Source organism: Saimiri boliviensis, chromosome 2 (genome assembly GCF_048565385.1).
Source record: "Saimiri boliviensis isolate mSaiBol1 chromosome 2, mSaiBol1.pri, whole genome shotgun sequence".
Lineage (NCBI taxonomy): Eukaryota > Metazoa > Chordata > Mammalia > Primates > Cebidae > Saimiri > Saimiri boliviensis.
In genome coordinates this window covers 133,258,562-133,402,740 of record NC_133450.1, presented here as the reverse complement: position 1 = coordinate 133,402,740, position 144,179 = coordinate 133,258,562, and the positions used below count along the sequence as shown (strand labels likewise).

General features: G+C 40.6%; 1 protein-coding gene, 2 pseudogenes and 4 gene segments (V, D, J or C); all 7 read left to right on the top strand.

Moving 5' to 3' along the window:
• The first annotated feature begins 11,952 nt into the window (after positions 1 to 11,952).
• LOC141582282 (immunoglobulin heavy variable 3-48-like) lies at positions 11,953 to 13,038 on the top strand. The segment is given in 3 exon segments: positions 11,953 to 12,200; positions 12,307 to 12,713; positions 12,877 to 13,038. Coding segments are annotated over 3 exon segments (615 nt in total).
• A 3,013-nt stretch (positions 13,039 to 16,051) lies between these two features.
• On the top strand, positions 16,052 to 18,824 carry LOC141582280 (immunoglobulin heavy variable 3-23-like). The segment is given in 3 exon segments: positions 16,052 to 16,121; positions 17,339 to 18,233; positions 18,337 to 18,824. Coding segments are annotated over 2 exon segments (669 nt in total).
• Positions 18,825 to 25,441: 6,617 nt separating this feature from the next.
• On the top strand, positions 25,442 to 29,225 carry LOC101036955 (uncharacterized; annotated as a pseudogene).
• A 13,351-nt stretch (positions 29,226 to 42,576) lies between these two features.
• On the top strand, positions 42,577 to 43,302 carry LOC141582278 (immunoglobulin heavy variable 3-48-like). The segment is given in 2 exon segments: positions 42,577 to 42,687; positions 42,791 to 43,302. Coding segments are annotated over 2 exon segments (558 nt in total).
• A 16,416-nt stretch (positions 43,303 to 59,718) lies between these two features.
• LOC141582275 (uncharacterized) lies at positions 59,719 to 64,468 on the top strand. Its single transcript, XM_074390100.1, has 4 exons — positions 59,719 to 59,831; positions 59,933 to 60,391; positions 60,523 to 60,744; positions 64,392 to 64,468. Exons 1-4 carry the CDS (start codon positions 59,786 to 59,788, stop codon positions 64,466 to 64,468), a joined length of 804 nt encoding a protein of 267 aa, XP_074246201.1. The 5' UTR covers positions 59,719 to 59,785.
• Positions 64,469 to 69,307: 4,839 nt separating this feature from the next.
• LOC141582273 (immunoglobulin heavy variable 3-23-like) lies at positions 69,308 to 132,127 on the top strand. The segment is given in 2 exon segments: positions 69,308 to 69,418; positions 131,610 to 132,127. Coding segments are annotated over 2 exon segments (564 nt in total).
• Positions 109,185 to 109,803, top strand: LOC141583433 (immunoglobulin heavy variable 3-15-like; annotated as a pseudogene).
• Positions 132,128 to 144,179: the final 12,052 nt, after the last annotated feature.

Below are 144,179 nucleotides of genomic sequence, written 5' to 3'. Positions count from 1 at the left end.
ATTGAGATGATGGATATGCTAATTAACTTAATCTGGCCCCTATACATTATATGTATCAAAACATCACTGTGTAACTCATGAACACTGACAATTATTATTTGTCTATTATAATTATGTTTAAAATAACACAAAATTCATTGGAAGTGACATAAATGGAGGCTCTGGGACAGGTGTGGGGATAAATGCAGCCTCTGGAATACATGCCTAACATGTCAATGGGAAAAAGAGCTTCCATTAGCATTTTCTGTTTTTAGGACTGAGTATATCTGACATTTCTCAAAGCTTCCCTCTACAGTAGAGAAGTGAGATCCAGGGAGCTCTTGCAGGCATTCAGGTATGCAGAGGGAAAAAGCAGGAATACATGGTTGCTGGCCCATTCAGCAATAGTAAGAATGATTATTATGCATGTAGACAAGTCAACGTTGTTGTAAAATAAATTGTGTCACTAAAATACATGAAAAAATTTCAAAGAGAAATTCTTAAATATTGTTGGCAGTGAAACTGTTTTTGGTGATAAAATATTCACGAAGTTAAGTGAGCCCATAAAGTTGTCAAGAACTATAATAAACATTGGATTGGATTCAGGTTTGTCTGAATTCAGTGTGATTATTACTGGCTCAGGTAGGGGTCAGACATCAACATAGATAGCTGGTAACAACAGAAAAGGCCATGGACCAAAAAGATTCACAGCCAATTTTTTTTTCAGATTTATAAACAAGAGTTGCACCAATCCTACTGAAACTATTCTCAAAAAATGAGGAGGACGCACTGCTCCCTGAATTATTCTATGGGAACAGTATTCTGATAACAAACCCTGAAAGAGACTCAATTAAAAAAAAAGAAAAGATAACTTTAGGCCAGTATTCTGGATGCAAAACTGCTCAATGGAATACTGACAAACTGAACACAGCAGCACATCTAAAAGCTAATCCACCATATCAAGTAGGCTTTACTCCTGGGATGCAAGGTTGGTTCAACATATGCAAATCAGTAAATATTATTCATCATATAAGCAAAACTAAATACAAAAACCATGTTACCAATCAAGACAGATTAAAAAAAAATACTACTAGCCTATGAGAATGTGTAAAACACACAATATAGAAAGTACCAAATGGTAATGAGGAGGCAGAAAAACAGGAACTTTCACTCCTTGCTGGTGGAAATTCTGAAATGACACATAGACAACAACAGTTAATATTTTAGTGTATATTTCAGAAAAAGTAGAAAACAAGATTTAGAATGTTCTTAACACAAAGAAATAATCTATTATTGAGCTGAAGGGTATTCCAGTTATCCAGATTTGATCACTACACATAATATTCTTTTATCAAAATATCACATATACTCCTTACACATTTTGAAGTATTCTGTATCTATATAAATTAAACATTATGAAACTCCAATGCAGGAGAATCCAGCTAATTGCAGATTCCTATTAGGTGGGATGTTCTGCATAATCTGCAAACTAATCAGAATCGTTGGGTTTGTAAAGGACTTTAGAAATCTACTAGACTATTGGTTTGTAAAGATAAGTCTCCCAAGTTTAATTATTTTCCCAATGGGTGGCGATTTTGAACATAGAAGAAATGTTAACATTTGTTTCTGGTAAGTTTACTTTTAGTGTCAAGAGAGAAGGTTTTCAGAGAGGAATCTGTCATCTATCAAGTCTCAACTTCAATGTGGTTACCTCAGTAAATAATTTCCGATGCCCCTGACTAGGATAGGTTCCTATAACCTACTCAAGATCTTCTGGGACTGTGTCACAGGGCATGGTCTTCACATTTGGCTCAGAATAAATCTCTCTAAATATTTTGCAAAGTTGGATTTTTTATCAAAACTTCTAAGAAAAGCTACTCTCTGGTCCTTTATACATTCACAAGCATGACATTAATAAAGTATTAGTAAAATTAAACACATGTTGGCAATTTTTTACGGAGTTACACATAGACTAACTGTGGGATCAAGTGTAATGTTTAAAAGTACTTAGGCAAATTATTTCAAAATTAATGTTCCCCAGATACTTCTCTCAGATTCCTTATGTCCACTAAGTATTTGTTTTATGAATTTTGCAATTTTTGTAGATGATTACACCCTATCTTATCTAGGCATTTATTGTACAAAATTGTGTGAAACTAATCAGGGATACATTTGAAAGTCATTGTCGCAGTGGCAGCCAGAATTGAAGTGTGTTTCCTCTGCAGACACCAGACACTCAGATTCCTCCGGTGACACCTAAATTTTGTTTCCTGCTTGGCTTTGGGCCTTAATCCTGTGCTAAACAGAGAGACTCTGTCATTCAGATCCCCCAGGTCATCCCAGAGGTACGTGGACCTGAGAGTTGGCGATGAGGTGGGAAGGGTTGCACTGAACAGGCACTCTCTGCTTTTCTGAGGAGCCATGCTCCAGGCAGACATCATAGTCCTGGGTCAGGGTGTGTCCTTCCAGGTATCCCTGCACCTCCTGCAGGTGCAGTGCTGATCCACGCATCTTCCTCCCTTTCCTGGGGAGAGTGTCTCCTTGTTGTTGTTGTTTTTCCAGATCTTCCAGCAGCCACTATGTCTTCCCACTGATGTCTTCAGCTTTCTCTTTTCTGCCCCTCCCAGCAGACGAGGCTGCTATTCCTGAGGAAATGAGAGGCGGTGGGAGATGAGGCTGTAATTCCTAAGAGAATGACCAGAGCTTTGGAGCTTTTCTTTATTCTATCCCAGTTTCTATGAGTTCCTCCAGTGCCAGCAACACAGAGGTGTTAGCGTCTTTGCCCCTGAATGCGAATTCTTTGGTAATGGAGTGGTGGCAGAGGAGGTGAGTCTGGATGCATTTCAGCCACAGCTGCTGTTCTGTTTCCCACACAGAAGCATCTCGGGAGGCAGAGGGTGGAGATTTTTGTAATGTATCCTCAATCCTAGGAGAAAAGGTTTCAGTAGCAGTAGGAATTCCTCAGTTGTGCATGCTCTGAGAATTTCAACAATAGCTTCACTACACTAAATGTTAAATAATCTAAAGAAAATGCCGAATTTAATCTTGTTTTATCTTATATGACATTTGCTGGCCTCTGCCCTAGATAAGGTCATATTCTCTTCCTGTTTGTTTTTGTAAGTCACTGAGTTTCTCAGGATGTAAGGACTCTTGTTTGTCCTATAACATCAATAATCTGATGTACTAAAGACAATATGTCAATTTGCAGCTCAGTAAGGTCAGTTGTAAAAATAACATACTTTTCTTGGATGCCTATATCTCCAGGCTGAGTATAAACTTTTATTTTTAATATTAAAAACTAGAAATAATGCAAATATTATGGTGCTTTATAAAGAAGTAATGGGGTGCTGTCATTAACTGCAATGCTGATCATTAGAATCAACACATTTTTTATACACAACCAAATTACTGACTCACAAGTAATTAGGCTGAGGAAGAAGCCACAGAAATGAAATTGAAGCTACAATATTTCACTTTTAACAAATCTTGAAAAATAGATCTAAAGTAACAAAGATGAAAGTTTGTCTCAGTATAGTAAGAGGGAAATGACTAGGAGGCAGGAATTAGAGGAACAGGAGGAAGTTTTTTAGTGTAATTCATTGGTATCTTCATTTAACAATCAAGATTGGCTGCACAGGTGAGCACATGTGAAATGACATGTTTTCTTTGGAGACATGGCCTGGCTTTGTCATCCAGGCTGGAGCTCAGTGGCGAGATCATAGCTCTCTACACACTCAGACCCTGGGTCTGCAGCAATCCTCCTCACTCTTCCCTGCATAGCTGGGACCACAGGTGTGTGCCGCCATGCTCGGCTTCAATGCTTATTCAACCTCACACATTAATTATGCAATATTTATTATAAAGCAATGATGCCTCAATAAGGGTATTGCCAATAAGTGGATGGGTAATTTGTTAGATAAAGATCGATGGAAAGATAGACACCAATATAAGAAATGTATGACACTTGAGAAAATACAACTGTAGGAAACGTGCTTTGCTTTACATTTGTCAGGTAATCACAACAGTGAATACACATCACACCATGTTCTCATTACAAAGAAAAGGTTCTGCAAACCTCACTAGGTGCCACCCACTGTATGCTGGGCTTGGTTCAGGGAGAAGTCGGGTCCAGTGGTGAGAAGCACAGGCCCAGACACCCAGGCTCAATCTGACCAGATGTGAGCTCTGGGGACATTGTACAACCCACCTCTGCTTTTCCTGGTAATTTTTGACCTGTAACATGGAAATAACATTGATACCAAATAGCATGTTTTATCTGCATATGTAAAAATAAAAGATGATTGGTGCTAACTTTAATTATATGTGGTTTATATAGATCTATTGTACCTCAATAAAACTGTTTTAAAATAGAAATTAAAATATATAAGTTTTATAGGTTTTAAGTGTTTATCACAGAACAAACTTACAACAAGAAAGCACAGTTTCCCAATACTACCGATGTCACAAATCTCCCCAGGACACTGTCCTGTGCTTTAAGCCCCACTGTCTCCTCAGGCCTCTCAGTCCGCAGCTTGCTATATAGCAGGAGACATGCAAATAGAGCCCTTCCTCTGCTGATGAAAACCAGCCCAGCCCTGACCCTGCAGCTCTAGGAGGGGAGACCCAGCCCTGGGATTTTCAGGTGTTTCCATTTGGTGATCACGACTGAACACAGAAGATTCACCATGGAGTTTGGGCTGAGCTGGGTTTTCCTTGTTGCTATTTTAAAAGGTAATTTATGGAGAACTATTGAAATTGGGTGTGAGTGACAAGAGTGAGATAAACCGTGGATATTTGTGGCACTTTCTGACCAGGGTGTCTCTGTATTTGCAGGTGTCCAGTGTGAGGTGCAGCTGGTGGAGTCTGGGGGAGGCTTAGTTCAGCCTGGGGGGTCCCTGAGACTCTCCTGTGCAGCCTCTGGATTCACCTTCAGCAGCTATGCCATGAGCTGGGTCCGCCAGGCTCCAGGGAAGGGGCTGGAGTGGATCTCAGCTATTGGTTCTGGTGGAGACACATACTACGCAGATGTCGTGAAGGGCCAATTCATCATCTCCAGAGACAATGCCAAGAACTCGCTGTTTCTGCAAATGAACAGCCTGAGAGCTGAGGACACGGCTGTGTATTACTGTGGGAGACACAGTGAGGGGAGGCCTGTGTGGGCCCGGACACAAACCTCCTGCAGGGACACTCGGATGAATCAGCTGCAGGGGATGCTCAGGACCCACTGATCAGAATAAACCCCAGAGGCAGGTGTAGATGGAGGCTGATTTCCTGTCAGGATGTGGGATTTTGTCTTTTTACAGTTTCTCTAGTGAATCTCTCTAAGTTTAGAATTTTGTGCTTCCTAATATTAAGATTGTTTTAACATGAGGATCTGTTCTCACATGCACCAAATGTAGATGACGCTTACAGACATTAAAAGGTCTCAACCATGTTCACCAGCATCAGAGTCCTGAGGAAGCTCAGGGGTTCCTAATGAATCTTCTCCAATCAGACCCAGGACGGAAGTTTCAAGGACATTCCCAGAATCAATAGAGAGGCTGGGCCAGGGTCAGCATCTTGCAGAACCTTACACGTTTCACGTCTGACTCTTTTCCTGACACTAAAGCCAATCAGCATCAGCAGTGACCTGGGCTTATTTTGCCCCCAATCCATGTTCTTCCTTCAGAGTGTTTGTTCTTCCTTTTTTATTTACTTTTCCTGCTTTCTAATATATAAAAAGATGGTCTCCATGGTCTCCATTCCAGGTCTCAAGGCATTTTCTTGGACCGCAGGTGGGGCTCAGGCTGTGGCTTCTGCAGCCACATGGGAGAGGCTGATGCGGCTTCCTTCTCCCCCATTTGCTCAGGACCCTCCGCTGTGTTGTGTGTAGACTCATCTGGGAAAGCAATTGGCCGTTAATAGTTAAGGAGATGAACTAATTTGATCAAAATGGGGTGTGGATGTGGAATGAACCCTGTTCTATGCAAACTGTCAGAGTCATCTGCTTCAAAAGTAGTGTTAGAAAGAGCTTGTGAAATGTATTAGAATCAAAATGGAGCCAAGTGTGTTAAAACACCAATGAATGAAAGGAGGCCATGAAGCAGGGTCTAACACACATATTCCTGATAGCAAGAACTGTTATAAATAGACTCTGCACAGCCACAACCTTGCACAGAGGCCACCACAACCTTAAAAGAATTTCTTCTCCAACAACTGCCCGTTCCACCTCACACCAATGTCACCTCTGTATTGATCCTTCTAGCCCAGGATAATTGTCTCAAAACAGCTGATGTAGCCCTCCTCATTTTTCCTGAATTATGTATCTTTCTTTTACCAACCTGAATACACACATACGTGTTTCAATTTCAATACCAATCCTTAAATAAATTTTATTATATTTTAGAGTCTCTCTCTGTTTATTATTCAGAGTTGACAAGTTACAGATGGACAGGCCACATTTCTATGATACATAGAGGATGACAGTTTGTGGAGGTGGCTAGGAACATCCAATGTCCATAGGATCATCCATCAGTAAGCACATGCTGGAGGTCCCATAGGGAGATGAAGCTGCTGAATCACCATGGAATTTCATTTTCTCCAGTTCTGCTCTGGTGGAATTGGGCCCACAAATTTTATCAATGGCAAACTACCTAACCTAGACTCAGCTGATGACAGTTTTAATAACATCTATTAAATAAATTCACATCATATGTAATATGTATATATAATACATATGTAGTACATATATATATATATCTGTAGTACATATATATATATATATATATATATATATATATATATATATATATGGAAAGAGAGAGACAGAGTCTCACCTGTCACCCAGGCTAGAGTGCAATGGTGTTATCTTGGCTCACTGCAACCTCCACCTCCCAGGTTATATCAATTCTCCTGTCTCAGCTTCCTCAGTAGCTGGGACTACAGGTGGATGCAACCACATCCAGCTAATTTTTGTATTTTTAATAAAGACAGGGTTTCTCCATATTGGTCAGGCTGATGTCAAGTTGCTGACCTCAGGTGATCCACCTCCCTCAGCCTCCCAAAGTGCTGGGATTACAGGCATGACCCGCCATGTCTGGCTAACACCAACTATATTAGTGCTGGATTCAATAATTACAAAGTCTACCCTTACCAAGTGTACCATAACACTTACCACTACCCAGAGGGAAAAGTCTTTAACATGAGATCAATGTTCTGAAGTTTGTTAAGGTCTAAAACTGACCACTTCACAATCAGGCAATTATGATTTTGCTAATGAGTTATTTTGGATTTTGTCACATTTTCAGATTCATGGCATGCGATTACATTCTCCCATTCTGTAGGCTGGAGTTGTTTCCATGGTTTGCAGAATCTTTCTGTTGTGATGCATTTCCACCTGTTCACTTCTGCATTTGTTGTCTGTGCCTTCAATTTGAAATACAGAAAATCGTTCTTAATATTATTTTCTGGGTGGGTGACTAGAACGTCACCACATGCCCAATGGACCCTCATCCCTGAAGGGGAAAATAAGATTCCATTGCTGAGGCTGGCAATTTCACCATATAAATTACTGTGAACAGATATAAAGGTTTTAAAAAACTAACTGAAGTCTGTTCTTCTATGTCCACCATGGATTACAGATCCTCCGATACCTTCTTTGTCTTTTCTGCTTGACTTTGTCTCTTCACCGTGTTCTGTCTTCCCAAGAATCTCTTTCTGCTCCCTCAGGTGCATTCAAGTGTTTTATTTAACTGACGATTTTTTAAATGGTAAAAGGCATTAGACTAAACAGTTAATATTCCTGGGTCCATATTCCTAAAAAGACATTGTGACCCTGATTCTGGGCATGACGTTGCCAGTGTTCCTGCCCCTTCCCCAGATGAGAAGCTGGTCTGTGTGTTCCTGCCCCTTCCCCCGGGGTAGAGTCCTCCTGTTTACCCAGATGTTTCCTCCCGCAGCTCCAGTGTTCTCCGTTGGTGTCATCGCCCTCCAGATCCGCTGCCCTGCACTGCAGACTAAGGCTCTGATTTCATAAGAGAGAGAGGGGGCTGAGCCGCCACGGGCTTTGTCCAGCTTCTCTGCCAATGTCCTTGTGGTTTTGTTAACACAAGTACGGTGAGATCTGCCTCTGGAAGTGCGGCTGCCTGGGAAATGACTGGCTGCCTTCAGAACGGTGGCTGCCCTTACCCCAATGAAGCGACAGTTCAAGGTCGAACTGCTGCACTGACTGCGAACCTCTCGAGCCTGTGCATTTGAGATTGCTTGTCTCGGTTGGGGTGGGGCCCGCTGAGCCAGAGCACCTGGCTCCCTGCCTTCGCCCTCCTCTTTTTCAAGGGAATGTGAGGCTCTGTCTCACCGGATCACCTGGCTCCCTGCCTCCGGCCTCCTCTTTTTCAGGGGAATGTGAGGCTCTGTCTCACAGGCCTTGCAGGTGCCAGTTAACACGGTCACCCAGCTTTGTGTGGGCGTTTGTCCTGGAAGCCTGCGGCACTGGTCGGCCAGGGGAATCTCCTTGTCTGTGGGCCGAATAGACAAGGAGATACTGCGCTGTGGGAGAAGTGCAGTATCTGAAACCGTGTGCCCGAGTAGCCAAAAAAGCTCCCAGTGGCCTCCCCTCGGTAGAAGGGGATCCCCCAGTCTGCTGCACTTCCCAGGTGAGGCAGCGCCCCGCCCTGCATTGGCTCGCCCTCCCTGGGCAACACTGACTGTCCAGCCAGTCCCACTGAGACGCACCTAGTACCTAGGTTGAAATGTGGCGGTCACTTGCCCTCTGCGTCACTCTCACTGGGAATTGTGCTCAGAGCTGTTTCTACTCCGCCATCTTGGTGGAGCTCTCTCAGTGTGCTTTTTATAAAGATGATGTGTGAGGTAGAAAAAATTCTAGATTTCAGATGAAAAATAATTTTGGGCCAGGTGTCGTGGCTCATGCCTGTAATCCAAGCACTTTGGAGGCCAAGGCGGGTGGATCATCTGAGGTGGGGAGGTCAAGACCAGCCTGACCAACATGGTGAAACCCCATCTTTAAAAAAAAAAAAAAAGAAAAAAGAAAAATAATTTTGATAATGTTAGTAATAAATAATTACGAATTTCTAGTTATTTTACTGCAGTAGTGTATCAGGACACGAAACAAGCTTTGTTTACCAGGAAAATCACTTATCAGTGAGTAGCACATGGGTTGCTGATCTATGTTGTCCTATTCTACTGTGTGTTGACTGTGACAAACCACTAAGATATGAAGCAATGGCTCCAGCAAAGTTGTAAAGCCAGCTTACTAAAGAGCAGAACATTTGAAGAGTAAAGGTGCCAAATATTTTAAGACAACACTGGAATTTCGAAACAGAGTAAGGCTTTTTTTTTTTTTTTTTTTTTTTTTTTTGCTTTTTTTTTTCTTTCATGTTTTGTCTTTATGTCTGGAAACAAAGCTGTGTCTTAAAGAGACTGTGTGGTTATCCTGGTGTCCCATAGTTACACCACCTTGTATCCTATACATGGTCAAAACTAATGGGGAAAAATGTACCTCTTCAGAAAATGCGACATAAATGAGTATCTTCTATAAGAAAGACTCTGAATTGAGTACTTAAATGAGTCAATTTAGACGGAGTAGCTGGGCTCAATTAGCTGAATAATCTAGGTAGGAAGAAGTACACTTACCTCAGTCCCTTTTAAGCAATTGCATAATTAATTTTATAAATTATCTGTAGAATATGGGATGACCAATATGATGATGAATGTTTACTAAGACATAAGTCGCTTTTAAGCAATTGTATGATTAATTTTAATTATTATCCACAGAATATATAGGATGATCGATATGTTGATGACTAAGACAGTCAGGAAAGTGAGACATAAATTGATTTCAGTCTCTGTAGACAGATTAGGGCAAGGAGACTGGATGGAAGCTTCTAAACATTGGTAAATAGTGTGAGTAAATGTGGGAAATTTGTTGCCTTTGGTATATTAGACAGCACATGAGTAGGTGTTTTATAATTTCATTAAATAGTCAACAAATATACATGGAGTTCTTATTATGCCTCACTTATTGGATGAGGAGTTGTGGATCCAGGAGAACAGAATGGATACAGTAGGTTTGGGATGTGAGTATTGAATTTATGAGAAGATTTGAAGTCTGTATTCTTTACTGCCAACCTAAGTTTATTAGAATACTATCATGGTGGGGAAAGATCTTAAATAATTGTGTTGCAACTTCAAAATGCTGGTTTTTCTCAGAGAATAGAAAGCCTTAAATAGCCTTAGTAATCCAAATATTCATTTCATAATTACACAAATTATGAAAAGTGTTAATATTACGAGGGCTTTATGCTTATAATATTAGCAAAACTTCAGGGATGCCTGAAAGTACTAAGGCCACCCTTTCCATTCAACTCCCTGAACATGTGTTCTGGATATTAGCCAATATGTTAATTAAAGGAAATAAAAACTGAAAAAATAAAAAAAGAAAGAGAGGGGAGCTGCTTCTCAACAGATCTTTGGTGGGGACCTCGGTTCCCATGACAATACCTGAGGGGTTGAACCAGCGCCCCTAAGCCCCTAGGTTTCAGTGGCTTGCCCCTGCAGAATACATGCCTAGTTCTGTAGTGACAATAAGGGAGTTGGGTCTGAATACATTTTAGAAGTGGGAGTTCTTGTTCTCTTCCAGACAGACGTTCAGGAAAGAAAGACTTTTGTGACTGTCCTGTTTCTTGAGAAAAGGGATTCAAGAGGATAGGAAAGCTTTTCAGTACACGGTTCCTTAAAATTCCACACTGCAATACATTTACCATACTCGTTTCCAAGCAATCCAATTTATAGTTGTATTTTTTCTTGGAGTAAACCATGTTTCACATTCCAAACCCACCTTAGGAAGTTTCAAACCCTGGCTTTGTTATGCTCTACAAACACTTGCTTCCCCTAAACCTCAGATTTCTTGTGTGTTTCCAAACTTTAAATATTGTAAATATTAAGAAAATTTGCAAAATTCCATCTTCTATATTTATCTGCTATCATTGATGCAGTTGTAAAAAATAAGAAGAATATTCCTTTCCTATGTACATTTCCAAGTTTAATAGCAGATTTTTAGTAAGACCCAAAATAATTTGTAAAAAATCAAATTTTTAAGGTGCTTACTAGAAAAACAATTTAAGATAAATTTTTGCTAGAATGCTACCCAACATTTATAATACATAAATGTCCAATATACCCAACTACAAGGTAAAATATCTAATTATTTATGGCAAATAATATAAGCCAAACAATTAAGAATATATGCTATGTTATTTGATTTTTATCAATTCTGACAAACTGAAATGAATGTGCAGCAAGGTAAAAATCAGCAGTCACCAGGGGAATGGTAGAAGAAACAAGAGGAAAAAGGAGAAAGAACACAGAAGAATAAAAGGAAATACTGAAAATTATCTTGTCCACCTTGACAACAATGACTGTTAAATCATGTTTACAAATGTTCACTTTAAATATGTGGAAGTTTACTATCTGTAAACTAAAACTTACACAATTTGTTACAAGCAAAGAAATTGAAACTTAGACAAGGAAGGAATGACAGAAACATAGGAAAAGGGTATATTGAATTCAGAAATTCTCAAGAATGTGTCTACCTGAACCATGGTTCCCATCATAGTTTTAGTGAATTCTAGAATGCAGCACATGTTTTCACTTCAGAAAGTGGGTTCCTCAAACCACGCTCTGTCCTGGAGTTGGCTCAGGGAGTCATTGGGGCCCGTGCTGAGGAGCACAGGCCCAGATACCAGGGCTTACTCATCCAGGCATGAGCTCTTAGACACACTCAGAGCCGCTTTCCGATGTGTGGTGTGGTTCCACATCTGTACATGGAGAAACACTGACTGCCAGAAAAGTAATATACATGAATATGCAAAACTAAAATAGGGAGCTCAGTTCAAAGTGTTTATCATAGAATAATTTTATAAGAAGACAGTATAATTTCCAAGTACCATCATTGTCACCAAACACCTGCAAGGCACAGTCGCCTTATCTGGGCTCCGTCCTCTCCTCAGGCATCTCACCCCAGAGCTTGCTATATAGCAGGAGACATGCAAATACGGCCCTACCTCTGCTGATAAAAACCAGCCTAGCCCTGACCCTGCAGCTCTGGGAGAGGAGCCCCGGCCCTGGGATTCCCAAGGGTTTCCACTTGGTGATCAGCACTGAACACAGACCACCAATCATGGAGTCTGTGCTGAGCTGGGTTTTCCTTGTTACTGTTTTGAAAGGTAATTCACGGAGAACTAGAGATACTGAGTGTGAGGGGACATGATCGAGGGGAACAGTGGATGTGTGTGGCCGTTTCTGATCAGGGTGCTGTCTCTTTCTTTACAGGTGTCCAGTGTGAGGTGCAGCTGGTGGAGTCTGGGGGAGGCTTGGCAAAGCCTGGGGGGTCTCTGAGACTCTCCTGTGCGGCCTCTGGATTCACTTTCAGTGACTATGAAATGAACTGGGTCCGCCAGGCTCCAGGGAAGGGGCTGGAGTGGGTCTCACTCATTAGTAGCAGTGGTGGTACCATATACTACGCAGACTCCGTGAAGGGCCGATTCACCATCTCCAGAGACAACGCCAAGAACTCGCTGTATCTGCAGATGAGCAGCCTGAGAGCCGAGGACACGGCCGTGTATTACTGCGCGAGACACAGTGAGGGGAGGCCCGTGTGGGCCCGGACACAAACCTCCTGCAGGGGTCCCCGAGACCACCAGGGGGCGCCCGGACGCTGCGCACAGGGCTGTCTCGGGGTAGGTGCAGGTGCAGCTGAGGGCTGGCTTCCCGCCGTGGTCTGGGGCTGCCTCGTTGTCACATCTCCCCAGGGGACCTCCGGAGTCACAATTCTGTACTAACACTTGACGTCTCTGAAGGCAAAACTTTTTGTCCTTTTTTGTTTCTTTGTTTTTGTAACAGGAGGACACATCTTCACCTCGACAGGAGCCGCAGTGCCACTTTGGGGGCAGATCATCCTTCTGTGGTCGGCAGGATGACAGTCCTGAGGAATCCTATGAAAACATGGGGAGTGTTATCCAGTTAGACTCGGGACAGAGACCTCCATGGGAATCTCTATTATAACAGGCTTTGAGTTTCATCAGGAGCCAAGAGGCAGGCTCACCCAGGGTCAGGGTCCTTTAAACCTGATGGTATCACAGCTGTTTCCCCTCGTCTTGTAAAACTGTGCACATCTGACTTACACTGATTCAGTTGACCCTCTTTCTGTTAATCCATTTCCTTCTCTGCAGACCTGATTCTCACAGTTTCCTTTCTTCCTCTCTTCCCTAAAAACAGAGAATTAGTTGTCTTTAGTCAAAACCCCAGGGCTCAGGTCTGCAGAACCTGGGTATACTGAGGGACTTTCTCATTCCCCATTGCCTGGACATTGCTGCTGTCTCCTGAGCATGGAGGCTTTTGGAAAATGAAGTGGATATCAGTCATGAAGGGAAGAGTACTAGTTTTCTCCAGTGGGATGTTGATGCAGAACTGACCTTGTGCTTCTCACATTGTCACAGAGTTTGGACTCCCACATCCGACATTGAGGAAAGCTAAAATTGGACCCTCCATTGTGCTGTGAGCTCTGGGTAACAGTAATTGTAGGGTCTGGCTAGGCATGCCTAAGGTCAATACTGCTGGCCATTGGGAAAGACAGGCTGGGATTCCCGGGAAGACCTGCATCTGCCATCCACCATGGCATTCCATTGTCATTTGTTAGGTTCTGATTGATTCACCCCCACCTGGATTATCTAGAACACTCTGACTCAGGAAAAAATAATGGCAGGCTCCCCTAACACCTGTATGATGCCATTAAAGCAACACCCTGGTTAGTGTATGATTGAGAGACTGGTTTAGTCAAGGTGACACGTAAAATTATTTGTTTCCATTATCATATTTTATTTTATATTTGGCAATATAATCATGATCATAAATGTGTCCTACATTTTTTTTTTTGTCAAAAACCTTGGAATCAGAACAACTTTATTTTGCAAAGGGGCTAGACAAAATAAGACTGAGACCTGTTGGGCTACACTCCTAGTAAGTTAAGGTGTTGTTCGTCACAGGATGAGATAGGAGGTCTGCACTAGACACCAGTGATAAAGACCCTGCTGATAGAGGTTACAGGAAAGAAGCTGGCCAAAGCCCTCCAAAACCAAGACAGCAACAAAAGTCACCTCTGTTCGTCCTCACGGCTAATTATATGCTAATTATAATGCATTAGCATGCTGACAGACACTCCCCTCTGGCTCCATGACAGTTTACAAATGCCATGGTAACATCAGGAAGTTTCCCTGTATGGTCTACAAAGGAGGGGAGGGACCCTCAGCTTCAGGAGTTGCCTGGGAAATTCATCAATAATCCATCCCTCTTTAACATGCAATCAAGAAATAATCATAAAAGTGGATAAAGGGCAGATCGTGTCTCTGCTCTGCCTATGGAGGAGCCACTTTTTATACTTTTGCTTTTGTAATAAACTTGCTTTCATTTCACTCTGTGGATTTGCTGCAAACTGGGACCCCTTTCTGCTAATATTTCTGTTATTATTGGTTTTCGAAGCAGAAAACTCCAAAATGGGATGACGGTTCCCTGAATTACTGTAAGAAGTACATTCACCCTTTGAGAGAAAATGCACAGGGGGTGGAATGAGGCTGTGAAGCTGATGGCAGACTGGGGAAGCCTGACCCTGAGTGAAGGAGAGAGGGAGGGAGGATTGGGTGGAAGGTTTCTATATTTCTGTGCTGTTCAAGGAAGGTGCAAAACATATTGAAGTCTTGTGCAAGTCAGTGCTACCTTGCAGGGGTCATCGTGACTCTCCGAAATGGCTCTGCTTAAGAGTCACTGCGCAGTGAGTCCCTTCATTAGAGTGGACCACAGGACATGGGCCTCAGCACAGGCCATGCCGCAGGTGTCAGAAAGCAGCTGCTGGGAACTGGATCTATGTGCATTTTGCTGCCTGTAGGAGGAGGCAGGGAGGTGCATTCTCAGGGTCAGCACACTGTTTTTGGATTTTTATAGAGAAGACCTCCTTTTGCTTTATTTTATTGGAAAATATATAAACAAATGTGCACCTGTAAACAATTGTAAATTTCATACTTATTTTAATTGCATTCATTTATAATTCTGCATTAGTTCCTGGCACATTGTTGCATTTTTCATAGGTATTTTTCAGTGAATTGAGAACATGAATTTTCCACTTTCACTGTTTTTTCTCCATGTGCAGAGACCTTGAGTAGAGCATGTCTGGTGCTTATCCACACTATCCCTTGTGTCCCCTGGGAAGGAGCAGAGACTTGTCTGACTGCAGAATCTCGGGTAGGAGCCTGCACACCTCAGAGCCTGCAGAGAAATCCAGTGAATGTCTATGAAGACAGAGCACTGTACCACGTGGGGGAAACTCTAGTTTTCCCACCGCCAGAGATTGCTGCTCAGCTGTCATCGGGAGGTTATCAACCAGAGCACTTGGAAGCCTGTATCAGCACAGCTTCAGTATGTAACCTGCCACCATTAGACTGCAGGAAATAATTCAGCCTTGATTTTTCTGACCATACTCACCTTATTCATTTGTAAGTTTGGTTCAGAAATGTTATATTTTAGTTTATGATTCAAACCTTGGAATTTTATGAACAAATAAGTAATAATACAAAATGCGTGCAGTTTGGGCGCAATGTAAATGAATGTCCATACAGTTTTTTTGTGTGTGTGTTTGTGTGGATACTTCAGTCAATGAACATGCTTCCTGAATTACATAATCGAACTACAATTATCTTTGCTGTAAATTGCCTGCAGTAATGCCTGTGAGGCTGACCCTGTCACCTTGCTATGAGGATGCTCAGTGCACAGGTGAGGTCACACAAGAGAAGTTCAAGGGGCAGCTCGCAGGCCCGGTGGAACTCCTGGCTAGGACCCAGACATAGGATTGGGTGTCTCAGAAGTAGATCCCCAGATCTCTTTTAGCTGGTCTTCATGGGCAGCAGAGGACCAGAAGGAGATGCTCAGAACTCAGCCAAGACATAGCCCCAATTAGGAGCAGGTGCAGTGAGGAACCAGCTGGAGAACCTCTGACTACAATATTGGTTTGTCTTCCTTTGCTTAACAGCACCCAACACTGAGACCACCCACCACATCATCTGTAACTTGCAACTTTCTTGTTCCAAAGCAAAATCGAGGTAAATATAACTCTTCAGTTAACTCCTTGAACCTGGGTTATTTTTGAGTATGACATCATCTACAACTTGATAGTTCTTATGTCAAAATCAACATGCATATTTAGCATGAAAACTGTGTTTTATCTCATGGTAAAAATTTAATTAACAGTTACACTATATGGGAAAGAACCTGTATTAGTTCATTTTCACATTGCTATAAATATATCACCTGGAACTGGGAAATTTTTAAAGCAAAATATTTATGTGACTCACAGTTCTGCATGGCTGGATAGCCTCAGGAAACTTACAGTCATGGTGGAAGGTGAAAGGGAAGCAAGTACCTTCTTCAAAAGGTGGCAGGACAGAGAGAGAGAGAGAGAGAGAGAGAGAGAGTGAGAGAGAGAGAGAATGAGAGGGATGAGAAAGAGCCACAAACTGAACAGACAACCAGATCTCCTGAGAACTTTGTCAGGAGAACAGCATGGAGGAAACCACTCCCGTGATCTAATAACCTCCACCAGACCCCTCTCCTGACACTTGTGGTTTACAATTCCAGATGAGCTTTGGGTGAACACACAGAGACAAACCATATCATAATTTCTAGGTGGGAATTGGTCAATTTATAAATTATGAGTGAAGTATAAGAAAAATAAATGGTGCCCATGCGGTAGTTGTCCAGTTAATCTATGAAACATCTCAATATTCATCTTAGGAGAGGTCTAGGACAAGTTTGAGGCAGGTAGGTAGATAGAGAGATAGATAGACAGTTCTACCAAATACTATAAATATATATCATACATATAGTATAGAAATAGAAATCATATCTTATATAGTATTTGACAGAAATAATATCACACCTAATTATATATATATATATGTAAAATCACCTGTAGGGTAGAGGATCTGGAGCATTCTCTGGGAGAGGCACAGTGAGACTCTAGGAGTCCAACCTCACATACGGTTTTCTGTTCTTAAAATAAGAGTGTCCCTCTAAGATACTCGAACTCTTTCTTCCACACCAAGGTAGAGTCTGGTATATTTTTATTATGATAGAGGCAGAGCATAAAAAGAGTGATAAGAAGCTCTCTAAAGGGTGTGACTTGATTTGCGGTAAATTGAGAATAATTTCAATCCTAATGTTTCTGTGAAATGTTAGCTGTTTCGTGATAAGTAATTAACAGAAAGCTGGCTGCTCCATGAGAGCAATACACAAAACAGTAGTCTGCTTATTTTAACAGAGAGAATGAGAAGATCCATAATGTAAGATCCAGCAGCTGGGCATTATGGCACTGCCTGTAGTTCCATTTATTTGGGAGTTTGAGGTAAGAGGATCACTTAAGCCCTGGATTTTGAGCCCAGCCTGGAAACATAGCGAGACTCCATTTCTTGAGAAAGCAAAGAAAAAAACAATAACATTTTGGGGTCAGGACAAACCTCAAAACCTGCCGCTGAGAAGAAACCCGGATATAATTGCATCAGATTGTTCATCAATTTATGTTACAAAACAGCGTCACTCTGCCAGAAATGAGCAGAGCGTAACGTCTGGGTGGTATGCTAAGAGACACTAACGATCAAGCAGGAAACCCAGGTAACTAGGCTCTCAAAGACAACTTCACCAAATGACAGCGTTTCCATGGAAACCGCATGCACATCCAGGACTGCACCTGTCAGCGATGACATCATACCCTCACAGTGTCGAGGAAAGAGACATCACTCAATCAGAAAGGCCGAGGGACTTCAGAAATATCTAAGGGGAAATACAGTGTGCAAATATGCAAAAATGAGATAAGATGACGACTGCTAAATGATTATCAAGCCACAATTACATCATGAAATTGCGTTTTCCTGAATGATAGGGTTACTACCACTAGCCCCCAGGACATCCCCGTCTACTCTGGGCAGAGCCCTCTCCTCTGGCGTCCCACCCCACAGCGCGCTATGTAGCAGAAGACATGCAAATCAGGCCCGCCTTTCTGCTGATGAAAAGCGGCCCGGCCCTGATCCTGCAGCTCTGGGAGAGGAGCCCCAGCCCTGGGATTCCCAGCTGTCTCTACCTGCTGATCAGCACTGAACACAGAGGACTCACCATGGAGTCTGGGCTGAACTGGGTTTTCCTTGTTGCTATTTTAAAAGGTAATTCACGGAGATCTAGAGATACTGAGTGTGTGTGGACATGAGTGAGGGGAACAGTGGATCTGTGTGCCAGTTAATGACCAGGATGTCTCTGTGTTCACAGGTGTCCAGTGTGAGGTGCAGCTGGTGGAGTCTGGGGGAGGCTTTGCAAAGCCTGAGGGGTCCCTGAGACTCTCCTGTTCGGCCTCTGGATTCACCTTCAGTGACTACTGGATGAGCTGGGTCCGCCAGGCTCCGGGGAAGGGGCTGGAGTGGGTTGGACAAATTAATCCTAATGGAGGTAGCACATACTACGCAGACTCCGTGAAGGGCCGATTCACCATCTCCAGAGACAACGCCAAGAACTCGCTCTATCTGCAGATGAGCAGCCTGAGAGCCGAGGACACGGCCGTGTATTACTGTGCGAAAGACACAGTGAGGGGAGGCCCGTGTGGGCCCAGACACAAACCTCCGGCAGGGGCGCGCGGGGCCGCCCACCGAGGACCGGGCAGGCACCAGGAGCAGGTGCAGGGGGAGGGTCCTTTTTCCACAGCTGGAGAAATCAGAACTCTGGAGTCTTGCAGGTTGTCATATTTTTATACTGTTATTTAGTAGGTATTTATTATCATTGGTATTTAAGTTTTAATAATTTTAAACATTTTATGCAGTGTTATTTTAAATATATATATATACTTAAGGTTGGGCTCAGTGGCTCATGCCTGTAATCCCAGCATTTTGGGAGGCCGAGGAGGGTGGATCTCCTGAGGCTGGGTGTTTGAGACCAGCCTGACCAACATGGAGAAACCCCGTTTCTACTGAAAATGCAAAATTAGCCGGGTGTGGTGGCAAGCCTGTACTCCCAGCTACCTGGGAGACTGAGGCAGGAGAATCGATTGAACCCAGGAGGCGGAAGTTGCAGTGAGCCAAGATCACGCCATTGCACTCCAGCCTGGGCAACAAGAACAAAACTCAATCTCAAAATTATATATATATATATATATATATATATATATATATATATATTTAAATTATGCATATGTATGCTATGTACATATTCAAGGAATAATTATTTCTAATTATTTGCAGTTATTCTTCCAGAGTTTTACCATCTTTTGCTATCAGAAACTATGGCTATGAGAACATAAATTTACAACTGTAGACATAAGTCTATATACGACAAACCTGTTCATAAACGTGTAGTCATTTATATTTAAAATTATAATACAATAAATTTTAAAGTATTTTCTAAATGATCAAACTTATTGAAGAACTAAATATAAATTATTGGAGTTCTATGAAATCAATTCATAATTCATTTCAACAATTTTATATTGTTTATATTAATATCTTTTCACTTAAACATTGTATATTGATCAATTCAAAGTAGCTATGGTAAATTTCTAATGGCCTTGACACAAAAAATGAAAATATTTTGAGGTGATGAATATGCTAATTAGCTTTATTTTATTATTCCATATTGTACTAATAAATCACAACATTTCTTTGTACCTTATAATTATATAACAATTTGTCTATTTTCAAGACAATGATTTAATGCATCCTGGGTCATAATGTTTTTTCCCTTGTCCAGGTCTGATTGGATCGTCCTGAGAAACCCATCCCATCCACACTCCTGCCTCCTGAAGGCTTCTGAGCCTGGCTCCATGAAGGGCAGAAGCAGGCGCCCCAGGTGAGTCCACAGGACCTGGAGTCTCCCTTTTAAATTAGGGGCTTCCCTCGGAATCACAGGGCTCTTCATTATCCTCACCCTGCTGTTGTACCAAACAAGAAACATCACACTTCAATTCATCAGGCTTTGCTGTAATTTTCCCTGAAAAATCAAGGTAATAATGTTTGCAATGAATATCACAACCTACTATGAATAACTCCTTTCTTATGTACTAAGGTTTCTTTTGAGGAGTTTACATGGATTACAATTTCAATTTCTTTATGAGATGAATATTAATATCTCCATATTAGAGATTATTTTTCTAAGTCATTTCTGAAAATTAATTTGCCCAAGAGCCCATATGGCTTCTGTTAGGGATCCAGGATACAGTCAGAAATGTTAGCAGTAACAGCTGGAAAAACATTAAGAATATATTTATCTTAGTACCTGTGCTCTCAAATATTCTTATTTCCCTACAGGTTGTTATGGTTACAATTTTACACATGATATTTGTAATTAATACTAATAAGTCAGTTAAAATATTGTATCAATTATTTAAAGACATTTGATAACAAAATGCATGTTCCACATATTTGTGAACATTCTGATTTCTCTATGAAATGTGTTTATTATTATTATCAGACATCACCCTTCTGATTTCTGGAATTTAATTCTAGCAGCTATTGTTGAATATATTTTACTAATTCATATTGTATTGTTCACATTTTGAATATGATTTTATTGATAATTGCATTATTTACTAAATTTTAAAATACTTTCAAAAACCAGGTGCTCCTTACAATGACCAACGTGGACCCTGTGGACACAGCCACATATTACTGTGCACAGAGACCACAGAGCCACAGCCCAGGGCACCTCCTGTACAAGAACCCAGGCTAATTCTCAGTGGTGCCCCCTCCCCATCTCTGAGAACAGGAAAGTGTGGCTGAGATGCCATTTCCTGCCAGGGCCTGTGTTTCTTGTCCCCACCAGAATCAGAGACTTGTCTTCCTCTATCTTCTTGACTAATAAATGGCATGACCCCTGTTAGTGGTTCATGCAAGAGAAGCTGTATCCTGTTTGGCAAAGATTCAGCATGAAAGTTTCCTGTTACCTGAGCCAGATACATCACTGCTATGTGGCCACTAGTTTCTGAGGCTCATATCACTTTAAAGGACCAAATACAAATGTCCATAGAGTATACCATTCTTAAACTGTAGAAATGATGTTGAAAAAGAATGTGGAGATAAGAGAGCAAGAGGAATTATGAAAATCCAGATAGCAAGTTTTCTTGTAGAGTGAAAGTTACATTAGTAATTTCATGAAACAATAAGATAGATCAAATATGTCTTCATCATGGAGTGTCTCACAGTGGCAATGCACAAATAAATTTTTAAAAATTTCATAGGGTAGGTGTGATGGATGAGGCTTATTTCCAATGGGGAGCCCATAAATACCCAGATAAGTAAACAAATCCAACACTTAGAAAAAAAAAGTGCCTCATCTTGACACCAGAAATCTACCTCACTAAGTTCAAGGAGCAATGCGGTAAAGAAATGGAAAATTTTAAACGCATTTATTATGTTTCTAACTCATGTTTGAATATGAAAACAGAACTGTCCACAATTTTAGGAAAGCTCTCCCATGACATTGAATCACTACAGCCATAGAAACTCCACTGATCAACAAAGTTCAAGCAGTGAGCAGGTCAGTACCGAGGCCCCGGGTGAATCAATGCTCTCAGGTACACTGTACAGAACCCAAAATTGAGCCACACAATCTATTGCCAAGTGATCTTTGGCAAAGTTAACAAAAATTAACAAAAATGTGTACCAGGGAAAGGACATCCCATTCAATAAATGGTGCTGGGGAAATTGGATAGCAAATGCAGAGGAACAAAACTAGACTCTCATCCTCAACACATCCATACTCCACACAAAGTGAATTAAATACTTACCTGTAATATTTCAACTATAAGTGCACTCAAAGAAAACACCAGGACAACTCTTCTGGGCATTGGACTAGGTAAATAATTTATGACTAAGACCCAAAAAGCATACCTGAGAAAAAAGTAGACACATGAGATGTAATTAACCCACAGAGTTTTTTTCACAGCAACAGACTAAACAGGCAGGTTGCAACATTTTTGCACACCTTGCCTGTGACAGGAAACAATATGAAGAATTCATAAGCAATTCAATCAACTCTACAACATAGGAACAAGAACAAAATACCCCCATTAAAATGAGCAAAGGACATCAGTAGACATTTTTTAAAGCACACCTAAAAATGGATGCTACATATACAAACAATGCTCAACATCACTAACCGTCAGGGAAATGAAAATTAAAACCACAACAAGCTCTTGTCTGACACCAGTCAAAACAACTATTGCTAGAAACTCAAAAATATCAGATGTTGCTGAAGATGGATAGTAAAGGGAACTCTTAGAAAGTGTTGATGAGGATGTGGACAAATATAACTTCTGTGGATAATGGTAAGGATATTTCCAAAAATAACTAGAAATAGACCTGCCATTTGACACAGCAATCCCACTACTGGGTAACTACGCAAAGGAAAATAAATCATTACTTCAAAAGATACCCACACTTCTATGTTTACCACAAAACTATTCTCAACAGCATCTATGTCAACCTGAGTGTCATCCAACAGATGATTTAATGAAAGAATGTACCATGTACACCCAATTTGATACTAATCAGCCACAAAAAAGAATGAAACTGTGTCTTTTGCATCAAGATGCATAGAACTGGAGGACATTATACTTACTGAACTGTAAGTGGGAGGTAACAATGTGTACACAGGACATGGAGTGAGAAATGATGGACATGGAGACTTAGAAGGACGTAAGGGTGGAAGGTGGGGGCATGATGAGGCATTACCTGGTGAGTACAATGTGCATGATTTGGGTGACAGTGCATTAAAAGCCAAGGCCACGGTGTAATATATCCATGTGCAAAGGATGCACTCATAGCTCTTACATTTATACAAATAAGTGTGCAAACAAATACAATTAAAAATATAAAATAATTAACAGTTGACCAATGATCAAAAATTATAATTTAATATATGATCAATAAATGAAATTAATATCAGTTGAACCTTATTAAATTTAAAAAAACGTTTCCTTACTATATGGAAATTAATGTCAAGTTTCAAATGAGAACTCCTTGCAGATCATATAGGCACCAATGTAATTTTAATAAGAACTGGCAGAACTCAACTGCAAAAAAAAAAAAAAAAAAAAAAAGAAATAACCCATGGATAAACTAGGCAATGGTTTCTGCCGACATTTCACTGAAGAAGATGAGCAGATGACACTGAAGCATATAAACAGGCTCTCAACAGGATCATTCATTAGAGAAATTCAAATCAAGCCTACAATGAGACAACACTCTACACTTTTAAAATGGCTGAAATTAAGAAGAAATACAGATAATACCAATGCTGGTGAGCATGCCAGTTTCCTAGAGTCTACAACATTGCTAATGGGAATGCAAAATGAAACAGCTACTCAGGACAATAATTTTCAGTTTTTTTTTAAATCAAAATGCCCTTAACACATGACCTATATATCCCACTCCTAAATATTTGCGTCACAGAAATACAATCTTCTATTCACACAAAACTTGTATTCAAATATTTAAGATGTTATGCGCGCATGCACGCGTGTGTCTGTCTGTGTGTGTGTGTGTGTGTGTGTGTGTGTGCAATAAAAGATAGCAAATGACTAACCATTACAGGTGGACTCCAGCCATGAGGCTAAGTGAGAGAATCCAGTCCCAAAGATCAAATGGACACAGCTGTAGGTGCCATGGTCACCCTCAGGTATTAGTGGTTTGGGCTGGGCTTTCTCTGTCACTTTCCTAACCAGGCCCAGATGTTGAGCTCCACCACTTGCAGACTGGGGTTCCATTCCTTCACAGACTGAACCAAACAAACGTGGGACACTTTGAACAATGTCTGGCATTTGTTCCAACTGCAAGAGAACCTCCCCCAGCCCTCCCCATTCTCGGTTCAGCCTCCGTCTCCCAGGCATCCACCCGTCTCCTGTCAAGGACCTTTCATGACACCCTCCACTGCTTTTGAGAACACTGGCAGGTTTTGAACTTCTCCACATTCTGTTGTTACTGAAGTTAGGATGTTTGGAGCCAAATTAAGGGTCATATTTTATGAGCAAATGCCAGCACCCACTCTCTCCTGGGACAGAGCTCCTAACCAAGGATCTGCAGGTGGAGACAATGATGGACTTTTTGCTTCCTCAGTGTAGAAGCTCAGTGCTGAGTGGAGGTTTAGACAGAAGCTTCCCACCTTCTCAGCACGCCAGTTCTGGTGGGGTGAAGCCTCTGCCATGGGAGCAGAGCTAGATACCAGGGACCCAATGTCCTGGCACTGGGCCCAGGGCAGAGCCTCCATCCATGATCAGGTCCATGGAAGAAGTGACTCTGTTTCTCATTAGTTCTTGTCCAGAACTGAGCCCCAGCATCAAGTGCTCTTGGCAGGGTCAGAGGGCCAATGTCCTGGTCCCTGGGGCAGAGTTTCCTCGATGGGAGCTGGGTAGCAGGTGTCCTGTCTTCTCAGCTGCATGTGTCTGCAGTGGAGTTTACATCATGCTGAGCTGGGATGTGGAAGGGAGGAAGAGCATCTTAGATCTAATGCGATGACTGGCCTTACTGAGTTTTGTCAATTTTCTTGAATAAATGCTTTCACTTGCTGTATGCTGTTAGGGCCTTTCCAAACCCTGTAATTTTTCAAAATTATTTTCACTGGTCTCATGAGGGCATAGATTCATTGAGACCCTCAGGCTTTCAAAGACAAATGGAACTGTTTATTTTTTAACTTTTTAGAGAACATCCATAAAATATAAAACAATGAGTTGACTTTCCTTCCAACACTTTACAGATACCATAAACTTTCCTCTAGTTGTAAGGGTTTAACCAGAAGAATGCCGTCATCATCTTTTCTGTTCTTTTGGAAGGAATGCCCCCTCTGTTCACGTCCACTTGCCTGCGTGTATTTCTATTTGTCTTTGGTTTTCAGCAGTTTTACTAAGATTTACCTAAATGTGTTTGTGGTGGGGTACAGGGGGTGTGATCCTGCTGTTCTTTGTTCCTGAGAAGCATGGATTCATGGTTTACTCTCTCTTTGTGGGGGGTAAAATTATTAGAAAAAATGTCAGTGTGAGCTCATCAACAAGCCTCCCTGACGTGGGCACAGGACCGCCGCGGGGTGCTCAGGAAACACTTCGCAAAAGCCAGCCTCAGGGCAAGGGCAGATGGGGTTAAGTTCTGGTTTCCTGTCACTCTGGCTTCCTCTCCATAAAATAGTTTCCTCTGGGGCTCTTCTCTGGATTCCTTATCCTGTTCTTACTTGTGAAGTCTCTGAAGAAGAAATATGTGTTGTACCAAGAGAAAAACTTTCTCACATGTACCGAAGGCAGAGTCACCTACAGTCACTCCTATTTCTCAGTGTCTATAAGTTACCAGTGCTTCTGAAGTCAATCAGCTTTATCTATAATAGATGCGGCACTTAAATCAACATGACACATTTCAGTTTTAATACTGGATTCCGCATCACATCCAGTGCTTCTTGCTGGAGCTGGATCAATCAGCCCCAGGTGACGGACTGGAGTGGGTCAGGTGCACAGGTCATGAAGGAGCAGAAATTCCAACCCACTCCTCTAGGGTCCAGTCACCACCTCCAGATCTGTGCCCAAAAAACAGATCTTCCTGCAGCTGAACAATGTGAGCAACAAGCACACAACCATGTGTTTTCAAGCAAAAGACACAGTGGGGGGACACCCGTGTGAACCCAGACACACACCTTCCTGTGGGGGTTTACAGGACAGCAGGGGGTGCTGAAACAGAAGCTGAAACTCAGGAACCAGCAGGGAAACCCATAGGGCACTTGGCACCACGTGGGAGCTCAGGACTGTTGTGGGGCTCAGTGGTCAGGCAGGCTCAAGGCTCAGCATCAGGGCAGGTGCAGCAGGCAGGGAAAGGCACTGGAGATGGGTTTCTGTGGCTTCTTCTCATTCCACCACTAGCCACCCTCCACTAAATCAACTCTAACGTGTTTGAGTGTTTACATGTCTGGAAAATAATATTTATATTATAAATACATAGCCATATGCGAGTGCATCAAGTTACCTTCTTCAACTTACATGGACCCTGTTCATTAGGAATAAGTTCCTGTATTTGAAGATTTCATAAATTAAAGATGATGTAGAATCACTTTCTTTTTCAATCTCCTTTCCTCACTCTTTCTTTCTTTCTTTCTCTCACATACACTGATAAATACACAGGATGCTATAACTTTAATTACATGATGTATTTTAAAGAAAACTGATTCACTTGCAGCTTGACCAGTTTAGCTGTTGTTCACGTTGTTGTAAGATTAAGAACATGTTTCTCAGCTGTGTAGCCCTCTAAGCTGAGCAGCAGTTTGTATGAAATACACAGAAACTGAAAATAATAAAAATATTAATCAGCAGTTTTATCAGTAAACAAATTTTGGGAAAGTCATATATTGGCATAGTATCCACTACTGCAATCAATTAATGTTGAATACAATCAACAGCATGGTTAAATTCACAAGTACTTAGGACACCCGTGTGAACCCAGACACACACCTTCCTGTGAGGGTTCACAGGACAGCAGGGGGTGCTGAAACAGAAGCTGAAACTCAGGAACCAGCAGGGAAACCCAGAGGGCACTTGGCACCACGTGGGGGCTCAGGACCGTTGTGGGGCTCAGTGGTCAGGCAGGCTCAAGGCTCAGCATCAGGGCAGGTGCAGCAGGCTGGGAAAGGCACTGGAGATGGGGTTCCGTGGCGTCTTCTCATTCCACCACTAGCCACCCTCCACTACATCAACTCTAATGTGTATTAATGTTTATGTATAATGTGTATGAAAGTACATATATATAATTCAATTTTATAAACTGTGCAAATTGAATATTTATTGCAAATTATATCACAAAGATCCCAAACTGACTTCTCCATGGTAAAAGGATGGAAGGTGTAGGCAGGGAAATTGCAGGAGAAAAAGAGAAAATTGTGGGGTAACTGATTTGTTTTCTATGTGAATGGTGATGATTATGTAAATATTTGTTTGAAGATTGTTATTTGTCAATATGACCTCATTAAAACTACTACAAATAAAAATGTATGATTTGGTAGAAAATGATTAAAAGAGATAAAAATAATACAAAGAAGTCATAGACTTCTGAATACATATATGAATTAATACTCAGTTTTTCGCCGGGCGCGGTGGCTCAAGCCTGTAATCCCAGCACTTTGGGAGGCCGAGGCGGGTGGATCACAAGGTCAAGAGATCGAGACCATCCTGGTCAACAAGGTGAAACCCCGTCTCTAGTAAAAATACAACAAAAAAAAAAAATTAGCTGGGCATGGTTGCGCGTGCCTGTAATCCCAGCTACTCAGGAGTCTGAGACAGGAGAATTGCCTGAACCCAGGAGGTGGAGGTTGCGGTGAGCCGAGATCGCGCCATTGTACTCCAGCCTGGGTAATAAGAGCGAAACTCCGTCTCAAAAAAAAAAAAAAAAAACTCAGTTTTTCTGTATTATTAAGGAAAACACTAAGATATAGCCAAATAATGTCATGATATTATTATAAGAAAAGAGTTTCATAAACCTCACTGGAAATTTCTTGCTCCGTCCTAGAGTTAATCTAGGGAGCAGTCAGATCCAGTCCTGAGGAACACAGGCCAGACGCTGAGACTGGCTCTTACCGGATGTGAGCTCTTAGACATGTGACATGGCCCCTCCACACTTGGGGGTTGACATTCACATGCGTAAATGTAGGAAAATTTGACTCCCACAGAACATACTTCTTGTGCATCTAAAAGTAGAAATGCTAATGAGAATTAATTATTTATGAAGAATAATCATTCACATCCTCTCTGGGATACAGCTCCTCTGGGCATCCCTTCGAGAACTCGCTATATAGCAGGAGACATGCAAATAGGGCCCTCCCTCTGCTGATGAAAATCAGCCCAGCTCTGACCCTGCAGATCTGGCAGAGGAGTCCAGGCCCCGGATTCCCAGGTGTTTCTATTCAGTGATCAGCACTGAACACAGAGGACTCACCATAGAGTTTGGGCTGAGCTGGGTTTTCCTCGTTGCTATTTTAAAAGGTAATTCATGGAGAACTAGAGATACTGAGTGTGTGTGGACATAAGCGAGGGGAACAGTGCATCTGTGTGGCAGTTTCTGACCAGGGTGTCTCTGTGTTCACAGGTGTCCAGTGTGAGGTGCAGCTGGTGGAGTCTGGGGGAGGCTTGGCAAAGCCTGGGGGGTCCCTGAGACTCTCCTGTGCGGCCTCTGGATTCACCTTCAGTGACTACTACATGAGCTGGGTCCGCCAGGCTCCGGGGAAGGGGCTGGAGTGGGTCTCATACATTAGATATGATGGTGGTAGCACAAGCTACGCAGACTCCGTGAAGGGCCGATTCACCATCTCCAGAGACAACGCCAAGAACTCGCTGTATCTGCAGATGAACAGCCTGAGAGCCGAGGACACGGCCGCGTATTACTGTGCGAGAGACACAGTGAGGGGAGGCCCGTGTGGGCCCGGACACAAACCTCCTGAAGGGGTCCCCGAGACCACCAGGGGGCGCTCGGGACCCACCGAGTAAGGGCAGGCCCCAGGAGCAGGTGCAGGGGGAGGGTCCTTTCTCCACAGCTAGTTTGACAAAGAATTTTTGGCTTAGTATCCAAAAGCAATTACAACAAAAACCAAAAGAGACAAGTGGGACCTAATTAACTAAGGAGTTTCTGCTGAACAAAATAAACAAACAAAAAAGGAAACAAAACTATCAGCAGAGCAATCAGACAACCTACAGACCCTGAGAAGATATTCACAAACATTGCATCCACCAAAATCCTAACATCACATCCAGAATCTGTTGGAAATTCAGCAAATTAAGAAGCAAAAAACAAATAACCTCATTAAATATTGGCTAATTTATCTGTGTCACCACCGAAATTGAAACTTGAATTTTATCTCCCAGAATTCCCAAGTGTTGTAGGAGGAACCCAGAGGGAGGCGATTGAATCACTGGGGCCTGTCTTTCCTGTGCCATTCTTGTGATAGTGAGTAAGTCTCGCAAGATCTCCTGGATTTATCAATGGTTCCCGCTTTTGCTTCCTCATTTTCTCTTGTCACTGTCGGGTAAGGAGTGCCTTTCACCTCCCATCATGATTCTGAGGCCTCCCCAGCCATGTGGAATTGTGAGTCTAATTAAAACTCTTTTTCTTCTCTGTTTCAGGTATGTCTTTATCAGCAGTTTGAAAATGGAGTAATACATGGGCAAGTGACACAAACAGACACTTCTCAAAAGAATACACACAAGTGCACAGTAAATATCTTTTAAAAATGTTTAGCATCACTAATCATCAGAGAAATGCAAATAAAATTTCTGATTTCTGTCACTGTATGTCCATTTTTCTCGTTTTGAACGTCATAAAAATGGAATCAAATATCATAGATCATTTTTTGTAAGGGACTCCTTTTGCTATTAGTGAGCTTCATTCACATAATGGCATCTATCAAGTTTTTGTCATCATATCTGTACATATGTTTGTACTCATACACATATAGGAATTTCATATCTGAATCAGTCCATTATATTAATAAATGACAGTTTACTAAGTAAATAAATCAGTTCATTAAGTTAATAAGTGACAATATGTGTATCTATTTTTCTGTTGATGGAATTTAAATGTTTCCATTATAAATATCTTAAACAAATCTGCTATAAATATCTTTGTACAAGTTTTTCTGCTTATATTCTCACAGTTTTATTGATAAACTATGTATAAATAAGTATGCATCACCTTTTTAACTTTATGGAGCTAATTTAAAGCCAGGTCAAATCTTGAATGCTTTGGTGCTTAGAAATTTCACTTTTTATGAGTGATATAATTTATGAGTAATAACATTTTATGCATTTAATGTACAACATTTGATGTATTGATGTATTTGGGAAAATGCTCATCATGATCAAGGTAATTGGTATGCTTATCATCTCAAAGAGTTATCATTTTATGCCTTTAATTTATTGTGTGTGTGCGATAGGAACACCTAAGATCTACTCTTCTGGCAGAAGATAAATTTGTAATATAATATTCATTAGCATCGTCACATTAGTGTGCATTTCGTCTCCAGAACTTCTTCAACCTGTGTATCAGTCCATTCTCAAACTACTATAAAGAACTATCTGAGACTGGGAAATTTATGAATAAAAATGGGTTAGTTGACTCACAGTTCTGAAACCTTAACAGGAAGCATTACTGGGAGGCATCAGGAAACTTAGAATAATTGTGGAAAGTGAAGAGAAGCAAGGACCTTCTTCACATGCTGGCAGGAGAGACAGACAGAATGAGCAAGAGAAGGTATACCACACTTTTAAACCATGAGTTCTTCAAAGAACTATATCCCAAGAACATCAAAGGGGAGGGTTGCCCCATGATCCAGTCAGTTCCCATCAGACCTTTCCTACAACACTTGGGAATTAAAATTTGACATGAGATTTGGGTGGAAATACAGAGTCAAACCATATCATTCCCCCGCTGGCCATCACAAATCTCGTGTCCTTCTCACATGGTAAAGTATCATTATCTCTTCTAAACAGTCACCCATTCTTAACTCATTTCAGCATTAACACAAAAATCCACAATCTAAAGTCTCCTCTGAGACAAGGTAAGTTTCTTCTGCCTATAAATATGTAAAGTCAAAAACATGTAATGTCCATAGGGGAGGTATTGGCCATAACAAAAGGGATACGGGCCCCATGCAAGTCCAGACCCCAGCAGGGCAGTCATTAAATCGTAAGGCTCCATGTCTCACATCCAGGACACATTGACACAACAGGTGGTCTCCCAAGGCCTGGGAGACTCCACCCTTGTGGTTCTGCAGGGCTCAGTCCCCATGACTGCTTTCACAGGCTGGCATTGCATTCCTATGTTTTTCCAGGCACACCATGCAAGCCATTGGTGGAGCAACCATTTCGGGATCTGAAGGATTGTGGCCCTCTTCACACAGATCCACCAGCCAGTGCCCCAGTGGGAACTCTGTGAAAGATCAAACACCACGTTGTCCTTCTATGTTGGCCCAGTAGAGTCACTTCATTAGGGCTCAGCCCCTGCATCAGACTTCTGCCTGAATATCCAGGCACTTTCATACATCATCTGAAATCTAGGAAGAGATTCCTAAACCTCAACTCTTGCCTTATGTGCACCAGCAGGCTCAACACCACGTGGATGCAACCAAAGCTTCGGGCTTGTGGCCGCTGAAGCAGTGTCCTGAGCTGTACCTTGACCTTTTTTAGCCATGGCTGGAACAGGAGAGTCAAGGACGCAAGGTGCCATGTCCCGAGGCTGCACAGGACAGTGGCGGTCTAGGCCTGGGCCATGAAACCATTTTTCTCTTCTGGGCTTCAGGATCTGTGATGGGAAGGGCTGCCACAAAGATCTCTGAAATGCCCTGGAGACATTTTTTTCCCATTGGGCTACTCATTGCTTATGCAAATTTCTGCAGTGAGCTTGGATTTCCACCCAGAAAGTGAGTTTTTCTTGTCTACTATGTGGCCAGGTTGCAATTTTTTTATCAAACTTTTATGCCCTGCTTTCCTTTTAAATGTGAGTTCCAATTTCCTACCACCACTTTGTGAATGTACACGACTTATGTTTGCAGAAACAGCCAGGTCAAATCTTGAATGCTTTGGTGCTTAGAAATTTCTTCTGCCAGGTACCTTAAATCATATCTCTCTAGTTCGACATGTCACAGATCACTAAGGCAGGGAAAAAATGCCACTAGTCTTTTTGCTAAAGCGTAGCAAGTGTGACCGTTACTCCATTTCATAGTAAGTTCTTCATCTTCATGTGAGGCCACCTTGGCCTGGACTTTATTGTCCGTATCACCATCAGCATTTTGGTCAAAACCATTCAACACGCCTCTAGGAAGTTTCAAACTTTTCCACATCTTTCTGTCTTCCTGTGATCCCTCCATGCTTTTCCAACCTCTGCCCATTCCCCAATTACAAAGTCACTGCCACATTTTCAGGTATCTTAATACCTCACTTCTGGTGCAAACTTTTGGAAAATTAGTCCAGTTTCAGACTGCTATTAAGAGCTACCTGAGAACTGAGTAATTTATGAAGAAAAGAGGTTTAGTGACTCACAGTTCCGCAGGCTAAACTGGAAGCTTTACTGGGAGGCATCAGGACACACAGTCATGGTGGAAGGTGAAGGGGAAGCAAGAACCTTCTTCACGTGGTGGCAGGAGAGAGAGAGAGCAAGTGAGCCGAGAGGGGCCACACCTTTAAACCAACAGATCTCTTGAGAACTTTATAGTGAGAACAGCAAAGAGGAAAGCCATCCCATGACCCAATCACTTTATATTAGGCCTTTCCTTCAACATGTATGGATTTCAATTCGGCATGAAATTTGAGTCAGAACACAGAGCCAAACCATGTCAACCTGCATAACTGAAAGACTGTATCCTTTGACCTACATCACCCAATTTTCTTCCTCCTCCCAGCCCCTGGGAACTACTATTACACTCTGCTTCCAAGAGCTTGACTATGGTAGATTCTACATATAAATGAGGTCATGCAACATTTGTCTTTTGGTGTCTGGCTTATTCCACTTAGCGTTGTGTTCTCCATGTGTTCCAATGTAAGAATTTCTTTGTTTTTAAAGGCTGAATAATGTTCAACTTTTTGTAGGTATAAGCCACATTTTATCTGTTTATTCATAGATAGACATTGACTTATTTTCCAAATCTAGGCTGTTATGCATAATCTCACAATGAACATGTATTTGTCACACTCACTGTATTTTCTCTAGATATATTCTCAGAAAGGGGTATACTCTATGTTTGAGTCAGTGAGTAATCTTCATGTTGTTTTTTATAATGAGTGTACTAATTTATACTTTGTTCAAAATCATACTTGGATACTTTTGAACCACATTTTCAGGCCTATGTTTATGTCTCGAATCCATTTTTACCTGATTTCTGTGTGTTGTGTGAGGTGAGGTCCATCTTTTTTCTTCTGCATACAAATGTGCAGATTTCACACCACTTGCTGAAGGACTGTCCTTTCTCTATTGTTGAGTTCTTGGCAACTTGTCAAAGATCAGTTTCTTGGAGAGAAAAGGGCAATAACAGATACATCCTTAGCATTGTGATGACTTTAATGTATGAAAACCATTCTGCTAAACTTACATGGAAGATTGTGGGAGGTTATAACAACATGGGACTTAATATCAGCCATGCCTCAGAGAATCTTTTTATAATGGTTCCTTTCCTGGATGTGCTTCACTCAGTTCATACAAAACCTGATTGGTAACAGGCAAAAAACACAAAATACAGAAGCTTTTAATCAACTAAAAGAGCTGTAGCCTTTTGTCAAGAAATTATTTCAAGACATGGAGAACACAGACAGATGATAAATAAAATACATTCGCATCCCCTCAAGGGTGGAAAATGAAGAAAGTCTACGTAAACATGTCGAAAGGGCTGTATGGCTTGGTGTTTGTGTAGGCCTCCATGTTCGAGTTTTCCCAGGATCTTGTGGTGAGCTGGTCACACCTCATCAAGAATTAACCTCTGCTGTCTTTTCTAAGTTTCCTCAAAGTGTTTATTTAATCTGATAACCATTTTGTCTATAAATTGTAGAGTTGAAATGCAACAAATATTTATTTGAAATAATCTGGCATAAATTATCTAAGTAAAATCGATAACTAGATGTATTTCATTCATTTTTTTTTAAGATCAGGGGTTAAGTGTTGACATATTTTGATAAAATCTGTGACTCTCAGCACTTTATCCTCTGAAGATATGATCTGGCATGGCAGTTTTCTTTGCTTCAGTGTTACGTCTTTTTACACTGACTTCTGCGTTTATATTTGCCAGGAATCTAGGATAAAGGAGGGTTTCTAAGAGTTCCCTAACTTGCCCATTTAGGGGGGTGTTCCAGAATATGTGCGAGGCTTTTTCACTTACAAAGCACCCCAAAGTCATGCACTGCCTTACAATATGTTTGTTTCCTACTTTGACAAATTAGAACATTCTAATAAATACAATCACTTCTGCCATAAGGGCTGATTTTACATCAGATAGAGGACTATGTTCTAAAGGAAGGCTTTTGTTAGCAACAGCAATTTTAGTCATTAACCTACAGTTTCATTATTGAGGTTTGATTCATAACAAATAATATTAGGTGGAAGTTCTCCGTGGAAGTGTCTAAATGTCGTGGGTGTACAGGGTTTCCCTATTAACATGAAGAATTCATGAGCACAGTCAGTTTCCAGCCTGTCTCGCCTTCACCACAAACTGTGACCTCATCTGGTGCTTGGGTTAACAGCCAAATTCGTTATTTTTTAATCTTTATGCCTCTAGATTATTATGTGGGGCTATTTCAGTAGAAAGTTAAAAAGAATATTTGTTCTGACTAAACAACATGGAAAATCATAAATATAATGCAAAGCCTAGACATGAGAGGCTCCAGACCTGGATAATGAAACAGTATGCAGGTAATTTCCTTGGCCTGTTCTACAATGACATGCGCAGCATGTCACCTTCATTCCCCATTTAACTCCTAATATGCAGGGACGTGGCAATGACATTTTCAAGGGTCACATACAGATGTGAAATCTGATGTGAACAGGGAAGGAGATGACTCTGCAATTTTCCTCTGAAAGACCAGGAAAGCCTGGACAGCCCACCTCCCTAATCTCCGTGACTGCACCACCTGCCCACGTGGACACCCATCCCTAATATGATAAAAGAACTCCATTGATGTAGCTGAGCATTTTATAATATAAATTACTAGAGACTGGCATTGAGGTTTCAATAACTAATTTTTATTACCTAAATTTAATTATGCCTGAATTCTTACCTCTTTCTTCAGTGAAAATGTGCTTGCTGTGATTGAGTTTTAGGAAGATTCCCAATATTCACAACTGAGCTTCCAAGAGTGTATTGAGAGCAAAAACTGGATGAGGGCAGAGAAACCCACCTTTACCGTATTCACCACTAACCTGAAGTGCTCAGCAAGATCCATGCTCACTGCTGCTTCTCTGCAGAGTTCAGGTTTCTGCTTCTCCCAATTCCAACACAGACTCTCTCGCTCCCCAAATGTTTGGCCTCCACTTGCTATAAGGTCACGCTCTGTTCTTAGCTTGTTGTCTGAGCCATTTTATGAGGGTGAGGTGAGCCATTCAATGAAAATTATCTTCTCAAATTGAATCCCATGGTTGATCATGCATTATTTTTCTGATTATGGTAATTGACTTTTCTTGGCATGTTCATTACTAGTAACATTCAAAGCCATTTCATTTACATGTTTGATGCTTCATGTTTTGTTGCTATGACATTTTTTCTTCTATTGAGTCTTCCCACTAGCATTATAACATAATCTGGTATCCAGGCTCAGTTGTCATTGATAAATGCGTATGTTAAAAGCTATGTATTCTTTTGCAGCAGACATAATTTTCTCTTTTATGGGGATGAACACACACTGCTGAGCTACCCCCACTCGCAAGAACATATGCATAAGCATGATATTTTCATTTATTTGACTAATACATTCTATCATTCTCCTTTCAAATTTTTACCCTCGAGAAGACCTGGACAAACTCCTCTGAATCTGTTCAAACCATAAACGCAGAAACCACATGGTGAGTAAAAGCTCACCTGGTTCTGGATTTTGGGTCCAGCTCTTCCCCTCCAGTGTCCCACAGCACCTCAGCCCACCTGTCCAGGTTCCAACAAAGTTCAGCTCCTGTGCAGTAAAGGAAACAATTGAGTGAGGAGAGAACTGCAGATGATAGATCCTACCTGAAAACTGTTTATGTGACAGGGGAGTACTATCAAGCACATAAAATAAACTCAACTGAACTGCAAATCATAATGTGATTAATAACGGGTGAATGACATGAATACACTTCTCTCAAAAGAATAAACGAAAAAGAGTAGGTAGATAGATAAGTACATATACACACATATATTGCTAGAAAGCAATAATATTCAAAAAATGCAAATTCACAATAAGAAGTCTTTTCATCCTTCATTTTTGCTTGAAACCCAGAAAGGCAATAAAATAAAATAAACAACAGAAGCTTGCCAGGATGCATAGAAAGATAAACTCATTTCTTTTTCTTTTTCTTTTTCTTTTTACTACCCACCCCTCCACCAGTAAGATAAACTCTTACAGACCACTTATGGAAGTCTAAATTAGTACAGCCATCATGGGAAAAATAGAACTACCATGTAATTCAGCGATCCAACTGCTAAGTATATATCTATCTAAATAATTAAAGTAAAAAACTAATATTGAAGAGATACCTGTACAATCGTGTTTCTTGCAGCATTATTCACAATAGCTAACATATGAAATCAACATGTGTGTCCACCAACAGATGAATAGATAAATAAAATGTGGTATTTTTACACAACTCAATATTACTCAGCCTTAGAAATGGAATTCTGTTGTTTGAAGCAACATGGATGGAACTGGACACAATTAGGTGGAGTGATACCAGCCAGACGCAGAAAAATAAATATCACATTTTCTCAATGTTACGTGGAAGCTGAAGAAAGCTGATCTTCTAGCAGTAGAGTAGTGGTTATGAGATGCCAGGAATCGGAAGAGACAGAGAGTTAAGAAGAGGTTTATTGACAAATGCACAGTTACAGGTAGACATGAAGGATGTGTTCTAGTGTCCTGCCGCACAGCAGAGCGACTCCAGTTAACAACATGTGGGAATTTTATGTCTACAAGTAGCCAGAGAGAGAATTTTGTGTGCTACCTACACAACCTACACAAAGAAATGTTAGTGTCTAACCTGGTGAATTTGTTCATTGTTCTGATTTGGTCATACCACATGGCACACATGTATAGAAATGTCACACTATACCCCATAAATATAAACAGTTATATGGCAATGCTAAAAAATTATTTAATTAAAAAGAATTTTATTGGCATATATTACAAATGATTCAACACACAGTCAGAAATAATAACATTTTTCTTTGAAATAGTGAATTTCCTAACAATGTAGTTACATTCATTTGAACTAAAGCATGTGTTTGAACACGTTTAGAATAGACCGACTTATGTTTATAACAATATATTTTCATTTTAGGCTTCTACTTTATACTATCAATGCAAATAATTTATTTTTTTAAAGAAGAGGAAGAAAGAGAAAGAGGAAGAGGGAGAGAGGATGGGGGTATTGCTTTATTGCCCAGGCTAGAATGCAGTCTAAATATGGGTATGCCTATAATTGTCTTTAATAATGGAGACATGAAAGAAAATGTGGGAAGAGAATAACAAACAAGGAGCCAACCAAGATTTCATTTAAACTTCTAAATTGATATGATGTGGTACTGATAAGAGTGTATATTTTGTGTATTTAAAATGGAGAGTTCTATAAATGTTAATTACATTTACTTGTTCCAGATCTAAGTTCAAGACCTGAATATCGTTGTTAATTTTCTGTCTCATTGATCTGTCTAATATTAATGTTGAAGTCTCCCACTATTATTATGTGGGAGTCTAAGTCTCTTTATAAGTCCTATATGTCTAGGTATTCCTGTATTGGGTGCGTATATATTTAGGATCTTTAGCTCTTCTTGTTGTTGCATTGATCCTTTTATCATTATATAATGTCTTTCTTTGCTTCTTTTGATCTTTGTTGCTTAATTGTAACTTCTGCTTTTTATTTATTTATTTTAGCTCTCTGTTTAGTTGGTAAATCTTTCTCCATCCCTTGTTTAGAGTCTTTGTGTATCCTTGAATGTGAGATGGATCTGGATGCAGCATACTGATGGGTTTTGGTTTTTTATTCAAATTGCCTGTCTTTGGATTGGGGGATTTAGTCAATTTAAGTTTAGAATTAATAATAATATATGTGAGTTTAATACTGTCTTTAGTTGGCTATTTTGTCCATTTGTTGATATAAATTCTTCATTATATTGATGCTCTTTTTGATAATTTTTTTAGAAAGGCTGATACTGTTTGTTCCTTTCATATGTGTAGTGGTTCTTTCAGAAGCTCTTGCAAAGCAGGCCTGGTGGTGATGAAATCTCTGAGTGCTTGCTTATTCACAAAAAACTTTATTTTTCCTTCACATGTGAAGCTTAGCTTGGCTGGATGTGAAATTCTGGGTTGAAAATTCTTTTCTTTAAGGATGTTGAATATTGGCCCCCACTCTCTTCTGGCTTGTAGGGTTTCTGCTGAGAGATCTGCTGTAAGTCTGATAGGCTTCCCTTTGTAGGTAACCTGACCTTTCTCTCTGGCTGCCCTTAGTATTTTCTCCTTCATTTCAACCCTGGTGAATCTGACGATTATGTGCCTTGGAGTTGCTCTTCTTGAGGAATATCTCTGTGGTGTTCTCTGTATTACCTGGAGTTGAATATTATCCTGCCTTACTAGGCTGGGAAAATTTTCCTGAATCATGTCCTGAAGCGTATTTTCCAGCTTGGATTCATTCTCTTCGTCACATTCAGGTACACCTATCAAGCGTAGATTAGGTCTTTTCACATAGTCCCATATTTCTTGGAGACTTTGCTCGTTCCTTTTTATCCTTTTTTCTCTCGTCTTGTCTTCTTGTTTTATTTCATTGAGTTGATCTTCGACCTCTGATATCCTTTCTTCTGCTTGATCAATTCGGCTGTTAAAACTTGTGCATACTTCACGTAGTTCTCGTATTGTGTTTTTCAGCTCCATCAATTCACTTATTTTCCTCTCTAAATTTTGTATTCTTGTTGACATTTCGTCAAACCTTTTTTCAAAGTTCTTAGTTTCTTTAGATTGTGTTATAACAAGTTCTTTTAATTCAGAGAAGTTTCTTATTATCCACGTTTTGAAGCCTGCTTCTGTAATTGGAACCCACTCGTTCTCCATCAAGCCTTGTTTCGTTGCTGATGAGGAACTGGGATCCTCAGCTGAGGAAGAGGCGTTCTGATCTTGGGTATTCTCAGCCTTTTTTGACTGTTTTCCTCCCTTCGTTGTAGATTTATCCATCTGTGGTCTTTATAATTACCGTCTTTGTAATTGGGTTTCTGAGTGGACGTCCAACTTACTGATTCTCAGCGCCGAAATCTGAGCAACCCACTGCACCGACTAAATCAGCGGCGTTAGGATTGATGGTGCTTTTCTGACTCTGCACCGAGAACCGACGCTCCGAGGCGCCGGCAAAACCGCCTCGCCGGTCACAAGAGTCGCGCTGGCGACCCGTGGGGCTCCTCCGCTGGGAATCTCCTGGTGCGTGAGCAACAAGAATTCATGTGAAGGTGTGGCGTCCTCTCCTTCTTTGCGCTTTCAGTGGGAGCTACAATCCCGAGCTGCTAGTGATCAGCCATCTTGGATCTCTCTCCTCAATGCAAATAATTTTAAAACAGCTAAGTAAAAAGAATATCGTTGAGGAAATGTGTGTGTGGTGTGTGATGTGTGAGTTTTTCTTGCACACCGCTCTGTCCATGGTGGATATGTGGTGCATGCGTCTGTGTCTGTGTGTGTTTACTCTGCTTGGGGTTCGCTGTGATTCTAGGATCTGTAGTCCTGTGTATTTCACAAAACTGGGAACACTCTTACCCATCATTTTTTCAAGTACTGTCTTTGTATCTACAATTTCTCCTTTTCTGATTTAAAAAGTACATATACTATAACTTTTGCTATTAATGTTTACTTTCTTCACCCTCTTTTCCTTTGCCATTTACTTTGTGAAATTTCTAGTGACATTTTAATTGCATGGTTGCTTTTAAAAGCTGAGCCAGCTCGACTGAGGGGTGTGCCCAAAGCTTTCTCAAGGTTTATACTGCATTGCTTTTGATTTCTTGTGCATTTCCATTTGATTCCTTCTTAGTATTTTTATCCCTCAGTTTCCTGTCTAGTCCTGCATCATGTCCACAGTTTCTGTAAGAGATTTTTACATATGAATTATAGTTGCTTTACATACCTTACTTAATTAGATAGTTCTCATATTTGTATCATTTATGAATCTCATTCCAATTATTTGTTTATTGAGAATTTGATATTTCTCACTAACATATGTAATAATTGTTGTTGATAACCAGACCTGTTGGGTTGGATAGTTAATGTTGGCTTATTATTTCATTTAACGCATTTTCTGCCTGTATTTCACCACACTTTATCTTTGCCGGGCCTTCATTGTGGAAGTATCTGTGAATCTTCTCAGAGCTACATTCGACATTCACTTTTGCAGTTGACATCAGAGTTGAAGTCTGTTCTTTCAGGTCCACCGGAGACTTCAGATCCTCCCGTGACACCTTGCTTTTCTTTCCTGCTTGGCTTTGCCTCTTCACCTTGTCCCGTCAGAGAATTGCTCTCAGCTCCTTCAGGTGGGTTGAAATATTATATTTAACTGACAATTGTGAAATTGGTGGAAGGCAGTAGAATAATAAAAGATGTTCTGACCTTCACGGGTCCACATTTCCACGAAGGCACCGTGATGCCTGGTCTGGGTGTGAGCTTCGAGTGTTTCTCCAGGTGAGATGTTGGTCTGTGCGTCCTTGTTCCTTTTTCCCTCGGTGGAGTCCTCTTGTTTTCCCCAGTTGCTCCCTCCCACAGCTCCAGTGTTGTCTTTTTGTGTTATCACCTTCCAGATTTGCTGACTGACCTTCCCATTAAGGCTCCGGTTAAATAAGAAACAGAGGGGAGACACTTCTCAATGGAACTTAGGCGAAGACCTCTTTTCCCATCTCAGTTCCTAAGGGGTTTCCCCAGTGCCCCTAAGACACTGGCTTTGGTGACTTGCCCCTGCTGAGTAATTTCGTAGTTCTGCAGTGGGGATAAAGGAGGTGAGTCTAAATGCATTTCAGAGTGTGGGCTCCTTTTCTCTCCCAGACAGACACATTGGGACAGAAATATGTTTTTGATGGTCCTGCTTTGGGGAAAAAAGGATTCAAGAGCATAGAAAAGCTCTTCAGTATGTTGTCCCTGAGAAATTCACACTACAATGTGTTTCCTACACTTGACTTTGAGTAATCCTACCCATCATTTTTACTAAATAAATGCCAAACAAATAAAAATATATAGTATGTTTTTTCATTTTTATACATTTTGGTAAATAAAAATATGTCTTAAGTAATAAAATAAAGATTAGCAGTTGCCTGGGGAAATGGTGGAGGAAGGGAAGGGGAAAGAAGCAGGAATATAGCAGAACAAGAGGAAATGTTGAAAAATTTGACATGATGGTCCTTATTTTGGGGAAAAAGTATTCAAGAGCATAGAAAAGCTCTTCAGTATTTTGTACCTGAGAAATTCACACTTCAACATATTTACTACGCTTGACTTTGAATAATCCAATATATGTGTGTGTTTGTATCTTGTAATAGCTACATTTTATATTCCAGACTCTGCTCCAGTTCAGCTCACACCCTGGCTTTGTTACTCTCTACAGGAACTTGCATCTCCGTAGATTTCTGACTTGATGTTTATCGTAAAATTTCCAGTATTTAAAGTATATTTTTAATTAGGAAAATTCCCTTTTCTGTGTTTATCTATTGTTGTTGATGTGGTTGTAAAAACAGAAAAAGTAAAATATATTCCTTGTCTACGTACATTTCAAAGGTGACTTGCAGATTTTTCTTTTGTTAAGTGCCAGAGCAATAAAAGAATGTTAATATTGTTAAGCTGCTTAGTAGAAAAACAAATTATGGTAAATTGTTTGCTGGAATACTACCCATCATTTATACTAAATAAACGCCAAACAAATAAGAATATATAGTATGTTCTTTCATTTTTATACATTTTGGTAAATAAAAATATGTCTAAAGTAATATAATAAAGATTAGCAGTTGCCTGGGGAATTGGCGGAGGAAGGGAAGGGGAAAGGAGCAGGAATATAGCAGAACAAGAGGAAATGTGGAGAAAAATTCACTTGTCCACTTTCTCGATAATGCTGGCAGTTACATCATGTTTATTCATTGTACATTTTAAATATGTAAAATGTATTATCTTTCAATTAAGCCTCATAAAACGTATTACAAGAAAACAAATGGAAACTTAGACAACGAAGGAGTGATATGAAGATACAAAAAATGTGTAAACTGTCTGAGCTACTTGAAAATTAATATGCCTGGACCCTGGTTCTCCTCATATTTCCAGGTGAGTGCTGGAGGGCAGCAACATCACACACGCTTGTGTTACAGAAACTGGGTTCTGAAAACCACCCTAGAAACATCCAGCTTTGTCCTGGAGTTAGTTTAGGGAGCAGGCAGAGCCAGTGATGAGGAGCACAGGGCCAGATACCGGGGTCCACTCATCCCAGACATGAGCTCCTACATGCATACAGAACCCCTCCATGTGTGGGTTCGCTTTCACATCTGTAAATGGAGAAAATATTGACTCCTACCGACCATAATTTACAGAAATACTTAAACATTAGATAGGGTGATAGGGGCAACGTGTTTGTCACAGCACAATTTCATAAAGAACACATATGTTCCGAATACCATCATTGTCAGTGAACTCCTGCAGGACACTGTCGTCTACTCTGGGCACAGCCTCCTCCTCAAACGTCCCTACCTAGAGCTTGCTATATAGTAGGAGACATGCAAATAGGGTCCCCTCTGTACTGATGAAAACTAGCCCAGCCCCGACCCTGCAGTTCTGAGAGAGGAGCCTTAGCCCTGGGGTTCCAAGGCATTTCCACCTGCTGATCAGCACTGAACACAGAGGACTCAGCATGGAGTGGGGGCTGAGCTGGGTTTTCCTTGCTGCGATTTTAGAAGGTAATTCATGGAAAACTCGAGAGACTGACTGTGTGTGGACATGAGTGAGAAAAACAGTGGATGTGTGTGGCAGTTTCTGACCAGGGTGTCTCTGTGTTTGCAGGTGTCCAGTGTGAGGTGCAGCTGGTGGAGTCTGGGGGAGGCTTGGCAAAGCCTGGGGGGTCCCTGAGACTCTCCTGTGCGGCCTCTGGATTCACCTTCAGCAGCTATCCCATGCACTGGGTCTGGCAGGCTCCAGGGAAGGGGCTGGAGTGGGTCTTATACATTAGTTATAATGGTGGTAGCACAGGCTACACAGACTCCGTGAAGGGCCGATTAACCATCTCCAGAGACAATGCCAAGAACTCGCTGTATCTGCAGATGAGCAACCTGAGAGCCGAGGACACGGCCGTGTATTACTGTGCAAGAGACACAGTGAGGGGAGGCCCCTGTGGGCCCGGACACAAACCTCCTGCAGGGGTCCCCGAGACCACCAGGGAGCGTCCGGACGCTGCGCACGGGGCTGTCTTGGGGCAGGTGCAGGTGCAGCTGAGGGCTGGCTTCCCGCTGTGGTCTGGGGCTGCCTCGTTGTCACATCTCCCCAGGGAACCTTCCAGATTTACAATTCTGTGCTAACAGTTGATGTCTCTAAAGACAAAACTTTTTGTCCTTGTTTCTTTGTTTTTGTAACAGGAGGACACATCTTCACCTCGACAGGAGCCACAGTGTCACTTTGGGGACAGATAATCTTTCCATACGTCCTGAGGAATCCTATGGAAACATGGGGAGTGTTTTCCAGTTAGACTCAGGACAGAGACCTCCATGGGAATCTCTATTATAACAGGCTTTGAGTTTCATCAGGAGCCAAGAGGCAGGCTCGCCCAGGGTCAGGGTCCTTTAAACCTGATGGTATCACAGCTGTCTCCCCTTGTCTTGTAAAACTGTGCACATCTGACTTACACTGATTCAGTTGACCCTCTTTCTGCTAATCCATTTCCTTCTCTGCAGACCTGATTCTCACAGTTTCCTTTCTTCTTCTCTTCCCTAAAAACAGAGAATTAGTTGTCTTTAGTCAAAACCCCAGGGCTCAGGTCTGCAGGACCTGGGTAGGCTGAGGGACTTTCTCACTCCCCATTGCCTGGACATTCCTGCTGTCTTCTGAGCATGGAGGCATTTGGAAAATGAAGTGGACATCAGTCATGAAGGGAAGAGTACTAGTTTCCTCCAGTGGGATGTTGATGCAGAAATGACCTTGTGCTTTTCACAATGTCACAGAGTTTGAACTCTCACGTCCAACTTTAAGGAAAGCTAAGATTGGACACTCCATTGTTCTGTGAGCTCTGGGTAACAGTAATTGTAGGGTCTGGCTAGGCATGCCTAAAGTCAATACCGCTGGCCATTGGGAAAGACAGGCTGGGATTTCCTGGAAGACCTGCATTTACCATCCACCACGGCATCCCATTGTCTTCTGTTAGGTTCTGATTGATTCAGCCCCACCTGAATTATCTAGAACACTCTTTGTGACTCAGGAAAAAATAATGGCAGACTCCCCTAACACCCCTATGATGCCATTAAAGCCACACCCTGGTTAGTGTTTGATTCAGAGACTGTGGTCTAGTCAAGGTGACATGTAAAATTGTTTGTTTCCGTTATTATATTTTATTTTATATTTGGCAATATAATCATGCTCATAAATATGTGTCCTACTTTTTTTTGCCAAAACCCTTGGAATCAGAACAACTTTATTTTGCAAAGGGGCTAGACAAAATAAGACTGAGACCTGCTGGGCTACACTCCCAGTAAGTTAAGGTGTTCTTCGTCACAGGATGAGATAGGAGGTCTGCACTAGACACCAGTGATAAAGACCTTGCTGATAAAGGTTGGAGGAAAGAAGCTGGCCAAAGCCCACCAAAACCAAGACAGCAACAAAAGTCACCTCTGTTCGTCCTCACGGCTAATTTTATGCTAATTATAATGCATTAGCATGCTGAAAGACACTCCCCTCCCGCTCCATGACAGTTTACAAATGCCATGGTAACATCAGGAAGTTTCCCTGTATGGTCTAAGAAGGAGGAAAGGAACCATCAGCTTCAGGAGTTGCCTGGGAAATTCATGAATAATCCATCCCTTCTTTAACATAGAACAAAGAAATAACCATAAAAGTGGATAAAGGGCAGATCGTGTCTCTGCTCTGCCTATGGAGGAGCCACTTTTTATACTTTGGCTTTTGTAATAAACTTGCTTTCATTTCACTCTGTGGATTTGCTGCAAACTGGGACCCCTTTCTGCTAACATTTCTGTTGTTATTGGTTTTCGAAGCAGAAAACTCCAAGATGGGATGACGTTTCCCTGAAATACTGTAAGAAGTACATTCACCCTTTGAGAGAAAATGCACAGGGGGTGAAATGAGGCTGTGAAGCTGACGGCCGATGGGGGAAGCCTGACCCTGAGGGAAGGAGAGACGGAGGGAGGATTGGGTGGAAGGTTTCTATACTTCTGTGCTGTGCAAGGAAGGTGCAAAACATATTGAAGTCTTGTGTAAGTCAGTGCTACCTTGCAGGGATCCCCGTGACTCTCCGAAATGGCTCTGCTTACGAGTCCCTGCGGAGTCAGTCCCTTCATTAGAGTGGACCACAGGACATGGGCCTCAGCACACGCCATGTCTCAAGTGTCAGAAAGCAGCTGCTGGAAACGGGATCCACGTGCATTTTGCTGCCTGTAGGAGGAGGCAAGGAGGTGCATTCTCAGGGTCACACACTGTTTTCGGATTTTTATACCGAAGACCTGCTTTTACTTTATTTTACTGGAAAATATATAAACAAATGTGCACCAGTAAACAATTGTAATTTTCATACTTATTTTAATTGCCTTCATTTAAAATTCTGCATTAGTTCCTGGCCCGTTGTAGCGTTTTTCATACGTGTTTTTCAATGAATCAAAAACATGAATTTTCCACTTTCACTGTTTTTTCTCCATGTGCAGAGACCTTGAGTAGAGCATGTCTGGTGCTTATCCACACTATCCTTTGTGTCCCCTGGGAAGGCGCAGAGACTTGTCTGACTGCAGAATCTGGGGTAGCAGCCTGCACACCTCAGAGCCTGCAGAGAAACTCAGGGAATTTCTCTGAATACAGAGCGCTGTCCCATGTGGGGGAAACAAGTTTTGCCGCTGCCAGAGATTGCTGCTCAGCTGTCATCGGGAGGTTATCAACTAGAGCACTTGGAAGCCTGTATCAGCACAGCTTCAGTATGTAACTTGCCACCATTAGACTGCAGGTAATAACTCATTCTTGATTTTTCTGACCATACTCACTTTATTCATTTGTAAGTTTGGTTCTAGAAATGTTATCTTTTAGTTTATGATTCAAACCTTGGAATTTTATTAATGGATAAGGAATAATACAAAATATGTGCAATTTGGGTGCAATGTAAATGAATGTCCATACAGTTTCTTTGTGTGTGTGGATATCTCAGTCAATGAACATGCTTCCTGAATTATATAGTCTAACTACAATTACATTTGCTAAAAATTGCCTGCAGTAATGCCTGTGAGGCTGACCCTGTCACCTTGCTGTGAGGATGCTCAGTGCACAGGTGAGGTCACACAAGAGAAGTTCAAGGGGCAGCTCGCAGGCCTGGTGGAACTCCTGGCCAGGACCCAGACATTGGATTTGGTGTCTCAGAAGCAGATCTCCAGATCTCTTTTAGCTGGTCTTCATGAGCAGCAGAGGACCAGAAGGCGATGCTCAGAACTCAGCCAAGACATAGCCCCAGTTAGGAGCAGGTGCAGTGAGGAACCAGCCGGAGAACCTCTGACTACAATATTGGGTTGCCTTCCTTTCCTTAACAGCATCCAACCCTAAGGAGACCACCCACCATATCATGTGTAACTCACAACTTTCTTGTTCCAAAGCAAAATCGAGGTAAATATTACTCTTCAGTTAACTCCTTGAACCTGGGTTATTTTTGACTATGACATCATCTACAACTTGATGGTTCTTATGTCGAAATCAACACGCATATTTAGTCAGCGTGAAAACTGTGTTTTATCTCATGGTAAAAATGTTTATTTAATTTACAGTTACACTTTATGAGAAAGAACTTGCATTAGTTCATTTTCACATTGCTATAAATATATCACCTGGAACTGGGAAATTTTTAAAGCAAAAAGGTTTATGTGACTCACAGTTCTGCATGACTGGGTAGCCTCAGGAAACTTACAGTCATGGTGGAAGGTGAAAGGGAAGAAAGTACCTTCTTCACAAGGCGGCAGGACAGAGGGAGGGAGAGAGAGAGAGAGAGAGAGAGAGAGAGAGAGAGAGAGAGAGAGGAGAGAGAGAGAGAATGAGAGGGAGGAGAAAGAGCCACAAACTGAACAGACAACCAGATCTCCTGAGAACTCTGTCAGGAGAACAGCATGGAGGAAACCACTCCCACGATCTAATGACCTCCCACCAGACCCCTCACCTGACACTTGGGGTTTACAATTCCAGATGAGTTTTGGGTGAACACACAGAGACAAACCATATCATAGTTTCTAGGTGGGAATTGTTCAGTTTATAAATTATGAGTGAAGTATAAGAAAAATAAATGGTGCCAATGTGGTAGTTATCCAGTTAATCTATAAAACATCTCAATATTTATTTTAGGAGAGGTCTAGGACAAGTTTGAGGCAGATAGGAAGATAGATAAAGAGACAGTTGTACCAAATACTATAAATATATATTATTATATATAGCATAGAAATAGACATAGTATTTTATATAGTATTTGATAGAATTAATATCACACACACACACACACACACACACATATATATACATATATATATATATACATATAATCAGCTGTAGGGGAGAGGATCTGGAGCATTTTCTGGGAGAGGCACAGTGAGACTCTAAGAGGCCACCCTCACACACAGCTTCCTGTCCTTAAAACAAGAGTGTCCCTCTGAGATACTTGAACCCTTTCTTCGGCACCAAGGTAGAGCCTGGTATATTTTTATTATGATAGAGACAGAGCATAAAAACAGTGATGAAAAGCTCTCTAAGGGGTGTGACTTGATTTGCGGTCAATTGAGAGTAATTTCAATCCTAACGTTCCAGTGAAACGTTAGCTGATTCGTGGTAAGTAATTAACAGAAAGCTAGCTGCTCCATGAGAGCAATACACAAAATAGTAGTCCACTCATTTTAATAGAGAGAATGAGAAGATCCATAATGTAAGAATCAGCAGCTGGGCACTGCGGCACTGCCAGTAGTTCCATTTACTTGGGAGTTTGAGGTAAGAGGATCACTTAAGCCCTGGATTTTGCGACCAGCCTGGAAACGTAGCAAGACTCCATTTCTTGAGAAAACAAAGAAAAAAATAATAACATTTTGGGGTCAGGACAAACCTCAAAAACTGCCCCTGAGAAGAAATCTGGAATTAATTGCATCAGATTGTTGATCAAATTATGTTACAAAACAGCGTCACTCTGCCAGAAATGAGCAGAGCGTAACGTCTGGGTGGTATGCCAAGAGACACCAACCGTCAAGCAGGAAACCCAGGTAACTAGGCTCTAAAAGAAAACTCTGCCAAATGACAGCATTTCCATGGAAACCGCGTGCACGTCCAGGACTGCACGTGTCAGCGATGACATCATACCCTCCCAGTGTCGAGGAAAGAGACATCACTCAATCAGACAGGCCGAGGGACTTCAGAAATATCTAAGGAGAAACACAGTGTGCAAATACGCAAAAATGAGATAAGAAGACGACTGCTAAATGATTCTCAAGCCACAATTACATCATGAAATTGCGTTTTCCTGAATGATAGGATTACTACCACTAGCCCCCAGGACATCCCCGTCTACTCTGAGCAGAGCCCTCTCCTCAGGCGTCCCACCCCACAGCGCGCTATGTAGCAGAAGACATGCAAATCAGGCCCGCCTTTCTGCTGATGAAAAGCGGCCAGGCCCTGACCCTGCAGCTCTGGGAGAGGAGCCCCAGCCCTGGGATTCTTAGCTGTCTCCACCTGCTGATCAGCACTGAACACAGAGGACTCACTATGGAGTCTGGGCTGAGCTGGATTTTCCTTGTTGCTATTTTAGGAGGTAATTCACGGAGAACTAGAGATACTGAATGTGTGTGGACATGAGTGAGGGGAACAGTGGATCTGTGTGCCAGTTAATGACGAGGGTGTCTCTGTGTTCGCAGGTGTCCAGTGTGAGGTGCAGCTGGTGGAGTCTGGGGGAGGCTTGGCAAAGCCTGGGGGTTCCCTGAGACTCTCCTGTGCGGCCTCTGGATTCACCTTCAGTAGCTACTAGATGTACTGGGTCCGCCAGGCTCCGGGGAAGGGACTGGAGTGGGTTGGAGGAATTAATCCTAATAGTGGTAGCACAGGCTACGCAGACTCCGTGAAGGGCCGATTCACCATCTCCAGAGACAATGCCAAGAACTCGCTGTATCTGCAGATGAGCAGCCTGCGAGCCGAGGACACGGCCGTGTATTACTGTGCGAGACACAGTGAGGGTAGGCCCCTGTGGGCCCTGACACAAACCTCCTGCAGGGGCGCGCGGGACCGCCAGGGGGCGCTCGGCACCCACAGAGGACGGGGCGGTCACCAGGAGCAGGTGCAGAGGGAGGGTCCTTTCTCCACAGCTGGAGAAGTCAGAAGTCTGGAGTCTTGCAGGTTGTCATATTTTTATACTGTTATTTAGTATGTATTTATTATCATTGGTATTTAAGTTTTAATAATTTTAAACATTTTATGCAGTGTTGTTTTAAATATATATATACTTAAAGTTGGGCGCAGTGGTTCACGCCTGTAATCCCGGCATTTTGGGAGGCTGAGGAGGGTGGATGTCCTGAGGCTGGGAGCTTGAGACCAGCCTGACCAACATGGAGAAACCCGTTTCTACTAAAAATGCAAAATTAGCCGGGTGTGGTGGCAAGCCTGTACTCCCAGCTACCTGGGAGACTGAGGCAGGAGAATCTATTGAACCCGGGAGGCGGAGGTTGCAGTGAGCTGAGATCACACCATTGCACTTCAGCCTGGGCAACAAGAGCGAAACTCAGCCTCGAAATTATATATATATATATATATATACTTAAAATATACATATGTGTACCATGTACATATTCAAGGAATAATTAATTCTAATTATTTGCAGTTATTCTTCCAGAGTTTTATCATCTATTGCTATCAGCAACTATGACTGTGGGAACACAAATTTACAACTGTAGACATAAGTCTAAATACGACAAACCTGTTCATAAACGTGTAGTCATTTATATTTAAAATTATAATAAAATAAGTTTTAAAATATGTTCTAAATGATCAAACTTATTGATGAACTAAATATAAATTATTGGAGTTTATGAAATCAATTAATAATTGATTTCAATAATTTTACATTGTTTATATTAATATCTACTTAAATATTGTATATTGGTCAATTCAAAATAGCTAAGGTAAATTTCTAATGGCCTTGACACAAAAAATAAAAATATTTTGAGGTGATGAATATGCTAATTCGATTTATTTTACTATTCCATACTGTACTAATAAATCACAACATTTCTTTGTACCTCATAAATATATAACAATTTATCTATTTTCAAGACAATGATTTAATGCATCCTGGGTCATAATTCTTTTTCCCTTGTCCAGATCTGATTGGATCGTCCTGAGAAACCCATCCACACTCCTGCCTCCTGAAGGCTTCTGAGCGTGGCTCCATGAAGGGCAGAAGTAGGCGCCCCGGGTGAGTCCACAGGACCTAGAGCCTCCCTCTTAAATTAGGGGCTCCCCTCGGAATCACAGGGCTCTTCATTATCCTCACCCTGCTGTTGTACCAAACAAGATACATCACACTTCAATTCATCAGGCTTTGCTTTAATTTTCCCTGAAAAATCAGGGTAATAATTTTTGCAATGTATGTCACAACCAACTATGAATAGCTCCTTTCTTATGTACTAAGTTTTCTTTTGAAGAGTTTATATGTATTACAGTTTCAATTTCTTTATGAGATGAGTATTAATATCTCCATATTAGAGATTATTTTCCTAAGTCGTTTCTGAAAATTAATTTGCCCAATAGCCCATATGGCTTCTGTTAGAGATCCAGGATACAGTTAGAAATGTTAGCAGTAACAGCTGGAAAAACATTGAGAGTATATTTAACTTAGTACATATGCTCTCAAATATTCTTATTTCCCTACAGGTTGTTACAGGTTATGATTTTACACATGATATTTGTAATTAATACTAATAAGACAGTTAAAATATTGTATCAATTATTTAAAGACGTTTGATGATAACAAAATGCATGTTCCACATATTTTTGAACATTCTGATTTCTCTATGAAATGTGTTTATTAACTTATTATTATCAGACATCACCCTTCTGATTTCTGGAATTTAATTCTAGCAGCTATTTTTGAATATATTTTACTAATTCATATTATACTGTTCGCATTTTGAATATGATTTTATTGATAATTGCATTATTTACTAAATTTTAAAATACTTTCATGCATTATTTTTTAATTTTTTATTTTAAAAAAATAAACAACACAAATGACCTTCTCCATGCTACCAGTCAGCCTGCCCCCACATTTACACAATGGTTTGATCTCTGCTGCTGAAGGTTCTTTTTTAAAGTTTTGAGCTTCATATAAATGGACTCAAGCATTATAGATCCCTTTTCTGGTAAGGGGTTACTTTTTTTATTTTTGACGTTTATTTTTGCTATTTCAAATGTAAAATTGCCTCTACATATTGTCACTCATTCACTTAATGGAATGCCTTTGATATAAAATCTCAACGTTTTGACATACGGAGAGAGAGAGAGGGAGAGTGAGAGCGAGCCAGAGAGAGAGAGATATTATACCCGAGTCAGTCCATTAAGCAATAAATGACCATAAGCTGATCCATTTTCCTCTCGATAGACTTTGAATTTGTTCTCAGTTTATTAATATCATAAGCAAAGCTGCTTAAATATTTTTTGTTTATATATTTTTTTTCATTTTTATTCAGAAAACACGTGGAAGTATGCATTTCTTCATCACAAAAGCTTAATTTGTTCATCATTATGGAATTGTAATTGATAATAAAAATCATATATATTTAAGGTTCACTGCTTGATGTTTTGTTATAAATTGTTAAATTTTCACTATGACCTAGGAATTAGAATATCTATTACCTCACAGTTACCATTTTATTCCTTTTCATTTATTTATTATGTTTGTGTCCAGTGAGAACACCCGATTTCTATCCTTTACCAGAGGTCAGGATAACTACAGTCCATTGCTTTACATTAGACCTCCGGAACCCACTCAGCCTGCACAACTGAAACTTGGTGCGCTTGACAAGCATCACTCCATTTCTCCTACTCCCAGCCCTGAGAACCACTTTACTACTCTCTATTTCTAAGAATTTGAATATTTTAGTTTCCACAAAACAATGAAATAATACAGCATTTGTCTTTCTGTGTCTGGTTTATTCCATTTAGAATAATGTTCTCCAGGCCCATCGATGTTTTTGGAAATATTATAATTTCCTTTTTGTTAAAGGTCAAATAATATTCCACTGTATGTATATACATTTCCATTATACACCCATTTACCTATGGCAATTAACTTTAAAAAATTCTAGGCCATTATGAATAATCTTGTAATAGAGCTGTTTTTTTAACTTACTGATTTTATTTCCTTTGAATATATAACCACAAGTGGGATCACCAGATTACATGACAGTTTAACTTTCAATTTCTAAAATAACCTTTACTACCACACCATTGAATAATTCCCTTTTGGGCAGCTTACTGTCAGCGTTTCGTTGTCTTTTGTCTGTGTAATAATATTCATGTTAAGCAATGTGAGGTGATATCTCACTGTGGTTTTGATTGGAATTCTCCTGAAAATAAGCAATGTTGATCACCTTTCTACGTCCTGCTGACTGTGTATGTCTTCCCAAGAATACAATGTCTATGCACAAGTCTTACCCTCTTAAAAATCAGTTTATTTGTATTTTTTGCTATTGTATGGGCCCTTCATACATTTGGATAGAACCACTTGTCAGATATACAATTGCACATAACTTATTTTTCTGTGATTTTGGTGTCAAATCCATATAAATCATTTTCCAGATTAATTCCAGAATGCTTCATTTTTTCTCTCTGAGTTTACAGTTTTACATATCGTATTATTTTCAAGCCTTGAGAACATTTTAGGTGACTTTTGTATATGATGTGAGATAAGATCTCATTGTCTTTCTGCATACGGATGCCCAGTTTTTACACATATGTTAGAAAGGCTATCCTTTCCTCATTGTGTGTTCTTGGAACACAAAATCTGGCAGAGACACACAAAAGAGGAAAAGTTTAGACCAATATTCCTGATGATAGACCTAAAAATCTTCAAGAACATACTGATATATTGAATACATTAGCACATTAGAAAGTTAATACATTATGATCATGTAGCTTTTACACCTTTCATGCAAGGTTAGCTCAACATACAGAGATTAATGAAGGTGATTCATCACATAAGCAGAATAAAAACCAAAAATTATATGATTATCTCAATAGATCCTGAGAAACTTTTCATAAGATTCAACATTTTTCATGATAAAAACCCTCAGCAGACTAGAGATCAAAGAAACTTTACTTAAAATGATAAGACGCATGTATGACAAACCCACAGCTAACGTCATATTGAATCAACAAAAGCTCAAATTATTCCCTTCATAACTGCAATTAAACAGGAGTACCCACTCTCATTACTCCTATTTAACATAGTACTGGATGTGCTAGCCAGAGAAATCAGGCCAGAGAAAGAAATAAAAGACACTAACATAATTAAATAAGTATTCAAACTATCTCAATTTATTGTTGATACGATTCCATACATAGAACACTCAATAGACGCCTCCAAAAGAATCCTAGAATTGATAATCAACTTGAGTAATGTTTCAGGATATACAATGAATATACAAAAATCAGTAGCTTTTTTATACACCAGCAATATTCAGGGTGAGAACAAAATAAAGGACACAATCCCTCTTATAATATCTACAAAAAAAATACATACTTAAAAATGCAGTTAACAAAGGAGGTGAAAGATCTCTGCAAGAAGAACTGCAAAACACTGTGAAAATAAATCAGAGAGGAAACAAATAAATGGAAAAACAATTTCATGCTTATGGATTAGAAGAAATAGTACTGCAAAATGGCAATATTTCCCTTCAAATTTTACATATTCAATGTTATTACTATCAATCTACCAGCTTTATTCTTCAGAGAAATATTTTAAATACTATTCTAAAATTTGTTTGTAACCAAAAAAGAGCCAAACTAGCCAAAGTAATCCTAAGCCAAAAGAACAATGACAGAAAGATGACACTGTTGGACTTTAAACTCTACTATAAAGCAACAGTAACAAAATCTGTTTGGTACTGATACAAGAACAAACACATAGATCAACGAAATAGAATAGAAAACTCAAAAATAAAGCTGCACACTTACAACCCTCTGTTTTTTGACAACTCTGAAAAACCTTAACAAGCAATGGGTAAAGGGCAACCTAGTCAATAAATGCTGCTGGTGTAACTTGCTAGCCATATGCAGAAGATGGAAACTTTACTCCCAGCTATCACCATGTGAAAAAGAAAATCAACTCAAAATGGATTATAGCTGTAAGCTAAGATTTCAAACTACAAAAAAATGTAGTAAGACAACCCAGGAATACTCTTCTCTGCATTGGCCTTGAGAAACAATTACTAGCTGTGAGATTTGTTGCTACATTACTACATCAGAGTGTTTCTCACATCATGTAAAAAATGTTGACTCTGTGAAATTCACTACTTTTTCTATCATTTTATTGTCTTATATCTAAAATTTCTGAAGTTGAAGGGAAGCAAGAATTTTTCTCAGGCAACAAAGCCTATGTGATAATTAACAGAGGGAGGTTAAACTCCAACTCTCTGAATGGAGAAATATCAACAAAATTTGGTGTAATTATACTGTTTTAGATAAACATCCTTCTCTCATGAATTTTATTTATTAGTTTATTAATAAGAGTATGTTTTTATAAATATTTATTTAATACTTTAATTGAAATTTTCCAACTCTTTGGAAATTGCGAGCTTTTTCCAGTTGTCTCCATCTTTTTGCAATACCTCATTTGCGTGTGTGTGTGTGTGTGTGTGTGTGTGTGTGTGTGTTTGCTTTTTAAGTTTTTAAATAGTTATGTGTGGTACAAGTACATTTATGTTACATAAATATATTGCATAGTGATAAAGTTTGAATTTTTAAAGTAAGCTCAACAGATATATAGTACCTTGGAACCATTAAGTGATTAGTGATCTCATTTTCCAAATTGTATGAGTCTCCCATGTCTATTATTCAACTCTTTGTGTCTATGTGTACCCATTTCTTGGCTCCAACTTATACATGAGAAAAAGCCATATTTGACTTCCTGCTTATGAGTTGTTAGACTTAAGAAAATGACCTCCAGTTCCATCCATATTGCTGTCAAAGACATAATTTCCTTTTTATGAATAAATTATTTTTCATTGTGTGTAAATACCACATTCTTTTTATTCAGTTATCCATTGCTAGACACTTAGATTAACTCTGTATCTTTGTGACTGTAAATGTTGCTGCAATAAACATATGAGTACATATGTTTTTTGATAGAATGATTTATTTGGTGGGTACATATCATGTAGTGGGATTGCCGATAGAATGATAGATCTATTTGTAGTGGTTTTAGAAGCCTTTACAATTTCTTCCACATACGTTACACTAATTTACATTATCAGCAACGGTTTATAAATGTGTTTTCTCTGAACTCTCACCAACATGTCTAACTTTTTAACTTTCTAATAAAAGTCATTCTGACTGGTGTAAAGTTGTGTCTCACTGTTATTTTAATATGCATTTATCTGATGATTAGTGTTGTTCAGCATTTTATTGTCATATGCTTGGTCATTTGAATGTCTTCTTCACAAATGTGTGTGGGTGCCTTTTCCCACTATTTAACTGTGTAATTTATTCATTTGTTGTTGTTTCTGAGTTGTTTGTGTTCTTGGTAGATTCTAGATGTCAGTTCTTTATTGCACAGTAATGGAATAAATCTAAAAATCAATTGCAAAAAAGTTGTTGAAACTATAAAAGAATGAGGCAATTAAGCAGCAAAAGTTTGACCAATCATTGGCTCAACAATAAAATTAAGATATTATTTTTTAAAAATACAAAGAGAAATGAAGACACAGCATACCAAATCCTCTGGGATACAGCAAAAGCAGTGCTAAGAAAAAAGCTTATAGTTCTAAATGACTACCTAAATATAAAGATGACAAACTAGCTCTCTATTGATTTACTTCAAGAAAATAACAATTAGAACAAACCAACCCCAGAGCTAGAAGAAGAAAATAAAGATCATAGCAGAAGTAAATTAGATTGAAGCAGAAAAAAAAAAGTAAAGAATCAACCAGAAAACAGGTGGTTACTTTCAAAGATGAACACAATTGGTAGATCCCTAACAATGTCAACCAGGAAAAGATAAATATTTAAATAAGCACTAGCAGAAATGATAAAGGTGATATTACAACTGATGTCACAGAAATACAAAAGATTATCAAAACATACTGAGCATCTCTATGCTCACAAACTAGAAAATCTAGAAGAATTCAATACATTTCTGGAAATATTCAACCCTCCCAAGTTGAACCAGGAAGGAATAAAATCCTAAATAGGCCAATAAGAGTAATAAGATTGAATCAGAAATTGAAAATCTTCCAACTGTCAAAGCCCAGAACCAGATAAACTGACAGTCTAATTATACCAGATGTACCATTGTTACTGGAAATATTTCAATAGATTAAGGAGAAGATTATTCCCCAGCTTGGTCTACAAAAACTCGTATCACCTGATATCAATTTAGGCAAGGATACAACAACAACAACAACAACAACAACAACGAAAAGCTACAGGGAGATGTCCTCAATGAACCTAGATGTAAAATCATAAACAAGGATTAGCTAACTGAAACCAACAGCACAATAAAAAGATCATACATCATGATAAAGAGCGTTATACTCCAGGGATGCAAAGACTGGATAAAAGAAACACATCAATAAATATGATTCACTATATAAACATAATTTTAAAAAATAAGACCGTCTCAATGGATGCAAAAAATTATTCAGTAAAATTCAATACCCCTCGTGAAAAACTCCTCGATAAGCTTAGCAGCAAAGAAACAGACCTCAAAATAATAAAAGCCACATACAACAACCAACAAAAACTCTTAGGGATCTTAAATAATCAATAAAACAATAAAACAGGGATCTTCTTAAATTTCATAAAAACATATGCAACTGATTTATTCCATAGACTGCTAGTGACTTAGTAGTGAAGACATGAATGACTGGAAAAAAGCCACATACAACAAAATCTCACATCATACGAAATGAGAAAAAGTTGGAAAAATATTCCTGAAAAACATGTACAGGAAGGCACACTTTCACCACTCCTATTCGACGTATTACTGAAACTCCAGGAAAGAAAAAAAGAAATGTGTGTTTCAAGTTCCAAGCTAAGGAATCCCGGAGGGCCATACCCAGGAACTCACTTTTTATCTACAAATAACATCCAAACCCCTGCCTATCCCTTGGAAAAGAGGATTTACGGGTGATTGAGGTTCTTTGTTTCAGGTTAAATGGAAGTTGTTAGGTGGAGGGTGTTATGTGAAAATTACTAGATAAGCTGAATGCCTTTTGTCAAATGGTCATAGTTTTCTTGTCCAGCCTGCTGTACCTGAACCACACTGTGTGAGAGCCCTCAATAAACTCTATGTCCTGTTCACTGGTCTGCGTTTATTTCTTTGGCCTGTTGTACATGATGCCAGTCCTATTGGAGTCAATATTGGTCTGGCATGACATTCAGTGAACCTGGAAAAAGGTAAAAAAATGTGATGAAGACCCACACAGTGGACTCTAAAGAGAAAAGACCCCTACAGAAATCCCGGGCAGGCTGTGGATTTCTATGTGTGGCCCAACAGCTGCTGTCCGTGATGGGTGGGGCCCACGGCGTGAGGATGGGGATGCTGCCAAAATGCCAAGCATTCTGGAAGAACCACTTCAGAGGGTGCATCTTTCAAAGTGCAAGTCAGACGCCCAAGCTGTTGCGTTTGCAGGTGGTTGGTCCCTCCCGACTGCACTCTGAGCAGCCACTGAGGCAGAGCTCACTGTGAGGGCTACCATGAGTCAGTCACAAGAAGAGCAACTCCTAGAGAAGCATGCCAGACTAGCTCAGACTAATCAGACCTTTCTGTCCTGGGTGTGTAAGCAGAATGGTACAATGGGGCTGGTGGCTTGTCGAGAGCACATTTGAAGGATTTCTGACCATCACACGAATTAGGTAGGGCTATGATGACTAAATTTTCCTGGGACCCTAAGACCTAGGATCCCATGAAGAGCTCTAGGCTGGTGTGGGGGCTCACACCTGTAATCTCGGCATTTTGGGAGGTCACGTTGGATGGATTGCCTGAGCTCAGGAGTTTGTGACCATCCTGAGCAACATGGTGAAACCCCATCTCTAATAAAATACAAAAAAAAAAAAAAAATAGCTGTGTGTGGTCCCACAGTGCCTGTAGTCCAGCTACTTGTGAGACTGAGGCAGAAGAATTGCTTGAACTCAGGAGGCAGAGGTTTCAGTGAGCCGAGATCACACCACTGCACTCCAGCCTGGTCGAAAGAGTGAGACTTCATCTCAAAAATAAAATAAAGAGCTCTAATGGTGAGGAGGAAGACTGAGGTAAGCCCATGGGGGTTCTGGTCCTCTCCACACATCTGGTGGCCACCACCAGGATAAAAATTGGCCAGCTGTTCCCGCAGAGTCTAGCCTCTCTAGACATTTTCCACTGGAAATAAGGAGGCACACCACAATGTCAGATTTCTCCACTGTGGAATTGCTGAAACTTAGAAATGGGTTCAGACAGAATTAGACAGAGCTGATCATAAGGTGGTTTCTCCATCTGTGAGGCATAGGGAGGAGGGCATTATACTCCCTGAACTCACGACTAGTAAAATGGCACCCATCACAAACCATCACCACCTAGGCAGCACCTCGATGGTGTCAGTAATCCCCCTCCTTAGCTGGGAGTTTGCAGGCTGTAAGGGACACTGGTGAAATGGGGGAGATGTCCACTTTATTAGTTTGTCCTCTCATTGCCAGAAAGAAAGAACTGAAACTGAGTGATTTATAGAGAAAAGAGGTTGGATTTACTCATGATTCTGCCGGCTGTAGAGGAAGCATGATGATGGAATCTGTTCAGCTTCTGGAGAGACCTCAGGGAAGTTACAATGACAGCAAAAGGCAAAGGGGGAGCAGACACTTTATATGGTGGGAGCAGGAGCAAAGAAAGAGTGAGGGTGGAGATGCTACACACTGTTAAACAGCCAAATCTCATGAGACCCCATTTACTATTATGGCAAGGGGACGATGCTAAACCATTTATTACAAATCTGCTCCCATGATACAACCACAGGGCCCCACCTCCAACGTTAGGGAAGCAAAATCACAAAAGGTTGTGACAGGTGGGACATCCTGAACTCTCACTAGGCACGTCCCACATCGTCCGGGAGCTGTCTAGGGGAGCAGTCTCTTCAGTGTTTAGAGGCACAGGCACAGGTAATGGGGCTGACACTGTCCAGATGTGTGATATAGGACACACTGCACAACCGCTCTGTGCTACGTGTAATTTATCTTCTCTGAAAATCTGACACTGACACTTGCATTAAAGATATTCTCCAAATATATAAAAGTAAAATAAGATGATGATTGCTAAATAATTATCAAGGCACAATCAGATAATCTGAAGTTACACTTTCCTGAGAGACAGGATTACCTCCAGGCTTTTCCAGAACACTCTCATCTGCTCTGGGCCCTGCCCTCTCCTCAGCTGTGCCACCCACAGCCTGCTTTGTAGCAGGAGACATGCAAATACGGCCCTCCCTCTGATCATAAAAACCAGCCCAGCCCTGACCCTGCAGCTCTGGGAGAGGAGCCCAGCCCCAGAATTCCCGGGTGTTTCTATTCAGTGATCAGCACTGAACACAGAAGACTCTCACCATGGAGTTTGGACTGAGCTGGGTTTTCCTTGTTGCTATTTTTAAAGGTGATTTACGGAGAACTAGAGATACTGAGTGTGTGGACATGAGCGAGGGGAACAGTGGGTATGTGTGGCAGTTAATGACAAGGGTGTCTCTGTGTTTGCAGGTGTCCAGTGTGAGGTGCAGCTGGTGGAGTCTGGGGGAGGCTTGGCTCAGCCTGGGGGGTCCCTGAGACTGTCCTGTGCGGCCTCTGGATTCACCTTCAGCAACTACTACATGCACTGGGTTCGCCAGGCTACAGGGAAGGGGCTGGAGTGGGTATGTTTAATTAGAAACAAAGCTAACAGTTACACGACAGAATACGCCGCGTCTGTGAAAGGCCGATTCACCATCTCAAGAGATGATTCAAAGAACATGCTGTATCTGCAAATGAGCAGCCTGAAAACCGAGGACACGGCCGTGTATTACTGTGCGAGAGACACACTAAGGGGAGGCCCGTGTGGGCCCGGACACAAACCTCCTGCAGGAACACTCAGGGGAATCAGCTGCAGGGGGCGCTCAGGAGCCACTGATCAGAGTCAACCCCAGAGGCAGGTGCAGATGGAGGCTGATTTCCTGTCAGGATGTGGGTCTTCATCCTCCTCTCGCAGTTTCTCTAGTGAAACTCTCTAAGTTTAGAATTCTGTGTTTCCTAATGTCATCTCTACGTATTTTTTAAAAGATCATTTTAACATGTGGACTTATTTTCACATGCAGCAAATGCAGATGACGCTTACAGAGATGAAAAGTCCTCAACCGTGGTCACCAGCATCAGAGTCCTGAGTACGCTCAGCAGCGCCTGGCGAGTCTTCTCCAATCAGACCCAGGACAGAAACCTCAGGGAGATTCCCGGACTAGAACAGTCGTTAGGAATTTTGGCCTCAGACAATGGAGAGGCTGGGCCAGGTTTGGTGTCGTGTAGAACCTCACAGTTTTCACGTATGTCCCTTCTCCTGACACTAAAGCCAATCACATCAGCAGGGACCCGGGGCTCCCTTGCTCCCACTCCATGTCCTTCCTTTGCAGTGCTCTTTCTCCCTTTTTTATTTGCTTTTCCTGCTTCCTGAAAAAGAAACAGATGGTCTCCATGGTCTACATTCCAGGCCTCAAGGCATTTTCTTGGAGCGCAGGTGGGGCTCAGGCTGTGGCTCCTGCAGCCACGTGGGAGAGGCTGATGGGGCTTCCTTCTCCCCCATTTGCTCAGGACCCTCCGATGTCTTGTGTGTAGACTCATCTGGGAAAGCAATTGGCCGTTAATAGTGAAGGGGATGAAATTATTTGCTCAAAATGGGGTGTGGATGTGGAATGAACCCTGTTCTATGCAAACTGTCAGAGTCATTTGCTTCAAAAGAGCTTATGAAAGTTAGAAAGAGGTAGAAAGAGGTAGAAAGAGCTTGTGAAATGTATTAGAATCAAAATGGAGCCACGTGTGCTAAAACCCCATTGAATGAAGGAAGGCCATGAAGCAGGGTCTAACACACATATTCCTGATAGCAAAAACTGTCATAAACAGACTCTGCACAGCCACAACCTTAAAAGAATTTCTTCTCCAACAACTGCCCGTTCCACCTCACACCAGTGTCACCTCTGTATTGATCCTTCTAGCCCAGGATAATTGTCTCAAAACAGCTGATGTAACCCTCCTCATTTTTCCTGAGTTATGTATCTTTCTTTTACCAACCTGAATGCATCCATACATATTTCAATTTCAATACCAATCCTTAAATAAATTTTATTATATTTTAGAGTCCCTCTCTGTTTATTATTCAGGGTTGACAAGCTACAGATGGACAGGCCACATTTCTGTGATACATAGAGGATGACAGTTTGTGGAGGTGGCTAGGAACATCCAATGTCCATAGGATCACCTGTCAGTAAGCACATGCTGGAAGTGCCATAGGGAGATGAAGCTGCTGAATCACCATGGAATTTCATTTTCTCCAGTTCTGCTCTGGTGGAATCAGGCCCACAAATTTTGTCAATGACAAACTACCTAACCTAGACTTAGCTGATGACAGTTTTAATAACATCTATTAAATAAATTCACATCATATATAATATGCATATATATATATAATATCTATAAAATATGTCTATATATATATATATATGAGACAAAGAGAGAGACAGAGTCTCACTCTCACCCAGGCTAGAGTGCAATGGTGTGATCTTGGCTCACTGCATCCTCCACCTCCCAGGTTAAATCAGTTCACCTGTCTCAGCTTCCTGAGTAGCTGGGACTACAGGTGGATGCCACCACATCCAGTTAATTTTTGTATTTTTAATAGAGACAGGGTTTCTCCATATTGGTCAGGCTGATGTCAAATTGCTGACCTCAAGTGATTCACCCGCCTCAGCCTCCCAAATTGCTGGGATTACAGGCGTGAGCTGCCTTGCCCGGTTAACACCACCTATATTAGTGTTGGATTGAATAATTATGAAGTCTGCCCTTACCAAGTGCACCATAACACTTACCACTACCCAGAGGGGAAAGTCTTCATCATGAGATCTATGTTCTTAAGTTTGTTAAGGTGTAAAACTGACCACTTCACAATTAGGCAGTTATGATTTTGCTAATGAGTTGTTTTGGATTTTGACACATTTTCAGATTCATGGCATGGGATTACATTCTCCCATTCTGAAGGTTGGAGTTGTTTCCCTGGTTTGCGGAATCTTTCTGTTGTGATGCATTTCCACCCATTCACTTCTGCGTTTGTTGTCTGTGCCTTCAATTTGAAATACAGAAAATAGTTCTTAATATTATTTTCTGGGTGGGGAAATTTTACGATTGCAAGCCATACGTTTAACTATTTAAATGTGATTTTTGTGTTCATTCTAAACTAAAATTCTTAATTCTTTGCATGTGTAGATGCAGTTTAACACCCTCTTAGGGAGAGACCTTGATTTCCACATTTTATATTGTTGGCTCACATACTGAAAATCAGTTTGTCGTTGACATAACCTTTTATTTCTGAGCTCTCTCTATATATATTAAAGCCAGTGCCATCCTGTTTTTATTTATGCATCAAAACGTGCATATTGTGAGTTTCAGTGTGTTTTTCAGAACCAGTGATGCCGATAGCCATGTTCTCGGTGCACTCCTGGCCTGGGGAAGCCCTCGCAGACCCTCCCCTCGCCTGTGCCGTCTCTGCATCCCCATCACAGCCAGTGCTTCCTGCTGGTCGTGATGCAACATGGTGTTATTCTAGTTTCCATACTGGATATTTGTTTTTTTCTTTGTTTGTATTTAGTTTCAAATTTCTATGTCAGGTCTCTAGAATACAGAAATTACTTCCAAGTGTGTTTTCTTGTTGTTCATTTTCATGGAGCTTCTTGAAGATTTAAAATCCTCCTTTGCCTGCAGCATCTTTTACAATTATGCACCAGTGTAGAATATCTGTATTTATTTAATTAAGTGCAATAACTTCTGCCTTTGGGGCTGAATTTACATCAGAAGGGCAAAACACTTTAAATAAACGTTTGTACTAGTAATATAAATTATTGGTTAATAACTACCACCTTATTATTTAGGTGTACTCATCAAGAATTAATGTTAAGTCAAGGGCCAAAATGGGAATATCATGTAAGGGATATAGAAAATATTTTGCTAATATAGAGGAAATTGACATGAGCACACTCTTATTATCCACCCATATCTCCTGCCTATCACGTTATTAACCACGTGGTAACGCTGACTGTACTTGGGACTTGTTCTAATTTTAAAATTACCTACTTATTTATCTTAATGCCTCTAGATTATTATGTGTGACTATTTCAGCAGAGAGGCAAGAGAGACAGCATAGGCTGACCAAATATTGAGGAAAATCGCAACCTAATGAAACAAGAAGGCTGGATGTCAGTGGCTCCAGGACTGAATAGTTTGACAGCTCATGTGCCCAGGCAGTTTCTTTTCTCAGTTTTCCACACTGATGCATCCAGAAATTCAGCTTCACCCCTCAGGTGACTCCCATGATGTCGTGACATGGAGACAATATTCCCAAGAGTAACCCATGTATTAAATATCCCTGGAAGTGGGGAAGAGACATTTTTGCAATTATCCGAAGGACCAGGAGCACCTCAACAGACCATCTCCCCTGCCCCCATGACTAGAACTTCACCACATGCCCAATGGACCCTCATCCCTGAAGGGTATAATAAGATTCCATTGCCGAGGCTGGCGATTTCATCATATAAATTACTATCAACAGATATAAAGGTTTTAAAAACTAACTGAAGTCTGTTCTTCTATGTCTACCATGGATTACAGATCCCCCAATACCTTCTTTGTCTTTTCTGCTTGACTTTGTCTCTTCACCGTGTTCTGTCTTCCCAAGAATCTCTTTCTGCTCCCTCAGGTGCATTCAAGTGTTTTATTTAGCTGACGATTTTTTTAATGGTAAAAGGCATTAGACTAAACAGTTAATATTCCTGGATCCGTATTCCTAAAAAGACATTGTGACCCTGAGTCTGGGCGTGACCTTGCACGTGTTCCTGCCCCTTCCCCAGATGAGAAGCTGGTCAGTGTGTTCCTGCCCCTTCCCCTGGGGTACAGTCCTCCCGTTTTCCCCAGACGTTTCCTCCTGCAGCTCCAGTGTTCTCCGTTGGTGTCATCGCCCTCCAGATCTGCTGCCCTGCACTGCAGACTAAGGCTCTGATTTCATAAGACAGAGAGGGGGCTGAGCTGCCACGGGCTTTGTCCAGCTGCTCTGTCAATGTCCTTGCGGTTTTGTTAATACAAGTAAGGAGAGATCTGCTTCAGAACGGAGGGTTGTCACGGGAACGACTGGCTGTCTCAGAACGGTGGCTGCCCTTACCTCAACGAAGCGACAGTCCTGGATCGAACTGCTGCACTGGCTGCGAAACTCTGGAGCCCCTGCATTTGAGCTTGCTGGTCTCGGTTGGGGTGGGGCCCGCTGTGCCAAAGCACCTGGCTCCCTGCTGTCGTCCTCTTCCTTGTCAGCGGAGTGTGAGGCTCTGTCTCACCGGACCACCTGGCTCCCTGCCTTCAGCCTCCTCTTTTTCAGGGGAATGTGAGGCTCTGTCTCACCAGATAACCTGCTCCCTGCCTTCGGCCTCCTCTTTTTCAGGGGAATGTGAAGCTCTGTCTCACAGGCCTTGCAGGTGCCAGTTAACAAGGTCGCCCAGCTTTGTGTGGGCTTTTGTCCTGGAAGCCTGCAGCACTGGTCGGCCAGGGGAATCTCCTTGTCTGTGGGCCAAAAAGACCATGGGAGAAGCGCAGTGTCTGAACCCGAGTGCCAGAGTAGCCAAAGAAGCCCCCAATGGCCTCCCCTCGGTAGAAGGGGATCCCCCAGTCTGATGCACTTCCCAGGCGAGGCAGCGCCCCGCCCTGCATTGGCTCGCCCTCCCTGGGCTGCACTGACTGTCCAGCCAGTCCCACTGAGACGCACCTAGTACCCAGGTTGGAAATGTGGCGGTCACTTGCCCTCTGCGTCACTCTCACTGGGAATTGTGCTTAGAGCTGTTTCTACTCCGCCATCTTGGTGGAGCTCTCTCAATATGCTTTTTTAAAAGATGATGTGTGAGGCAGAAAAAATTCTAGATTTCAGAAGAAAAATAATTTTGGGCCAGGCGTGGTGGCTCATGCCTGTAATCCAAGCACTCTGGAGGCCAAGGTGGGCAGATAACCTGAGGTCGGGAGTTCAAGACCAACCTGACCAACATGGTGAAACCCCGTCTTTAAAAAAGAAAAAAGAAAAAAAGAAAAATAATTTTGATAATGTTAGTAAATAATAATTACAAATTTCTAGTTATTTTACTGCACTAGTATAGCAGGACACGAAACAAGCTTTCTTTACCAGGAAAATCACTTATCAGTGAGTTGCACATGGGTTGCTGATCTATGTTGTCCTATTCTACGGTGTGTTAACCGTGACAAACCACTAAGATATGAAGCAATGACTCCAGCAAAGTTGTAAAGCCAGCTTACTAAAGAGCACAGCATTTGAAGAGTAAAGGTGCTAAATATTTTAAGCAAACACTGGAATCTCGAAACAGAGTAAGGATTTTTTTTCTTTTATTTTTTTCTTTTTTTTTTTTTTTTTTTTTTTTTTGTTGTTGTTGTTGTTGTTGTTGACATGGACTCTTGCTCTGTCACCCAGGCTAGAGTACAGTGGTGAAATCTCAGCTCACTGCAACCTCTGCCTTCCTGGTTCAAGCGATTCTCCTGCCTCAGCCTCCCAAGTAGCTGGGACTATAGGCATATACCACCACACCCAGCTAAATTTTTTTTCTATTTTTAGTAGCAATGGAGTTTCACTGTGTTAGCTAGGATGGTATCAATCTTCCGACCTTGTGATCCTCCCACCTCAGCTTCCCAAAGTGATGGGATTACAGGTATAAGCCACTCTGCCTGGCTCAGAATAAGGCTTTTTAAAACAATCAGACAAGTAACAGGTTAAGAAAGCAAGTTATTTTGAAAAAGTTATTGCCCAAAAAGCAAAATCACATAGTTGGTGAGAATCTATTAATGACAGTATTCTAGATCAAGATGTGCTAGAAGAAAAACAGAATATTCCACTTTGATAATGTACAATTAGTCACATGACAATATGTCACATGATGCTGAAAAGGCTTTGTGTAATAAACTGATAAATCATACCTTTTGTTATCCAAGTTCATGACCTAACCAATTTTTACCAATAATTGTCGCAGTGCAGCAATTTTAAGATTTGTAAGTTATGGAGAAATTTAAGAAAACTTTTCTCCTAAAAAAATGCTACCTAAAAAAAAGAAAAAGCCAAAACATGTTTTGTCTTTATGTCTGGAAACAAAGCTGTGTCTTAAAGAGACTGTGTAGATGTCCTGGTGTCACATAGTTACACGACTTTGCATTCTATTGATGGTCAAAACTAATGGAAAAAATGTATCTCTTCAGAAAATGTGACATAAATGAGTATCTTCTATAAGAAAGACTCTGGATCAAGTAATTAAAAGAGTCAATTTAGACAGAGTAGCTGGGCTCAATTAGCTGAATAATCTAGGTAGGAAGAAGTACACTTACCTCAGTCCCTTTTAAGCAACTGTATAATTAATTTTAAAAATTATCTGTAGAATATGGGATGACCAATATGATGATGAATGTTTACTAAGACATAAGTCGTTTTTAAGCAATTGTATGATTAATTTTAATAATGATCTGCAGAATATATAGGATGATCAATATGTTGATGAATGCCCACTAAGACAGTCAGGAAAGTGAAACATAAATTGATTTCAGTCCCTGTAGACAGATTAGGGCAAGGAGACTGGATGGAAGCTTCTAAACATTGGTAAATAGTGTGAGTAAATGTGGGAAATTTGTTGCCTTTGGTATATTAGACAGCACATGAGTAGATGTTTTGTAATTTCATTAAATAGTCAACAAATATACATGTAGTTCTTATTATGCCTCACTTATTGGATGAGAAGTTGTGAATCCAAGAGAACAGAATGGATACAGTAGGTTTGGGATGTGAGAATTGGATTTATGAGAAGATTCAAAGTCTGTATTCTTTGCTGCCAACCCAAGTTTATTAGAATACTATCATGGTGGGGAAAGATCTTAAATCATTGCCTTGCAACTTCAAAATGCTGGTTTTCCCCAGAGAATAGAAAGCCTTAAATAGCCTTAGTAATCCGAATATTCATTTCATAATTACACTAATTAAGAAAAGTGTTGATATAACGAGGGCTTTATGCTTATAATATTAGCAAAACTTCAGGGATGCCTGAAAGTACTGAGGCCACCCTTTCCATTCAACTCCTTGAACGTGTGTTCTGGATATTAGCCAATATGTTAATTAAAGGAAATAAAACTGAAAAAAGAAAAGAAAGAGAGGGGAGCTGCTTCTCAACAGATCTTTGGTGGGGACCTCGGTTCCCATGACAATACCTGAGGGGTTGAACCAGCGCCCCTAAGCCCCTAGGTTTCAGTGGTTTGCCCCTGCAGAGTACATGCCTAGTTCTGTAGTGACAATAGGGAGTTGGGTCTGAATACACTTTAGAAGTGGGAGTTCTTGTTCTCTTCCAGACAGACGGTCAGGAAAGGAAGATTTTTGTGACTGTCCTGTTTCTTGAGAAAAGGGATTCAAGAGGATAGGAAAGTTTTTCAGTACACGGTTCCTTAAAATGCCACACTGCAATACATTTACCATACTCGTTTCCAAGCAATCCAATTTATAGTTGTATTTTTTCTTGGAATAGCCCATGTTTCACATTCCAGACCTGCCTAATGAAGTTTCAAACCCTGGCTTTGTTACGCTCTACAAGCACTTGCTTCCCCTAAACGTCAGATTTATTGTTTGTTTTCAAACTTTTATTATTGGAAATATGAAGAAAATTTGCAAAATTCTATCTTCTATGTTTATCTGCTATTGTTGATGCAGTTGTAAAAAAAATTAGAAAAATATTCCTTTCCAATGTATATTTCCAAGTTTAATAGCAGATTTTTAGTAAGACCCAAAATAATTTGTAAAAAGTCAAATTGTTAATGTGCTTACTAGAAAAACAATTTATGGCAAATTTTTGCTAGAATGCTACCCAACATTTATAATAGATAAATGTCCAATATACCCAACTACAAGGTAAAATGTCTAATTATTTATGACAAGTAAAATAAGCCAAACAATTAACAATGTATATTATGTTATTTGATTGTTTTAAATTCTGACAAATTGAAATGAATATGCAGCAAGGTAAAAATCAGTAGTCACCAGGGGAATGGTAGAAGAAACAAGAGGAAAAAGGAGAAAGAACACAGAAGAACAAAAGGAAATGCTGAGAATTCTCTTGTCCACCTTGACAACAATGACGGTTAAATCATGTTTACAACTGTTCACTTTAAATATGTGGAAGTTTACCATCTGTAAACTAAAACTTACACAATTTATTACAAGCAAACAAATTAAAACTTGGACAAGGAAGGAATGATAGAAGGATAGGAAAAGGGTATGTTGAATTCAGAAATTCTCAAGAATGTATCTGCCTGAACCATGGTTCCCATCATAGTTTTAGTGAATTCTAGAATGCCGCACACATGTTTTCACTACAGAAAGTGGGTTCCTCAAACCACGCTCTGTTCGGGAGTTGGCTCAGGGAGTCACTGGGGCCCGTGCTGGGGAGCACAGGCCCAGGTACCAGGGCTTACTTATCCAGGCATGAGCTCTTCCACACACAGAGCCCCTTTCCGATGTGTGGTGTGCTTCCACATCTGTACATGGAGAAACACTGACTCCCAGAAAACGTAATATACATGAATATGCAAAACTAAAGGCACTCAGTTCAAAGTGTTTATCACAGAATAATTTTATAAGAAGACAGTATAATTTCCAAATACCATCATTGTCACCAAACACCTGCAAGGAACAGTCACCTTATCTGGGCTCCGTCCTCTCCTCAGGCATCTCACCCCAGAGCTTCTTATATAGCAGGAGACATGCAAATAAGGTCCTACTTCTGCAGATAAAAACCAGCCTAGCCCTGACCCTGCAGCTCTGGGAGAGGAGCCCCGGCCCTGGGATTCCCAGGAGTTTCCACTTGGTGATCAGCACTGAACACAGACCACCAATCATGGAGTCTGTGCTGAGCTGGGTTTTCCTTGTTACTGTTTTGAAAGGTAATTCACGGAGAATTACAGATACTGAGTGTGAGGGGACATGATCGAGGGGAACAGTGGATGTGTGTGGCCGTTTCTGATCAGGGCGCTGTCTCTTTTTTTACAGGTGTCCAGTGTGAGGTGCAGCTGGTGGAGTCTGGGGGAGGCTTGGCAAAGCCTGGGGGGTCTCTGAGACTCTCCTGTGCGGCCTCTGGATTCACCTTCAGCAGCTATAGGATGGATTGGGTCCGCCAGGCTCCAGGGAAGGGGCTGGAGTGGGTCTCATACATTAGTAGCAGTGGTAGTACCATATACTACGCAGACTCCGTGAAGGGCCGATTCACCATCTCCAGAGACAACGCCAAGAACTCGCTGTATCTGCAGATGAGCAGCCTGAGAGCCGAGGACACGGTCGTGTATTACTGTGCGAGAGACACAGTGAGGGGAGGCCCGTGTGGGCCCGGACACAAACCTCCTGCAGGGGTCCCCGAGACCAGCAGGGGGCGCGCGGACGCTGGGCACGGGGCTGTCTCGGGGCAGGTGCAGGTGCAGCTGAGGGCTGGCTTCCCGCCGTGGTCTGGGGCTGCCTCTTGTCACATCTCCCCAGGGAACCTCCCAGATTCATAATTCTGTACTAACAGTTGATGTCTCTTAATGCAAAACTTTTTGTCCTTTTTTCTTTCTTTGTTTCTTTAACAGGACACAACTTTGCCTCGACAAGAGCCGCAGTGTCACTTTGGGGACAGATAATCGTTCCATACGTCCTGAGGAATCCTATGGAAACATGGGGAGTGTTTTCCAGTTAGACTCGGGACAGAGACCTCCATGGGAATCTCTATTATAACAGGCTTTTAGTTTCAACAGGAGCCAAGAGGCAGGCTCTCCCAGGATCAGGGTCCTTTATACCTGATGGCATCACAGCTGTTTCCCCTCGTCTTGTAAAACTGTGCACATCTGACTTACACTGATTCAGTTGACCCTCTTTCTGCTAATCCATTTCCTTCTCTGCAGACCTGATTCTCACAGTTTCCTTTCTTCTTCTCTTCTCTAAAAACAGAGAATTAGTTGTCTTTAGTCAAAACCCCAGGGCTCAGGTCTGCAGGACCTGGGTAGGCTGAGGGACTTTCTCACTCCCCATTGCCTGGACATTCCTGCTGTCTTCTGAGCATGGAGGCATTTGGAAAATGAGGTGGACATCAGTCATGAAGGGAAGAGTACTAGTTTCCTCCAGTGGGATGTTGATGCAGAACTGACCTTGTGCTTCTCACACGGTCACAGAGTTTGGACTCTCACATCCTACTCTGAGGAAAGCTATAATTGGACACTCCATTGTGCTGTGAGCTCTGGGTAACAGTAATTGTGGGGTGTGGCTAGGCATGCCTAAGATCAATACCACTGGCAATTGTCAAAGACAGGCTGGGATTCCCGGGAAGACCTGCATCTGCCATCCACCATGGCATTCCATTGTCTTCTGTTAGGTTCTGATTGATTCAGCCCCACCTTGATTATCTAGAACACTCTGACTCAGGAAAAAATAATGGCAGGCTCCCCTGACACCTGTATGATGCCATTAAAGCCGCACCCTGTTTAGTGTGTGACTGAGAGACGGTGGTCTAGTCAAGGTGACATGTAAAATTATTTGTTTCCATTATTATATTTTGTTTTATATTTGGCAATATAATCATGCTCATAAATATGTGTCCTACATTTTCTTTGCCAAAAACTTTGGAATCAGAACAACCTTATTTTGCAAAGGGGCTAGACAAAATAAGACTGAGACCTGCTGGGCTACACTCCCAGTAAGTTAAGGTGTTCTTCGTCACAGGATGAGATAGGAGGTCTGCACTAGACACAAGTTATAAAGACCTTGCTGATGAAGGTCACAGGAAAGAAGCTGGCCAAAGCCCACCAAAACCAAGACAGCAATGAAAGTCACCTCTGTTTGCCATCACTGCTAATTATATGCTAATTATAATGCATTAGCATGCTGAAAGACACTCCCCTCTGGCTCCATGACAGCTTACAAATGCCATGGTAACATCAGGAAGTTTCCCTGTATTGTCTAAAAGGAAAGGGAGGAACCCTCAGCTTCAGGAGTTGCCTGGGGAATTCATGAATAATCCATCCCTTCTTTAACATGCAATCAAGAAATAACCATAAAAATGCATAAAGGGCAGATCGAACCTCTGCTCTGCCTATGGAGTAGCCACTTTTTTATACTTTTGCTTTTGTAATAAACTTGCTTTCATTTCACTCTGTGGATTTGCTGCAAACTGGGGCCCCTTTCTGGTAACATTTCTGTTATTATTGGTTTTCAAAGCAGAACACTCCAAGATGGGATGACGTTTCCCTGAATTACTGTAAGAATTACATTCACCCTTTGAGAGAAAATGCACAGGGGGTGGAATGAGGCTGTGAAGCTGATGGCAGATGGGGGAAGCCTGACCCTGAGGGAAGGAGAGAGGGAGGGAGGAGTGGGTGGAAGGTTTCTATACTTCTGTGCTGTGCAAGGAAGGTGCAAAACATATTGAAGTCTCGTGCAGTCAGTGCTACCTTGCAGGGATCCCGGTGACTCTCCGAAATGGCTCTGCTTACGAGTCACTGCGGAGTCAGTCCCTTCCTTAGAGTGGACCACAGGACATGGGCCTCAGCACACGCCATGCCGCAGGTGTCAGAAAGCAGCTGCTGGGACCCGGATCCACGTGCATTTGGCTGCCTGTAGGAGGAGGCAGGAAGATGCATTCTCAGGGTCAGCACACTGTTTTTGGATTTCTATAGAGAGGAACTGCTTTTATCTTATTGTATTGGAAAATATATAAACAAATGTGCACCCTTAAACAATTGTAATTTTCATACTTATTTCACTTGCATTCATTTATAATTCTGCATTAGTTCGTGGCACATTGTTGCATATTTCATAGGTATTGTTCAATGAATTGAGAACATGAATTTTCCACTTTCACTGTTTTTTCTCCATGTGCAGAGACCTTGAGTAGAGCATGTCTGGTGCTTATCCACACTATCCCTTGTGTCCCCTGGAAAGGCACAGAGACTTGTCTGACTGCAGAATCTGGGGTAGGAGCCTGCACACCTCAGAGGCTGCAGAGAAACCCAGTGAATGTCTATGAAGGCAGAGCGCTGTCCCACGTGGGGGAACCTCTAGTTTTCCCTTTGCCAGAGATTGCTGCTCAGCTGTCATCGGGAGGTTATCAACTAGAGCACTCGGAAGCCTGTATCAGCACAGCTTCTGTATGTAACTTGCCACCATTACACTGCAGGTAATAACTCAGCCTTGATTTTTCTGACCATACTCACCTTATTCATTTGTAAGTTTGGTTCTAGAAATGTTATCTTTTAGTTTATGGTTCAACCCTTGGAATTATATTAATGGATAAGGAATAATACAACGTGTGTGCAGTTTGGGGGCAATGTAAATGAATGTCCATACAGTTTCTTTGTGTGTGTGAATATTTCAGTCACTAAACATGATTCCTGAATTATATAGTCGAACTACAATTAGATTTGCTGAAAATTCCCTGCAGTAATGCCTGTGAGGCTGACCCTGTCATTTTGCTATGAGGATGCTCAATGCACAGGTGAGGTCACACAAGAGAAGTTCAAGGGGCAGCTCGCAGGCCTGGTGGAACTCCTGGCTAGGACCCAGACATAGGACTGGGTATCTCAGAAGCAGATCCCCAGATCTCTTTTAGCTGGTCTTCATGGGCAGCAGAGGACCAGAAGGAGATGCTCAGAACTCAGCCAAGACATAGCCCCAATTAGGAGCAGGTGCAGTGAGGAACCAGCTGGAGAACCTCTGACTACAATATTGGGTTGTCTTCCTTTCCTTAACAGCATCCAACCCTAAGGAGACCACCCACCATATCATGTGTAACTCACAACTTTCTTGTTCCAAAGAAAAACCGAGATAAATATAACTTTGCAGTTAACTCCTTGAACGTGGGTTATTTTTCGGAGTATGACATCATCTACAACTTGATGGTTCTTATGTCGAAATCAACACGCATATTTAGTCAGCATGAAGACTGTGTTTTAGGTCATGGTAAAAATATTTATTTAACTAACAATTACTTTTTATGGGAAAGCACCTGTATTCGTTCATTTTCATGTTGCTATAGATATATTGCCTGAGACTGGGTAATTTTTAAAGCAAAAAGTTTAATTGACTCACAGTTCTGTGTGGCTGCGTAGCCTCAGGAAACTTACAATCATGGTGGAAGGTGAAAGGGAAGCAAGTACCTTCTTCACAAGGCGGCAGGAGAGAGAGAGAGAGAGAGAGAGAGAGAGAGAGAGAGAGAGACAGAGAGAGAGAGAGAGAGGAGAGAGAGAATGAGAGAGAGGAGAAAAGGCCACAAACTGAACAGACAACCAGATCTCCTGAGAACTCTGCCAGGAGAACAGCATGGAGGAAACCACTCCCACAATCTAATCACCTCCACCAAACCCCTCTCCTGACCCTTGGGGTTTACAATTCCAGATGAGCTTTGGGTGAACACACAGAGACAAACCATATCATAATTTCTAGGTGGGAATTGGTCAATTTATAAATTATGAGTGAAATATAAGAAAAATAAATGGTGCCCATGTGGTAGTTATCCAGTTAATCTATAAAACATCTCAATATTTATTTTATGAGAGGTCTAGGACAAGTTTGAGGCAGGTAGGTAGGTAGATAGATAGACAGACAGACAGTTCTACCATATACGATAAATATATTTAACTATATATAGTATAGAAATAGAAATCATATTTATATAGTATTTGACAGAATTAATATCACACCTAATTATATATATATATATTTATATATATATATATTTATTTATATATGTAAAATCACCTGTAGGGTAGAGGATCTGGAACACTTTCTGGGAGAGGCACAGTGAGACTCTAAGAGGCCACCCTCACATACAGCTTCCTCTTCTTAAAACAAGAGTGTCCCTCTGAGATACTTGAACCCTTTCTTCTGCACCAAGGTAGAGCCTGGTATATTTTTATTATGATAGAGGCAGAGCATAAAAACAGTGATAAGAAGCTCTCTAAAGGGTGTGACTTGATTTGCAGTCAATTGAGAATAATTTCAATCCTAAAGTTCATATGAAATGTTAGCTGTTTCATGGTAAGTAATTAACAGAAAGCTGGCTGCTCCATGAGAGCAATACACAAAACAGTAGTCCACTCATTTTAACAGAGAGAATGAAAAAATCCATAATGTAAGAACCAGCAGCTGGGCACTGTGGCACTGCCTGTATTGTAGTTCCATTTACTTGGGAGTTTGAGGTAAGAGGATCACTGAAGCCCTGGATTTTGAGCCCAGCCTGGAAACATAGCAAGACTCCATTTCTTGAGAAAGAAAAGAAAAAAACAATAACATTTCGGGGTCAGGACAAACCTCAAAAACTGCCCCTGAGAAGAAACCCGGATTTAATTGCATCAGATTGTTGATCAATTTATGTTACAAAACAGCGTCACTCTGCCAGAAATGAGCAGAGCGTAACGTCTGGGTGGTATGCTAAGAGACACCAACGGTCAAGCAGGAAACCCAGGTAACTAGGCTCTCAAAGGCAACTCCGCCAAATGACAGCATTTTCATGGAAACCGCGTGCACATCCAGGACTGCACCTGTCAGCGATGACATTATACCGTCACAGTGTCGAGGAAAGAGACATCACTCAATCAGATAGACCGATGGACTTCAGAAATATCTAAGGGGAAATACAGTGTGCAAAAATGCAAAAATGAGAAGATGACGACTGCTAAATGATTATCAAGCCACAATTACATCATGAAATTGCGTTTTCCCGAATGATAGGATTACTACCACTAGCCCCCAGGACATCCCCGTCTACTCTGCGCAGAGCCCTCTCCTCAGGCGTCCCACCCCACAGCGCGCTATGTAGCAGAAGACATGCAAATCAGGCCCGCCTTTCTGCTGATGAAAAGCAGCCCGGCCTTGACCCTGCAGCTCTGGGAGAGCAGCCCCAGCCCTGGGATTACCAGCTGTCTCCACCTGCTGATCAGCACTGAACACAGAGGACTCACTATGGAGTCTGGGCTGAGCTGGGTTTTCCTTGTTGCTGTTTTAAAAGGTGATTCACGGAGAACTAGAGATACTGAGTGTGTGTGGACATGAATGAGGGCAACAGTGGATGTGTGTGCCAGTTAATGACCAGGATGTCTCTGTGTTCGCAGGTGTCCAGTGTGAGGTGCAGCTGGTGGAGTCTGGGGGAGGCTTGGCAAAGCCTGGGAGGTCCCTGAGACTCTCCTGTGCTGCCTCTGGATTCACCTTCAGTAGCTACTACATGTAGTGGGTCCGCCAGGCTCCGGGGAAGGGGCTGGAGTAGGTTGGAGAAATTAATCCTAATGGTGGTACGCAGACTCCGTGAAGGGCCGATTCACCATCTCCAGAGACAACGCCAAGAACTCGCTGTATCTGCAGATGAACAGCCTGAGAACCGAGGACACGGCCGTGTATTACTGTGCGAGAGACACAGTGAGGAGAGGCCCGTGTGGGCCCGGACACAAACCTCCTGCAGGGGCGCGCGGGGCCGCCAGGGGGCGCTCGGGACCTACCGCGGACGGGGCGGGCCCCAGGAGCAGGTGCAGGGGGAGGGTCCTTTCTCCACAGCTGGAGAAGTCAGAACTCTGGAGACTTGCAGGTTGTCATATTTTTATACTGTTATTTAGTATGTATTTATTATCATTGGTATTTAAGTTTTAATAATTTTAAACATTTTGTGCAGTATTTTAAATACATATATATACTTAACGTTGGGCACAGTGGCTCACGCCTGTAATCCCAGCACTTTGGGAGGCCGAGGAGGGTGGATCTCATGAGGCTGGGAGTTTGAGACCAGCCTGACCAACATGGAGAAACCCCGTTTCTACTAAAAATGCAAAATTAGCCGGGTGTGGTGGCAAGCGTGTCCTCCCACTACCTGGGAGAATGAGGTAGGAGAATCGATTGAACTCGGGAGGCGGAGGTTGCAGTGAGCCGAGATCACACCATTGCACACCAGCCTGGGCAAAAAGAGCGAAACTCCGTCTCAAAATATATATACATATATATATATTTAAAATATGCATATGTATACTATGTACATATTCAAGGAATAATTAATTCTAATTATTTGCAGTTGTTCTTCCAGAGTTTTATCATCTATTACTATCAGCAACTATGGCTGTGAGAACATAAATTTACAACTATAGACATAAGTCTAAATACGACAAACCTGTTCGTAAACGTGTAGTCATTTATATTTAAAATTATAATACAATACATTTTAAAATATATTCTAAATGATCAAACTTATTGATGAACTAAATATAAACTATTGGAGTTCTATGAAATCAATTAATAATTGATTTCAATAATTTTACATTGTTTATATTAATATCTATTTACTTAAATATTGTATATTGATCAATTCAAAATAGCTAAGGTAAATTTCTAATGGCCTTGACACAAAAAGTAAAAATATTTTAGGTGATGAATATGCTAATTCGATTTATTTTACTATTCCATATTGTACTAATAAATCACAACATTTCTTTGTACCTCATAAATATATAACAATTTATCTATTTTCAAGACAATGATTTAATGCATCCTGGGTCATAATGTTTTTTCCCTTGTCCAGGTCTGATTGGATCGTCCTGAGAAACCCATCACATCCACACTCCTGCCTCCTGAAGGCTTCTGAGCGTGGCTCCATGAAGGGCAGAAGTAGGCGCCCCGGGTGAGTCCACAGGACCTGGAGCCTCCCTCTTAAATTAGGGGCTCCCCTCGGAATCACAGGGCTCTTCATTATCCTCACCCTGCTGTTGTACCAAACAAGATACATCACACTTCAATTCATCAGGCTTTGCTTTAATTTTCCCTGAAAAATCAGGGTAATAATTTTTGCAATGAATATCACAACCCACTATGAATAGCTCCTTTCTTATGTACTAAGTTTTCTTTTGAGGAGTTTATATATATTACAGTTTTGATTTCTTTAAGAGATGATTATTAATATCTCCATACTAGAGATTATTTTTCTAAGTCGTTTCTGAAAATTAATTTGCCCAAGGGCCCATATGGCTTCTGTTAGAGATCCAGGATACAGTTAGAAATGTTAGCAGTAACAGCTGGAAAAACATTGAGAATATATTTAACTTAGTACATGTGCTCTCAAAGATTCTTATTTCCCTACAGGTTGTTACAGGTTATGATTTTTACACATGATATTTGTAATTAATAAGACAGTTAAAATATTGTATCACTTATTTAAAGACGTTTGATGATAACTAAATGCATGTTCCACATATTTTTGAACATTCTGCTTTCTCTATGAAATATGCTTATTAACTTATTATCAGACATCACCCTTCTGATTTCTGGAATTTAATTCTAGCAGCTATTGTTGAATATATTTTACTAATTCCTATTATATTTTTCACATTTTGAATACGATTTTATTGATAATTGCATTATTTACTAAATTGTAAAATACTTTAGTACACTAATTTTATTTTATTATTATTATTATTTTTTTTTTTTTTTTTTTTTTTTTTTGCGATGGAGTTTCGCTCTTGTTACCCAGGCTGGAGTGCAATGGTACGATCTCGGCTCACCACAACCTCCGCCTCCTGGGTTCAGGCAATGCTCATGCCTCAGCCTCCCGAGTAGCTGGGATTACAGGCACGCGCCACCATGCCCAGCTAATATTTTGTATTTTTAGTAGAGACGGGGTTTCACCATGTTGACCAGGATGGTCTCGATCTCTTGACCTCGTGATCCACCCTCCTTGGCCTCCCAAAGTGCTGGGATTACAGGCTTGAGCCACTGAGCCCGGCAATTTTTTAAAAATAAACAACACAAGTGACCTTCTCTGTGCTTCCAGTCAGCCCGCCCCCACATTTACACAATGGTTTGATCTCTGCCGCTGAAGGTTCTTTTTTAAAGTTTTGAGCTTCTTATAAATGGACTCAAGCATTATAGACCCCTTTTCTCGTAAGGGGTTACTTTTGTTATTTTTGACGTTTGTTTGTGCTATTTCATATGTAAAATTACAGGCACATGTTGTCATTTATTCACTTAACGGAATGCCTTTGATATAAAATCTCAACGTTTTGACATATATGAAGAGAAAGAGAGAGAGAGAGAGAGAGAGAGAGAGAGAGAGAGAGAGAGAAATGTTATACCTGAGTCAGTCTCTTAAGCAATAAATGACAATGAGCTGATTCATTTTCCTGTCGATGGACTTTGAATTTGTTCTGTTTATTAATATCACAAGGAAAGCTGCTATAATACTTTTTGTTTATATATCTTTTACATTTTTATTCAGAAAATATGTGAAAGTATGCATTTCTTCATCACAAAACTAAGCTTAATTTATTCATCTTTATGGAATTATAATTGATAATAAAAACTGTATATATTTAAGGTTCACCACTTGATGTTTTGTTTTAAATTGCTAAATTTTCACTATGACCCAGGAATTAGATATCTATTACCTCACAGTTACCATTTATTCCTTTTCATTTATTATGCTTGTGTCCAATGAGAACACCTGATTTCTATCCTTTACCAGAGATCAGGTTTGCAATACAGTCCATTGCTTTACATTAGACCTCCAGAGGTCAGGATAACTACAGTCCATTGCTTTACATTACACCTCCAGAGATCAGGATAACTACAGTCCATTGCTTTACATTAGACCTCCAGAACCCACTCAGCCTGCACAACTGAAACTTGGTGCCCTTGACAAGCATCACTCCATTTCCCCTCCTCCCAGCCCTGAGAACCACTTTACTACTCTCCACTTCAAAGAATTTGAATATTTTAGATTCCACATAACAATGAAATAATGCAGCATTTGTCTTTCTGTGTCTGGATTATTCCATTTAGAATAATGTTCTCCAGGCACATCGATGTTTTTGGAAATATTATAATTTCCTTTTCATTAAAGGTCAAACCATATTCCACTGTATGTATATATATTTCCGTTATACACTCATTTACCTATGGCAATTAACTTTAAAAAATTCTGAGCCATTGTGAATAATCTTGTAATAGGCCTGTTTTTTTAACTTACTGATTTTATTTCCTTTGAATATATAGCCAGAAGTGGGATCACCAGATTACATGGTAGAATCACTTTCAATTCATAAAATAACTTCTACTACCACACCATTGAATAATTCACTTTTCAGCAGCTTACCGTCAGCATTTCGTGGTCTTTTGTCTGTGTGATAATATTCATGTTAAGCAACGTGAGGTGATATCTCACTGTGGTTTTGATCGGAATTCTTCTGAAGATAAGCAACGTTGATCACCTTTCTATGTCCTGCTGACTGTGTATGTCTTCCCAAGAATACAATGTCTATGCACAAGTTTTGCCCTCTTAAATATCAGTTTATTTGTATTTTTTGCTATTGTATGGGTCCTTGGTACATTTAGATAGAACCCCTTGTCAGATATAGAATTGCCCATAATTTATTTTTCCATGATTTTGGTGTCAAATCCATATAAATCATTTTCCAGATTAATTACAGGATCGTCTTTTTTCCTCTCTGAGTTTGCAGTTTTACATATCCTATTATTTTCAAGCCTTGAGTACATTTTAGGTGACTTTTGTATATGATGTGAGATGAGATCTCATTTTCTCTCTGCATATGGATGCCCAGTTTTTACACCAATTGTTAAAAAGGCTATCCTTTCCTCATTGTGTGTTCTTGGAACACAAAATGTGGAAGAGACACACAAAAGAGGAAAATGTTAGACCAATATTCCTGATGATAGACCTAAAAATCTTCAAGTATATTCATACTGGCATATTGAATATACTAGCACATTAGAGAATTAATACCTTATGATCATGTAGGTTTTACACCTTTCATGCAAGTTTAGCTCAACATACACAGATCAATAAAGGTGATTCATCACATAAGCAGAATAAAAACCAAAAATTATATGATTATCTCAATAGATCCTGAGAAACTTTTCATAAGATTCAACATTTTTCATGATAAAAGAAACGTAACTTAAAATGATAAGAGGCATGTATGACAAACCCACAGCTAACGTAATATTGAATCAACAAAAGCTCAAATCATTCCCTTCATAACTGCAACAAAACAGGAGTACCCACTCTCATCACTCCTATTTAACATAGTACTGGATGTGTTAGCCAGAGAAATCAGGCCAGGGAAAGAAATAAAAGACATTCACATAATTAAATAAGTATTCAAACTACCTCAATTTACTGTTGATAGGATTCTATGCATAGAAAACTCTGTAGAAGCTTCCAAAAGAATCCTAGAGTTGATAATCAACTTGAGTAATGTTTCAGGATATAGAATAAATATACAAAAATCAGTACCTTTTTTATACACCAACAATATTCAGGGTGAGAACAAAATAAAGGACACAATCCCTCTTATAATATCTACAAAAAAAGACATACTTAAAAATGCAGTTAACAAAGGAGGTGAAAGATCTCTGCAAGAAGAACTGCAAAACACTGTGAAAATAAATCAGAGAGGAAACAAATAAATGGAAAAACAATTTCATGCTCATGGATTGGAAGAAATAATACGGCAAAAATGGCAATATTTCCCTTCAAATTTTACACATTCAGTGTTATTTCTATCAATATACCAGTTTGATTCTTCAGAGAAATATTTTCAATACTATTCTAAAATTTGTATGTAACCAAAAAAGAGCCAAACTAGCCAAAGCAATCCTTAGCCAAAAGAACAATGACAGAAAGATCACACTGTTTGACTGTAAAATCTACTATAAAGCCACAGTAACAAAATCTGTTTGGTACTGATACAAGAACAAACACATAGACCAACGAAATAGAATAGAATGCTCAAAAATAAAGCTGCACACCTACAACCCTCTGTTTTTTGACAACTCTGAAAAACCTTAACAAGCAATGGCTAAAGGGCAACCTAGTCAATTTATGGTGCTGGTATAACTTGCTAGCCATATGCAGAAGATGGAAACTTTACTCCCAGCTATCACCATGTGAAAAAGAAAATCAACTCAAAATCGATTATAGCTGTAAGCTAAGAGTTCAAACTACAAAAAATGTAGTAAGACAACCCAGGAATACTATTCTCTGCATTGGCCTTGAGAAACAATTACCAGCTGTAACATTTGTCTCTATATTACCATATCAGAGTGTTTTTCACATCATGTAAAAATGTTTACCCTGTGAAATTCGCTAATTTTTCTATCATTTTATTGTCTTCTATCTAAAATGTCTGAAGTTGAAGGGAAGCAAGAGTTTTTCTCATGCACCAAAGACTATGTCATAATTAACAGATGGAGGTTAAACTCCAACTCTTTGAATGGAGAAATATCAACAAAATTTGGTGTAATTATACTGTTTTAGATAAACATCCTTCTTCTCTCATGAATTTTATTTATTAGTTTATTAATAAGAGTATGTTTTTAAATATTTATTTAATTCTTTGGTTGAAATTTTCCAACTCTTTGGAAATTGGGAGTTTTTTCCAGTTGTCTCCTTCATCTTTTTGAAATATCTCATTTGTGTGTGTGTGTGTGTGTGTGTGTGTGTGTGTGTGTGTGTGTGTGTGTTTGCCTTTTTAAGTTTTTTAATAGTTATGTGGGGAACAAGTTCATTTATGTTACATAAATATATTGCATAATGATAAAGTCTGAGTTTTTAAAGTAAGCTGAACAGATATAGTACCTTGGAACCACTAAATGATTAGTGATCTCATACTCCAAATCATCTGAGTCTCCCATGTCTATTATTCAATTCTCTGTGTCTATGTGTACCCATTTTTTAGCTTCAACTTATACGTGAGAAAAAGCCATATTCAACTTTCTGTTTATGAGATGTTAGACAAGAAAATGACCTCCAGTTCCATCCATATTGCTGTCAAAGTCATAATTTCCTGCTTTTTTATGAATAAATTATTTTTCATTGTGTGTCAATGCCACATTCTTTTTATTCAATTATCCATTGCTAGACACTTAGATTAACTCTGTATCTTTGTTACTGTAAATATTGCTGCAATAAATATATGAGTACATACTTTTTTTGATAAAATGATTTATTTGGGGGGTACATATCATGTAGTGGGATTGCTGATAGAATGATAGATCTATTTGTAGTGGTTTTAGAAGCCTTTACAATTTTTTCCATGTAAGTTAAACTAATTTACATTATCAGCAACAGTGTATAAATTTTTTTCTCTGAATTCTCACCAACATGTCTAACTTTTTAACTTTATAATAAACGTTATTCTGACTGGTGCACAGGTGTGTCTCACTGTTGTTTTAATATTCATTTATCTGATGATTAATGTTGTCTATAGATGACTATTGATTAGTGTTGCAGGTGTCCAGTGTGAGGTGCAGCTGGTGGAGTCTGGGGGAGGCTTGGCTCAGCCTGGGGGTGTCCCTGAGACTGTCCTGTGCAACCTCTGGATTCACCTTCAGTAACTACTACATGCACTGGGTCCTCCAGGCTCCTGGGAAGGGGCTGGTGTGGGTTGGCCATATTCAAAACAAAGCCAATGGTGGGACAGCAGAATACGCCGCGTCTGTGAAAGGCCGATTCACCATCTCAAGAGATGATTCGAAGAACACGCTGTATCTGCAAATGAGCAGCCTGAAAACCGAGGACACGGCCGTGTATTACTGTGCAACCGACAAAGTGAGGGGAGGCCCGGGTGAGCCCGGACACAAACCTCCTGCAGGAACACTCAGGGGAATCAGCTGCAGGGGGTGCTCAGGAGCCACTGATCAGAGTCAACCCCAGAGTCAGGTGCAGATGGAGGCTGATTTCCTGTCAGGATGTGGGTCTTCATCCTCTTCTCACAGTTTCTCTAGTGAAACTCTCTAAGTTTAGAATTCTGTGTTTCCTAATGTCATCTCTACGTACTTTTTAAAAGATCATTTTAACATGTGGACCTATTTTCACATGCAGCAAATGCAGATGACGCTTACAGAGATGAAAAGTCCTCAACCGTGGTCACCAGCATCAGATTCCTGAGTACGCTCAGCAGCGCCTGGCGAGTCTTCTCCAATCAGACCCAAGACAGAAACCTCAGGGAGATTCCCAGACTAGAACTGTCGCTAGGAATTTTGGCCGCAGACACAGGAGAGGCTGAGCCGGGTTCGGTGTCGTGTAGAACCTCACAGTTTTCACGTATGTCCCTTCTCCTGACACTAAAGCCAATCGCATCAGCAGGGACCCGGGGCTCCCTTGCTCCCACTCCCTGTCCTTCCTTTGCAGTGCTGGTTCTCCCTTTTTTATTTGCTTTTCCTGCTTCCTGAAAAAGAAATAGATGGTCTCCATGGTCTCCATTACAGGCCTCAAGGCATTTTCTTGGAGCGCAGGTGGGGCTCAGGCTGTGGCTCCTGCAGCCACGTGGGAGAGGCTGATGGAGCTTCCTTCTCCCCCATTTGCTCAGGACCCTCCGATGTCTTGTGTGTAGACTCATCTGGGAAAGCAATTGGCCGTTAATAGTGAAGGGGATGAAATTACTTGATCAAAATGGGGTCTGGATGTGGAATGAACCCTGTTCTATGCAAAGTGTCAGAGTCATATACTTCAAAAGTAGTGTTAGAAAGAGCTTGTGAAATGTATTAGAATAACAATGGAACCACGTGTGTTAAAACCCCAATGAATGAAGGAATGCCGTGAAGCAGGGTCTAACACACATATTCCTGATAGCAAGAACTGTCATAAATAGACTCTGCACAGCCACAACCTTGCACAGGGGCAACCACAACCTTAAAAGAATTTCTTCTCCAACAACTGCCCGTTCCACCTCACGCCAATGTCACCTCTGTTATTGATCCTTCTAGCCCAGGATAATTGTCTCAAAACAGCTGATGTAACCCTCCTCATTTTTCCTGAATTATGTATCTTTCTTTTATCAACCTGAATGCACCCATACGTGTTTCAATTTCAATACGAATCCTTAAATAAATTTTATTATATTTTAGAGTCACTCTCTGTTTATTATTCAGGGTTGACAAGCTACAGATGTACAGGCCACATTTCTGTGATACATAGAGGATGACAGTTTGTGGAGGTGGCTAGGGACATCCAATGTCCATAGGATCATCTGTCAGTAAGCGCATGCTGGAGGTGCCATCGGGAGGTGAAGCTGCTGAATCACCACGGAATTACATTTTCTCCAGTTCTGCTCTGGTGGAATCAGGCCCACAAATTTTATCAATGGCAAACTACCTAACCTAGACTCAGCTGATGACTGTTTTAATAACATCTATTAAATAAATTCACATCATATGTAATATATATATAATATGTATATTTTATACATATTATATATATGTATATATATAATATGTATATTTTATACATATTATATATATGTATATATAATATGTATATTTTATACATATTATATATGTACATATATATAATATGTATATTTTTTATATATTATATATGTACATATATATAATATGTATATTTTATACATATTATATATATGTATATATATATGTATATTTTATACATATTATATATATATATATGTATATATATATATGAGAGAAAGAGAGAGACAGAGTCTCACCTGTCACCCAGGCTAGAGTGCAATGGTTTGATCTTGGCTCACTGCAACCTCCACCTCCCAGGTTAAATCAATTCTCCTGTCTCAGCTTCCTGAGTAGCTGGGACTACAGGTGGATGCCACCACATCCAGCTAATGTTTGTATTTTCAATAGAGACAGGGTTTCTCCGTATTCATCAGGCTGATGTCAAATTGCTGACCTCAGGTGATCCACCCGCCTCAGCCTCCCGAAGTGCTGGGATTACAGGCGTGAGCCGCCTTGCCCGGCTAACACCATCTATATTAGTGTTGCATTGAATAATTACAAAGTCTGCCCTTACCAAGTGCACCATAACACTTATCACTACCCAGAGGGAAAAGCCTTTAACATGAGGTCTATGTTCTTAAGTTTGTTAGGGTGTAAAACTGGCCACTTCACAATCACACAATTATGATTTTGCTAATGAGTTGTTTTGGATTTTGACACGTTTTCAGATTCATGGCATGTGATTACCTTCTCCCATTCTGTAGGCTGGAGTTGTTTCCATGGTTTGTGGAATCTTTCTGTTGCGATGCATTTCCACCTGTTCACTTCAGCATTTGTTGTCTGTGCCTTCAATTTGAAATACAGAAAATCGTTCTTATTATTATTTTCTGGGTGGGGGAAATTTTACAATTGCAAGCCATACGTTTAACTATTTAAATGTGATTTTTGTGTTCATTCTAAACTAAAATTCTTAATTCTTTGCATGTGTAGATCCAGTTTTTCTAACACCCTCTTAGGGAGAGACCTTGATTTGTACATTTTATATTGTTGGCTCACATACTGAAAATCAGTTTGCCGTTGACATATCCTTTTGTTTCTGAGCTCTCTCTATATATATTAATGCCAGTGCCATCCTGTTTTTATTTATGCATCAAAACGTGCATATTGTGAGTTTCAGTGTGTTTTTCAGAACCGGTGATGCCAACAGCCGTGTTCTCGGTGCACTCCTGGCCTGGGGAAGCCCTCGCAGACCCTCCCCTCGCCTGTGCCGTCTCTGCATCCCCAACACAGCCAGTGCTTCCTGCTGGCCCTGATGCAACGTAGCGTATTCTAGTTTCCATACTGGATATTTGTTTTTTTCTTTGTTTGTATTTAGTTTCAAATTTCTATGTCAGGTCTCTAGAATAGAGGAATTACTTCCAAGTGTGTTTTCTTGTTGTGCATTTTCATGGAGCTTCTTGAAGATTTAAAATCCTCCTTTGCCTGCAGCATATTTTCCAATTATGCACCACTGTAGAATATCTGTATCTATTTAATTAAGTGCAATAACTTCTGCCTTTTGGGCTGATTTTACATTGGTAGAGCAATATACCTTAAATAAAAGTTTGTACTAGTAATATAAATTATTGGTTAATAACTACCACTTTATTATTTAGGTGTTACTCATCAAGAATTAATGTTCAGTCAAGGGTCAAAATGGGAATATTATGTAAGGGATATAGAAAATATTTTGCTAATATAGAATAAATTGACATGAGCACACTCTTGTTATCCAACCATATCTTCTGCCTATCACGTTATTAACCGTGTGATAACTCTGACTGCACTTGGCACTTGTTCTAATTTTAAAATTACCTACTTATTTATCTTAATGCCTCTAGATTATTATGTGTGACTATTTCAGCAGAGAAGGAAGAGAGACAGCCTAGGCTGACCAAACATTGAGGAAAATCACAACCTAATGAAGCAAGAAGGCTGGATGTGCGTGGCTCCGGGACTGAGTAGTTTGACCGCTCATGTGCCCAGGCAGTTTCTTTTCTCAGTTTTCCACACTGATGCATCCAGAAAGTCAGCTTCACCCCTCAGGTGACTCCCACGATGCTGTGACATGGAGACAACATTCCCAAGAGTAACACATGTATTAAATATCCCTGGAAGTGGGGAAGAGACATTTTTGCAATTCTCCTCTGAAGGACCAGGAGCACCTCAACAGACCATCTCCCCTGCCCCCATGACTAAAACTTCACCACATGCCCAATGGACACTCATCCCTGAAGGGGAAAATAAGATTCCATTGCCGAGGCTGGCGATTTCATCATTTAAATTACTATCAACAGATATAAAGGTTTTAAAAAACTAACTGAAGTCTGTTCTTCTATGCCCACCATGGATTACAGATCCCCCAATACCTTCTTTGTCTTTTCTGCTTGACTTTGTCTCTTCACCTTGTTCTGTCTTCCCAAGAATCTCTTTCTGCTCCCTCAGGTTTTATTTAACTGACGATTTTTTAAATGGTAAAAGGCATTAGACTAAACAGTTAATATTCCTGGGTCCGTATTCCTAAAAAGACATTGTGACCCTGAGTCTGGGCGTGATCTTGTGCGTGTTCCTGCCCCTTCCTTAGATGAGAAGCTGGTCTGTGTGTTCCTGCCCCTTCCCCTGGGGTACAGTCCTCCCGTTTTCCCAGATGTTTCCTCCCGCAGCTCCAGTGTTCTCCGTTGGTGTCATCGCCCTCCAGATCTGCTGCCCTGCACTGCAGACTAAGGCTCTGATTTCATAAGACAGAGACGGGGCTGAGCTGCCACGGGCTTTGTCCAGCTGCTCTGTCAATGTCCTTGCGGTTTTGTTAACAGAAGTAAGGTGAGATCTGCCTCCGAATGGCTGCTGCCTGGGGAACGGTGGCTGTCTCGGCAATAACGGGTGCCTCTGAAGGAACAGCAGACTGCTTCAGATCAGAGGGCTGTCACGGGAACGATTGGCTGTCTGAGAACGGTGGCTGCCCTAACCCCAACGAAGCGACATTCCTGAGTCAAACTGCTGCACTGGCTGCGAAACTCTCGGCCCGTGCATTTGAGCTTGCTGGTCTCGGTTGGGGTGGGGCCCGCTGCACCAGAGCACCTGGCTCCCTGCCGTCGGCCTCCTCTTTTTCTCGGGAATGTGAGGCTCTGTCTCACAGGCCTTGCAGGTGCCAGTTAACACGGTCGCCCAGCTTTGTGCGGACTTTTGTCCTGGAAGCCTGTGGCACTGGTCGGCCAGGGGAATCTCCTTGTCCATGGGCCGTAAAGACCATGGGAGAAGTGCAGTATCTAAACCCGAGTGCCCGAGTAGTCAAAAAAGCCCCAGTGGCTCCCCTCGGTAGAAGGGGATCCCCCAGTCTGCTGCACTTCCCAGGCGAGGCAGCGCCCCGCCTTGCATTGGCTGGCCCTCCCTGGGCTGCACTGACTGTCCAGCCAGTCCCACTGAGACGCACCTAGTACCTAGGTTGGAAATGTGTCACTTGCCCTCTGCGTCACTCTTACTGGGAATTGTGCTCAGAGCTGTTTCTACTCCGCCATCTTGGTGGAGCTCTCTCAATGTGCTTTTTTAAAAGATGATGTGTGAGGTAGAAAAAATTCTAGATTTGAGATGAAAAATAATTTTGGGCCAGGCCTCGTGGCTCATGCCTGTAATCCAAGCACTTTGGAGGCCTAGGCGGGCAGATCACCTGAGGTCGGGAGTTCAAGACCGACCTGACCAACATGGTGAAACCCCATCTTTAAAAAAGAAAAAAGAAAAAAAGAAAAATAATTTTGATAATGTTAGTAAATAATAATTACAAATTTCTAGTTATTTTACTGCAGTAGTGTAGCAGGACACGAAACGAGCTTTCTTTACCAGGAAAATCACTTATCAGTGAGTTGCACATGGGTTGCTGATCTATGTTGTCCTATTCTACTGTGTATTGACTGTGACAAACCACTAAGATATGAAGCAATGACTCCAGCAAAGTTGTAAAGCCAGCTTACTAAAGAGCACAGCATTTGAAGAGTAAAGGTGCTAAATATTTTAAGCAAACACTGGAATCTCAAAACAGAGTAAGACTTTTGTTGTTGTTGTTGTTGTTGTTGTTGTTGTTGTTGTTGTTGACATGGAGTCTTGCTCTGTCACCCAGGCTGGCGTACAGTGGTGAAATCTCGGCTCACTGCAACCTCTGCCTTCCTGGTTCAAGCGATTCTCCTGCCTCAGCCTCCCACGTAAGTGGGAATATAGGCATATACCACCACGCCCAGCTAAATTTTTTTGTATTTTTAGTAGAGATGGAGTTTCACTGTGTTAGCTAGGATGACATCAATCTTCTGACCTTGTGATCCTCCCACCTCATCTTCCCAAAGTGATGGGATTACAGGCGTAAGCCACTCTGCCTGGCTCAGAGTAAGGCTTTTTAAAACAATCGGGCAAGTAACAGGTTAAGAAAGCAAGTTATTGTGAAAAAGTTATTGCCCAAAAAGCAAAATCACATAGTTGGTGAGAATCTATTAATGCCAGTATTCTAGATCAAGATGTGCTAGAAATAAAACAGAGACCATTCCACTTTGATAATGTACAATTAGTCACATGAAAATATGTCACATGATGCTGATAAGGCTTTGTGTAATAAACTGATAAATCATACCTTTTGTTATCCAAGTTCATGACCTAACCGATTTTTACCAATAATTGTCACAGTGCAACAATTTTAAGATTTGTAAGTTATGGAGAAATTTAAGAAAACTTTTCTTCTACAAAAAATGCTACCTAAAAAAAAGAAAAAGCCAAAACCTGTTTTGTCTTTATGTCTAGAAACAAAGCTGTGTCTTAAAGAGACTGTGTAGATATCCTGGTGTCCCACAGGTACACCACCTTGCATGCCATAGATGGTCAAAAGTAATGGGAAAAAATGTACCTCTTCAGAAAATGCGACATAAATGAGTATCTTCTATAAGAAAACCTCTGGATCAAGTACTTAAAAGAGTCAATTTAGACAGAGTAGCTGGGCTCAATTAGCTGAATAATCTAGGTAGGAAGAAGTACACTTACCTAAGTCCCTTTTAAGCAACTGTATAATTAATTTTAAAAATTATCTGTAGAATATGGGATGACCAATATGATGATGAATGTTTACTAAGACATAAGTCGCTTTTAAGCAATTGTATGATTAATTTTAATAATGATCTGCAGAATATACAGGAGGATCAATATGTTGATGAATGTCCACTAGGACAGTCAGGAAAGTGAGACATAAATTGATTTCAGTCCCTGTAGACAGATTAGGGCAAGGAGACTGGATGGAAGCTTCTAAACATTGGTAAAGAGTGTGAGTAAATGTGGGAAATTTGTTGCCTTTGGTATATTAGACAGCACATGAGTAGATGTTTTATAATTTCATTAAATAGTCAACAAATATACATGGAGTTCTTATTATGCCTCACTTATTGGATGAGAAGTTGTGAATCCAAGAGAACAGAATGGATACAGTAGGTTTGGGATGTGAGAATTGGATTTATGAGAAGATTCAAAGTCTGTATTCTTTGCTGCCGACCAAAGTTTATTAGAATACTATCATGGTGGGGAAAGATCTTAAATCATTGCCTTGCAACTTCAAAATGCTGGTTTTCCCCAGAGAATAGAAAGCCTTAAATAGCCTTAGTAATCCGAATATTCATTTCATAATTACACAAATTAAGAAAAGTGTTGATATAACGAGGGCTTTATGCTTATAATATTAGCAAAACTTCAGGGATGCCTGAAAGTACTGAGGCCACCCTTTCCATTCAACTCCCTGAACGTGTGTTCTGGATATTAGCCAATATGTTAATTAAAGGAAATAAAACTGAAAAAAGAAAAGAAAGAGAGGGGAGCTGCTTCTCAACAGATCTTTGGTGGGGACCTCGGGTCCCATGACAATACCTGAGGGGTTGAACCAGCACCCCTAGGCCCCTAGGTTTCAGTGGCTTGCCCCTGCAGAGTACATGCCTAGTTCTGTAGTGACAATAAGGGAGTTGGGTCTGAATACACTTTAGAAGTGGGAGTTCTTCTTCTCTTCCAGACAGACGTTCAGGAAAGGAAGATTTTTGTGACTGTCCTATTTCTTGAGAAAAGGGATTCAAGAGGATAGGAAAGTTTTTCAGTACACGGTTCCTTAAAATTCCACACTGCAGTACATTTACCATACTCGTTTCCAAGCAATCCAATTTATAGTTGTATTTTTTCTTGGAATAGCCCATGTTTCACATTCCAGACCCGCCTTATGAAGTTTCAAACCCTGGCTTTGTTACGCTCTACAAGCACTTGCTTCCCCTAAATGTCAGATTTGTTGTTTGTTTTCAAACTTTAATTATTGGAAATATGAAGAAAATTTGCAAAATTCTATCTTCTATGTTTATCTGCTATTGTTGATGCAGTTGTAAAAAAATAAGAAAAATATTCCTTTCCAATGTATATTTCCAAGTTTAATAGCAGATTTTTAGTAAGACAAAAAAAATGAGTAAAAAATCAAATTGTTAATGTGCTTACTAGAAAAACAATTTATGGTAAATTTTTGCTAGAATGCTACCCAATGTTTATAATAGATAAATGTCCAATATACCCAACTACAAGGTAAAAGATCTAATTATTTATAGCAAGTTTAATAAGCCAAACAATTAAGAATGTATACTATGTTATTTGATTATTTTAAATGCTGATAAATTGAAATGAATGTGCAGCAAGGTAAAAATCAGTAGTCACCATGGGAATGGTAGAAGAAACAAGAGGAAAAAGGAGAAAGAACACAGAAGAATAAAAGGAAATGCTGAGAATTCTCTTGTCCACCTTGACAACAATGACGGTTAAATCACGTTTACAACTGTTCACTTTAAATATGTGGAAGTTTACCATCTGTAAACTAAAACTTACACAATTTATTATAAGAAAACAAGTTGAAACTTAGACAAGGAAGGAATGATAGAAACATAGGAAAAGGGTATGTTGAATTCAGAAATTCTTAAGAATGTATCTGCCCGAACCATAATTCCCATCATAGTTTTAGTGAATTCTAGAATGCCACACACATGCTTGCACTACAGAAAATGGGTTCCTCAAACCACGCTCTGTCCTGGCGTTGGCTCAGGGAGTCATTGGGGTCCGTGCTGAGGAGCACAGGCTGAGGTACCAGGGCTTACTCATCCAGGCATGAGCTCTTAGACACACACGGAGCCCCTTTCCCATGTGTGGTGTGCTTCCACATCTGTACATGGAGAAACACTGACTCCCAGAAAACGTAATATACATGAATATGCAAAACTAAAATAGGGCGCTCAGTTCAAAGTGTTTATCACAGAATAATTTTATAAGAAGACAGTATAATTTCCAAGTACCATCATTGTCACCAAACACCTGCAAGGCACAGTCACCTTATCTGGGCTCCGTCCTGTCCTCAGGCATCTCACCCCAGAGCTTGCTATATAGGAGGATACATGCAAATACAGCCCTACCTCTGCTGATAAAAACTAGCACGGCCCTGACCCTGCAGCTCTGGGAGAGGAGCCCCGGCCCTGGGATTCCCAGGAGTTTCCACTTGGTGATCAGCACTGAACACAGACCCCACCAACCATGGAGTCTGTGCTGAGCTGGGTTTTCCTTGTTACTGTTTTGAAAGGTAATTCACGGAGAACTAGAGACACTGAGTGTGAGGGGACATGATCGAGGGGAACAGTGGGTCTGTGTGGCCGTTTCTGATCAGGGTGCTGTCTCTTTCTTTACAGGTGTCCAGTGTGAGGTGCAGCTGGTGGAGTCTGGGGGAGGCTTGGCAAAGCCTGGGGGGGCTCTGAGACTCTCCTGTGCGGCCTCTGGATTCACCTTCAGTGACTATGAAATGAACTGGGTCCGCCAGGCTCCAGGGAAGGGGCTGGAGTGGGTCTCATTCATTAGTAGCAGTGGTAGTACCAGATACTACGCGGACTCCGTTAAGGGCCGATTCACCATCTCCAGAGACAACGCCAAGAACTCGCTGTATCTGCAGATGAGCAGCCTGAGAGCCGAGGACACGGCCGTGTATTACTGTGCGAGAGACACAGTGAGGGGAGGCCCCTGTGGGCCCAGAAACAAACCTCCTGCAGGGGTCCCCGAGACCACCAGGGGGTGCCCGGATGCTGTGCACGGGGCTGTCTCGGGGCAGGTGCAGGTGCAGCTGAGGGCTGGCTTCCCGCCGTGTTCTGGGGCTGCCTCTTGTCACATCTCCCCAGGGAACCTCCCAGAGTCACAATTCTGTACTAACAGTTGATGTCTCTTAATGCAAAACTTTTTGTCCTTTTTTCTTTCTTTGTTTCTTTAGCAGGACACAACTTTGCCTGGACAGGAGCCGCAGTGTCACTTTGGGGACAGATAATCCTTCTGTGTCACTTTGGGGACAGATAATCTTTCCATACGTCCTGAGGAATCCTATGGAAACATGGGGAGTGTTTTCCAGTTAGACTCGGGACAGAGACCTCCATGGGAATCTCTATTATAACAGGCTTTGAGTTTCATCAGGAGCCAAGAGGCAGGCTCGCCCAGGGTCAGGGTCCTTTAAACCTGATGGTATCACAGCTGTCTCCCCTCGTCTTATAAAACTGTGCACATCTGACTTACACTGATTCAGTTGACCCTCTTTCTGCTAATCCATTTCCTTCTCTGCAGACCTGATTCTCACAGTTTCCTTTCTTCTTCTCTTCCCTAAAAACAGAAAATTAGTTGTTTTTAGTAAAAACCCCAGGGCTCAGGTCTGCAGGACCTGGGTAGGCTGAGGGACTTTCTCACTCCCATTGCCTGGACATTCCTGCTGTCTTCTGGGCATGGAGGCATTTGGAAAATGAAGTGGACATCAGTCACGAAGGGAATAGTACTAGTTTCCTCCAGTGGGATGTTGATGCAGAACTGACCTTGTGCTTCTCGCACTGTCACAGAGTTTGGACTCTCACGTCTGACTTTGAGGAAAGCTAAGATTGGACACTCCATTGTGCTGTGAGCTCTGAGTAACAGTAATTGTAAGGTGTGGCTAGCCTAAGGTCAATACCGCTGGCCATTGGGAAAGACAGGCTGGGATTCCCAGGAAGACCTGCATCTGCCATCCACCATGGCATCCCATTGTCTTCTGTTAGGTTCTGATTGATTCAACCCCACCTTGATTATCTAGAACACTCTGACTCAGGAAAAAATAATGGCAGGCTCCCCTAACACCTGTATGATGCCATTAAAGCCGCACCCTGGTTAGTGTGTGATTGAGAGACTGTGGTCTAGTCAAGGTGACACATAAAATTATTTGTTTCCATTATTATATTTTATTTTATATTTGGCAATATAATCATGATCATAAATGTGTCCTACTTTTTTTTTTTTCTTTTTTTTTTTTGCCAAAAACCTTGGAATCAGAACAACTTTATTTTCCAAAGGGGCTAGACAAAATAAGACTGAGACCTGCTGGGCTACACTCCAGTAAGTTAAGATGTTCTTTGTCACAGGATGAGATAGGAGGTCTGCTCTAGATACAAGTGATAAAGACATTGCTAATAAAGGTTACAGGAAAGAAGCTGGCCAAAGCCCACCAAAACCAAGACAGCAACAAAAGTCACCTCTGTTTGCCCTCACTGCTAATTATATGCTAATTATAATTCATTAGCATGCTTAAAGACACACCCTACTGCTCCAAGACAGTTTACAAATGCCATGGTAACATCAGGAAGTTTCCCTGTATGGTCTAAAAGGGAGGGGAGGAACCCTCAGCTTCAGGAGTTGCCTGGGGAATTCATGAATAATCCATCCCTTCTTTAACATGCAATCAAGAAATAACCATAAAAATGGTTAAAGGGCAGATCGTGCCTCTGCTCTGCCTATGGAGGAGCCACTTGTTATACTTTGGCTTTTGTAATAAACTTGTTTTCATTTCACTCTGTGGATTTGCTGCAAACTGGGGCCCCTTTCTGCTAACATTTCTGTTGTTATTGGTTTTCGAAGCAGAAAACTCCAAGATGGGATGACGTTTCCCTGAATTACTGTAAGAAGTACACTCACCCTTTGAGAGAAAATACACAGGGGGTGGAATGAGGCTGTGAAGCTGATGGCAGATGGGGGAAGCCTGACCCTGAGTGAAGGAGAGAGGGAGGGAGGATTGGGTGGAAGGTTTCTATACTTCTGTGCTGTGCAAGGAAGGTGCAAAACATATTGAAGTCTTGTGCAAGTCAGTGCTACCTTGCAGGGATCCCGTGACTCTCCGAAATGGCTCTGCTTACAAGTCACTGCGGAGACAGTCCCTTCATTAGAGTGGACCACAGGACATGGGCCTCAGCACACGCCATGCCTCAGGTGTCAGAAAGCAGCTGCTGGGAACTGGATCCACGTGCATTTTGCTGCCTGTAGGAGGAGGCAGGGAGGTGCATTCTCAGGGTCAGCACACTGTTTTTGGATTTTTATAGAGAAGACCTGTTTTACTTTATTTTATTGGAAAATATATAAACAAATGTGCACCTGTAAACAATTATAATTTTCATACTTACTTTAATTGCATTCATTTATAATTCTGCATTAGTTCCTGGCCCGTTGTTGCATTTTTCATAGGTATTGTTCAATGAATTGAGAACATGAATTTTCCACTTTCACTGTTTTTTCTCCATGTGCAGAGACCTTGAGTAGAGCATGTCTGGTGCTTATCCACACTATCCCTTGTGTCACCTGGAAAGGCACAGAGACTTGTCTGACTGCAGAATCTGGGGTAGGAGCCTGCACACCTCAGAGGCTGCAGAGAAACGCAGTGAATGTCTACAAAGACAGAGCGCTGTCCCACGTGGGGGAAACACTAGTTTTCCCACCACCAGAGATTGCTGCTCAGCTGTCATCGGGAGGTTATCAACTAGAGCACTTGGAAGCCTGTGTCAGCACAGCTTCAGTTTGTAAGTTGCCACCGTTAGACTGCAGGTAATAACTCAGCCTTGATTTCTCTGACCATACTCACCTTATTCATTTGTAAGTTTGGTTCTTGAAATGTTATCTTTTAGTTTATGATTCAAACCTTGGAATTTAATTAATGGATAAGGAATAATACAACATGTGTGCAGTTTGGGGGCAATGTAAATGAATGTCCGTACAGTTTCTTTGTATGTGTGGATATTTCAGTCAATAAACATGATTCCTGAATTATATAGTCGAACTACAATTAGATTTGTTGAAAGTTGCCTGCAGTAATTCCTGTGAGGCTGACTCTGTCACCTTGCTATGAGGATGCTCAGTGCACAGGTGAGGTCACACAAGAGAAGTCCAAGGGGCAGCTCGGAGGCCTGGTGGAACTCCTGGCTAGGACCCAGACATAGGATTGGGTGTCTCAGAAGCAGATCCCCAGATCTCATTTAGCTGGTCTTCATGGGCAGCAGAGGACTAGAATCGATGCTCAGAACTCAGCCAAGACATAGCCCCAATTAGGAGCAGGTGCAGTGAGGAGCCAGCCGGAGAACCTCTGACCACAATATTGGGTTGTCTTTCTTTGCTGAACAGCATCCAACCCTAAGGAGACAAACCCACCACATCATCTGTAACCTGCAATTTTCTTGTTCCAAAGCAAAATCGAGGTAAATATGACTCTGCAGTTAACTCCTTGAACCTGGGTTATTTTTCGGAGTATGACATCATCTACAACTTGATGGTTCTTATGTCAAAATCAACACGCATATTTACTCAGCATGAAGGCTGTGTTTTAGCTCATGGTAAAAATGTTTATTTAACTACCAATTACTTATTATGGGAAAGCACCTGTATTCGCTTATTTTCACATTGCTATAAATATATTGCCTGAGACTGGGTAATTTTTAAAGCAAAAAGGTTTAATTGACTCAGTTCTGTGTGGCTGGGTAGCCTCAGGAAACTTACAATCATGGTGGAAGGTGAAAGGGAAGCAAGTACCTTCTTCCCAAGGTGGCAGGAGAGAGAGAGAGAGAGAGACAGAGAGAGAGAGAGAGAGAGAGAGAGAGAGAGAATGAGAGGGAGGAGAAAAGGCCACAAACTTAACAGACAACCAGATCTCCTGAGAACTCTGCCAGGAGAACAGCATGGAGGAAACCACTCCCACGATCTAATCACCTCCCACCAAACCCCTCTCCTGACCCTTGGGGTTTACAATTCCAGATGAGCTTTGGGTGAACACACAGAGACAAACCATATCATAATTTCTAGGTGGGAATTGGTCAATTTATAAATTATGAGTGAAATATAAGAAAAATAAATGGTGCCTATGTGGTAGTTATCCAGTTAATCTATAAAACATCTCAATATTCATTTTATGAGAGGTCTAGGACAAGTTTAAGGCAGGTAGGTAGGTAGATAGATAGATAGATAGATAGATAGACTGTTCTACCAAATACTGTAAATATATTTAACTATATATAGTATAGAAATAGAAATCATATTTTATATAGTATTTGACAGAATTAATATCACACCTAATTTTATACATATATATATGCATGTATGTAAAATCACCTGTAGGGTAGAGGATCTGGAGCATTTTCTGGGAGAGGCACAGTGAAACTCTAAGAGTCCACCCTCACATACAGCTTCCTGTCCTTAAAACAAGGGTGTCCCTCTGAGATATTTGAACCCTTTCTTCTGCACCAAGGTAGAGCCTGGTATATTTTTATTATGATAGAGGCAGAGCATAAAAACAGTGATAAGAAGCTCTCTAAGGGGTGTGACTTGATTTGCAGTCAATTGAGAGTAATTTCAATCCTAACGTTCATATGAAATGTTAGCTGTTTCGTGGTAAGTAATTAACAGAAAGCTGGCTGCTCCATGAGAGCAATACACAAAACAGTAGTCCAGTCATTTTAACAGAGAGAATGAGAAAATCCATAATGTAAGAACCAGCAGCTGGGCACTGTGGCACTGCCTGGATTTTGAGTCCAGCCTGGAAACATAGCAAGACTCTATTTCTTGAGAAAACAAAGAAAAAAACAATAATATTTCAGGGTCAGGACAAACCTCAAAAACTGCCCCTGAAAAGAAACCTGGATTTAATTGCATCAGATTGTTCATCAATTTATGTTACAAAACAGTGTAACTCTGCCAGCAATGAGCAGAGCGTAACGTCTGGGTGGTATGCTAAGAGACACCAACGGTCAAGCAAGAAACTCAGGTAACTAGGCTCTCAAAGACAACTCCGGGAAATGACAGCGTTTCCATGGAAACCGCGTGCACATCCAGGACTGGACCTGTCAGCGATGACATCATACCGTCACAGTGTCCAGGAAAGAGACATCACTCAATCAGATAGGCCGAGGGACTTCAGAAATATCTAAGGGGAAATACAGTGTGCAAATATGCAAAAATGAGATAAGATGACGACTGCTAAATGATTATCAAGCCACAATTACATCATGAAATTGCATTTTCCTGAATGATAGGATTACTACCACTAGCCCCCAGGACATCCCCGTCTACTCTGCGCAGAGCACTCTCCTCAGGCGTCCCACCCCACAGCGCGCTATGTAGCAGAAGACATGCAAATCAGGCCCGCCTTTCTGCTGATGAAAAGCTTCCCGGCCCTGACCCTGCAGCTCTGGGAGAGGAGCCACAGCCCTGGGATTCCCAGCTGTCTCCACCTGCTGATCAGCACTGGGGGAGGCTTGGCAAAGACTGGGGGGTCCCTGAGACTCTCCTGTGCGGCCTCTGGATTCACCTTCAGTAGCTACTACATGGAGTGGGTCCGCCAGGCTCCGGGGAAGGGGCTGGAGTGGGTTGGAGTAATTAATCCTAATGGTGGTAGCACATACTATGCAGACTCCGTGAAGGGTCGATTCACCAACTCCAGAGACAACGCCAAGAACTCGCTGTATCTGCAGATGAGCAGCCTGAGAGCCGAGGACACGGCCGTGTATTACTGTGCGAGAGATATAGTGAGGGGAGGCCCGTGTAGGCCCGGACACAAACCTCCTGCAGGGGCGCGCGGGGCCGCCATGGGGCGCTCGGCACCCACCGAGGACGGTGCATGCCCCAGGAGCAGGTGCAGGGGGAGGGTCCTTTCTCCACAGCTGGAGAAGTCAGAACTCTGGAGTCTTGCAGGTTGTCATATTTTTATACTGTTTTTTAGTATGTATTTAATATCATTGGTACTTAAGTTTTAATAATTTTAAACATTTTATGCAGTGTTATTTTAAAAATATATATACTTAAGGTTGGGCACAGTGGCTCACGCCTGTAATCCCAGCATTTTGGGAGGCCGAGGAGGGTGGATCTCCAGAGGCTGGGAGTTTGAGACCAGCCTGACCAACATGGAGAAACCCTGTTTCTACTAAAAATGCAAAATTAGCCGGGTGCGGTGGTAAGCCTGTACTCCCAGCTACCTGGGAGACTGAGGCTGGAGAATCGATTGAACCCGGGAGGCGGAAGTTGCAATGAGCCAAGATCATACCATTGCACTTCAGCATGGGCAACAAGAACAAAACTCAATCTCAAAATTATTTTTAATTATTTGCAGTTATTCTTCCAGAGTTGTATCATCTTTTGCTATCCGCATCTATGGCTATGAGAACATAAATTTACAACAGTAGACATAAGTCTACATACGGCAAACCTGTTCAAAAACGTGTAGTCATTTATATTTAAAATTATAATACAATAAATTTTAAAGTATTTTCTAAATGATCAAACTTATTGATGAACTAAATATAAATTATTGGAGTTCTATGAAATCAATTCATAATTCATTTCAACAATTTTATATTGTTTATATTAATATCTATTTACTTAAACATTGTATATTGGTCAATTGAAAATAGCTAAGGTAAATTTCTAATGGCCTTGACACAAAAAATGAAAATATTTTGAAGTGATGAATATGCTAATTAGCTTTATTTTATTATTCCATATTGTACTAATAAATCACAACATTTCTTTGTACCTCATAAATATATAACAATTTATCTATTTTCAAGACAATGATTTAATGCATCCTGGGTCATAATGTTTTTTCCCTTGTCCAGGTCTGATTGGATCGTCCTGAGAAACCCATCCCATCCACACTCCTGCCTCCTGAAGTCTTCTGAGCATGGCTCCATGAAGGGCAGAAGTAGGCGACCCGGGTGAGTCCACAGGACCTGGAGCCTCCCTCTTAAATTAGGGGCTCCCCTCGGAATCACAGGGCTCTTCATTATCCTCAGCCTGCTGTTGTACCAAACAAGATACATCACACTTCTATTCATCAGGCTTTGCCTTAATTTTCCCTGAAAAGTCAAGGTAATAATGTTTGCAATGAATATCACAACCTACTATGAATAAGTTCTTTCTTATATACTAAGGTTTCTTTTGAGGAGTTTACATGTATTACAGTTTCAATTTCTTTATTAGATGAGTATTAATATCTCCATATTAGAGATTAATTTTCTAAGTCGTTTCTGAAAATTAATTTGCCCAAGGGCCCATATGGCCTCTGTTAGAGATCCGGGATACAATTAGAAATGTTAGCAGTAACAGCTGGAAAAACATTAAGAATATATTTATCTTAGTACCTGTGCTCTCAAATATTCTTATTTCCCTACAGGTTGTTATGGTTACGATTTTACACACGATATTTGTAATTAATACTAATAAGTCAGTTAAAATATTGTATCAATTATTTAAAGACATTTGATAACAAAATGCATGTTCCACATATTTTTGAACATGCTGATTTCTCTATGAAATGTGTTTATTATTATTAGCAGACATCACCCTTCTGATTTCTGGAATTTAATTCTAGCAGCTATTGTTGAATATATTTTACTAATTCATCTTGTATTGTTCGCATTTTGAATATGATTTTATTGATAATTACATAATATACTAAATTTTAAAATACTTTCATAAACTATTTTTTAATTTTTTATTTTTTAAAAAATAAACAACACAAATGACCTTCTCCATGCTTCCAGTCAGCCCGCCCCCACATTCACACAATGGTTTGATCTCTGCCGCTGAAGGTTCTTTTTTAAAGTTTTGAGCTTCATATAAATGGACACAAGCATTATAGACCCTTTTCTGGTAAAGGGTTACTTTTGTTATTTTTGACGTTTATTTATGCTATTTCATATGTAAAATTAAATCCACACATTGTCATTTATTCACTTAACGGAATGCCTTTGATATAAAATCTCAACATTTTGACATATGGAGAAAGAGAGAGAGAGAGTGACACAGAGAGAGAGAGAGAGAAAAATGTTATACCCGAGTCAGTCCATTAAGCAATAAATGACAATAAGCGGATCCATTTTCCTGTCGATGGACTTTGAATTTGTTCTCAGTTTATTAATATCACAAGCAAAGCTGCTATAAATATTTTTTGTTTATATATATACATCTTTTTCATTTTTCTTCAGAAAATATGTGGAAGTATGCATTTCTTCATCACAAAACTAAGCTTAATTTGTTCATCTTTATGGAACTATAGTTGATCATAAAAACTGTATATATTTAAGGTTCACCACTTGATGTTTTGTTATAAATTGTTAAATTTTCACTGTGACCTAGGAATTAGAATATCTATTACCTCACAGTTACCATTTTATTTCATTTCATTTATTATGTTTGTGTCCAGTGAGAACACCTGATTTCTATCCTTTACCAGAGATCAGGATAACTACAGTCCGTTGCTTTGCATCAGACCTCCAGAGATCAGGATAACTACAGTCCATTGCTTTACATTAGACCTCCGGAACCCACTCAGCCTGCACAACTGGAACTTGGTGCCCTTGACAAGCATCACTCCATTTCCCCTCCTCCCAGCCCTGAGAACCACTTTACTACTCTCCATTTCTAAGAATCTGAACATTTTAGTTTCCACAAAACAATGAAATAATACAGCATTTGTCTTTCTGTGTCTGGCTTATTCCATTTAGAATAATGTTCTCCAGGCCCATCAATGTTTTTGGAAATATTATAATTTCCTTTTTGTTAAAGGTCAAATAATATTCCACTGTATGTATACACATTTCCGTTATACACTCATTTACCTATGGCAATTAACTTTAAAAAATTTTAGGCCATTATGAATAATCTTGTAATAGGCCTGTTTTTTTAACTTACTGATTTTATTTCCTTTGAATATATAGCCAGAAGTGGGATCACCAGATTACATGGTAGTTTCACTTTCAATTTATAAAATCACCTTTACTACCACACCATTGAATAATTCCTTTTTCAGCAGCTTACTGTCAGCATTTCATTGTCTTTTCTCTGTGTCATAATATTCATGTTAAGCAACGTGAGGTGATATCTCACTGTGGTTTTGATCGGAATTCTTCTGAAGATAAGCAACGTTGATCACCTTTCTATGTCCTGCTGACTGTGTATGTCTTCCCAAGAATATAATGTCTATGCACAAGTTTTACCCTCTTAAAAATCAGTTTATTTGTATTTTTTGCTATTGTATGGGCCCTTCATGCATTTAGATAGAACCCCTTGTCAGATACACAATTGCACATAATTTATTTTTCTGTGATGTTGGTGTCAAATCCATATAAATCATTTTCCAGATTAATTCCAGGATGCTCTTTTTTTTTCTCTCTGAGTTTATATTTTTACATATCCTATTATTTTCAAGCCTTGAGTACATTTTTAGGTGACTTTTGCATGTGATGGGAGATAAGATCTCATTTTCTTTCTGCATATGGATGCCCAGTTTTTACACCATTTGTTTAAAAGGCTATCCTTTTTTCATTGTATGTTCTTGGAACACAAAATCTGGAAGAGACACACAAAAGAGGAAAATGTTAGACCAATATTCCTGATGATAGACCTAAAAATCTTCAAGTATATTCATACTGGCATATTGAATATACTAGCACGTTAGAAAGTTAATACCTTATGATCATGTAGGATTTACACCTTTCATGCAAGGTTACCTCAACATACACAAATCAATAAAGGTGATTCATCACATAAGCACAATAAAAACCAAAAATTATATGATTATCTCAATAGATCCTGAGAAACTTTTCATAAGATTCAACATTTTTCATGATAAAAAACATCAGCAGACTAGACATCAAAGAAACATAACTTAAAATGATAAGAGGCATGTATGACAAACCCACAGCTAACATCGTATTGAATCAACAAAAGCTCAAATCATTCCCTTCATAACCGCAACAAAACAGGAGTACCCACTCTCATCACTCCTATTAAACATAGTACTGGATGTGCTAGCCAGAGAAATCAGGCCAGAGAAAGAAAGAAAAGACATTTACATAATTAAATAAGTATTCAAACTATCTCAATTTACTGTTGATAGGATTCTATACATAGAAAAATCTAAAGACATCTTCAATAGAATCTTAGAATTGATAATCCACTTGAGTAATGTTTCAGGATGTACAATGAATGTACAAAAATCAGTAGCTTTTTTTATACACCAACAACATTCAGGGTGAGAACAAAATAAAGGACACAATCCCTCGTATAATATCCACAAAAAAAGACATACTTAGGAATTCAGCTAACAAAGGAGGTGAAAGATCTCTGCAAGAAGAACTACAAAACACTGTGAAAATAAATCAGAGAGGAAACAAATAAATGTAAAAACAATTCCATGCTCATGGATTAGAAGAAATAGTACTGCAAAATGGCAATATTTCCCTTCACATTTTACATATTCAACATTATTACTATCAATATGCCAGTTTTATTCTTAAGAGAAATATTTTAAATACTATTCTAAAATTTGTTTGTAACCAAAAAAGAGCCAAACTAGCCAAAGTAATCCTAAGCCAAAAGAACAATGACAGAAAGATGACACTGTTGGACTTTAAACTCAACTATAAAGCCACTGTAACAAAAGCTGTTTGGTACTGATACAAGAACAAACACATAGATCAACGAAATAGAATAGAAAACTCAAAAATAAAGCTGCACACTTGCAACCCTCTGTTTTTTGACAACTCTGAAAAACCTGAACAAGCAATGGTTAAAGGGCAACCTAGTCAATAAATGGTGCTGGTAAAACTTGCTAGCCATAAGCAGAAGCTGGAAACTTTACTCCCAGCTATCACCATGTGAAAAAGAAAATCAACTCAAAATGGATTATAGCTCTAAGCTAAGATTTCAAACTACAAAAACATGTAGTAAGACAATCCAGGAATACTCTTCTCTGCATTGGCCTTGAGAAACAATTACTAGCTGTGAGATTTCTCTCTGTATTACTAATCAGAGTGTTTCTCACATCATGTAAAAAATGTTGACCCTGTGAAATTCACTACTTTTTCTATCATTTTATTGTCTTCTATGTAAAATTTCTGAAGTTGAAGGGAAGCAAGAATTTTTCTCAGGCACCAAAGCCTATGTGATAATTAACAGATGGAGGTTAAACTCCAACTCTTTGAATGGAGAAATATCAACAAAATTTGGTGTAATTATACTGTTTTAGATAAACATCCTTCTTCTCTCATGAATTTTATTTATTAGTTTATTAATAAGAGTATGTTTTCATAAATATTTATTGAATACTTTAATTGAAATTTTCCAACTCTTGGAAATTGGGAGCTTTTTCCAGTTGTCTACATCTTTTTGAAATATCTCATTTGCGTGTGTGTGTGTGTGTTTGCTTTTTAAGTTTTTAAATAGTTATGTGGGGTATAAGTACATTTATGTTACATAAATATATTGTATAGTGATAAAGTCTGATTGTTTAAAGTAAGCTGAACAGATATAGTACCTTGGAACCACTAAGTGATTAGTGATCTCATTTTCCAAATTGTATGAGTCTCCCATGTCTATTATTCAACTCTTTGTGTCTATGTGTACCCATTTCTTGGCTCCAACTTATACATGAGAAAAAGCCATATTTGACTTCCTGCTTATGAGTTGTTAGACTTAAGAAAATGACCTCCAGTTCCATCCATATTGCTGTCAAAGACATAATTTCCTTTTTTGTTAATAAATTATTTTTCATTGTGTGTAAATGCCACGATCTTTTTATTCAATTATCCATTGCTAGACACTTAGATTAACTCTGTATCTTTGTTACTGTAAATATTGCTGCAATAAATATATGAGTACATACTTTTTTTGATAAAATGATTTATTTGGGGGGTACATATCATGTAGTGGTATTGCTGATAGAATGATAGATCTATTTGTAGTGGTTTTAGAAGCCTTTACAATTTTTTACATGTAAGTTAAACTAATTTACATTATCAGCAACAGTGTATAAATTTTTTTCTCTGAATTCTCACCAACATGTCTAACTTTTTAACTTTATAATAAAAGTCATTCTGACAGGTGTAAAGTTGTGTCTCACTGTTGTATTAATATTCATTTATCTGATAATTAGTGTTGTCCAGCTTTTTATTGTCATATGCTTGATCATTTGAATGTCTTCTTCACAAATGTGTGTTAGGGTCTTTTTCCACTATTTAACGGTGTAATTTATTCATTTGTTGTTGTTTCCGACTTGTTTGTGTTCTTGTTAGATTCCAGATGTTAGTTCTTTATTGCACAGTAATGGAATAAATCTAAAAATCAATTGCAAAACAGTTGTTGAAACTATTTTTAAAAATGAGGCAATTAAGCAGCACAAGGTTGACCAATAATTGGCTCAACAATAAAATTAAGATATTATTTTTTTAAAATACAAAGAGAAATGAAGACACAGCATACCAAACACTCTGGGATACAGCAAAAGCAGTGCTAAGAAAAAAAGCTTATAGTTCTAAATGTCTACTAAAATATAAAGATTACAAGCTGGGTCTCTATTGATTTACTTTAAGGAACTAAACAATTAGAACAAACCAACCCCAGAGCTAGAAGAAGAAAATGAAGATCATAGCAGAATTAAATTAGATTGAAGCAAAAAAAAAAAAATGTAAGAAATCAACCAAAAAATATGTGGTTATTTTCAAAGATGAACACAATTGATATATCCCTAACTATGTCAACCAGGAAAAGATGAATATTTAAATAAGCAAAAGCAGAAATGATAAAGGTGATATTGCAACTGATGCCACAGAAATACAAAAGATTATCAAAACATACTGAGCATCTCTATGCTCACAAACTAGAAGATCTAGAGGAAATCAATACATTTCTGGAAATATTCAACCCTCCCAAGTTGAACCAGGAAGGAATAAAATCCTAAATAGACAAATAAGAGTAATAAGATTGAATCAGAAATTGAAAATCTTCCAACCGTCAAAGCCCAGAACCAGATAAACTGACAGTCTAATTATACCAGACGTATCATTGTACTGGAACTATTTCAAAAGATTAAGGAGAAGAGATTCTTCCCCAGCTTGGTCTACAAAAACTCGTATCACCTGATACCAATTTAGGCAAGGATACAACAACCATAAGAACAACAACAACAACAACAACAACAAAAAGCTACAGGGAGATGTCCCCAATGAACCTAGATGTAAAATCATAAACAAGGACTAGCTAACTGAAACCAACAGCACAATAAAAAGATCATACATCATGATCAAGAACGTTTTACTCCAGGGGTGCAAAGACTGGATAAAAGAAACACATCAATAAATATGACTCACTATCTAAACATAATTTTAAAAAATAAGACCATCTCAATGGATGCAAAAAAAACTATTCAGTAAAATTCAATATCCCTCATGAAAAACCCCTTGATAAGCTTAGCAGCAAAGAAACAGACCTCAAAATATTAAAAGCCACATACAACAACCAACAAAAACTCTTAAGAATCTTAAATAATAAATAAAACAATAAAACAGGAATCTTCTTAAATTTCGTAAAAACATATGCAACTGATTCATTCCATGGACTGCAAGTGACTTAGTAGTGAAGACATGAATGACTGGAAAAAAGCCACATACAACAAAATCTCACATCATACGAAATGAGAAAAAGTTGCAAAAATATTCCTGAAGAACATGTACAGGAATGCACACTTTCACCACTCCTATTCGACGTATTACTGAAACCCCAGGAAAGAAAAAAAGAAATGTGTGTTTCAAGTTCCAAGCTAAGGAATCCAGGAGGGGCATACCCAGGAACTCACTTTTTATCTACAAATAACATCCAAACCCCTGCCTATCCCTTGAAACACAGGATTTACAGGTGATTGAGGCCCTTTGTTTCGGGTTAAATAGAAGTTGTTAGGTGCAGGGTGTTATGCGAAAATTACTACATAAGCTGAATACTTTTTGTTAAACGGTCATAGTTTTCTTGTCCAGCCTGCTGTACCTGAACCACACTGTGTGAGAGCCCTCAATAAACTCTATGTCCTGTTCACTGGTCTGGGTTTATTTCTTTGGCCTGTTGTACATGATGCCAGTCCTATTGGAGTCAATGTTGGTCTGGCATGACATCCATTGAACCTGGCAAAAGGTAAAAATATCTGATGAACACCCACACAGTGGACTCTAAAGAGAGGAGACCCCTGCAGAAATCCCAGGCAGGCTGTGAATTTCTATGTGTGGCCCAACAGCTGCTGTCCGTGATGGATGGGGCACACGGCATGAGGATGGGGATGCTGCCAAAATGCCAAGCGTTCTGGAAGAACCATTTCAGAGGGTGCATCTTTCAGACTGCAAGTCAGATGCCCAAGCTGTTGCATTTGCAGGTGGCTGGTCCCTCCCGACTGCACTCTGAGCAGCCACTGAGGCAGAGCTCACTGTGTGGGCTACCGTGTGTCATCACAAGAAGAGCGACTCCTAGAGAAGCATGCCAGACTAGCTCAGATGAATCAGACCTTTCTGTCCTGGGTGTGTAAGCAGAATGGTACATTGGGGGTGGTGGCTTGTCGAGAGCACATTTGAAGGATTTCTGACCATCACACGAATTAGATAAGGCTATGATGACTAAGTTTTCCTGGGACCCTAAGACCTAGGATACCATGAAGAACTCTAGGCTGGGTGTGGTGGCTCACGCCTGTAATCTCGACACTTTGGGAGGTCAAGTTGGATGGATTGCCTGAGCTCAGGAGTTTATCACCATCCTGAGCAACATGGTGAAACCCCGTCTCTACTAAAATACAAAAAAAAAAAAAATAGCTGTGCGTGGTGCCATAGTGCCTGTAGTCCAGCTACTTGTGAGACTGAGGCAGAAGAATTGCTTGAACTCAGGAAGCAGAGGTTTCAGTGAGCCGAGATCACACCACTGCACTCCAGCCTGGTCGAAATAGTGAAACTTCATCTCAAAAATAAAATAAAGAGCTCTAATGGGGAGGAGGATGAGACTGAGGTAAGCCCATGGGGGTTCTGGTCCTCTCCACAAATCTGGTGGCCACCACCAGGATAAAAATTGGCAACTGTTCCAGCAGAGTCTAGCCTCCCTAGACATTTTCCACTGGAAATAAGGAGGCACACCACAATGTCAGATTTCCCCACTGTGGAATTGCTGAAACTTAGAAATGGGTTCAGACAGAATTAGAGAGAGCTGATCATAAGGTGGTTTCTCCATCTGTGAGGCATAGGGAGGAGGGCATTATACTCCCTGAACTCAAGACTAGTAAAATGGCATCCATGACAAACCATCCCCGCCTGGGCAGCACCTCGATGCTGTCAGTAATCCCCCTCCTTAGCTGGGAGTTTGCAGGCTGCAAGGGGCGCTGGTGAAATGGGGGAGATGTCCACTTTATTAGTTTTTCCTCTCATTGCCCGAAAGAAAGAACTGAAACTGAGTGATTTACAGAGAAAAGAGGTTTGCTTTACTCATGATTCTGCTGGCTGTAGAGGAAGCATGATGATGGAATCTGTTCAGCTTCTGGGGAGACCTCAGGGAAGTTACAATGACAGCAAAAGGCAAAGGGGGAGCAGACACTTTATACGGCGGGAGCAGGAGCAAAGGAAGAGTGAGGGCGGAGGTGCTACACACTGTTAAACAGCCAAATCTCATGTGACCCCATTTACTATTACGGCAAGGGGATGATGCTAAACCATTTATTATAAATCTGCTCCATGATACGACCACAGGGCCCCAACTCCAATGTTAGGGAAGCAAAATCACAAAAGGTTGTGACAGGTGGGACATCCTGAAAACTCACTAGGCACGTCCCACATCGCCTGGGAGCTGTCTAGGGGAACAGTCTCTTCAGTGTTTAGAGGCACAGGCACAGGTAATGGGGCTGACACTGTCCAGATGTGTGATATCGGACACACTGCACAACCGCTCTGTGCTATGTGTAATTTATCTTCTCTGAAAATCTGACACTGACACTTGCATTAAAGATATTCTCCAAATATATAAAAGTAAAATAAGATGATGATTGCTAAATAATTATCAAGGCACAATCAGATAATCTGAAGTCACACTTTCCTGAGAGACAGGATTACCTCCAGGCTTTTCCAGGACACTCTCATCTGCTCTGGGCCCTGCCCTCTCCTCAGCTGTGCCACCCACAGCCTGCTTTGTAGCAGGAGACATGCAAATAGGGCCCTCCCTCTGCTCATCAAAACCAGCCCAGCCCTGACCCTGCAGCTCTGGGAAAGGAGCCCAGCTCCAGAATTCCCGGTGTTTCTATTCAGTGATCAGCACTGAACACAGAGGACTCACCATGGAGTTTGGGCTGAGCTGGGTTTTCCTTGTTGCTATTTTTAAAGGTGATTTATGGAGAACTAGAGATACTGAGTGCGAGTGGACATGAGTGAGGGGAACAGTGGATCTGTGTGGCAGTTAATGACAAGGGTGTCTCTGTGTTTGCAGGTGTCCAGTGTGAGGTGCAGCTGGTGGAGTCTGGGGGAGGCTTGGCTCAGCCTGGGGGGTCCCTGAGACTCTCCTGTGCAGCCTCTGGATTCAGCTTCAGTACCTACTACATGCAATGGGTCCGCCAGGCTCCAGGGAAGGGGCTGGAGTGGGTTGGCCGTATTAAAACCAAAGCTGATGGTGGAACAGCAGAATACGCCGCGTCTGTGAAAGGCCGATTCACCATCTCAAGAGATGATTCAAAGAACACGCTGTATCTGCAAATGAGCAGCCTGAAAACCGAGGACACGGCCGTGTATTACTGTGCAACTGACACAGTGAGGGGAGGCCCGTGTGGGCCCGGACACAAACCTCCTGCAGGAACACTCAGGGGAATCAGCTGCAGGGGGTGCTCAGGAGCCAATGATCAGAGTCAACGCCAGAGGCAGGTGCAGATGGAGGCTGATTTCCTGTCAGGATGTGGGTCTTCATCCTCCTCTCACAGTTTCTCTAGAGAAACTCTCTAAGTTTAGAATTCTGTGTTTCCTAATGTCATCTCTACGTATTTTTTAAAAGATCATTTTAACATGTGGACTTATTTTCACGTACAGCAAATGCAGATGACGCTTACAGAGATGAAAAGTCCTCAACCGTGGTCACCAGCATCAGAGTCCTGAGGAAGCTCAGCAGCGCCTGGCGAGTCTTCTCCAATCAGACCCAGGACAGAAACCTCAGGGAGATTCCCGGACTAGAACCGTCGCTAGGAATTTTGGCCTCAGACAATGGAGAGGCTGGGCCGGGTTTGGTGTCGTGTAGAACCTCACAGTTTTCACGTATGACCCTTCTCCTGACACTAAAGCCAATCGCATCAGCAGGGACCCGGGGCTCCTTTGCTCCCACTCCCTGTCCTTCCTTTGCAGTGCTGGTTGTCCCTTTTTTATTTGCTTTTCCTGCTTCCTGAAAAAGAAACAGATGGTCTCCATGGTCTCCATTCCTGGCCTCAAGGTATTTTCTTGGAGCGCAGGTGGGGCTCAGGCTGTGGCTCCTGCAGCCACGTGGGAGAGGCTGATGGGGCTTCCTTCTCCCCCATTTGCTCAGGACCCTCCACTGTGTCGTGTGTAGACTCACCTGGGACAGCAATTGGCCATTAATAATGAAGGGGATGAACTTATTTGATCAAAATGGGGTGTTGATGTGGAATGAACCCTGTTCTATGCAAGGTGTCAGAGTCATCTGCTTCAAAAGAGCTTATGAAAGTTAGAAAGAGTTAGAAAGAGGTAGAGAGAGCTTGTGAAATGTATTAGAATCAAAATGGAGCCACGTGTGTTAAAACCCCAATGAATGAAGGAAGGCCGTGAAGCAGGGTCTAACACACATATTCCTGATAGCAAGAACTGTCATAAATAGACTCTGCACAGCCACAACCTTACACAGAGGCCACCACAACCTTAAAAGAATTTCTTCTACAACAACTGCCGGTTCAACCTCACACCAATGTCACCTCTATATTGATCCTTCTAGCCCAGGATAATTGTCTCAAAACAGCTGATGTAACCCTCCTCATTTTTCCTGAATTATGTATCTTTCTTTTACCAACCTGAATGCATCCATACATATTTCAATTTCAACACCAATCCTTAAATAAATTTTATTATATTTTAGAGTCCCTCTCTGTTTATTATTCAGAGTTGACAAGCTACAGATGGACAGGCCACATTTCTGTGATACATAGAGGATGACAGTTTGTGGAGGTGGCTAGGAACATCCAATGTCCATAGGATCATCTGTCAGTAAGCACATGCTGGAAGTGCCATAGGGAGGTGAAGCTGCTGAATCACCATGGAATTTCATTTTCTCCAGTTCTGCTCTGGTGGAATCGGGCCCACAAATTTTATCAATGACAAGCTACCTAACCTAGACTTAGCTGATGACAGTTTTAATAACATCTATTAAATAAATTCACATCATATATTATATGCATATATATAATATGTATAAAATATGTAATATATATATATATATGCATACATAGGAGAGAAAGAGAGAGACAGAGTCTCACTCTGTCACCCAGGCTAGAGTGCAATGGTGTGATCTTGGCTCACTGCATCCTCCACCTCCCAGGTTAAATCAATTCTTCTGTCTCAGCTTCCTGAGTAGCTGGTACTACAGGTGGACACCACCACATCCAGCTAATTTTTGTATTTTTAATAGAGACAGGGTTTCTCCATATTGGTCAGGCAGATGTCAAATTGCTGACCTCAGGTGATCCACCTGCCTCAGCCTCCGAAAGTGCTGGGATTACAGGCATGAGCTGCCTTGCCCGGCTAACACCACCTATATTAGTGTTGGATTGAATAATTACAAAGTCTACCCTTACCAAGTGCACCATAACACTTACCACTACCCAGAGGGAAAAATCTTTAACATGAGATCTATGTTCTTAAGTTTGTTAAGGTGTAAAACTGACGGCTTCACAATTAGGCAATTATGATTTTGCTAATGAGTTGTTTTGGATTTTGACACATTTTCAGATTCATGGCATGGGATTACATTCTCCCATTCTGTAGACTGGAGTTGTTTCCATGGTTTGCGGAATCTTTCTGTTGTGATGCATTTCCACCAGTTCACTTCTGCATTTGTTGTCTGTGCCTTTAATTTGAAATACAGAAAATAGTTCTTAATATTATTTTCCGGGTGGGGGAAATTTTACAATTGCAAGCCATACGTTTAACTATTTAAATGTGATTTTTGTGTTCATTCTAAACTAAAATTCTTAATTCTTTGCATGTGTAGATGCAGTTTAACACCCTCTTAGGGAGAGACCTTGATTTCCACATTTTATATTGTTGGCTCACATACTGAAAATCAGTTTGCCATTGACATATCCTTTTATTTCTGAGCTCTCTCTATATATATTAATGCCAGGGCCATCCTGTTTTTATTTATGCATCAAATCGTGCATATTGTGAGTTTCAGTGTGTTTTTCAGAACCGGTGATGCCGACAGCCATGTTCTCGGTGCACTCCCGGCCTGGGGAAGCCCTCGCAGACCCTCCCCTCGCCTGTGCGGTCTCTGCATCCCCATCACAGCCAGTGCTTCCTGCTGGTCGTGATGCAACATAGCGTTATTCTAGTTTCCATACTGGATATTTGTTTTTTTCTTTGTTTGTATTTAGTTTCAAATTTCTATGTCAGGTCTCTAGAATACAGGAATTACTTCCAAGTGTGTTTTCTTGTTGTGCATTTTCATGGAGCTTCTTGAAGATTTAAAATCCTCCTTTGCATGCAGCATCTTTTACAATTATGCACCACTGTAGAACATCTGTATTTATTTAATTAAGTGCAATAACTTCTGCCTTTGGGGCTGAATTTACATCGGTAGGGCAATACACCTTAAATAAAAGTTTGTACTAGTAATATAAATTATTGGTTAATAACTACCACTTTATTATTTAGGTGTTACTTATCAAGAATTAATGTTAAGTCAAGGATCAAAATGGGAATATCATGTAAGGGATATAGAAAATATTTTGCTAATATAGAGGAAATTGACATGAGCACACTATTATTATCCATCCATATCTCCTGCCTATCACGTTATTAACCACGTGGTAACTCTGACTGTACTTGGGACTTGTTCTAATTTTAAAATTACCTACTTATTTATCTTAATGCTTCTAGATTATTATGTTTGACTATTTCAGCAGAGAGGGAAGAGAGACAGCCTAGGCTGACCAAACATTGAGGAAAATCACAACCTAATGAAACAAGAAGGCTGGATGTGAGAGGCTCCAGGATTGAATAGTTTGACAGCTCATGTGCCCAGGCAGTTTCTTTTCTCAGTTTTCCACACTGATGCATCCAGAAAGTCAGCTTCACCCCTCAGGTGACTTCCATGATGTCGTGACATGGAGACAACATTCCCAAGAGTAACCAATGTATTAAATATTCCTGGAAATGGGGAAGAGACATTTTTGCAATTCTCCGAAGGACCAGGAGCACCTCAACAGACCATCTCCCCTGCCCCCCATGACTATAACTTCACCACATTCCCAATGGACACTCATTCCTGAAGGGGATAATAAGATTCCATTGCCGAGGCTGGCAATTTCATCATATAAATTACTATCAACAGATATAAAGGTTTTAAAAACTAACTGAAGTCTGTTCTTCTATGCCCACCATGGATTACAGATCCCCCAATACCTTCTTTGTCTTTTCTGCTTGATTTGTCCCTTCACCTTGTTCTGTCTTCCCAAGAATCTCTTTCTGCTCCCTCAGGTGCATTCAAGTGTTTTATTTAACTGACGATTTTTTAATGGTGAAAGGCATTAGACTAAACAGTTAATATTCCTGCATCCGTATACCTAAAAAGACATTGTGACCCTGAGTCTGGGCGTGATCTTGTGCGTGTTCCTGCCCCTTCCCCAGATGAGAAGCTGGTCTGTGTGTTCCTGCCCCTTCCCCTGGGGTACAGTCCTCCCGTTTTCCCCAGACGTTTCCTCCCGCAGCTCCAGTGTTCTCCGTTGGTGTCATCGCCCTCCAGATCTGCTGCCCTGCACTGCAGACTAAGGCTCTGATTTCATAAGAAAGAGACGGGGCTGAGCTGCCACGGGCTTTGTCCAGCTGCTCTGTCAATGTCCTTGCGGTTTTTTTAACACAAGTAAGGTGAGATCTGCTTCAGAACGGAGGGCTGTCATGGGAACGACTGGCTGTCTCAGAATGGTGGCTGCCCTTACATCAACGAAGCCACAGTCCTGGATCGAACTGCTGCACTGGCTGCGAAACTCTGGAGCCCGTGCATTTGAGCTGCTGGTCTCGGTTGGGGTGGAGCCCGCTGCGCCAGAGCACCTGGCTCCCCGCCATCAGCCTCCCCTTTTTCAGGGGAATGTGAGGCTCTGTCTCACCGGATCACCTGGCTCCCTGCGTCGGCCTCTCCTTTTTCAGGGGAATGTGAGGCTCTGTCTCACAGGCCTTGCAGGTGCCATTTAACACGGTCGCCCAGCTTTGTGCGGACTTTTGTCCTGGAAGCCTGTGGCACTGGTCGGCCAGGGGAATCTCCTTGTCTTTGGGCCGTAAAGACCACGGGAGAAGCGCAGTATCTGAACCCGAGTGCCCGAGTAGCCAAAGAAGCCCCCAATGGCCTCCCCTCGGTAGAAGGGGATCCCCCAGTCTGCTGCACTTCCCAGGCGAGACAGTGCCCCGCCTTGCATTGGCTCGCCCTCCCTGGGCTACACTGACTGTCCAGCCAGTCCCACTGAGACTCACCTAGTACCTAGGTTGGAAATTTGTCACTTGCCCTCTGCGTCACTCTTACTGGGAATTGTGCTCAGAGCTCTTTCTACTCTGCCATCTTTGTGGAGCTCTCTCAATGTGCTTTTTTAAAAGATGATGTGTGAGGTAGAAAAAATTCTAGATTTGAGATGAAAAATAATTTTGGGCCAGGCGTGGTGGCTCATGCCTGTAATCCAAGCACTCTGGAGGCCAAGGTGGGCAGGTCACCTGAGGTCGGGAGTTCAAGACCAACCTGACCAACATGGTGAAACCCCGTCTTTAAAAAGAAAAAAGAAAAAAAGAAATATAATTTTGATAATGTTAGTAAGTAATAATTACAAATTTCTAGTTATTTTACTGCAGTAGTGTAGCAGGACACGAAACGAGCTTTCTTTACCAGGAAAATCACTTATCAGTGAGTTGCACATGGGTTGCTGATCTATGTTATCCTATTCTACTGTGTGTTGACTGTGACAAACCACTAAGATATGAAGCAATGACTTCAGCAAAGTTGTAAAGCCAGCTTACTAAAGAGCACAGCATTTGAAGAGTAAAGGTGCTAAATATTTTAAGCAAACACTGGAATCTCGAAACAGAGTAAGACTTTTTTTTTCTTTTTTCTTTTTTCTTTCTTTTTTTTTTTTTAATTGTTGTTGTTGTTGTTGTTGACATGGAGTCTTGCTCTGTCACCCAGGCTGGCGTAAAGTGGTGAAATCTCGGCTCACTGCAACCTCTGCCTTCCTGGTTCAAGCGATTCTCCTGCCTCAGCCTCCCAAGTAGCTGGGACTATAGGCATGTACCACCACACCCGGCCAAATTTTTTTGTATTTTTAGTAGAGATGGAGTTTCACTGTGTTAGCTAGGATGGTATCAATCTTCCAACCTTGTGATCCTCCCAACTCATCTTCCCAAAGTGATGGCATTACAGGCATAAGCCACTCTGCCTGGCTCAGAGTAAGGCTTTTTAAAACAATCGGACAAGTAACACGTAAAGAAAGCAAGTTATCGGCCGGGCACGGTGGCTCAAGCCTGTAATCCCCCCACTTTGGGAGGCCGAGGCGGGTGGATCACGAGGTCAAGAGATCGAGACCATCCTGGTCAACATGGTGAAACCCCGTCTCTACTAAAAATACTAAAAATTATCTGGCCATGGTGGCGTGTGCCTGTAATCCCAGCTACTCAGGAGGCTGACGTAGGAGAATTGCCTGAACCCAGGAGGCGGAGGTTGCAGTGAGCCAAGATCGCGCCATTGCACTCCAGCTTGGGTAACAAGAGCGAAACTCTGTCACAAAAAAAAAAAAAAAGAAAAAAAGAAAAGAAAAAGAAAAAAGAAAAAGAAAGCAAGTTATTGTGAAAAAGTTATTGCACAAAAAGCAAAATCACATAGTTGGTGAGAATTTATTAATGCCAGTATTCTAGATCAAGATGTGCTAGAAATAAACAGAGACAATTCTACTTTGATAATGTACAATTATTCACATGACAATATGTCACACGATGCTGAAAAGGCTTTGTGGAATAAACTGATAAATCACACTTTTTGTTATCCAAGTTCACGACCTAACCGATTTTTACCAATAATTGTCGCAGTGCAACAATTTTCAGATTTGTAAGTTATGGAGAAATTTAAGAAAACTTTTCTCCTACAAAAAAAAAATGCTACCTAAAAAAAGAAAAAGCCAAACCATGTTTTGTTTTTATGTCTGGAAACAAAGCTGTGTCTTAAAGAGACTGTGTGTGTCCTGGACACACACAGAGCTCCTTTCCCATGTGTGGTGTGCTTCCACATCTGTACATGGAGAAACACTGACTCCCAGAAAACGTAATATACATGAAAATGCAAAACTAAAATAGGGTGTTCGGTTCAAAGTGTTTATCACAGAATAATTTTATTATAAGACAGTATAATTTCCAAGTACCATCATTGTCACCAAACACCTGCAAGGCACAGTCACCTTATCTGGGCTCCGTCCTCTCCTCAGGCATCTCACCCCAGAGCTTGCTATATAACAGGAGACATGCAAATAAGGCCCTACCTCTGCTGATAAAAACCAGCCCGGCCCTGACCCTGCAGCTCTGGAAGAGGAGCCCAGCCCTGGGATTCCCAGGAGTTTCCACTTGGTGATCAGCACTGAATACAGACCACCAACCATGGAGTCTGTGCTGAGCCGGGTTTTCCTTGTTACTGTTTTAAAAGGTAATTCACGGAGAACGAGAGATACTGAGTGTGTGTGGACATGAGCGTGGGGAACAGTGGGTATGTGTGGCAGTTAATGACAAGGGTGTCTCTGTGTTTGCAGGTGTCCAGTGTGAGGTGCAGCTGGTGGAGTCTGGGGGAGGCTTGGTCCAGCCCAGGGGGTCCCTGAGACTCTCCTGTGCGGCCTCTGGATTCACTTTCAGTGACTACTACATGGAGTGGGTCCGCCAGGCTCCGGGGAAGGGGCTGGAGTGGGTTGGTTTTATTAGAAACAAAGCCAATGGTGGGACAGCAGAGTACACCGCGTCTGTGAAAGGCTGATTCACCATCTCAAGAGATGATTCAAAGAACTCGCTGTATCTGCAAATGAGCAGCCTGAGAGCCGAGGACACGGCCGTGTGTTACTGTGCGAGACACAGTGAGGGGAGGCCCGTGTGGGCCCGGACACAAACCTCCTGCAGGGGCGCGCGGGGCCACCAGGGGGCGCGCGGGACCCACCGAGGACGGGGCGGGCCCGAGGAGCAGGTGCAGGGGGAGGGTTCTTTTCTCCACAGCTGGAGAAGTCAACTTTGTATTTGCAGAATTCCGGAGCATTTTAGGCTGTGACATTTTATTAGCTATATTTGTTATAAGTTTGTTAACGTTAGTATTTAAATGTTACTAATTATTAAAACTATGTATATACAAATATTTTTTAAACATATACTTTCAAGGAAAAAACATTCAAAATTATTTGCACTGATTCTTCCAGGGTTTTATTAACATTTGTTGACATCAACAACCACATAGCTATAGGGACTGAAATTTATACGCATAGAAAGATGTGTAGGCCAGGCGTGGCTCACGCTTATAACTCCAGCTACTCAGGAAACTGAGGCGGGAGAATTCCTTGAACCAGGGAAGTGGAGGTTGCCGTGAGCCCTGTCATGCCACTGCCGTCAAGCCTGGGTGAGAGAGTGAGACTCCATCCGAAAAGAAAAATAAGGAAGAAAGAAATAAACAAAGAGTAAGTATAAATACACTTATCTATGCACACATGTTGTAGGCATTCATATTAAACATTACAATAAAATAATTCTGAAAATATCTCCTCAAAAATCAAACTTAATGATGAACAAAATATAAATTATTAGAGTAATTCACAATAGATTTCAATTATTTTTCATTGTTTACATGAATTGATTTCTGTTTGTTCATTTAAAAGTAGTATATTGGTCACTTCAAAAGAGGTAAGAGTACATTTTAAATGTTGTTGTCACACTAAATGATAAGAATTTGAGGTGACGAATGATATTTATCTTAATTCTTATTATCTTAGTTATTCCATATTGTATTCACAAATCAGAATATTGCTTCTTACCTTGTGAATATAAAGAGTCATAATTCGTGAATTTAAAATAAAATTTTTTTTATTTTAATTCTTAAAATTTATTTCACATCATTATCTTTTTCTTCACTTCCATGTCTCATTGGATCCTCTCGAGGGCCCAGCCGCACCCCTGTCTCCTGGAAGCTTCTGGGAGTGGCTGCAGCCGGGCAGAAGCAGGCGCCCCAGGTGAGTCCACAGGACCTGGAGCCCCCCTCTGCTTGGATCAGGCCATCTCCTCGGGATCACAGGACTCTTCATTATCCTCACCCCACTGTTGTACCAAACAGGCAACATCACACTTCAATTCACCACACTTTGCTTTAATTTTCCAAAACATCATGAAGGAGATCATTTTAACAGTAAGTGTATTACAGTCAAATAAAATAAACTCCTTTCCATGAGACACAGTTGTTTATCAGGATTTTACATGTAGTTTGTGTTTTCCATTGCTTTATACATGAGATACTAATATCTCCATATTGGAGATTATTCCCGTAAGTCATCCTTTAAAATTAATTTTTCCAGACAAACCCATGATATAATTACAAATTTCAGGTGTAATAACTGGGCCAACATTAAGACTATATTAATAATTAATACATATACTTGCCAATATCATTATTTTCCTGTGGTCCCCACTTATAATTTTATACAAAATATTAGTAAATTACTCTGATAAAACAGGTTAAAATATTATACAAATAGTTTACTAAGTTTGTATAACTAATAATATAAAATATTGCACATATTTTTAGCCATGTTTAAATTATCTGTGAAATTTTTGTTTATTAATTTTTCATTTTAATATGTCACCTTTATCTTTCTTATCTCTGGGACTTTATTCTAGTATAGCTGAATGTATTTTAATAATTGTTGTAGTAATCACATTTACATTTTGTATTTGAATTTTCATACACATTTTGTCAATATTTTAATTTCAGTATAAAATATTACTATACAATCCATTTTCTATTTTTAGGAGATAAAATTAAGATAAAATGCATAGAGTTTCAATGGATAGCTTGATGGTTCCTGACAAATGTGTGCACAAATTAAGGAATTATTTACTTACTTTTTAGTGTATACCCAGTAGTGAAATCACTGTGTAAAATGATATATCTGTCTTAAGCTCTTTGAGAAATCTCCAGTCTGCTTTCCAAAGTGGCAGGACTAATTTCTGTTCCTATCAACAGTGTATAAATGTTCTCTTTTCTCCACAGCCCCACCAGCATCTGTTGTTTTCTGACATTTTAGTGATAACTATTCTGAGAGGGGTGAAGCTGCACACCTGCAATCATGTCATCTTTGATTAAGGCTGACAGAAACAAGCAATGAGGAAAGGACTGACTCCCTGTTCAATAAATACTGCTGGCACAACGGGCTAGCTGTATGATGAAGATTTAAGCTGGACATCTACTTTCAACATGTATAAAATTACCTCAAAATTGATGAACGATTTAAACGTTAGACTTCAAACGATAAAAATCCTTGCAGACAACCTAGAAATACTCTTCTCAACACTAGTTTTGACAAAGAATTTTTGGCTTAGTATCCAAAAGCAATTGCAACAAAAAATGAAATAGGCAAGTGGGACCTAATTAACTAAGGAGTTTCTGCTGAGCAAAACAAACAAACAAACAAACAAACAAACAAACAAACAAAACTATCAGCAGAGCAATCAACCTACAGACCGTGAGAAGATCTTCACAAACATCGCATCCACCAAAGTCCTAACATCACATCCAGAATCTGTTCGAAATTTAGCAAATTAAGAAGCAAAAAACAAATAACCTCATTAAAAATTGGCTAATTTATCTGTGTCCCCACCGAAATTGAAACTTGAATTTTATATCCCAGAATTCCCAAGTGTTGTAGGAGGAACCCAGAGGGAGGCGATTGAATCACTGGGGCCTGTCTTTCCTGTGCTATTCTTGTGATAGTGAGTAAGTCTCGCAAGATCTCCTGGATTTATCAATGGTTCCCGCTTTTGCTTCCTCATTTTCTCTTGCCACTGTCGGGTAAGGAGTGCCTTTCACCTCCCATCATGATTCTGAGGCCTCCCCAGCCATGTGGAACTGTGAGTCCAATTAAAACTCTTTTTCTTCTCAGTTTCAGGTATGTTTTTATGAGGAGTTTGAAAATGGAGTAATACATGGGCAAGTGACACAAACAGATACTTCTCAAAAGAAAACACACAAGTGGCCAGTAAATATCTTTTAAAAATGTTTAGCATCACTAATCATCAGAGAAATGCAAATAAAGTTTCTGATTTCTGTCACTCTATGTCCATTTTTCTTGTTTCCAACTTCATAAAAATGGAATCAAATATCATAGATCTTTTTTTTGTAAGGGACTTGTTTTGCTATTTGTGAGCTTCATTCATGTAATTGCGTCTATCAAGTTCTTGTCATCATATCCGTACATATGTATGTACTCATACACATATAGGTATTTCATATCTGAAACAGTCCATTATATTAATACATGACAGTTTGCTAAGTAAATAAATCAGTTCATTCAGTTAATAAGTGACAATAAGTATATCTATTTTTCTGTTGATGGAATTTAAATGTTTCCATTATAAATATCTTAAACCAATCTGTTATAAATATCCTTGTGCAAGTTCTTCTGCTTATATTTTCACAGTTTTATTGATAAAATATGTATAAATGTAAGTATGCATCACCTTTTTAGCTTTATGGAGCTATAACTAAGTAACAACATTTTATGCATTTAATGTACAACATTTGATGTATTGATGTATTTGGGAAAATGCTCATCATGATCAAGGTAATTGGTATGCTTATCATCTCAGAGAGTTATCATTTTATGATTTTAATTTATTGTGTGTGTGTCATAGGAACACCTAAGATCTACTCTTCTGGCAAAAGATAAATTTGTAAAATAATATTCATTAGCATCGTCACATCAGTGTGAATTTCATCTCCAGAACTTCTTCAACCTGTGTATCAGTCCGTTCTCAAACTACTATAAAGAACTACCTGAGACTAGGAAATTTATGAATAAAAATGGGTTAGTTGACTCACAGTTCTGCAGCCTCAACAGGAAGCATTACTGGGAGGCATCAGGAAACTTAGAATAATTGTGGAAAGTGAAGGGGAAGCAAGGACCTTCTTCACATGCTGGCAGGAGAGACAGAGAGAACGAGCAAGAGAAGATATACCACACTTTTAAACCATGAGTTCTTCAAAGAACTATATCCCAAGAACATCAAAGGGGAGGGTTGCCCCATGATCCAGTCAGTCCCCATCAGACCTCTCCTACAACACATGGGGATTAAAATTTGACGTGAGATTTGGGTGGAAATACAGAGTCAAACCATATCATTCCACCCCTGGCCATCACAAATCTCATGTCCTTCTCACACGGTAAAGTATAATTATCTCTTCGCAGCAGTCACCCATTCTTAACTCATTTCAGCATTAACACAAAAATCCACAATCTAAAGTCTCCTCTGAGACAAGGTAAGTTTCTTCTGCCTATAAACATGTAAAGTCAAAAACATGTAATGTCCATATGGGAGGTATTGGCCATAACAAAAGGGATACGGGCCCCATGCAACTCCAGACCCCAGCAGGGCAGTCATTAAATTGTAAGGCTCCATGTCTCACATCCAGGACACATTGACACAAGAGGTGGTCTCCCAAGGCCTGGGAGACTCTACCCTTATGGCTGTGCAGGGTTCAGTCCCCATGGCTGCTTTCATAGGCTGGCATTGCGTTCCTATGTTTTTCCAGGCACACCGTGCAAGCCATTGGTGGAGCAACCATTTCGGGGTCTGAAGGATTGTGGCCCTCTTCACACAGATCCACCAGCCAATGCTCCAGTGGGAACTCTGTGATAGATCCAACACCACGTTGTCCTTCTATGCTGGCCCAGTAGAGTCACTTCATTAGGGCTCAGCCCCTGCATCAGACTTCTGCCTGAATATCCAGGCACTTTCATACATCATCTGATATCTAGGAAGAGATTCCTAAACTTCAACTCTTGCCTTATGTGCACCAGCAGGCTCAACACCACATGGAGGCAACCAAAGCTTAGGGCTTGCAGCCTCAGAAGCACTGGCCATAGTTTTACCTTGACCGCTTTTGGCCATGGCTGTAACAGGAGAGTCAAGGACGCAAGGTGCCATGTCCCGAGGCTGCACAGGACAGTGGCGCTCTGGGCCTGGGCCATGAAACCATTTTTCTCTTCTGGGCTTCAGGATCTGTGATGGAAAGGGCTGCCACAAAGATCTCTGAAATGCCCTGGAGACATTTTTTTCCCATTGGGCTCCTCATTACTTATGCAAATTTCTGCAGGGAGCTTGGATTTCTACCCAGAAAATGAGTTTTTCTTGTCTACTACGTGGCCAGGCTGCAATTTTTTATCAAACTTTTATGCCCTGCTTTCCTTTTAAATGTGAGTTCCAATTTCCTACCACCACTTTGTGAATGCACACGACTTACATTTGCAGAAATAGCCAGGTCAAATCTTGAATGCTTTGGTGCTTAGAAATTTCTTCTGCCAGGTACCTTACATCATCTCTCTCTAGTTCGACATGTCACAGATCACTAAGGCAGGGGGAAAATGCTGCTAGTCTTTTTGCTAAAGTGTAGCAAGTGTGATCATTACTCCATTTCATAGTAAGTTCTTCCTCTCTATGTGAGGCCACCTCGGCCTGGACTTTATTGTCCATATCGCCATCAGCATTTTGGTCAAAACCATTCAACATGCCTCTAGGAAGTTTCAAACTTTTCCACATCTTTCTGTCTTCCTGTGATCCCTCCATGCTTTTCCAACCTCTGCCCATTACCCAATTACAAAGTCACTTCCACATTTTCGGGTATGTTAATAGCATTACCTCACTCCTAGTTCAAATTTTTGGAAAATTAGTCCATTTTCAGACTGCTATTAAGAGCTACCTGCGACTGAGTAATTTATGAAGAAAAGAGGTTTAGTGACTCCTGGTTCCGCAGGCTAAACTGGAAGCGTTACTGGGAGGCATCAGGACACACAATCATGACGGAAGGGGAAGGGGAAGCAAGAACCTTCTTCACGTGGTGGCAGGAGAGAGAGAGAGTAAGTGAGCCGGGAGGGACCACACCTTTAAACCAACAGATCTCTTGAGAACTTTATCATGAGAGCAGCAAAGAGGAAGGCCACCCCATGACCCAATCACTTTATATTAGGACTTACCTTCAACATGTAGGGATTTCAATTTGGTGTGAAATTTGAGTCAGAACACAGAGCCAAACCATATCAACCTGCATATTATCCTTTGACCAACATCACCCAATTTTCTTCCTCCTTCCAGCCCCTGGGAACTACTATTCCACTCTGCTTCCAAGAGCTTGACTATTTTAGATTCTACATATAAATGAGGTCATGCAACATTTGTCTTTTGGAGTCTGGCTTATTCCACTTACCATAGTGTTCTCCATGTGTTCCAATTTAAGAATTTCCTTGTTTTTAAAGGCTGAATAATATTCAACTTTTTGTAGGTATAAGCCACATTTTATCTGTTTATTCATAGATGGACATTGACTTATTTTCCAAATCTAGGCTGTTATTCATAATCTCACAATGAACATGTATTTGTCACACTCACTGTATTATCTCTAGATGTATTCTCAGAAAGGGGTATACTCTATGTTCAAGTCACTGAGTAATCTTCATGTTGTTTTTCATAATGAGTGTACTAATTTATACTTTGTTCAAAATCATACTTGGATACTTTTGAACCACATTTTCAGGTCTATGTTTATGTCTCGAATCTATTTTTAGCTGATTTCTGTGTGTTGTGTGAGGTGAGGCCCATCTTTCTTCTTCTGCATACAAATGTGCAGATTTCACACCACTTGCTGAAGGACTGTCCTTTCTCTATTGCTGAGTTCTGGGCAACTTGTCAAAGATCAGTTTCTTGGAGAGAAAAGGGCAATAACAGATACATCCTTAACATTGTGATAACTTTAATGTATGAAAACCATTCTGCTAAACTTACATGGAAGATTGTGGGAGGTTATAACAATGTGGGACTTAATATCAGCCATGCCTCACGTAATCTTTTTATAATAGTTCCTTTCCTGGATGTGCTTCACTCAGTTCATATAAAACCTGATTGGTAACAGACAAAAAACACAAAATGCAGATGCTTTTAATCAACTAAAAGAGCTGTAGCCTTTTGTCAACAAATTATTTCAAGACATGGAGAACACAAACAGATGATAAATAAAATACATTCACATCCCCTCAAGGATGGAAAATGAAGAAAGTCTACATAAATGTGTCCAAAGGGCTGTATGGCTTGATATATGTGTAGGCCTCTGTGTTCAAGTTTTCCCAGGATCTTGTGGTGAGCTGGTCACACCTCATCAAGAATTAACCTCTGCTGTCTTTTCTAAGTTTCCTCAAAGTGTTTATTTAATCTGATAACCATTTTGTCTATAAATTATAGAGTTGAAATGCAACAAATATTCATTTGAAATAATCTGGCATAAAATATCTAAGTAAAATCGATAACTAGATGTATTTCATTCATTTTTTATTTAATATCAGGGGCTAAGCATTAATATATTTTGATAAAATCTGTGACTCTCTCTCAGCACCTTTATCCTCTGAAGATATGGTCTGGCATGGCAGTTTTCTTTGTTTCAGTGTTACCTCTTTTTACACTGACTTCTGCTTTTACATTTGCCAGGAATTTGGGATAAAGGAGGGTTTCTAAGAGTTCCCTAACCTGCCCATTTTGATGGGTGTTCCAGAATATGTGAGATGCTTTTTCACTTACAAAGCACCCCAAAGCCATGCACTGCCTTACAATGTGTTTGTTTCCTACTTTGACAAATTAGAACATTCTAATAAATACAATCACTTCTGCCACATGGGCTGATTTTACATCAGATAGAGGACTATGTTCTAAAGGAAGGCTTTTGTTAGCAACAGCAATTTTAGTCATTAACCTACAGTTTCCTTATTGAGGTGTGATTCATAACAAATAATATTAGATAGAGGTTCTCCGTGGAAGTGTCTGAATCTCTTGGGTGTACAGGGTCTCCCAATTAACATGAAGAATTCATGAGCTCAGTCAGTTTCCAGCCTGTCTCACTATCACCACAAACTGTGACCTCACCTGGAGCTTGGGTTAACAGCCAAATTAGTTATTTTTTAGTCTTTATGCCTCTAGATTATTATGGAGCTATTTCAGTAGAAAGTTAAAAAGAATATTTGTACTGACTAAACAACATGGAAAATCATAAATATAATGCAAAGCTTACACATGAGAGGCTCCAGGCCTGGATGATGAAACAGTATGCAGGTAATTTCCTTGGTCAATTCTACAATGACACACCCAGCATATCAGCTTCATTCCCCATTTAACTCCTAGTATGCAGGGACATGGCAATGACGTTTTCAAGGGTCACATACAGATGTGAAATCTGATGTGAATAGGGGAGGAGATGATTCAGCAATTTTCCTCTGAAGGACCAGGAAAGCCTGGACAGCCCACCTCCCTAATCGCCATGATTGCACCACGTGCTCACGTGGATACTTATCCCTAATAGGATAAAAGAACTCCACTGATGTAGCTGAGCATTTTATAATATAAATTACTAGAGACTGGCATTGATGTTTCAATAACTAATTTTTATTACCTAAATTTAATTATGCCTGAATTCTTACCTCTTTCTTCAGTGAAAATGTGCTTGCTGTGATTGAGTTTTAGGAAGATTCCCAGTATTCACAACTGAGCTTCCAAGAGTGTATTGAGAGCAAAAACTGGATGAGGGCAGAGAAACCCACCTTTACCACTAACCTGAAGTGAACTCAGCGAGATCCATGCTCACTGCTGCTTCTTTGCAGAGTTCAGGTTTCTGCTTCTCCCAATTCCAACACAGACTCTCCTGCTCCCCAAATGTTTGGCCTCCACTTGCTATAAGGTCACGCTTGGTTCCTAGCTTGTTGTCTGAACCATTTTATGAGGGTGTGGTGAGCCATTCAATGAAAATTATATTTCTTCTCAAATTGAATCCCATGGTTGATCATGCATTATTTTTCTGATTATGGTAATTGACTTTTCTTGGCATGTTCATTACTAGTAACATTCAAAGCCATTTCATTTACATGTTTGATGCTTCATGTTTTGTTGCTATGACACTTTTTCTTCTATTGAGTCTTCCCACTAGCATTATAACATAATCTGGTATCCAGGCTCAGTTGTCATTGATAAATGCATATGTTAAAAGCTATGGATTCTTTTGCAGCAGACATAATTTTCTCTTTTATGGAGATGAACACACACTACTGAGTTACCCCCACTCACAAGAACATTTGCATAAGTATGATATTTTCATTTATTTGACTAATACATTCTATCATTCTCCCTTCAAATTTTTTACCCCCGAGAAGACCTGGACAAACTCTTCTGCATCTGTTCAAACCATAAACTCAGAAACCACATGGTGAGTAAAAGCTCACCTGGTTCTGGATTTTGGGTCCAGCTCTTCCACTCCAGTGTTCCACAGCACCTCAGCCCACCTGTCCAGGTTCCAACAAAGTTCAGCTCCTGCACAGTAAAGAAAACAATTGAGTGAGGAGAGAACTGCAGATGATAGACCATACCTGAAAACTGTTCATGTGACAGGGGAGTACTATCAAGCACATAAAATAAACTCAACTGAACTACAAATCATAATGTGATTAATAACGGGTGAATAATAGGAATATCCTTCTCTCAAACGAATCAATGAATAAAGGTAGATAAATACATAAGTATATATACATACATATATTACTAGAAATGACTAATATTCAAAAAAATGCAATAAGAAGTCTTTTCATCCTTCATTTTTGCTTGAAACCCAGAAACGCAATAAAGTAAAATAAAATAAACAACAGAAGCTGGCCAGGATGCACAGAAAGATAAACTCGTTTCTTTCTCTTTTCTTTTTTTTTTTAACTACCCACCCCTCCACCAGTAAGGTACACTATTATAGACCACTGATGGAAGTGAAAATTAGTACAGCCATCATGGGAAAAATAGAACTGCCATGTAATTCAACAATCCAACTGCTAAGTATATATCTATCTAAATAATTAAAGTAAAAAACTAATATTGAAGAGATACCTGTACAATCGTGTTTCTTGCAGCGTTATTCACAATAGCTAACGTATGAAATCAATATGTGTCCACCAACAGTTGAACAGATAAATAAAATGTGATATTTTAACACAACTGAATATTACTCAACCTTAGAAATGGAATTCTGTTGTTTGAAGCAACACGGATGGAACTGGACACAATTAGGTGGAGTGATACCAGCCAGACGCAGAAAAATAAATACCACATTTTCTCAATGTTACGTGGAAGCTGAAGAAAGCTGATCTTCTAGCAGTAAATAGTAGAGTAGTGGTTATGAGATGCCAGGAATGGGAAGAGACTGAGAGATAAGAAGAGGTTTGTTGACAAATGCACAGTTACAGGTAGACATGAAGGATGTGCTCTAGTGTCCTGCCGCACAAGAGAGCGACTCCAGTTAACAACATATGGGAATTTTATGTCTACAAGTAGCCAGAGAGAGAATTTTGTGTGCTACCTACACAAAGAAATGTTACTGTCTAGCCTGGCGAATTTGTTCATTGTTCTGATTTGGTCATACCACATGGCACACATGTATAGAAATGTCACACTATACCCCATAAATATAAACACTTATGTGGCAACGCTAAAAAATTATTTAATTAAAAAGAATTTTATTGGCATATATTACAAATGATTCAACACACAGCCAGGAATAATAACATTTTTCTTTGAAATAGTGAATTTTCTAACAACGTAGTTACATTCATTTGAACTAAAGCATGTGTTTGATCATGTTTAGAATAGACCGACTTATGTGTATAACAATATATTTTCATTTTAGGCTTCTACTTAATACTATCAATGCAAATAATTTTAAAACAGCTAAGTAAAAAGAATATCGTTGAGGAAATGTGTGTGTGGTGTGTGATGTGTGAGTTTTTTCTTGCACACTGCTCTGTCTATGGTGGATGTGTGGTGCATGCATCTGTGTCTGTGTGTGTTTACTCTGCTTGGGGTTCGCTGTGATTCTAGGATCTGTATTCCTGTGTATTTCACAAAACTGGGAACATTCTTACCCATCATTTATTCAAGTACTGTCTTTGTATCTACAATTTCTCCTTTTCAGGTTTAAAAAGTACATATACTATACCTTTTCCCTTGCCATTTACTTTGTGAAATTTCTAGTGACATTTTAATTGCATGGTTGCATTTAAAAGCTGAGCCAGCTCGACTGAGGGGTGTGCCCAAAGCTTGCTCAAGGTTTATGCTGCATTGCTTTCGCTTTCTTGTGGATTTCCATTTGATTCCTTCTTAGTATTTTTATCCTTCAGTTTCCTGTCTAGTCCTGCATCATGTCCACAGTTTCGGTAAGAGATTTTTACATATGAATTATAGTTACTTTACATACCTTATTTAATTAGATAGTTCTAATTAAATAATGAATCATTTCTGAATCTCATTCCAATTATTGTTTATTGAGAATTTGATATTTCTCACTAACATATGTAATAATTGTTGTTGATAACCAGACCTGTTGGGTTGGACAGTTAATGTTGGCTTATTATTTCATTTTATGCATTTTCTGCCTGTATTTCACCACACTCTATCTTTGCCGGGCCTTCATTGTGGAAATGTCTGTGAATCTTCTCAGAGCTACATTCGACATTCACTTTTGCAGTTGACATCAGAGTTGAAGTCTGTTCTTTCAGGTCCACTAAAGACTTCAGATCCTCCCGTGACACCTTGCTTTTCTTTCCTGCTTGGCTTTGCCTCTTCACCTTGTCCCGTCCAGAGAGTCGCTCTCAGCTCCTTCAGGTGGGTTGAAATGTTATATTTAACTGACAATTGTGAAATTGGTGGAAGTTGGTAGAATAATAAAAGATATTCTGACCTTTCACGGGTCCACATTTCCACGAAGGCACCGTGATGCCTGGTCTGGGTGTGAGCTTCGAGTGTTTCTCCAGGTGAGATGTTGGTCTGTGCGTCCTTGTTCCTTTTTCCCTGGGTGGAGTCCTCTTGTTTTCCCCAGTTGCTCCCTCCCACAGCTCCAGTGTTGTCTTTTTGTGTTATCACCTTCCAGATTTGCTGACTGACCTTCCGATTAAGGCTCCTGTTAAATAAGAAAGAGAGGGGAGACACTTCTCAATGGAACTTAGGCGAAGACCTCTTTTCCCATCTCAGTTCCTAAGGGGTTTCCCCAGTGCCCCTAAGACACTGGCTTTGGTGACTTGCCCCTGCTGAGTAATATCGTAGTTCTGCAGTGGGGATACAGGAGGTGGGTCTAAATGCATTTCAGAGTGTGGGCTCCTTTTCTCTCCCAGACAGACACATTGGGACAGAAATATGTTTTTGATGGTCCTGCTTTGGGGAAAAAAGGATTCAAGAGGATAGAAAAGCTCTTCAGCATGTTGTCCCTGAGAAATTCACACTACAACGTGTTTCCTACACTTGCCTTTGAGTAATCCTACCCATCACTTTTACTAAATAAATGCCAAACAAATAAGAATATATAGTATGTTCTTTTATTTTTACACATTTTGGTAAATTGAAATATGTCTTAAGTAATATAATAAAGATTAGCAGTTGCCTGGGGAAACGGTGGAGGAAGGGAAGGGGAAAGGAGCAGGAATATAGCAGAACAAGAGGAAATGTTGAAAAATTCGGCATGATGGTCCTTATTTTGGGGAAAAAGTATTGAAAAGCATAGAAAAGCTCTTCAGTATTTTGTCCCTGAGAAATTCACACTTCAACATATTTACTACACTTGACTTTGAATAATCCAATATATGTGTGTGTTTGTATCTTGTAATAGCTACATTTTATATTCCAGACTCTGCTCCAGTTCAGCTCACACCCTGGCTTTGTTACTCTTTACAGGAACTTGCATCTCCATAGATTTCTGACTTGATGTTTATCGTAAAATTTCCAGTATTTAAACTATATTTTTAATTAGGAAAACTCCCTTTTCTGTGTTTATCTATCGTTGTTGATGTGGTTGTAAAAACAGAAAAAGTAAAATATATTCCTTGTCTACGTACATTTCAAAGGTGACTTGCAGATTTTTCTTTTGTTAAGTGCCAGAGCAATAAAAGAATGGTAATATTGTTAAGCTGCTTAGTAGAAAAACAAATTATGGTAAATTGTTTGCTGGAACACTACCCATCATTTATACTAAATAGACGCCAAACAAATAAGAATATATAGTATGTTCTTTCATTTTTATACATTTTGGTAAATAAAAATATGCCTAAAGTAATATAATAAAGATTAGCAGTTGCCTGGGGAATTGGCAGAGGAAGGGAAGGGGAAAGGAGCAGGAATATAGCAGAACAAGAGGAAATGTGGAGAAGAATTCACTTGTCCACTTTCTCGATAATGCTGGCAGTTACATCATGTTTATTCATTGTACATTTTAAATATGTAAAATGTATTATCTTTCAATTAAGCCTCATAAAATGTATTACAAGAAAACAAATGGAAACTTAGACAACGAAGGAGTAATATGAAGATACAAAAAATGTGTAAAATGTCTGAGCTACTTGAAAATTAATGTGCCTGGACCCTAGTTCTCCTCATATTTTCAGGTGAGTGCTGGAGGGCAGCAACATCACACACGCTTGTGTTACAGAAACTGGGTTCTGAAAACCACCCTAGAAACATCCAGCTTTGTCCTGGAGTTGGTTTAGGGAGCAGGCAGAGCCAGTGATGAGGAGCACAGGGCCAGATACCGGGGTCCACTCATCCCAGACATGAGCTCCTACATGCATACAGAGCCCCTCCATGTGTGGGTTCGCTTTCACATCTGTAAAAAGGAGAAAATATTGACTCCTACCGACCATAATTTACAGAAATACTTAAACATTAGATAGGGTGATCAGGGCAAAGTGTTTGTCACAGCACAATTTCATAAAGAACACATATGTTCTGAACACCATCCTTGTCAGCGAACTCCTGCAGGACAATGTCATCTTCTCTGGGCACAGCCTCCTCCTCAAGCGTCCCGCCCTAGATCTTGCTATATAGTAGGAGACATGCAAATAGGGCCCCCCTGTACTGATGAAAACCAGCCCAGCCCCGACCCTGCAGCTCTGAGAGAGGAGCCTTAGCCCTGGGGTTCCAAGGCATTTCCACCTGCTGATCAGCACTGAACACAGAGGACTCAGCATGGAGTGGGGGCTGAGCTGGTTTTCCTTGTTGCGATTTTAGAAGGTAATTCATGGAAAACTCGAGAGACTGAGTGTGTGTAGACATGAGTGAGAGAAACAGTGGATGTGTGTGGCAGTTTCTGACCAGGGTGTCTCTGTGTTTGCAGGTGTCCAGTGTGAGGTGCAGCTGGTGGAGTCTGGGGGAGGCTTGACAAAGCCTGGGGGGTCCCTGAGACTCTCCTGTGCGGCCTCTGGATTCACCTTCAGCAGCTATGACATGAGCTGGGTCCGCCAGGCTCCAGGGAAGGGGCTGGAGTGGGTCTCATACATTAGTTATGGTGGTGGTAGCACATACTACGCGGATTCCGTGAAGGGCCGATTCACCATCTCCGGAGACAACGCCAAGAACTCGCTGTATCTGCAGATGAGCAGCCTGAGAGCCGAGGACACGGCCGTGTATTACTGTGCGACAGACACAGTGAGGGGAGGCCCCTGTGGGCCCGGTCACAAACCTCCTGCAGGGGTCCCCGAGACCGCCAGGGGGCGCCCGGATGCTGCGCACGGGGCTGTCTCGGGGCAGGTGCAGGTGCAGCTGAGGGCTGGCTTCCCGCCGTGGTCTGGGGCTGCCTCTTGTCACATCTCCCCAGGGAACCTCCCAGAGTCACAATTCTGTGCTAACACTTGATGTCTCTAAAGACAAAACTTTTTGTCCTTGTTTCTTTGTTTTTGTAACAGGAGGACACATCTTCACCTCGACAGGAGACGCAGTGTCACTTTGGGGACAGATCATCTTTCCATACTTCCTGAGGAATCCTATGGAAACATTGGGAGTGTTTTCCAGTTAGACTCGGGACAGAGACCTCCATGGGAATCTCTATTATAACAGGCTTTGAGTTTCATCAGGAGCCAAGAGGCAGGCTCGCCCAGGGTCAGGGTCCTTTAAACCTGATGGTATCACAGCTGTCTCCCCTCGTCTTGTAAAACTGTGCACATCTGACTTACACTGTTTCAGTTGACCCTCTTTCTGCTAATCCATTTCCTTCTCTGCAGACCTGATTATCACAGTTTCCTTTCTTCTTCTCTTCCCTAAAAACAGAATTAGTTGTCTTCCGTCAAAACCCCAGGGCTCAGGTCTGCAGGACCTGGGGAGGCTGAGGGACTTTCTCACTCCCCATTGCCTGGACATCCCGGCTGTCTTCTGAGCATGGAGGCATTTGGAAAATGAAGTGGACATCAGTCATAAGGGAATAGTACTAGTTTCCTCCAGTGGGATGTTGATGCAGAACTGACCTTGTGCTTCTCACACTGTCACAGAGTTTGGACTCTCACATCCAACTTTGAGGAAAGCTAAGATTGGACACTCCATTGTTCTGTGACCTCTGGGTAACAGTAATTGTAGGGTCTGGCTAGGCATGCCTAAGGTCAATACCACTGGCCATTGGGAAAGACAGGCTGGGATTCCCGGGAAGACCTGCATTTGCCATCCACCATGGCATCCCATTGTCTTCTGTTAGGTTCTGATTGATTCAGCCTCACCTGGATTATCTAGAACACTCTTTGTGACTCAGGAAAAAATAATGGCAGACTCCCCAAACACCTGTATGATGCCATTAAAGCCACACCCTGGTTCGTGTGTGATTGAGAGACTGTGGTCTAGTCAAGGTGACACGTAAAATTATTTGTTTCCATTATTATATTTTATTTTATATTTGGCAATATAATCATGCTCATAAATATGTGTCCTACATTTTCTTTGCATAAAACTTTGGAATCAGAACAACTTTATTTTGCAAAGGGTCTAGACAAGATAAGACTGAGACCTGCTGGGCTACACTCCCAGTAAGTTAAGGTGTTCTTCATCACAGGATGAGATAGGAGGTCTGCACTAGACACAAGTGATAAAGACCTTGCTGATAAAGGTTACAGGAAAGAAGCTGGCCAAAGCTCACCAAAACCAAGACAGCAACAAAAGTCACCTCTGTTCGCCCTCACTGCTAATTATATGCTAATTGTAATGCATTAGCGTGCTGAAAGACACACCCTCCTGCTCCATGACAGTTGACAAATGCCATGGTAACATCAGGAAGTTTCCCTGTATGCTCCAAAAGGGAGGGTAGGAACTCTCAGCTTCAGGAGTTGCCTGGGGAATTCATGAATAATGCATTCCTTCTTTAACATGCAATCAAGAAATAACCATAAAAATGGATAAAGCGCAGATCGTCCCTCTGCTCTGCCTATGGAGTAGCCACTTTTTATACTTTTACTTTTGTAATAAACTTGCTTTCATTTCACTCTATGGATTTGCTGCAAACTGGGGCCCCTTTCTGGTAACATTTCTGTTGTTACTGGTTTTCGAAGCAGAAAACTCCAAGATGGGATGACGTTTCCCTGAATTACTGTAAGAAGTACACTCACCCTTTGAGAGAAAATGCGCAGGGGGTGGAATGAGGCTGTGAAGCTGATGGCAAATGGGGAAAGCCTGACCCTGAGTGAAGGAGAGAGGGAGGGAGGATTGGGTGGAAGGTTTGTATACTTCTGTGCTGTGCAAGAAAGGTGCAAAACATATTTAAGGTCTTGTGCATGTCAGTGCTACCTTGCAGGGTTCCCCTTGACTCTCCGAAATGGCTCTGCTTACGAGTGCCTGTGGAGTCAGTCCCTTCATTAGAGTGGACCACAGGACATGGGCCTCAGCACACGCCATGCCGCAGGTGTCAGAAAGCAGCTGCTGGAAACTGGATCCACGTGCATTTTGCTGTCTGAAGGAGGAGGCAGGGAGGTGCATTCTCAGGGTCAGCACACATTTTGGATTTTTATAGAGAAGACCTGCTTTTACCTTATTGTATTGGAAAATATATAAACAAATGTGCACCTGTAAACAATTGTAATTTTCATACTTATTTTAATTGCCTTCGTTTATAATTCTGCATTAGTTCCTGGCCCGTTGTTGCATTTTTCATACGTATTTTTCAATGAATCGAAAACATGAATTTTCCACTTTCACTGTTTTTTCTCCATGTGTAGAGACTTTGAGTAGAGCATGTCTGGTGCTTATCCTTGTGTCCCCTGGGAAGGCGCAGAGACTTGTCTGACTGCAGAATCTGGGGTAGCAGCCTGCACAGCTCAGAGCCTGCAGAGAACCTCAGGGAATTTCTCTGAAAACAGAGCGCTGTGCCATGTGGGGGAAACTCTAGTTTTCCTGCTGCCAGAGATTGCTGCTCAGCTGTCATCGGGAGGTTATCAACTAGAGCACTCGGAAGCCTGTATCAGCACAGCTTCAGTATGTAACTTGCCACCATTAGACGGCAGGTAATAACTCATTCTTGATTTTTCTGACCATACTCACTTTATTCATTTGTAAGTTTGGTTCTATAAATGTTGTCTTTTAGTTTATGGTTCAAACCTTGGAATTTTATTAATGGATAAGGAATAATACAAAATATGTGCAGTTTGGGTGTAATGTAAATGAATGTCTATACAGTTTCTTTGTGTGTGTGGATATTTCAGTCAATGAACATGCTTCCTGAATTATATAGTCGAACTACAATTACATTTGCTAAAAATTGCCTGCAGTAATGCCTGTGAGGCTGACCCTGTCACCTTGCTATGAGGATGCTCAGTGCACAGGTGAGGTCACAAAAGAGAAGTTCAAGGGGCAGCTCGCAGGCCTGGTGGAACTCCTGGCCAGGGCCCAGACATAGGATGTGATGTCTCAGAAGCAGATCCCCAGATCTCTTTTAGCTGGTCTTCATGGGCAGCAGAGGACCAGAAGGAGATGCTCAGAACTCAGCCAAGACATAGCCCCAATTAGGAGCAGGTGCAGTGAGGAACCAGCTGGAGAACCTCTGACTACAATGTTGGGTTGCCTTCCTTTCCTTAACAGCATCCAACCCTAAGGAGACCACCCACCATATCATGTGTAACTCACAACTTTCTTGTTCCAAAGCAAAATCGAGGTAAATATTACTCTTCAGTTAACTCCTTGAACCTGGGTTATTTTTGAATATGACATTATCTACAACTTGATGGTTCTTATGTCAAAATCAACACGCATATTTAGTCAGTGTGAAAACTGTGTTTTATCTCATGGTAAAAATGTTTATTTAATTAACAGTTACACTTTATGGGAAAGAACCTGTATTAGTTCATTTTCACATTGCTATAAATATATCAACTGGAACTGGGAAATTTTTAAAGCAAAAAGGTTTATGTGACTCACAGTTCTGCATGGCTGGGTAGCCTCAGGAAACTTACAGTCATGGCGGAAGGTGAAAGGGAAGCAAGTACCTTCTTCACAAGGTGGCAGGACAGAGGGAGAGAGAGAGAGAAAGAGAGAGAGAGAATGAGAGGGAGGAGAAAGAGCCACAAACTGAACAGACAACCAGATCTCCTGAGAACTCTGTCAGGAGAACAGCATGGAGGAAACCACTCCCACGATCTGATGACCTCCCACCAGACCCCTCACCTGACACTTGGGGTTTACAATTCCAGATGAGTTTTGGGTGAACACACAGAGACAAAGCATATCATAATTTCTAGGTGGGAATTTTTCAGTTTATAAATTATGAGTGAAGTATAAGAAAAATAAATGGTGCCCATGTGGTAGTTATCCAGTTAATCTATAAAACATCTCAATATTTATTTTAGGAGAGGTCTAGGACAAGTTTGAGGTAGGTACGTAGATAGATAAAGAGACAGTTCTACCAAATACTATAAATATATATTACTATATATAGCATAGAAATAGACATAGTATTTTATATAGTATTTGACAGAATTAATATCACACCTAAAAATATATATATATATATATATATATATATATATATATATATATATGTAGAATCACCTGTAGGGGAGAGGATCTGGAGCGTTTTCTGGGAGAGGCACAGTGAGACTCTAAGAGGCCACCCTCACATACAGCTTCCTGTTCTTAAAACAAGAGTGTCCCTCTGAGATACTTGAACCCTTTCTTCCACACCAAGGTAGAGCCTGGTGTATTTTTATTATGATAGAGGCAGAGCATAAAAACAGTGATAAGAAGCTCTCTAAGGGGTGTGACTTGATTTGCAGTCAATTGAGAGTGATTTCAATCCTAACGTTCCTGTGAAATGTTAGCTGTTTCGTGGTAAGTAATTAACAGAAAGCTGGCTGCTCCATGAGAGCAATACACAAAACAGTAGTCCACTCATTTTAACTGAGAGAATGAGAAAATCCATAATGTAAGAACCAGCAGCTGGGCACTGCGGCACTGCCTGTAGTTCCATTTACTTGGGAGTTTGAGGTAAGAGGATCGCTTAAGCCCTGGATTTTGAGCCCAGCCTGGAAACGTAGCAAGACTCCATTTCTTGAGAAAACAAAGAAAAAAACAATAACATTTTGTGGTCGGGACAAACCTCAAAAACTGCCCCTGAGAAGAAATCCGGAATTAATTGCATCAGATTGTTGATTAATTTATGATACAAAACAGCGTCACTCTGCCAGAAATGAGCAGAGCGTAACGTCTGGGTGGTATGCCAAGAGACACCAACCGTCAAGCAGGAAACCCAGGTAACTAGGCTCTCAAAGACAACTCCGCCAAATGACAGCATTTCCATGGAAACCGCGAGCACGTCCAGGACTGCACGTGTCAGCGATGACATCATACCGTCACAGTGTCGAGGAAAGAGACATCACTCAATCAGACAGGCCAAGGGACTTCAGAAATATCTAGGGGGAAACAGTGTGCAAATATGCAAAAATGAGATAAGATGACGACTGCTAAATGATCATCAAGCCACAATTACATCATGAAATTGCGTTTTCCCGAATGATAGGGTTACTACCACTAGCCCCCAGGACATCCCCGTCTACTCTGCGCAGAGCCCTCTCCTCAGGCGTCCCACCCCACAGCGCGCTATGTAGCAGAAGACATGCAAATCAGGCCCGCCTTTCTGCTGATGAAAAGCGGCCTGGCCCTGACCCTGCAGCTCTGGAAGAGGAGCCCCAGCCCTGGGATTCCCAGCTGTCTCCACTTGCTGATCAGCACTGAACACAGAGGACTCACCATGGAGTCTGGGCTGAGCTGGGTTTTCCTCGTTGCTGTTTTAAAAGGTGATTCACGGAGAACTAGAGATACTGAGTGTGTGTGGACATGAATGAGGGCAACAGTGGATCTGTGTGCCAGTTAATGAAAAGGGTGTCTCTGTGTTTGCAGGTGTCCAGTGGGAGGTGCAGCTGGTGGAGTCTGGGGGAGGCTTGGCAAAGCCTGGGAGTTCCCTGAGACTCTCCTGTGAGGCCTCTGGATTCACCTTCAGTAGCTACTACATGGAGTGGGTCCACCAGGCTCCGGGGAAGGGGCTGGAGTGGGTTGGAGAAATTAATCCTAATGGCGGTAGCACAGGCTACGCAGACTCCGTGAAGGGCCGATTCACCATCTCCAGAGACAACGCCAAGAACTCGCTGTATCTGCAGATGAGCAGCCTGAGAGCCGAGGACACGGCCGTGTATTACTGTGCGAGACGCAGTGAGGTGAGGTCCCTGTGGGCCCTGACACAAACCGCCTGCAGGGGCGCGCGGGGCCGCCAGGGAGCGCTCGGCACCCACCGAGGACGGGGCGGGCCCCAGGAGCAGGTGCAGGGGGAGGGTCCTTTCTCCACAGCTGGAGAAGTCAGAAGTCTGGAGTCTTGCAGGTTGTCATATTTTTATACTGTTATTTAGTATGTATTTATTATCATTGGTATTTAAGTTTTAATAATTTTTAACATTTTATGCAGTGTTATTTTAAAAATATATATACTTAAGGTTGGGCGCAGTGGTTCACGCCTGTAATCCCAGCATGTTGGGAGGCCGAGGAGGGTGGATCTCCTGAGGCTGGGAGTTTGAGACTAGCCTGACCAACATGGAGAAACCCGTTTCTACTAAAAATGCAAAATTAGCCGGGTGTGGTGGCAAGCCTGTACTCCCAGCTACCTGGGAGACTGAGGCAGGAGAATCTATTGAACCCGGGAGGCGGAGGTTGCAGTGAGCCGAGATCATGCCATTGCACTTCAGCCTGGGCAACAAGAGCGAAATTCAGCCTCGGAATTATACATACATATATATATATATAAAATTATATATCTATGTATATATATATATATATATACTTAAAATATACATATGTATACTATGTACATATTCAAGGAATAATTAATTCTAATTATTTGCAGTTATTCTTCCAGAGTTTTATCATCTATTGCTATCAGCAACTATGACTGTGGGAACATAAATTTACAACTGTAGACATAAGTCTAAATACGACAAACCTGTTCATAAACGTGTAGTCATTTATATTTAAAATTATAATACAATAAATTTTAAAATATGTTCTAAACGATCAAACTTATTGATGAACTAAATATATGTGGGGTACACTCCCGTGTGAGACCCCTAAAAGGCGTGAGTCTCACTATACGGTGAGTTTGATCCCAAACACAGTTTCCTACTGGAGGCAGTCGAGCTATCCGGAAATATAGGAACTGAAAGATGAATGATCAGTTTCTAATATCAACCACAATATCGTTTGGGCCTAAAACTATGCGTTGCTGCTAGACCGAGTAACCCCCTACCAGCAACCGGTTCCTGCTATGACCTTTTTATGACTTTAAGAATAAGTTTTAACCTTTACTTACCTAACTGCCTTGTACCCTAGATAATGGTTTAACTGTTGATATTTGCGAAGAAAAATGCCACCATAAGGGATGGCTTGGATTCCTGACTCAGAGATTCCTGAACAATGTTTGGCTATAAACAAGTCTCCCGAATAATGTTTGGATATAAACAAGTCTCCTGAATAATGTTTGGATATAAACAAGTCTCTGAACAATGTTTGAATATAAACAAGCTTTGTGAATAATGTTTGGATGCAAACAAACTTTGTGATTGTAGAAAATTTTGTTACTTTTTACAACCATTGATCGCATATCTGACTTCTCTATTGTATAGGCCATGTGAGGCATACATTTACATTCCTCTTACTATGACGTAAACCAAAGCCAAGAAAATGTATTTATTCCTGGCCTTTGAAAAATAAAATTTGCTGTTTAGGCACAGCCTATCAGCCCTCCAGACGCCTCGCTTTCTCTCTCTCTGTCTTTATAAATTTTCCAGGCGCACTCCCTCTTCCAGGTATTGGGACCCTCTTGCAGGTCGAGAGACCCCTGGGCAGACGTGCCTACCCGTCCCGGACGGTACACGACAAATATAAATTATTGGAGTTCTATGAAATCAATTAATAATTGATTTCAATAATTTTACATCGTTTATATTAATATCTATTTACTTAAATATTGTATATTGGTCAATTCAAAATAGCTAAGGTAAATTTCTAATGGCCTTGACACAAACAATAAAAATATTTTGAGGTGATGAATATGCTAATTCGATTTAATTTACTATTCCATACTGTACTAATAAATCACAACATTTCTTTGTACCTCATAAATATATAACAATTTATCTATTTTCAAGACAATGATTTAATGCATCCTGGGTCATAATTCTTTTTCCCTTGTCCAGGTCTGATTGGATCGTCCTGAGAAACCCATCCACACTCCTGCCTCCTGAAGGCTTCTGAGCGTGGCTCCATGAAGGGCAGAAGCAGGCGCCCTGGGTGAGTCCACAGGACCTGGAGCCTCCCTCTTAAATTAGGGGCTCCCCTCGGAATCACAGGGCTCTTCATTATCCTCACCCTGCTGTTGTACCAAACAAGATACATCACACTTCAATTCATCAGGCTTTGCTTTAATTTGCCCTGAAAAATCAAGGTAATAATTTTTGCAATGAATGTCACAACCAACTACGAATAGCTCCTTTCTTACATACTAAGTTTTCTTTTGAGGAGTTTATATGTATTACAGTTTCAATTTCTTTATGAGATGAGTATTAATATCTCCATATTAGAGATTATTTTTCTAAGTCGTTTCTGAAAATTAATTTGCCCAAGGGCCCATATGGCTTCTGTTAGAGATCCAGGATACAGTTAGAAATGTTAGCAGTAACAGCTGGAAAAACATTGAGAATATATTTAACTTAGTACATGTGCTCTCAAATATTCTTATTTCCCTACAGGTTGTTACAGGTTATGATTTTATACATATTTGTAATTAATACTAATAAGACAGTTTAAATATTGTATCAATTATTTAAAGATGTTTGATAATAACAAAATGCATGTTCCACATATTTTTGAACATTCTGATTTCTCTATGAAATGTGTTTATTTAAACTTATTATTATCAGACATCACCCTTCTGATTTCTGGAATTTAATTCTAGCAGCTATTGTTGAATATATTTTACTAATTCATATTATACTGTTCACATTTTGAATATGATTTTATTGATAATTGCTTTATTTACTAAATTTTAAAATACTTTCATACATTATTTTTAATTGTTTATTTTTTAAAAAATAAACAACACAAATGATCTTCTGCATGTTTCCAGTCAGGCCGCCCCCACATTTACACAATGGTTTGATCTCTGCTGCTGAAGTTTCTTTTTTAAAGTTTTGAGCTTCATATAAATGGACTCAAGCATTATAGATCCCTTTTCTGGTAAGGGGTTACTTTTTTTATTTTTGACGTTTATTTTTGCTATTTCAAATGTAAAATTACCTCTACGTATTGTTACTCATTCACTTAATGGAATGCCTTTAAAATAAAATCTCACCGTTTTGACATACGGAGAGAGAGAGAGTGAGAGCGAGCCAGAGAGAGAGAGATATACCCGAGTCAGTCCATTAAGCAATAAATGACCATGAGCTGATCCATTTTCCTCTCGATGGACTTTAAATTTGTTCTCAGTTTATTAATATCATAAGCAAAGCTGCTTTAATATTTTTGTTCATATATATATTTTTTCATTTTTATTCAGAAAACACGTGGAAGTCTTTATTTCTTCATCACAAAACTAAGTTTAATTTGTTCGTCTTTATGGAATTATAATTGATAATAAAAATCATATATATTTAAGGTTCACTGCTTGATGTTTTGTTATAAATTGTTAAATTTTCACTATGACATAGGAATTAGAATATCTATTACCTCACAGTTACCAGTTTATTCCTTTTCATTTATTTATTATGTTTGTGTCCAGTGAGAACACCTGAATTCTATCCTTTACCAGAGGTCAGGATAACTACAGTCCATTGCTTTACATTAGACCTCCGGAACCCACTCGGCCTGCACAACCGAAACTTGGTGCCCTTGACAGCATCACTCCATTTCCCATCCTCCCAGCCCTGAGAAACACTTTACTACTCTCCATTTCTAAGAATTTGAATATTTTAGTTTCCACAAACCAATGAAATAATATAGCATTTGTCTTTCTGTGTCTGGCTTATTCCATTTAGAATAATGTTCTCCAGGCCCATCGATGTTTTTGGAAATATTATAATTTCCTTTTTGTTAAAGGTCAAATAATATTCCACTGTATGTATATACATTTCCATTATACACCCATTTACCTATGGCAATTAACTTTAAAAAATTCTAGGCCATTATGAATAATCTTGTAATAGACCTGTTTTTTTTAACTTACTGATCTTATTTCCTTTGAATATATAGCCACAAGTGGGATCACCAGATTACATGACAGTTTCACTTTCAATTTCTAAAATAACCTTTACTACCACACCATTGAATAATTCCCTTTTCTGCAGCTTACTGTCAGCATTTCGTTGTCTTTTGTCTGTGTAATAATATTCATGTTAAGCAATGTGAGGTGATATCTCACTGTGGTTTTGATTGGAATTCTGAAGATAAGCAACGTTGATCACCTTTCTACATCCTGCTGACTGTGTGTCTCCCCAAGAATACAATGTCTATGCACAAGTCTTACTCTCTTAAAAATCAGTTTATTTGTATTTTTTGCTATTCTATGGGCCCTTCATACATTTGGATAGAACCCCTTTTCAGTTATACAATTGCACATAACTTATTTTTCTGTGATTTTGGTGTCAAATCCATATAAATCATTTTCCAGATTAATTCCAGAATGCTTCTTTTTTTTTTCTCTCTGAGTTTACAGTTTTACATGTCATATTATTTTTAAGCCTTGAGTACATTTTAGGTGACTTTTGCATATGATGTGAGATGAGATCTCATTTTCTTTCTGCATGTGGATGGCCAGTTTTTACACCATTTGTTTAAAAGGCTATCCTTTCCTCATTGTGTGTTCTTGGAACACAAAATCTGGCAGACACACACAAAAGAGAAAAATTTTAGACCAATATTCCTGATGATAGACCTAAAAATCTTCAAGAACATACTGATATATTGAATATACTAGCACATTAGAAAGTTAATAGCTTATGATCATGTAGGTTTTACACCTTTCATGCAAGGTTAGCTCAACATACACAGATCAATGAAGGTGATTCATCACATAAGCAGAATAAAAACCAAAAATTATATGATTATCTCAATAGATCCTGAGAAACTCTTCATAAGATTCAACATTTTTCATGATAAAAACCCTCAGCAGACTAGACATCAAAGAAACGTAACTTAAAATGATAAGAGGCATGTATGACAAACCCACAGCTAACATCATATTGAATCAACAAAAGCTCAAATCATTCCCTTCATAACTGCAACAAAACAGGAGTACCCACTCTCATCACTCCCATTTAACATAGTACTGGATGTGCTAGCCAGAGAAATCAGGCCAGAGAAAGAAATAAAAGACATTCACATAATTAAATAACTATTCAAACTATCTCAATTTACTGTTGATACAATTCCATACATAGAACACTCAATAGACGCCTCCAAAAGAATCCTAGAATTGATAATCAACTTGAGTAATGTTTCAGGATATACAATGAATATACAAAAATCAGTAGCTTTTTTATACATCAGCAATATTCAGGGTGAGAAAAAAATAAAGGACACAATCCCTCTTATAATATCTACAAAAAAAGGCATATTTAAAAATGCAGTAACAAAGGAGGTGAAAGTTCTCTGCAAGAAGAACTGCAAAACACTGTGAAAATAAATCAGAGAGGAAACACATAAATGGAAAAACAATTTCATGCTCATGTATTAGAAGAAATAGTACTGCAAAATGGCAATATTTCCCTTCAAATTTTACATATTCAGTGTTATTACTATCAATCTACCAGCTTTATTCTTCAGAGAAATATTTTAAATACTATTCTAAAATTTGTTTGTAACCAAAAAAGAGCCAAACTAGCCAAAGCAATCATAAGCCAAAAGAACAATGACAGAAAGATGACACTGTTGGACTTTAAACTCTACTATAAAGCCACAGTAACAAAAGCTGTTTGGTACTGATACAAGAACAAACACATAGATCAACGAAATAGAATAGAAAACTCAAAAATAAAGCTGCACACTTACAACCCTCTGTTTTTTGACAACTCTGAAAAACCTTAACAAGCAATGGGTAAAGGGCAACCTAGTCAATAAATGGTGCTGATATAACTTGCTAGCCATATGCAGAAGATGGAAACTTTACTCCCAGCTATCACCATGTGAAAAAGAAAATCAACTCAAAATGGATTATAGCTGTAAGCTAAGATTTCAAATTACAAAAAAATGTAGTAAGACAACGTAGGTATCCTCTTCTCTGCCTTGAGAAAGAATTACTAGCTGTGAGATTTGTTGCTACATTACTACATCAGAGTGTTTCTCACATCATGTAAAAAATGTTGACTCTGTGAAATTCACTACTTTTTCTACCATTTTAATGTCT

What these genes read in the sequence shown, in the direction of transcription:
- LOC141582275 (XM_074390100.1), top strand. Translation starts at nt 59,786, where the DNA reads ATGGAGTTTGGACTGAGCTGGGTTTTCCTTGTTGCTATTTTTAAAG. An exon ending in GGCTGATTTCCTGTCAGGAT is followed by an intron (nt 60,392 to 60,522) that starts GTGGGTCTTCAT and finishes TTTCACATGCAG; the next exon opens with CAAATGCAGATGACGCTTAC. An exon ending in TAGAACCTCACAGTTTTCAC is followed by an intron (nt 60,745 to 64,391) that starts GTATGTCCCTTC and finishes TTCCTCCTGCAG; the next exon opens with CTCCAGTGTTCTCCGTTGGT.